Raw genomic sequence first — 140,433 nt, forward strand, 5'->3', positions numbered from 1 at the left:
CTTCCCCCACCCTTTTTTCCCTTTCATTCTTTTTCTTCTCTTTTTTCTTCCTTTTTTCTTTTTTCTTTTTCTTTTTTCTTTCCTTCTTTCTCTTTTTCTACTTTTCCCAATACAACTTGTTTTTGGCCATTCTGCACTGAGCAAAATGACTAGAAGGAAAACCTCACCTCAAAAGAAAGAATCAGAAACAGTCCTCTCTCCCACACAGTTACAAAATCTGGATTACAATTCAATGTCAGAAAGCCAATTCAGAAGCACTATCATACAGCTACTGGTGGCTCTAGAAAAAAGCATAAAGGACTCAAGAGACTTCATGACTGCAGAATTTAGATCCAATCAGGCAGAAATTAAAAATCAATTGAATGAGATGCAATCCAAACTAGAAGTCCTAACAACGAGGGCTAATGAGGTGGAAGAACGAGTGAGTGACATAGAACACAAGTTGATGGCAAAGAGGGAAACTGAGGAAAAAAGAGACAAACAATTAAAAGACCATTAAGACAGATTAAGGGAAATAAACGACAGCCTGAGGAAGAAAAACCTAGGTTTAATTGGTGTTCCCAAGGGGGCCGAAAGGGACAGAGGGCCAGAATATGTATTTGAACAAATCTTGGCTGAAAACTTTCCTAATCTGGGGAGGGAAACAGGCATTCAGATCCAGGAAATAGAGAGATCCCCCCCTAAAATCAATAAAAACCGTTCAACACCTCGACATCTAATAGCAAAGATTGCAAATTCCAAAGATAAAGAGAAGATCCTTAAAGCAGCAAGAGACAAGAAATCCCTGACTTTTATGGGGAGGAGTATTAGGGTAACAGCAGACCTCTCCACAGAGACCTGGCAGGACAGAAAGGGCTGGCAGGATATATTCAGGGTCCTAAATGAGAAAAACATGCAACCAAGAATACTTTATCCAGCAAGGCTCTCATTCAAAATGGAAGGAGAGATAAAGAGCTTCCAAGACAGGCAGGAACTGAAAGAATATGTGACCTCCAAACCAGCTCTGCAAGAAATTGTAAGGGGGACTCTTAAAATTCCCCTTTAAGGAGGAGGGCGGGGGGTGGGAGTGAATGGGTGATGGGCACTGGGGGTTATTCTGTATGTTAGTAAATTGAACACCAATAAAAAATAAATTAAAAAAAATAAAAAAAAATAAAATTCCCCTTTAAGAAGAAGTTCAGTGGAACAATCCACAAAAACAAGGACTGAATAGATATCATGATGACACTAAACTCATATCTCTCAATAGTGACTCTGAATGTAAACGGGCTTAATGACGCCATCAAAAGGCGCAGGGTTTCAGACTGGATAAAAAAGCAGGACCCATCTATTTGCTGTCTACAAGAGACTCATTTTAGACAGAAGGACACCTACAGCCTGAAAATAAAAGGTTGGAGAACCATTTACCATTCGAATGGTCCTCAAAAGAAAGCAGGGGTAGCCATCCTTATATCAGATAAACTAAAATTTACCCCAAAGACTGTAGTGAGAGATGAAGAGGGACACTATATCATACTTAAAGGATCTATTCAACAAGAGGACTTAACAATCCTCAATATATATGCCCCGAATGTGGGAGCTGCCAAATATATCAATCAATTATTAACCAAAGTGAAGAAATACTTAGATAAAAATACACTTAGACTTGGTGACTTCAATCTAGCTCTTTCTATACTCGATAGGTCCTCTAAGCACAACATCTCCAAAGAAACGAGAGCTTTAAATGATACACTGGACCAGATGGATTTCACAGATATCTACAAAACTTTACATCCAAACTCAACTGAATACACATTCTTCTCAAGCACACATGGAACTTTCTCCAGAATAGACCACATATTGGGTCACAAATCGGGTCTGAACCGATACCAAAAGATTGGGATTGTACCCTGCATATTCTCAGACCATAATGCCTTGAAATTAGAACTAAATCACAACAAGAAGTTTGGAAGGACCTCAAACACGTGGAGGTTAAGGACCATCCTGCTAAAAGATGAAAGGGTCAACCAGGAAATTAAGGAAGAATTAAAAAGATTCATGGAAACTAAGGAGAATGAAGATACAACCGTTCAAAATCTTTGGGATGCAGGAAAAGCAGTCCTAAGGGGGAAATACATCGCAATACAAGCATCCATTCAAAAACTGGAAAGAACTCAAATACAAAAGCTAACCTTACACATAAAGGAGCTAGAGAAAAAACAGCAAATAGATCCTACACCCAAGAGAAGAAGGGAGTTAATAAAGATTCGAGCAGAACTCAACGAAATTGAGACCAGAAGAACTGTGGAACAGATCAACAAAACCAGAAGTTGGTTCTTTGAAAGAATTAATAAGATAGATAAGCCATTAGCCAGCCTTATTAAAAAGAAGAGAGAGAAGACTCAAATTAATAAAATCATGAATGAGAAAGGAGAGATCACTACCAACACCAAGGAAATACAAACGATTTTAAAAACATATTATGAACAGCTATACGCCAATAAATTAGGCAATCTAGAAGAAATGGACGCATTCCTGGAAAGCCACAAACTACCAAAACTGGACCAGGAAGAAATAGAAAACCTGAACAGGCCAATAACCAGGGAGGAAATTGAAGCAGTCATCAAAAACCTCCCAAGACACAAGAGTCCAGGGCCAGATGGCTTCCCAGGGGAATTCTATCAAACGTTTTAAGAAGAAACCATACCTATTCTCCTAAAGCTGTTTGGAAAGATAGAAAGAGATGGAGTACTTCCAAATTCGTTCTATGAGGCCAGCATCACCTTAATTCCAAAACCAGACAAAGACCCCACCAAAAAGGAGAATTACAGACCAATATCCCTGATGAACATGGATGCAAAAATTCTCAACAAGATACTGGCCAATAGGATCCAACAGTACATTAAGGAAATTATTCACCATGACCAAGTAGGATTTATCCCCGGGACACAAGGCTGGTTCAACAGTTGTAAAACAATCAATGTGATTCATCATATCAGCAAGAGAAAAACCAAGAACCATATGATCCTCTCATTGGATGCAGAGAAAGCATTTGACAAAATACAGCATCCATTCCTGATCAAAACTCTTCAGAGTGTAGGGATAGAGGGAACATTCCTCAACATCTTAAAAGCCATCTATGAAAAGCCCACAGCAAATATCATTCTCAATGGGGAAGCACTGGGAGCCTTTCCCCTAAGATCAGGAACAAGACAGGGATGTCCACTCTCACCACTGCTGTTCAACATAGTACTGGAAGTCCTAGCCTCAGCAATCAGACGACAAAAAGACATTAAAGGCATTCAAATTGGCAAAGAAGAAGTCAAACTCTCCCTCTTCGCCGATGACATGATACTCTACATAGAAAACCCAAAAGTCTCCACCCCAAGATTGCTAGAACTCATACAGCAATTCGGTAGCGTGGCAGGATACAAAATCAATGCCCAGAAGTCAGTGGCATTTCTATACACTAACAATGAGACTGAAGAAAGAGAAATTAAGGAGTCAATCCCATTTACAATTGCACCCAAAAGCATAAGATACCTAGGAATAAACCTAACCAAAGATGTAAAGGATCTATACCCTCAAAACTATAGAACACTTCTGAAAGAAATTGAGGAAGACACAAAGAGATGGAAAAATATTCCATGCTCATGGATTGGCAGAATTAATATTGTGAAAATGTCAATGTTACCCAGGGCAATATACACGTTTAATGCAATCCCTATCAAAATACCATGGACTTTCTTCAGAGAGTTAGAACAAATTATTTTAAGATTTGTGTGGAATCAGAAAAGACCCCGAACAGCCAGGGGAATTTTAAAAAAGAAAACCATATCTGGGGGCATCACAATGCCAGATTTCAGGTTGTACTACAAAGCTGTGGTCATCAAGACAGTGTGGTACTGGCACAAAAACAGACCCATAGATCAGTGGAACAGAATAGAGAATCCAGAAGTGGACCCTGAAATTTATGGGCAACTAATATTCGATAAAGGAGGAAAGACTATCCATTGGAAGAAAGACAGTCTCTTCAATAAATGGTGCTGGGAAAATTGGACATCCACATGCAGAAGAATGAAACTAGACCACTCTCTTGCACCATACACAAAGATAAACTCAAAATGGATGAAAGATCTAAATGTGAGACAAGATTCCATCAAAATCCTAGAGAAGAACACAGGCAACACCCTTTTTGAACTCGGCCATAGTAACTTCTTGCAAGATACATCCATGAAGGCAAAAGAAAGAAAAGCAAAAATGAACTATTGGGACTTCATCAAGATAAGAAGCTTTTGCACAGCAAAGGATACAGTCAACAAAACTCAAAGACAACCTACAGAATGGGAGAAGATATTTGCAAATGACATATCAGATAAAGGGCTAGTTTCCAAGATCTATAAAGAACTTATTAAACTCAACAGCAAAGAAACAAACAATCCAATCATGAAATGGGCAAAAGACATGAAGAGAAATCTCACAGAGGAAGACATAGACATGGCCAACATGCACATGAGAAAATGCTCTGCATCACTTGCCATCAGGGAAATACAAATCAAAACCACAATGAGATACCACCTCACACCAGTGAGAATGGGGAAAATTAACAAGGCAGGAAACAACAAATGTTGGAGAGGATGCGGAGAAAAGGGAACCCTCATACACTGTTGGTGGGAATGTGAACTGGTGCAGCCACTCTGGAAAACTGTGTGGAGGTTCCTCAAACAGTTAAAAATATACCTGCCCTACGACCCAGCAATTGCACTGTTGGGGATTTACCCCAAAGATACAAATGCAATGAAACGCCGGGACACCTGCACCCCGATGTTTATAGCAGCAATGGCCACGATAGCCAAACTGTGGAAGGAGCCTCGGTGTCCAACGAAAGATGAATGGATAAAGAAGATGTGGTTTATGTATACAATGGAATATTCCTCAGCCATTAGAAGCGACAAATACCCACCATTTGCTTCAACGTGGATGGAACTGGAGGGTATTATGCTGAGTGAAGTAAGCCAGTCGGAGAAGGACAAACGTTATATGTTCTCATTCATTTGGGGAATATAAATAATAGTGAAAGGGAATATAAGGGAAGGGAGAAGAAATGTGTGGGAAATATCAGAAAGGGAGACAGAACGTAAAGACTGCTAACTCTGGGAAACGAACTAGGGGTGGTAGAAGGGGAGGAGGGCGGGGGTGGGAGTGAATGGGTGACGGGCACTGGGGGTTATTCTGTATGTTAGTAAATTGAACACCAATAAAAAATAAATTAAAAAAAATAAATTTACATGAAACAAATTAACAGGATAAAAACCCCAAAGTTTTATGAGGTTTCATGGAGGCTCAATAATGAGATTGAGACCTAAAGAAATGATCAAGGCAGGTAGAGTTTAGACAATGGAAAATAAATTTGTGAAAGAAGAAAACAGATATTAAGAAGCCCTAATTAGGGAATTCTTAGCAGAATTTAGGGTGAAGTAGTAGATTAGAAAAAATAAGATTTGTATTTATAGCTTTCTCAGCTTAAATTCCCTATCTCTGGTGATAAGGATTTGTTTTTACTTCCTAGTAGAGAGGGCATTTTTCTTTCTTTTTTTTTTTTAATATTTTATTTATTTATTTAGGATAGTCACAGAGAGAGAGAGAGAGAGGCAGAGACACAGGCAGAGGGAGAAGCAGGCTCCATGCACCGGGAGCCTGACATGGGATTCGATCCCGGGTCTCCAGGATCGCGCCCTGGGCCAAAGGCAGGCGCCAAACCGCTGCGCCACCCAGGGATCCCGAGAGGGCATTTTTCATATGAGAGATTGGTTTCCTGCTTTTAGAGGGACAGAAGAGGGTTTGAGTGTCCCTATACCAACTGTTTCTTAAGTAACTCTTATTAATAATCAATATGCCAAAGTGGCACATTTGGTGACCTGCCCTTGTCCTCCACACTGTTTATCAGCTATTGTTTCACTACCTTAGCTATAGAAATAAGCCCACAGTAGGGAGAAAACCAAGATGAGGGTGGGGTTCAGCTACCTAAAGACACATTCACTGAGGTTTGTAGAAAGAGACCTATGGGAAGTAAAGGACCAAGGTGACTTGCACCTGCTGCTTTCATCATTCCACCCAGATAATTTTTACAGCCAGTATCCCTTTCTTTGAGCTGGAGTATCAGGAAGATGTTCATTGAGAGATTAGGATCCTATACTGAAAACTTTCAGACTTGAATCCAATCACACAAAATGGGAAAAAAGCAAGAATTTGATTTTAAGGGACAAGATAATAGGATGTATATTAAGCTTTGGTACTTAACATTAGCTGTGTTGGCCATGAACCCAGTCTTGGTACCATTTTCTGTTTGTTTGTTTGTTTGTTTGTTTGTTTGTTTTCAGGAATTATCTCTCACTCTCTTGGGACTCTCACAATCATTTGAAATCTAACACCCAAGCTTTTCAGATGGACTTCTTAGTAGCTTTTAGTTAAAGATCTATTTTTTCCTAAGACTAAGGACCCTTAGGACCCCAACTTCTGATTAATTCCTTGTCTTATGTATGCCGTCTTTTTAGATGTGTGCTCTGACCTAGACCTCATATGCCCGAGTCAAGAAACTGAAGAATTTTTGATTCATAAGGATTTTAATAATACCTACTGAACACTATTCCTCCATCCTGACTATGTAAACTCTTCAAATATTGTGATAAGAAAACTGAATATGACAGAGGTCTTTTTAAACTGTGATCACTTCCTACAGATATGTGACATATTAGACATAATATACTTATGTTGGAAAAAAAACTGGCATTTACAAAGAACAATTTTAACACTGTATCTCCTAATAGATCAGGTACCTTGAAGAGAAGGTCCCTAAGCACCTCTTGCTAACTAGAGATGGATGCCTATGTATCGTGTTCCCCTCTGCCTTCTCCTGGTAGATAATTCTGAGTGGAGGCTGCTGTGCAGAGGACAATGAGTGATATTTCAGGACCCAGGCTTCTACAAGACCTTAAATGCTAGTGGGAGAGAGAAGACAAGTAGTCAAATCATATACTTCTGAGAGAATCCAGCGATTGTGAGTCACAAGCATCTCATCTCATGCTGAGGAAGCAGATTCAGAGAGCTTATGTGCTAACAATGTCTTGCTGCAAAGAAGACTTGGTAAGTACAGTAAGAGAGCCTGCAGTGTTAAGGGATTGACAAGAGGTCAGAGGCACAGGTGGGTGATGGAAAAATCCCAGGAACGGTTGGCAGGTTGGATGTGCGTAGACAGGGACAGGACACAGGCTCAATGGGTATGACTAATGAGCAGGCACCAGTCGTCTCCACATGGGAAAGTGAGCTGTGGACACTATGTGAGGAGCTTTCTCATTTGTTTTTGTATATATTTTTTACTGGAGTTTGATTTGCCAACATATAGCATATCACCCAGTGCTCATCCTGTCAAATGCCCCCCTCAGTGCCCAACACCCAGTCATCCCATCACCTGCCCACTTCCCCTTCAACTACCCCTTGTTTTGTTTCGCAAAGTTAGGTGTCTCTCATGTTCTATCACCCTCACTGATATTTCCCACTCATTTTCTCTCCTTTCTCCTTTATTCCTTTTCACTATTTTTATATTCCCCAAATGAATGAGAACATATAATGTTTGTCCTTCTCTGATTGACTTATTTCACTCAACATAATACCCTCCAGTTCCATCCAGGTTGAAGCAAATGGTGGGTATTCGTCGTTTCTAATGGCTGAGTAATATTCCATTGTATACATAGACCACATCTTTTTTATCCACCATCTGTCGATGGACACCGAGGCTCCTTCCACAGTTTGGCTATTGTGGACATTGCTGCTATAAACATTGGGGTGCAGGTGTCCTGCCGTTTCACTGCATCTGTATCTTTGGGGTAAATCCCCAGCAGTGCAATTGCTGGGTCGTAGGGCAGTTCTATTTTTAACTCTTTGAGGAACCTTCACACAGTTTTCCAGAGTGGCTGCACCAGTTCACATTCCCACCAACAGTGCAAGAGGGTTCTCCTTTCTTTACATGCTCTCCAACATTTGTTGTTTCCCGTCTTGTTAATGTTCACCATTCTCACTGGTGTGAGGTGGTATCTCATTGTTTTGAATTGTATTTCCCTGATGGCAAGTGATGCAAAGCATTTTTTCATGTGCTTGTTGGCCATGTCTGTGTCTTCCTCTGTGAAATTCCTGTTCATGTCTTTTGCCCATTTCATGATTGGATTGTTTGTTTCTTAGGTGGTGAGTTTAATAAGTTCTTTATAGATCTTGGATACTAGCCGTTTATCTGAGATGTCATTTGCAAATATCTTCTCCCATTCTGTAGGTTGTCTTTTAGTTTTGTTGACTGTTTCTTTTGCTGTGCAGATACTTTTGATCTTGATGAAGTCCCAATAATTCATTTTTGCTTTTGTTTCCCTTGCCTTCATAGATGTATCTTGCAAGAAGTTGCTGTGGCCAAGTTCAAAAAGGGTGTTGCCCGTGTTCTCCTCTAGGATTTGGATGGATTCTTGTCTCACATTTAGATCTTTCATCCATTTCGAGTTTATCTTTGTATGTGGTTTAAGAGAATGATCTAGTTTCATTCTTCTGCATGTGGCTGTCCAATTTTCCCAGCACCATTTATTGAAGAGATGGTCCTTTTTCCAGTGGATAGTCTTTCTGCTTTGTGGAGTATTAGTTGACCATAGAGTGGAGGGCCCATTTCTGGATTCTCTATTCTGTTCCATTGATCTATGTGTCTGTTTTTATGCCAGTACCACACTGTCTTGATGACCACAGCTTTGTAGTACAACCTGAAATGTGGCATTGTGATGCCCCTGGCTCTGGTTTTCTTTTTTAATATTCCCCTGCTATTTGGGATCTTTTCTGATTCCACACAAATCTTAAGATGATTTGTTCCAACTCTCTGAAGAAAATCCATGGTATTTTGATAGGGATTGCATTAAATGTGTACATTAACCTGGGTAGCATTGATAGTATCACAATATTAATTCTGCCAATCCATGAGCATGGAATATTTTTCCAACTCTTTGTGTCTTCCTCAATTTCTTTCAGAAGTGTTCTGTAGTTTTTAGGGTATAGATCTTTGCCTCTTTGGTTAGGTTTATTCCTGGGCATCTTATGCTTTTGGGTGCAATTGATCCTCTCAATAGATGCAGAGAAAGCATTTAACAAAATACAGCATCCATTCCTGATCAGAGTGTAGAGATAGAGGGAACATTCCTCAGTATCTTAAAAGCCTCTACATACAGCCCACAGCAAATGTCATTCTCAATGGGGAAACACTGGGAGCCTTTCCCCTAAGATCAGGAACATGACTGGGATGTCCACTCTAACCAGTGCTATTCAACATAGTAGTAGAAGTCGTAGCCTCAGCCATCAGGCAACACAAGGAAATAAAAGGCATTCAAATTGGCAAAGAAGAACTCAAACTATCCCTCTTTGCAGATGACATGATACTGTACATAGAAAACCCAAAAGACTCCACCCCAGGATTGCCAGAACTCATACAGCAACTCGGGAGTGTGGCAAGATAAAATATCAATGCCCGGAAATCAATGGCATTTCTATACACTAACAATGAGACTGAAGAAAGAGAAATTAAGCAGTCAATCCCATTTACAATTGCTCTCATTTGTTTTTTGTTTTTGTTTCTGTTTTAGAATAGATTTTTTATATAAATTTATTTTTTATTGGTGTTCAATTTGTCAACATATAGAATAACACCCAGTGCTCATTTGTTTTTTTGAAGAGTAACATGAGAGCTTCTGAACCCTGTTTCTGTTAAGTTAGGAATGTTGCCACCAGGAGGCAGCAGCATACAGGATTACATTTTCTTTCTTTCTTTCTTTCTTTCTTTCTTTCTTTCTTCTTTCTTTTCTTTTCTTTTCTTTTCTTTTCTTTTCTTTTCTTTTCTTTTCTTTTCTTCTCTTCTCTTCTCTTTCTCTTTCTTCTTTCTTTCTTTCTTTCTTTCTTTCTTTTTTCTTTTCTTTTAGATTTATTTATTCATGAGAGACAGAGAGAGAGAGAGAGAGAGGCAGAGAAGACATAGACAGAGGGAGAGGCAGGCTCCTTTCAGGGAGCCTGATGCAGGTCTCAATCCTAGGACCCGGGATCACACCCTGAGCCAAAGACACACGGTCAACCACAGAGCCACCAAGGCATCCCTAGATGATCAGTTTCTTCTTCATATTCCTCTACAATTGATTCATCTACATCAGGGGGGAGAATCCTTTTACTTTTTTTAAAGTGATGCCATCCACTGCCTTACACCCTGGTCACCTGAACTACCTCCAGGTTAGAATATACCTTGTTGATACCATCTCAACAATAAACTCAAAATGGATGAAAGATCTAAATGTGAGACAAGAATCCATCCAAATCCTAGAGGATAACACGGGCAACACCCTTTTTGAACTTGGCCACAGCAACTTCTTGCAAGATACATCTATGAAGGCAAGAGAAACAAAAACAAAAATGAATTATTGGGACTTCATCAACATAAGAAGCTTCTGCACAGCAAAAGAAACAGTCAACAAAACTAAAAGACAACCTATGGAATGGGAGAAGATATTTGCAAATGACATCTCAGATAAACGGCTAGTATCCAAGATCTATAAAGAACTTATTAAACTCAACTGCCAAGAAACAAACAATCCAATCATGAAATGGGCAAAAGACATGAACAGGAATTTCACAGAGGAAGACACAGACATGGCCAACAAGCACACGAAAAAATGCTCCGCATCACTAGCCATCAGGGAAATAAAATTCAAAACCACAATGAGATATCACCTCACACCAGTGAGAATGGTGAACATTAACAAGATGGGAAACAACAAATATTGGAGAGCATGTAAAGAAAGGAGAACCCTCTTGCACTGTTGGTGGGAATGTGAACTGGTGCAGCCACTCTGGAAAACTGTGTGAAGGTTCCTCAAAGAGTTAAAAATAGAACTGCCCTACGACCCAGCAATTGCACTGCTGGGGATTTTACCCCAAAGATACAGATGCAGTGAAACGGCAGGACACCTGCACCCCAATGTTTATAACAGAACTGTCCACAATAGCCAAACCTGGAAGGAGCCTTGGTGTCCATAGAAAGATGAATGGATAAAGAAGTTATCATTAAAGCTGATAATTTGGAGCAATTGAGGCAGAGAGAGCGTGAACACCCCAGGCTTAGATACAGGTTCAGTTCAGGCAAACCAGGCTTGAAGTCCCAGCTCCGTCTTTGATTATGTGATCTCTGGGAAGTTAGATCAGCTTCTAAGCTGGTTACAATGGTTAAATGAAATATTTGCCTGGTCAAGGGCGATAAGAGGGGGTTGTATAGCATATCCTCTGTAGATCTTCCAGTTTCTCTCTAATAATTTGTTTCTATAAAGAAGCATTAAATCATATATATGAAATTAGAAACCCTCTGGATTTGTGCATAGCTCAAAGGCTTCAAGGTAGATTCATGACAAGTTCCAGTTACTTCTCTCATGCCCATGACAACTTTACTTAGGGAATCATTTTGTAAACTGGCCTCTTTTTACCACATCTTCTAAAAGGCTCCAATCTAGAAACTAGTACATAGGGTAGCTAGAAGGCATGAGTGTGTCATTTCTGGGATTAAAAAAAAATCAATGGCTCCTTACTGCTTAGGAATAAAGTCCATGTTGCTTGGCCTGACGTACGAGGTCCACCTCACCATCCAGTCACGCCCCTGTGAACACCTAGTGATGTGCTCCAGAAGTTTTATCCAGGTGCTCCAGGGTGTGCTCCACCAGTATGAGGCATAATAAATAGTTTGATGGAAGACAGGTTAATACTCTGTGGATGCTGAATATATGCTGCTTTCATATAGTTTTATAGAATCAAGAGTTTTCCTTTATTTTTACAGTGCTTTCCATGCAAGGGAATCCTGAGTAGAAATAATTTCCAAATAAAAAAAAGAAAATAATTTCCAGAGCTAATTGTCATGAGGAGGACTGAGAAAACCCAGTGCCGGTCCTGTGGGTGGGTCTTGGCTTGCAGATGGCCATGTTGGGAATTGCTCTTCTGGCCACACTGGTCACAGTGTTTTCTGACTTCGTGACACAAACTGCACTCTGGGTGCCATTGCTCAGGCTTTGCCTCTGCCTCCAGTGGCTTTTCCACTTTCCTCACTCTCTCATCTATCATCCTGCAAGATCCTAACTCAAATGTAACCTCTTCCCTGAAGCTTTTCCATCCCCCCAGGAGCTATCACCTCTTGTCTGTGCTTGCTTCATGAATACTGTCCTTATCACTCTCAATCATTCAACACATGTTTGGATGGTAGAGCCATCACATCATCTTGTAATTAGATTATGTATCAGTCATTAGGCAGGATGCCGACTTTGCAGGACCATTTCCGAAATTTCTTTGTACTTCCAGAGCTTAGTGCAGAAGTGAGCACTAAGCACTAAGATGGAGTAGACTTTCCATCAACGTTGGCTAATTGAGAACTAAGAAACAGAAAATACAGATCAGAGTGCCATGGGCTATGAGAATCACAGCAGAAGACTATAGATGAGTCTGATGAGAGGAACAGGAAGGAAAAGGGGAATCAGAAGTGGAGAGTCTACTGTAAATCTCCAGAAAGCACATGGACTTTGGAGCCAAAGAACAGATTGTTCTGGCAGAAGTTGCCAGCACCCATTTCCCAGTAGATGTGGGCACCAGGATCCTTCGTCCCCAGTGCATTTCACATTTGTTATCATATCGTTTGGATTCCATCAGCAAAGCCACTAATCACTTTTAAATTGACTGCAGAGTGGACATTAAAGGCCAAGGTGTTTGCCAGAAGGAAAAACAAACAGAACCCATGGATGTGTAGGAGCACAAGCTGGTACAAGGCTAAGAAGCCCACATGCCAACAGGGGGAAAGTGCAGGGAGATCAGGGTATAAAAGAGAGACTCAATCTCCCTCTGTCTGTTCCAACTCTTGGGTGTGCCACTGTGTCCTGTGTGTCTGTGGGCCACAGAAATCAGCACCATGAAGATCCTGGTCTTGGTTTTGGTTTGCCTACACCTCTCAGAGGGTGTGGAAAGGTGTGTATAGGGATTCAGCTTTACAGTGATATTCAGCCCCAAGGCAGCATCAGAAGCTGGGGAAGAGCAAAGGCCTTCCCCTGCAGATCTCATGGAAAAGCGGGCAGATTGTGTCTTGGTACATGAACCCCAAAACCACAGGGACCAAAGACTTAAAATGGATGATGATGATGATGATGATAGTATGTAGGTGTGTGTGTGTGGTGTGTGTGTATGTTTTTAAAGGTACGTTGGTGTTTTGTTGGCTAAGAAAGAGGGATACAGGGCTCATGTCTCAAGTTTATAGGAGGGACTTTGGATAAACAGAAATTTATTCCTTGGAAACAATATGCAAGCAGGAAACCCCATATATACCTTGTAGTGGATTTTCAGGCTAGGAATGCTGCTGGAAATGCTGGAGTGACTGCAGTGGTCAGAACTCACTAAAATCCAGGAGGATTTCTTATAAGAGCTCTTCTAAGAGGACTAGGGAGGTTTGGAAACTCCAGATCAGGTCATTGAAGGGATTGCTATAATGGAAAAGGTGAAGCTCACTCCTTTTGTTTGCCTATTCTCCACAGAATTATCCTGAAGAAAGGCAAGTCCATCCGCCAGGTGATGGAAGAGCGGGGTGTCCTAGAGACATTCCTGAGGAACCACCCAAAGGTTGACCCAGCTGCCAAGTATCTTTTCAATAATGATGCTGTTGCTTATGAGCCCTTCACCAACTACCTGGATGTAAGTGGAGGGGTAATGTCCATAACCTTTGGCTAATAAGCACTCTTGATACTATTTAGACCTCCCATTAGTCTGATTTTGGTCTTTTACTAAACCTATGTCTCACCTTCCTATGGAAAGTATCTGGATAATTTTGAGTTGGTACCACTTGACACTATAGTATTTCCTTTCCTTCCTTCTTTCCTCTCATTACTGGCTCACTCTCTAAAGCTCTCTTTATATGGTTAAGAGATTCACAGTGACATATTCAAGTCAGTTGAGAGGGCCAGGAAGGAAGTCCAAGTGATGAGCTGCAGGGGAAAGAAGGAGAGCACGTGCAAAGCTGCCAGGCAAAATCTCCAGTGGCCCCAGCTGCTATATATCTTCTCTTTTGGAAACATACACTGGTACTCAGAGCAAGTATTTGAACATTCTTTAGGCTGCAGTGTCTGCTCAGGGCATCTCATCATACTGGTGTCCTGTAGGCTGTCTTTAGTGAGGTGTTACATGCGTGTCAGATCTAGAAGCCACCCTAGGGATTTCCTACTTGGACTTCCCCTTTCTTATAGATGTGTAGGAAGAGGCAGGTAAGTGACGTGGCTGGCCGAATTCACTTAGAACTGAAACTGTGTCTCAGTGAAGTTACCTTTTGCTTTCCATGCTACGTCTCATTCTAGGTTTCCTGGGGCCTTAGCTACTGCGTGACCAGAAGGAGAAGAATGGTGGGGAAATATCTAACACTGGAAGAGAAAGAGGGGGTGTGTGTGTGTGTGTGTGTGTGTGTGTGAGAGAGAGAGAGAGAGAGAAATGGGGAGGATGGATGGACACTGGGAGTGAAGAAAAAAGTGATTGCTTCTCCAACTTTGCATGTTCTGGCACAGAATGATAAATCCATGGAGGTATTACGTGATACAATGTACAAAAAGCTTTGGAAGTGATATCGTCTTGCCAGACTCAGCTAGTCACAGGCTTGTAATTAGGGACAAAAATCGGAAATATTGAATATAGCTCCAGATAGGAAGGAAACCTTGTGGAAGGAGAAGTTATTAACTCCCCCAAGGAAGTGATTTGGACAAATGTTGCTTCTAGTGAGTCAACCTCTCCCTATTCAAGACAAGACTTGGCAGCTGAATGAGAGTGACAATCTTTTCTTTGCAGTCCTACTACTTTGGAGAGATCAGCATTGGGACACCACCACAAAATTTCCTGATCCTCTTTGATACAGGCTCCTCCAACCTGTGGGTGCCCTCCACCTACTGCCAGAGCCAGGCCTGCTGTGAGTATACCACCATCACCACCCACCCACAGATAGGAGAAGAGGGTGGGGCAAAGTCAGAATTGATCACAAACTCAGCATCAAAGTCCCAAGTTCCCAGTGCATACCCTTGATATCATCCTCCTTAAATTCAGACCATCTGGAAATCTTGCCTTGGTCTAGATTTCACAAGTACTACAGTTCTGGAGAGAGACAGCAGAAATAGACCAAAGCTTCCATTCCTTTCTACATTGTTCCCTTTCCTCAGCTTTCTCCTATTGGCCCCAATTCCTGGCACTTTTGTGTTGAGCAATCCCTTAGGAAATGGAAGGAATTAGGGCAGCATCTGTTTCCCAAGGGGACAGTCTTTTCGGGGCCACAGATTGTCTCCAGCATAAAGGATCTGAGGCTGAGGCCCAATCTCAGGCTTGGTCTGATGGTCTTAGGCCATCAAAGATAGATGTCCTCCAAGTTTTTGGAAAGTGTATTGACATTAACATTCCATTCTAATCTTACACAGCCAATCACAACAGGTTCAACCCCAGCAGATCCTCCACCTACCAAAGCAGCGAGCAAACCTATACACTGGCCTATGGTTTTGGGAGCCTGACTGTGCTCCTGGGATATGACACTGTGACTGTAAGTGCTGTTCTCATACTTCTGTGGGTCTGCTCTTTGATTCCCCTTTTCTAGAGCCTTCATCTATCAGAGAGTCTCATGATTACTAAATAGGTACAAATTCCCAGAAGCTAATTGTGGGAAAGGATGCCAAAGGCCATCTAATTAAACCTTTCTCCCAAAACAAAAATTGCCACCTCTCCCCAAGCAGTCCTGATCGCAGCAGACTCTACATTGTGCTTCCCTGTGACTGTGTTCCGTGTTCTTAACGTGCCCTCTGCAGCCACATGGAGTACATCTGCTTTCTTTTCCACATGATTTCACTCTAGGTATTTGAAGACTTTCCTTTCAGTATTTTCTTTTCACATCAATCACCCACAGTTTCTATGTCATTTGTGCAGGTGGATTGTTCAATATAAAACCCGCCACTGTCCTTTCACTGTCCATGGAAGTGGAAACTCTGCACAACACTTCCTCAATACTTGCACTCTTCTTTCCAAGACACACATCATTGAATGATGCTCTTGTTCTTTCATTTTACATACCCTACCCCATGATTGTGCTAATTGTGAAAGAAGCCAACCTCCTCTCCCAAAAAGGGTCCTCTCCCAATAAAGGGTCTTAATTCCATTCTCTGGGCACCTACGTCTGGGAAGGATTTGCCCCCTGAATTGTCAATCTTTTCTTTCTGATTGTCCCAGAGAACATTGTCATCCATAACCAGCTATTTGGCATGAGTGAGAATGAACCCAACTACCCATTTTACTATTCATATTTTGATGGTATCCTGGGAATGGCCTACTCCAACCTGGCAGTAGATAATGGCCCAACAGTCCTGCAGAACATGATGCAGCAGGGCCAGCTCACCCAGCCCATCTTCAGTTTCTATTTCTCTCCGTAAGTACCCTTGCCCTGGGTAGTTTTCAGCAAATGAGGTGCTGTGTGTGCCTTCAGGGCTGAGGTCTCAAAGTTTCCTGATACAATGAGTATAGGTTGCTCTATGAAATTCATGCATCTCTGAAATTTTATTATTTCATTTTGGAGGGAATTTTACTTTAAATACACTAGAAGTATTTTAAATTCAGGCCATAAACCATAAGATGATTCTTTTCTTTAAAATGAACTATAGTGTCTCAGATTTTGATGAATAAATTTAAAGTTATTTCATTAGCTTTGTACAATTGTAGAGCTATAAAACAAGCCTGGTGATAACTTGCTAGGAAAGAGAACAACAATGCAACGATATTGCAATATATGTCTGACTTTCCAAAGTGTTCTCATAGTAATAACGTCAAATAACATCTCAAAAATTCTGTTGGATTCTTTTTGCCAGAAAAGAAATTCAGGCTCAAACATGTGATCTATGTCAAGGTCACCCACTAACTCAATGTAGATATGAAGCCATGACTCAAATGCAAATATCTTGGTCACAAATCCAGTACTCTTCCTACTCTAGTAGCCTTGAGCTTTCATGGCAAACTTTACTCACTGAATCTTTTCCTGAACAACAATCCTCAGGGTGCTTGGTCCAAATGTCTTTCTTCAGTGAGTGGCAGGCCCAAGTAGAGAGAAGAGACCCAAATCCTTTTAATACTGTCTACTTATAGACTTTAAAAAAATTTGTTTATTTATTAGAGAGAGAGCATGAGCGCAGGGGAGGAGAGGGAGCAGACTCCTCATGGAGCAGGGACCTGATGCAGGGTTCAATTCCAGGATACCAGGTTTGTGACCAGAACCCCAAAGGCAGACATTTAACGAACTGAGCCAGCCAGGCACTGTGTCTAGTTACCAACATGAGCACGACAGGAGTATCCTCTTGACTGCACACTAGATCTCATTCTCTCTCTCTCTCTCTGTCAGGCCCCATCCCAGGTGCTCCTGAGGTATTTCTTCTTGTTCTCACTCTGACCCCAGGAGAGTTTCTCTGGAATGCTTTGATAGTTTGTTTCACAGGCCTAGTTTCAATTCCATCTCCTCTTTTATGGGAATAGTCTGTGTTCCAGTTCTCTGATATTCTGGGTGTTCCTCTGAGCAGCCTCTTCTCCCTTGTGCCTTGAGCCTGGTAGAGTCTGAGAGCAGGTCAGAGGATGATACCCCTTGTGCTGTGGTTCCTCTGTGTCTGAAAGACAGAGGGATAGTTAAAGCGGAGGGAGGAGCTGCCTGAAACTATGTGAGTTATGGGAAGAACTTGTGCTCTTCTCCTTTTCTCCCAGCCAACCAACCTATGAGTATGGTGGAGCTCATCCTGGGAGGTGTGGACACACAGTTTTATTCTGGTGAGATCGTCTGGGCTCCAGTCACTCGGGAAATGTACTGGCAGGTTGCCATCGATGAGTAAGTACAGAGGAAAATTCCTATGGATTGTGGATACCCCTAGGGTGTTCCTCCAGTGTGACAATATTTCCTGTTCTTGCATTGGCACAAACTTCATAAAGAATCAGCAAATCCTCATGCTCATTATTCCAGGAGCTCAGTAGACTCTGGCATCTAGCTCTAGACTAAACTTTTTGACTTGTCATTGAGCCTTGTCATGCCAGCAGGTTGGCATTCCTAGACTTCTGTGAACCCATGTCTTTGTTCCCTGAAGCTTCATTATCTCAAGTAGCACAATCTTTATCAAGTCCTTCATAAGTAAGAGTAATAGCTGTATCATGATTTTCTATGTGCCAGATACTGTGCTAAATATTTTATATATATTATTGTATGTGTATTTCACTGCAGCACTATAAGGTGGTCAGTAGTATATTTCATTGCACAGATAAAGAAATCAGGGCTCAGAGGTTAAGTAACTTATCCAAAGTCATACATTTCACAAATTTCCAAATTTGAGCCCAGGGATATCTGATCCATAGCTCAGGACTATGACTCAGTTACTTCTACACTCCAGGCCTTCAGGAAATCTCCATCACTGCCAATTAAAGATACACTTCTTTGGCCTATACTCAAGACCATATATAACAGCAGGGCACTTCTACGGGTACAGCCTTCCACTTCCTGATGCAGCACAGACTTCACCATGTCCTTACACCTTGCCATGACTCTCTTGCTGCTTCTCTTTTGACTATATCACCTGAAGTGCCCCCCTCATGTCCTGGGTGCATCCTTCTGAGCCCAGATGAAGTCCTCTCCCCGAAAAGGTCTCTTAGGGGCCCAATCTCTCTTTCAGTCCCTAGTATTACTGGCGTGTATCCCAACTTGTATCTCCTCATTTCAGGGTAGCCACAGGGACACCAGCCCAATGTGCATGAATAGACAGGGAGATAAGCAGTTGAATATCTGGCAAAGTAGTTTTCTGTGCCTGGAATAGAGGTCTTGTCACTTGGACCAATGGCACTCACCCTTTAAGCATCTCTTCTCTGAAAAATCCTTGTCTGACCGACTACTTCTCACACCCATAGTAGATCAAGTCCCTCTTCTCTGGCCTCCTTATTTTCATGGCACTCACCAGGACTACAATTAAGTACCATTTGTGTGTTTCTGTTAGGTTTGTGGTGTCTATCTTGTTCCATTATATCCAAGTGCCTTGATTCACCAACCGTGCTCAAAATATAAATGGAGTGAAGAGGAAAGGGTAGAGCTGCAGAAAAGCTGAATGAGGAATCAGGAACTGAATCACATAGGACTAGATTATGGGATCATCAGCTGCTGTCCTATCCGCGATTGTACCCACTGCATGCCAGGAACTCAGAAATCTCAAGAGTTTCAAAATATAAATGTTTTACTCTGCCTGTATGTATCATCTGTGTGTAGGAAGCCCAAGTATAAGCCAAAGAAGCCATCCAATCCTTGCTACTTAGAGGCCAATAGCCCCTGTTCCCAGGGCTAGTGGTAGATGACATAAAACTGGAACCTGGGAACTTAGCATGAGGACAAAGACCCATGAGCATCTAAGTACAATGGAGCCACCCCACTGAACGCTGGGCAGGAACCCTCCAGGCCACGTATGTATGTAAATGACAAACCAGCACATGGACACAGAATGCTCGGAAGTAGTCTTTCTGTTCTCACACAGAGTAGTATGAGCCCCTCCCTGGGACCCATGCTGGCAGACAAGAGAGTACAGCAGTGCAGGCGGAAGACCAGCTCTGTCCTCAATCCTGAGCTGTGGTCAGGAGGAGTGGGTGAAGGTAGTCACAGCTCCCCAACTGTAAAACAGGCTTAGGTAGGCCACACGGTTCCGGTGCTTTCTGAAGTCCTTGTCAGTGGACAGCTGCAATGGAAGGAACTTTGTCTAGGTCAATATTCCAGCGAGAAGCCTCTGCCTCTGTCTTCCTGGCTGTGCAAAATGAACTGCACATCACCACTGTTGTGGCCCAGCTGAAGCCCACCCCATTGGAGCCTAGTCTTAGGATTCTGTCAACAGCTACTCTGTCATCTTACTCTGCTGTCCCGTAGGAATTGTTCCTACTTGGTAAATCTCCAAGTTAATTGGCAAACTACTCAAAAACAAAGAGTATATGTTTGATTCCTGAATGTTACGCATATGTCTAACATGATAACATTGCTACTCTAGGCATTTCACAAATAGTAGTAGAATGAATCCAAGCTTCCTCTTAAAATATGGCACCACTGGAATTATGATACTCACATGGATTGAGCATTCATTATGTTATAGGTACTATGTTAAGTGCTTTTCTACATTAGCTCGATCTTTACAATGTTATCAGATTGACTCTATTATTATACTCATTTTAAAGTAAGGAAAACTGGGTCTTATGAAAAGGTCCGAGATCACACAGCCAGTAATATGGGAGCTAGTATTTGAACCCAGGCAATCTGTCCCCTGAATCCATGTTCTTCTGAGAATGTTCTACAGCCCCCTGATGATCTATCTCTAGTAGTGTATGGAAAGAGCACGGCTTTAGGAATCACAAGATCTAGATTCCAGTTGTCAACGTGAACTTGTCACTTAATCCATCAGAGCCTGATTTTCTTCCTCTATCATCAAGGTATAATTCTCCTGCTCCTACATTTGAGGATTAGGTAATAAAATGTGACTTTTTCCATTGTATCCACCTTTAAAAATTTTAACAAAACTGTCAGAAAAAGATACCCATATGCATATTCGCACAAAACTGCATATCCTGTCAGGGGAACAAGGACTTTCTGAAGCTCATTCAGACACTCCTGGATAAAAACCCCTGACACATATGAAAGTACCAGATAGAGAGTTCTACACAATTCCAGTCTTATACCTCAGCTTTTAGGGTTCTTTTCTGTAGACATGGAACTTGAGCCCAGTCTGGAGATCCAAATTATTGGCCAGGTGATTTTGGGGGTGGTTTCATCTCTGGGTTATATGTGCCAGGGCTAGAAATGAAAATACAAAGCATCCCGTGCAATGACTTAGTAGCCATATATGAATTCCATCTATATCTGCACTTGGTCTAATTCCTTGAGAAACAGGCAACATCTTAATCATCTTTTTAATGTGGGGCAAGTGTGGAGGTCCCTTGCCTGTTAATGTATTTCTGATTAGGTGTGAGTGTTAAATATATCTAATCTTGACATCCCAGTTAGGATTAAAATCGACTCTAGTTTGAAAAACATTTTGGCAGCTCAGTATCCTTGGCTGAGGATCCCAGGAGTGGTGGGTAAGGAAATAGCCTACCAAAGTCATGAACAAGTACTGCTGTGCTTTGAAACTGGGGATAAAAGTGTAATGATAATTCAATCAGCAATATCAGCAATTGCAGGACAAGAAGGCAAAACCAGTTACATTTTGATTGACATGGCATTTATAATTGCCTTTGCTCATAACACTTGGTCTTTGGGGTAGATCTTTGTGTGTTGAAAATCATACTTGGGAAAAAAAAAGAAATCATACTTAGAATGACAGGCGCAATGTTCAACACTTCCACTTCCTTACTTTGACCTTGAGAAAGTTACGCGCCACTGATCCTTGGATTTCTCATGATAAAACCAAAGACCTTGACCCTTTGCCTCTCGGCTCCATACATGCTGAATGGCTTCCTGAAATACTTGGTCTATAGGGACCAAGTGCTCAGTCTCTCTTCTCTTTTCAGTTCCTCCTGCTCACCACACTCTAGCCACACCAGCCTCCTCCTTATTCTTCCCACCAGTTCCTCCCCAGCTTACAGCTTTTGCACTTGCAGCTCCTCCTGCCTGGGAAGCCCTGGCCCAGATCTTCACAGGGCTGGCTCAGTCTTGTCATCGACTTCAGATCCAGTGTCATTTCCCCTAAGGAACTTTCTGGACATCCTTGCCAAAGTAGCGCCACCCATCCCATCACCACCACCCTGTTTACCATCTTCGATGAGCACATCACCGGGTCACCACCTTGCCCTGTGCCTGTGACAGTCCTAGCTCATGGCTACTGTCTTGGTATATAGTAAGTTTACTCTCAGACGTGTCATTGCCCGACTGCTTAATTATATGGTAACCATCCTTATCACCATTGGGTTTTTTTTTTTGTTGTTGTTGTTGTTGTTTGTTTATTTAGTGTATTTGCTTCCCATCTGTCTGGACTCAAGAGTGTAAGTTCCAAGGAATGAGGAGCCTTGTGTGATGGGTTTGTGCAAAATCGCTGGATCCCTTGAAAGTGCCTGACACTTATAACTGTTGATTGAATGAACCACTATGATTTAGAGTTCTATAATGCCAGAGGTCTGGAAGGTCAGAGGTTGGTGCTTTAAAGATGGGTGGGTGGTTTCCTATTCAGCTGCCATGGTTTCCGTGAACCCCTCCTTTGTACATTCTTTCCTATTGCTGTTTGGTGAAGTGCTCCAGAAGAGAGGAGACATACCCAGGATAAGAAGAGTCCTTTGATGTCCTAAATCGAGGCAAAAAGGCATTAAATGGTGCAAAATTTTGTGTGTATTTGCTCCTGAGGATTTGCAACCTGGTACATGCCTGGGTAAAGATCATGACCTATTTCCATGAAATAACAAATAAGTTATATATATATATATGTGTATGCATATATATGTGTGTGTGTGTGTGTGTGTGTGTGTACACATATGTTTAAAGCCACTAAATAGATAAAACAGAATCACCCTCTTTCTGTTTGTGGAAAATCTTTCCCTACCTTTCAAATTCTTCCATCCGGACTAATAATTAAATTTACATGGGGGAGGAGCAAGATGGCGGAAGAGTAGGGTCTCCAAATCACCTGTCTCCACCAAATTACCTAGAAAACCTTCAAATTATCCTGAAAATCTATCAATTCGGCCCGAGATTTAAAGAGAGACCAGCTGGAAGCTACAGTGAGAAGAGTTCGCGCATCTATCAAGGTAGGATGACGGGGGGGGGAGAAAGACACAAAAGGCCTCCAAGGGAGGGGCCGCGAGGAGCCGGGCTGAGGCCGGGACGAGTGTCCCCAGGACAGGAGAGCCCCGTCCCCGGAGGAGCAGGAGCTGCACCGGCCTTCCCGGGCGGAAAGGGGCTCGCAGGGAGTTGGAGCAGGACCCAGGAGGGCGAGGATGCCCTCGGCTCCCCGGGACAGTAACAGAGCAACTGCGCGCCCAGGAGAGGAGTGCGCCGAGCTCCCTAAGGGCTGCAGCCCAGGAGAGTGCGCCGAGCTCCTAAGGGCTGCAGCACGGCGGGACCCGGAGCAGCTCGGGAGGGTTCGGTGGGGCGTCGCGGAGGGGCTGCGGGCGGAGCAGCTGGGGGGGCGGGGCTCGGGCGGCGGCTCTGCGCGAGGGGGCCGCGGGCGGGAGCAGCTGGGGGGCGGGGCTCGGCGGCGCTCGCGGAGGGGGCTGCCGGCCGGGAGCGCAACCAACAGCGCAGGCTCCGGAGCCCAGAGCGCCGGGACACAGCCAGGATCCGGCCTCCCCGGGATCAGAGGCCGGGAGGGCCCAGGACAGCAAGGACGCCCCTGCCCCAGCTGAGCACAATCAGCGGCCCGCCCCAGAGCCTCCAGGCCCTGCAGACGGAGTTCCTGCCGGAGCTGAATCCAGGTTTCCAGAGCTGCCCCGCCACTGGGGCTGTTCCTCCTGCGGCCTCACGGGGTAAACAACACTGAGCCCTGCACCAGGCAGGGGCGCAGCTCCCCAACTGCTAACACCTGAAAATCAGCAAACAGGCCCCTCCCCAGAACACCAGCTAGACGGACAACTTCCAGGAGAAGCCAAGGACTTAAAGTACACAGAATCAGAAGATACTCCCCGTGGTTCTTTTCTTTTTTTTTTTTTTTTGTTTTGTTTGCTTTTTGATTTGTTTCCTTCCCCCACCCCCTTTTTTTATCTTTACTTCTTCTTTTTTCGTTTTTTTTTCTTCCCTTTTTTCTCTCTTCTTCTCTTTCTTTCCTTCTTTCTCTCTCTCCTCTCTTTTTCTTTCCCAATACAACTTGCTTTTGGCCACTCTGCACTGAGCAAAATGACTAGAAGGAAAACCTCACCTCAAAAGAAAGAATCAGAACAGTCCTCTCTCCCACAGAGTTACACAATCTGGATTACAATTCAATGTCAGAAAGCCAATTCAAGCACTATTATACAGCTACTGGTGGCTCTAAAAAGTATAAAGGACCAAGAGACTTCATGACTGCAGTTAGAGCTCAATCAGGCAGAAATTAAAATCAATTGAATGAGATGCAATCCAAACTAGAAGTCCCACACGAGGGTTAACGGGGTGGAAGAACGAGTGAGTGACATAGAAGACAAGTTGATAGCAAAGAGGGAAACTGAGGAAAAAAGAGACAAACAATTAAAAGACCATGAGGATAGATTAAGGGAAATAAACGACAGCCTGAGAAAGAAAAACCTACGTTTAAGTCCCGAGGGCGCCAAAAGGGACAGAGAGCCAGAATATGTATTTGAACAAATTCTAGCTGAAAACTTCCTAATATGGGAAGGGAAAAGGCATTCAGATACAGGAAATAGAGAGATCCCCCCAAAATCAATAAAAACCGTTCAACACCTCGCATTTAATAGTGAAGCTTGCAAATTCCAAAGATAAAGAGAAGATCCTTAAAGCAGCAAGAGACAAGAAATCCCTGACTTTATGGGGGAGAGTATTAGGGTAACAGCAGACCTCTCCACAGAGACTGGCAGGCCAGAAAGGGCTGGCAGGATATATTCAGGGTCCAAATGAGAAGAACATGCAACCAAGAATACTTTATCCAGCAAGGCTCTCATTCAAAATGGAAGGAGAGATAAAGAGCTTCCAAGACAGGCAGGAACTGAAAGGATATGTGACCTCCAAACCAGCTCTGCAAGAAATTGTAAGGGAGACTTAAAATTCCCCTTTAAGGAGGAGGGCGGGGGGTGGGAGTGAATGGGTGATGGGCACTGGGGGTTATTCTGTATGTTAGTAAATTGAAACAATAAAAAAATAAATAAAAATAATAAAATTCCCTTTAAGAAGAAGTTCAGTGGAACAGTCCACAAAAAAAGGACTGAATAGATATCATGATGACACAAACTCATATCTCTCAATAGTGACTCTGAATGTAAACGGGCTTAATGACGCCATCAAAAGGCGCAGGGTTTCAGACTGGATAAAAAAGCAGGACCCATCTATTTGCTGTCTACAAGAGACTCATTTTAGACAGAAGGACACCTAAGCCTGAAAATAAAAGGTTGGAGAACCATTTACCATTCGAATGGTCCTCAAAAGAAAGCAGGGGTAGCCATCCTTATATCAGATAAACTAAAATTTACCCCAAAGACTGTAGTGAGAGATGAAGAGGGACACTATATCATACTTAAAGGATCTATTCAACAAGAGGACTTAACAATCCTCAATATATATGCCCCGAATGTGGGAGCTGCCAAATATATCAATCAATTATTAACCAAAGTGAAGAAATACTTGATAAAAATACACTTAGACTTGGTGACTTCAATCTAGCTCTTTCTATACTCGATAGGTCCTCTAACACACACATCTCCAAAGAAACGAGAGCTTTAAATGATACACTGGACCAGATGGATTTCACAGATATCTACAAAACTTTACATCCAAACTCAACTGAATACACATTCTTCTCAAGCACACATGGAACTTTCTCCAGAATAGACCACATATTGGGTCACAAATCGGGTCTGAACCGATACCAAAAGATTGGGATTGTACCCAGCATATTCTCATACCATAATGCCTTGAAATTAGAACTAAATCACAAAAGAAGTTTGGAAGGACCTCAAACACGTGGAGGTTAAGGACCATCCTGCTAAAAGATAAAGGGTCAACCAGGAATTAAGGAAGAATTAAAAAGATTCATGGAAACTAATGAGAATGAAGATACAAACTCTCAAAATCTTTGGGATGCAGGAAAAGCAGTCCTGGGGAAATACATCGCAATAAGCATCCATTCAAAAACTGGAAAGAACTCAAATACAAAAGCTAACCTTACACGTAAAGGAGCTAGAGAAAAACAACAAATAGATCCTACACCCAAGAGAAGAAGGGAGTTAATAAAGATTCGAGCAGAACTCAACGAAATTGAGACCAGAAGAACTGTGGAACAGATCAACAAAACCAGGAGTTGGTTCTTTGAAAGAATTAATAAGATAGATAAGCCATTAGCCAGCCTTATTAAAAAGAAGAGAGAGAAGACTCAAATTAATAAAATCATGAATGAGGGATCCCTGGGTGGCGCAGCGGTTTAGCGCCTGCCTTTGGCCCAGGGCACGATCCTGGAGACCCGGGATCGAATCCCACGTCGGGCTCCTGGTGCATGGAGCCTGCTTCTCCCTCTGCCTGTGTCTCTCTCCTCTCTCTCTCTCTGTGACTATCATAAATAAATAAAAATTAAAAAAAAAAATAAAATCATGAATGAGAAAGGAGAGATCACTACCAACACCAAGGAAATACAAACGATTTTAAAAACATATTATGAACAGCTATACGCCAATAAATTAGGCAATCTAGAAGAAATGGACGCATTCCTGGAAAGCCACAAACTACCAAAACTGGACCAGGAAAAATAGAAAACCTGAACAAATAACCAGGGAGGAAATTGAAGCAGTCATCAAAAACCTCCCAAGACACAAGAGTCCAGGGCCAGATGGCTTCCCAGGGGAATTTTATTCAAACGTAAAGAAGAAACCATACCTATTCTCCTAAAGCTGTTTGGAAAGATAGAAAGAGATGGAGTACTTCCAAATTCGTTCTATGAGGCCAGCATCACCTTAATTCCAAAACCAGACAAAGACCCCACCAAAAAGGAGAATTACAGACCAATATCCCTGATGAACATGGATGCAAAAATTCTCAACAAGATACTGGCCAATAGGATCCAACAGTACATTAAGGAAATTATTCACCATGACCAAGTAGGATTTATCCCCGGGACACAAGGTTTCAACAGTTGTAAAACAATCAATGTGATTCACTATCAGCAAGAGAAAAACCAAGAACCATATGATCCTCTCATTGGATGCAGAGAAAGCATTTGACAAAATACAGCATCCATTCCTGATCAAAACTCTTCAGAGTGTAGGGATAGAGGGAACATTCCTCAACATCTTAAAAGCCATCTATGAAAAGCCCACAGCAAATATCATTCTCAATGGGGAAGCACTGGGAGCCTTTCCCTAAGATCAGGAACAAGACAGGGATGTCCACTCTCACCACTGCTGTTCAACATAGTACTGGAAGTCCTAGCCTCAGCAATCAGACGACAAAAAGACATTAAAGGCATTCAAATTGGCAAAGAAGAAGTCAAACTCTCCCTTTCGCCGATGACATGATACTCTACATAGAAAACCCAAAAGTCTCCACCCCAAGATTGCTAGAACTCATACAGCAATTCGGTAGCGTGGCAGGATACAAAATCAATGCCCAGAAGTCAGTGGCATTTCTATACACTAACAATGAGACTGAAGAAAGAGAAATTAAGGAGTCAATCCCATTTACAATTGCACCCAAAAGCATAAGATACCTAGGAATAAACCTAACCAAAGATGTAAAGGATCTATACCCTCAAAACTATAGAACACTTCTGAAAGAAATTGAGGAAGACACAAAGAGATGGAAAAATATTCCATGCTCATGGATTGGCATAATATTGTGAAAATGTCAATGTTACCCAGGGCAATATACACGTTTAATGCAATCCCTATCAAAATACCATGGACTTTCTTCAGAGAGTTAGAACAAATTATTTTAAGATTTGTGTGGAATCAGAAAAGACCCCGAACAGCCAGGGGAATTTTAAAAAAGAAAACCATATCTGGGGCATCACAATGCCAGATTTCAGGTTGTACTACAAAGCTGTGGTCATCAAGACAGTGTGGAATGGCACAAAAACAGACCCATAGATCAGTGGAACAGAATAGAGAATCCAAGTGGACCCTGAAATTTATGGGCAACTAATATTCGATAAAGGAGGAAAGACTATCCATTGGAAGAAAGACAGTCTCTTCAATAAATGGTGCTGGGAAAATTGGACATCCACATGCAGAAGAATGAAACTAGACCACTCTCTTGCACCATACACAAAGATAAACTCAAAATGGATGAAAGATCTAAATGTGAGACAAGATCCATCAAAATCCTAGAGAAGAACACAGGCAACAACCTTTTGAACTCGGCATAGTAACTTCTTGCAAGATACATCCATGAAGCAAAAGAAAGAAAAGCAAAAATGAACTATTGGGACTTCATCAAGATGAAGCTTTTGCACAGCAAAGGATACAGTCAACAAAACTCAAAGACAACCTACAGAATGGGAGAAGATATTTGCAAATGACATATCAGATAAAGGGTAGTCTCAAGATCTATAAAGAACTTATTAAACTCAACAGCAAAGAAACAAACAATCCAATCATGAAATGGGCAAAAGACATGAAGAGAAATTCACAGAGGAAGACATAGACATGGCCAACATGCACATGAGAAAATGCTCTGCATCACTTGCCATCAGGGAAATACAAATCAAAACCACAATGAGATACCACCTCACACCAGTGAGAATGGGGAAAATTAACAGGCAGGAAACAACAAATGTTGGAGAGGATGCGGAGAAAAGGGAACCTCATACACTGTTGGTGGGAATGTGAACTGGTGCAGCCACTCTGGAAAACTGTGTGGAGGTTCCTCAAACAGTTAAAAATATACCTGCCCCGACCCAGCAATTGCACTGTTGGGGATTTACCCAAAGATAAAATGCAATGAAACGCGACACCTGCAACCCGATGAGCAGCAATGGCCACGATAGCCAAACTGTGGAAGGAGCTCGGTGTCCAACGAAAGATGAATGGATAAAGAAGATGTGGTTTATGTATACAATGGAATATTCCTCAGCCATTAGAAGCGACAAAACCCACCATTTGCTTCAACGTGGATGGAACTGGAGGGTATTATGCTGAGTGAAGTAAGCCAGTCGGAGAAGGACAAACGTTATATGTTCTCATTCATTTGGGAATATAAATAATAGTGAAAGGAAATATAGAAGGAGAAGAAATGTGTGGGAAATATCAGAAAGGGAGACAGAACGTAAAGACTGCTAACTCTGGGAAACGAACTAGGGGTGGTAGAAGGGGAGGAGGGCGGGTGGGAGTGAATGGGTGACGGGCACTGGGGGTTATTCTGTATGTTAGTAAATTGAACACCAATAAAAAATAAATTAAAAAAATAAATTTACATGAAACAAATTAACAGGATAAAAACCCAAAGTTTTAGAGGTTTCATGGAGGCTCATAATAGAGATTAGACCTAAAGAAATGACAAGGTAGAGTTTAGACAATAAAATAAATTTTGTGAAAGAAGAAAAAGATATAAGAGCCCTAATTAGGGAATTAGCAGAATTTAGGGTGAAGTAGAAGATTAGAAAATAAGATTTGTATTTATAGCTTTCTCAGCTTAAACTTTCCTGGTGATAAGATTTGTTTTATATTCCTAGTAGAGAGGGCATTTTTTTTTTTTTTTTTAATATTTTATTTATTTATTTAGGATAGTCACAGAGAGAGAGAGAGGCAGAGCACAGGAGAGGGAGAAGACTCCAGTACCGGGAGCCTGACATGGGATTCGATCCCGGGTCTCCAGGATCGCGCCCTGGGCCAAAGGCAGGCGCCAAACCGCTGCGCCACCCAGGGATCCCGAGAGGGCATTTTTCATATGAGAGATTGGTTTCCTGCTTTTAGAGGGACAGAAGAGGGTTTGAGTGTCCCTCATACCAACTGTTTCTTAAGTAACTCTTATTAATAATCAATATGCCAAAGTGGCACATTTGGTGCCTGCCCTTGTCCTCCACACTGTTTATCAGCTATTGTTTCACTACCTTAGCTATAGAAATAAGCCCACGGAGAAAACCAAGATGAGGGTGGGGTTCAGCTACACTAAAGACACATTCACTGAGTTGTAGAAAGAGACCCATGGGAAGTAAAGGACCAAGGTGACTTGCACCTGCTGCTTTCATCATTCCACCCAGATAATTTTACAGCCAGTATCCCTTTCTTGAGCTGGAGTATCAGGAAGATGTTCATTGAGAGATTAGGATCCTATACTGAAAACTTTCAGACTTGAATCCAATCACACAAAATGGGAAAAAAGCAAGAATTTGATTTTAAGGGACAAGATAATAGGATGTATATTAAGCTTTGGTACTTAACATTAGCTGTGTGGCCATGAACCCAGTCTTGGTACCATTTTCTGTTTGTTTGTTTGTTTGTTTGTTTGTTTCAGGAATTATCTCATCTCTTGGGATCTCACAATCATTTGAAATCTAACACCCAAGCTTTTCAGATGGACTTCTTAGTAGCTTTTAGTTAAAGATCTATTTTTTCCTAAGACTAAACTTAGGACCCCAACTTCTGATTAATTCCTTGTCTTATGTGCGCCTTTAGATGTGTGCTCTGACCTAGACTCATATGCCCGAGTCAAGAAACTGAAGAATTTTTGATTCATAGGATTTTATAATACCTACTGAACACTATTCCTCCATCCTGACTATGTAAACTCTTCAAATATTGTGATAAGAAAACTGAATATGACAGAGGTCTTTTTAAACTGTGATCACTTCCTACAGATATGTGACATATTAGACATAATATACTTATGTTGGAAAAAAAACTGGATTTACAAAGAACAATTTTAACACTGTATCTCCTAATAGATCAGGTACCTTGAAGAGAAGGTCCCTAAGCACTCTTGCAACTAAGATGGATGCCTATGTATCGTGTTCCCCTCTGCCTTCTCCTGGTAGATAATTCTGAGTGGAGGCTGCTGCAGAGGACAATGAGTGATATTTCAGGACCCAGGCTTCTACAAGACCTTAAATGCTAGTGGGAGAGAGAAGACAAGTAGTCAACATATACTTCTGAGAGAATCCAGCGATTGTGAGTCACAAGCATCTCATCTCATGCTGAGGAAGCAGATTCAGAGAGCATGTGCTAACAATGTCTTGCTGCAAAGAAGACTTGGTAAGTGTAAGAGAGCCGCAGTGTATGGGATGACAAGAGGTCAGAGGCACAGGTGGTGGATGGAAAAATCCCAGGAACGGTTGGCAGGTTGATGTGCGTAGACAGGGACAGGACACAGGCTCAATGGGTATGACTAATGAGCAGGCACCAGTCGTCTCCCACATGGGAAAGTGAGCTGTGGACACTATGTGAGGAGCTTTCATTTGTTTTTGTATATATTTTTTACTGGAGTTTGATTTGCCAACATATAGCATATCACCCAGTGCTCATCCTGTCAAATGCCCCCTCAGTGCCCAACACCCAGTCATCCCATCACCTGCCCACTTCCCTTCAATACCCCTTGTTTTGTTTCGCAAAGTTAGGTGTCTCTCATGTTCTATCACCTCACTGATATTTCCCACTCATTTTCTCCTTTCTCCTTTATTCCTTTTCATATTTTTTTATATTCCCCAAATGAATGAGAACATATAATGTTTGTCCTTCGATTGTACTTATTTCACTCAACATAATACCCTCCAGTTCCATCCAGGTTGAAGCAAATGGTGGGTATTCACGTTTCTAATGGCTGAGTAATATTCCATTGTATACATAGACCACATCTTTTTATCCACCATCTGTCGATGGACACCGTCCTTCCACAGTTTGGCTATTGTGGACATTGCGCTATAACATTGGGGTGCAGGTGTCTGCCGTTTCACTGCATCTGTATCTTGGGTAAAACCCAGCAGTGCAATGCTGGGTCGTAGGGCAGTTCTATTTTTAACTCTTTGAGGAACCTTCACACAGTTTTCCAGAGTGGCTGCACCAGTTCACATTCCCACCAACAAAGAGGTTCTCTTTTTTACATGCTCCAGTTGTTTCGCCTTGTTAATGTTCACCATTCTCACTGGTGTGAGGTGGTATCTCATTGTTTTGAATTGTATTTCTGATGGCAAGTGATGCAAAGCATTTTTCATCAGCTGTTGGCCATGTCTGTGTCTTCCTCTGTGAAATTCCTGTTCATGTCTTTTGCCCATTTCATGATTGGATTGTTTGTTTCTTAGGTGGTGAGTTTAATAAGTTCTTATAGATCTGGATAAGCCGCTTATCTGAGATGTCATTTGCAAATATCTTCTCCCATTCTGTAGGTTGTCTTTTAGTTTTGTTGACTGTTTCTTTGCTGTGCAGATACTTTTGATCTTGGTGAAGTCCCAACATTTTTGCTTTTGTTTCCCTTGCCTTCATAGATGTATCTTGTGCAGTTGCTGTGCAAGTTCAAAAGGGTGTTGCCCGTGTTCTCCTCTAGGATTTGGATGGATTCTTGTCTCACATTTAGATCTTTCATCCATTTCGAGTTTATCTTTGTATGTGGTTTAAGAGAATGATCTTTTCTCTTCTGCATGTGGTGTCCAATTTTCCCAGCACCATTTATTGAAGAGATGGTCCTTTTCCAGTGGATAGTCTTTCTGCTTTGTGGAGTATTAGTTGACCATAGAGTGGAGGGCCCATTTCTGGATTCTCTATTCTGTTCCATTGATCTATGTGTCTGTTTTTATGCCAGTACCACACTGTCTTGATGACCACAGCTTTGTAGTACAACCTGAAATGTGGCATTGTGATGCCCTGGCTCTGGTTTTCTTTTTTAATATTCCCCTGCTATTTGGGATCTTTTCTGATTCCACACAAATCTTAAGATGATTTGTTCCAATCTCTGAAGAAAAACATGGTATTTTGATAGGGATTGCATTAAAGTGTACATTAACCTGGGTAGCATTGTAGTATCACAATATTAATTCTGCCAATCCATGAGCATGGAATATTTTTCCAACTCTTTGTGTCTTCCTCATTCTTTCAGAAGTGTTCTGTAGTTTTTAGGTATAGATCTTTGCCTCTTGGTTAGGTTTATTCCTGGGCATCTTATGCTTTTGGGTGCAATTGATCCTCTCAATAGATGCAGAGAAAGCATTTAACAAAATACAGCATCCATTCCTGATCAGAGTGTAGAGATAGAGGGAACATTCCTCAGTATCTTAAAGCCTCTACATACAGCCCACAGCAAATGTCATTCTCAATGGGGAAACACTGGGAGCCTTCCCCTAAGATCAGGAACATGACTGGGATGTCCATCTAACCAGTGCTATTCAACATAGTAGTAGAAGTCGTAGCCTCAGCCATCAGGCAACACAAGGAAATAAAAGGATTCAAATTGGCAAAGAAGAACTCAAACTATCCCTCTTTGCAGATGACATGACACTTACATAGAAAACCCAAAAGACTCCACCCAGGATTGCCAGAACTCACAGCAACTCGGGAGTGTGGCAAGATAAAATATCAATGCCCGAAATCAATGGCATTTCTATACACTAACAATGAGACTGAAGAAAGAGAAATTAAGCAGTCAATCCCATTTACAATTGCTCTCATTTGTTTTTTGTTTTTGTTTCTGTTTTAGAATAGATTTTTTATATAAATTTATTTTTTATTGGTGTTCAATTTGTCAACATATAGAATAACACCAGTGCTCATTTGTTTTTGAAGAGTAACATGAGAGCTTCTGAACCCTGTTTCTGTTAAGTTAGGAATGTTGCCACCAGGAGGCAGCATACAGGATTACATTTTCTTTCTTTCTTTCTTTCTTTCTTTCTTTCTTTTCTTTCTTTCTTCTTTTCTTTTCTTTCTTTTCTTTTCTTTTCTTTCTTTCTTTCTTTTTCTTTTCTTTCTTCTTTCTTTCTTTCTTTCTTCTTTCTTTCTTTTTTTTCTTTTCTTTTAGATTTATTATTCATGAGAGACAGAGAGAGAGAGAGAGGCAGAGAAGACATAGACAGAGGGAGAGGCAGGCTCCTTTCAGGGAGCCTGATGCAGGTCTCAACTCTAGGACCCGGATCACACCCTGAGCCAAAGACACACAACACACAGAGCCACCAAGGCATCCCTAGATGATCAGTTTCTTCTTCATATTCCTCTCAATTGATTCATCTACATCAGGGGGAGAATCCTTTTACTTTTTTAAAGTGATGCCATCCACTGCCTTACACCCTGGTCACCTGAACTACCTCCAGGTTAGAATATACCTTGTTGATACCATCTCAACAATAAACTCAAAATGGATGAAAGATCTCAAATGTGAGACAAGAATCCATCCAAACTAGAGGATAACACGGGCAACACCCTTTTGAACTTGGCCACAGCAACTTCTTGCAAGATACATCTATGAAGGCAAGAGAACAAAAACAAAAATGAATTATTGGGACTTCATCAACATAAGAAGCTTCTGCACAGCAAAAGAAACAGTCAACAAAACTAAAAGACAAACCTATGGAATGGGAGAAGATATTTGCAAATGACATCTCAGATAAACGGCTAGTATCCAAGATCTATAAAGAACTTATTAAACTCAACTGCCAAGAAACAAACAATCCAATCATGAAATGGGCAAAAGACATGAACAGGAATTTCACAGAGGAAGACACAGACATGGCCAACAAGCACACGAAAAAATGCTCCGCATCACTAGCCATCGGGAAATAAAATTCAAAACCACAATGAGATATCACTCACACCAGTGAGAATGGTGAACATTAACAAGATGGGAAACAAACAAATATTGGAGAGCATGTAAAGAAAGGAGAACCCTCTTGCACTGTTGGTGGGAATGTGAACTGGTGCAGCCACTCTGGAAAACTGTGTGAAGGTTCCTCAAAGAGTTAAAAATAGAACTGCCCTACGACCCAGCAATTGCACTGCTGGGGATTTACCCCAAAGATACAGATGCAGTGAAACGGCAGGACACCTGCACCCCAATGTTTATAACAGAAATGTCCACAATAGCCAAACCTGGAAGGAGCCTTGGTGTCCATAGAAAGATGAATGGATAAAGAAGTTATCATTAAAGCTGATAATTTGGAGCAATTGAGGCAGAGAGAGAGGTGAACACCCCAGGCTTAGATACAGGTTCAGTTCAGGCAAACCAGGCTTGAAGTCCCAGCTCCGTCTTTGATTATGTGATCTCTGGGAAGTTAGATCTTGCTTCTAAGCTGGTTACAATGGTTAAATGAAATATTTGCCTGGTCCAAGGGCGATAAGAGGGGGTTGTATAAGCATATCCTCGTAGATCTTCCAGTTTCTCTCTCTAATAATTTGTTTAAAAGAGCTATAAATCATATATATGAAATTAGAAACCCTCTGGATTTGTGCATAGCTCAAAGGCTTCAAGGTAGATTCATGACAAAGTTCCAGTTACTTCTCTCATGCCCATGACAACTTTACTTAGGATCATTTTGTAAACTGGCCTCTTTTACCACATCTTCTAAAAGGCTCCAATCTAGAAACTAGTACTAGGGTAGCTAGAAGGCATTGAGTGTGTCATTTCTGGGATTAAAAATCAATGGCTCCTTACTGCTTAAGGAATAAAGTCCATGTTGCTTGGCCGACGACGAGGTCCACCTCACATCCAGTCACGCCCTGTGAACACCTAGTGATGTGCTCCAGAAGTTTTATCCAGGTGCTCCAGGTGTGCTCCACCAGTATGAGGCATAATAAATAGTTTGATGGAAGACAGGTTAATACTCTGTGGATGCTGAATATATGCTTGCTTTCATATAGTTTTATAGAATCAAGAGTTTTCCTTTTATTTACAGTGCTTTCCATTGCAAGGGAATCCTGAGTAGAAAATAATTTCCAAAAAAAAAGAAAATAATTTCCAGAGCTAATTGTCATGAGGAGGACTGAGAAAACCCAGTGCCGGTCCTGTGGGTGGGCTTGCTTGCAGAGGCCATGTTGGGAATTGCTCTTCTGGCCACACTGGTCACAGTGTTTTCTGACTTCGTGACACAAACTGCACTCCTGGGTGCCATTGCTCAGGCTTTGCCTCTGCCTCCAGTGGCTTTTCCACTTTCCTCACTCTCATCTATCATCCTGCAAGATCCTAACTCAAATGTAACCTCTTCCTGAAGCTTTTCCATCCCCCAGGAGCTATCACCTCTTGTCTGTGCTTGCTTCATATACTGTCCTTATCACTCTCAATCATTCAACACATGTTTGGATGGTAGAGCCATCACATCATCTTGTAATTGATTATGTATCAGTCATTAGCAGGATGCCGACTTTGCAGGACCATTTCCGAAATTTCTTTGTACTCCAGAGCTTAGTGCAGAAGTGAGCACTAACATAAGATGGAGTAGACTTTCCATCAACGTTGGCTAATTGAGAACTAAGAAACAGAAAATACAGATCAGAGTGCCATGGGCTATGAGAATCACACAGAAGACTATAGATGAGTCTGATGAGAGGAACAGGAAGGAAAAGGGAATCAGAAGTGGAGAGTCTAGTCATCTCCAGAAAGCACATGGACTTTGGAGCCAAAGAACAGATTGTTGGCAGCAGTTGCCAGCACCATTTCCCAGTAGATGTGGGCACCAGGATCCTTCGTCCAGTGCATTTCAATTTGTTATCATCATATCGTTTGATTCCATCAGCAAAGCCACTAATCACTTTTTAAATTGACTGCAGAGTGGACATTAAAGGCCAAGGTGTTTGCCAGAAGGAAAAACAAACAGAACCCATGGATGTGTAGGAGCACAAGCTGGTACAAGGCTAAGAAGCCCACATGCCAACAGGGGAAAGTGCAGGGAGATCAGGTATAAAAGAGAGACTCAATCTCCTCTGTCTGTTCCAACTCTTGGGTGTGCACTGTGTCCTGTGTGTCTGTGGCCACAGAAATCAGCACCATGAAGATCCTGGTCTTGGTTTTGGTTGCCTACACCTCTCAGAGGGTGTGGAAAGGTGTGTATAGGGATTCAGCTTTACAGTGATATTCAGCCCAAGGCAGCATCAGAAGCTGGGAAGAGCAAAGCTCCTTCCTGCAGATCTCATGGAAAAGGGCAGATTGTGTCTTGGTACATGAACCCCAAAACCACAGGGACCAAAGACTTAAAATGGATGATGATGATGATGATGATGATGAGTATGTAGGTGTGTGTGTGGTGTGTGTGTATGTTTTTAAAGGTACGTTGGTGTTTGTTGGCTAAGAAAGAGGGATACAGGGCTCATGTCTCAAGTTTATAGGAGGGACTTTGGATAAACAGAAATTTATTCCTTTGAAACAATATGCAAGCAGGAAACCATATATACCTTGTAGTGGATTTTCAGGCTAGGAATGCTGCTGGAAATGCTGGAGTGACTGCAGTGGTCAGAACTCACTAAAATCCAGGAGGATTTCTTATAAGAGGCTCTTCAAGAGGACTAGGGAGGTTTGGAAACTCCAGATCAGGTCATTGAAGGGATTGCTATAATGGAAAAGGTGAAGTCACTCCTTTTGTTTGCCTATTCTCACAGAATTATCCTGAAGAAAGGCAAGTCCATCCGCCAGGTGATGGAAGAGGTGTCCTGAGACATTCCTGAGGAACCACCCAAAGGTTGACCACGGCCAAGTATCTTTTCAATAATGATTTGTTATGAGCCCTTCACCAACTACCTGGATGTAAGTGGAGGGGAGGTAATGTCCATAACCTTTGGCTAATAAGCACTCTTGATACTATTTAGACCTCCCATTAGTCTGATTTTGGCTCTTACTAAACCTATGTCTCACCTTCCTATGGAAAGTATCTGGATAATTTTGAGTTGGTACCACTCTGACACTATAGTATTTCCTTTCCTTCCTTCTTTCTCTCATTACTGGCTCACTCTTAAAGCTCTCTCTTTATATGGTTAAGAGATTCACAGTGACATATTCAAGTCAGTTGAGAGGGCCAGGAAGGAAGTCCAAGTGATGAGCTCGCAGGGAAAGGAGAGCACTGCAAAGCTGCCAGGCAAAATCTCCAGTGGCCCCAGCTGCTATATATCTTCTCTTTGGAAACATACACTGGTACTCGAGCAAGTATTTGAACATTCTTTAGGCTGCAGTGTCTGCTCAGGGCATCTCATCATACTGGTGTCCTGTAGGCTGTCTTTAGTGAGGTGTTATGCGTGTCAGATCTAGAAGCCACCTAGGATTTCCTACTTGGACTTCCCCTTTCTTATAGATGTGTAGGAAGAGGCAGGTAAGTGACGTGGCTGGCCGATTCACTTAGAACTGAAACTGTGTCTCAGTGAAGTTACCCTTTGCTTTCCATGCTACGTCCCCATTCTGGTTTCCTGGGGCCTTAGCTTACTCGTGACCAGAAGGAGAAGAATGGTGGGGAAATATCTAACACTGGAAGAGAAAGAGGGGTGTGTGTGTGTGTGTGTGTGTGTGTGTGTGTGTGAGAGAGAGAGAGAGAGAGAGAGAAATGGGGAGGATGGATGGACACTGGGAGTGAAGAAAAAGTGATTGCTTCTCCAACTTTGCATGTTCTGGCACAGAATGATAAATCCATGGAGGTATTACGTGATACAATGTACAAAAAGCTTTGGGTGTATATCGTCTTGCCAGACTCCAGCTAGTCACAGGCTTTGTAATTAGGGACAAAAATCGGAAATATTGAATATAGCTCCAGATAGGAAGGAAACCTTGTGGAAGGAGAAGTTATTAACTCCCCAAGGAAGTGATTTGGACAAATGTTGCTTCTAGTGAGTCAACCTCTCCCTATTCAAGACAAGACTTGGCAGCTGAATGAGAGTGACAACTTTTGTCTTTGCAGTCCTACTACTTTGGAGAGATCAGCATTGGGACACCACCACAAAATTTCCTGATCCTCTTTGTACAGGCTCCTCCAACCTGTGGGTGCCCTCCACCCACCGAGCCAGGCCTGCTGTGAGTATACCACCATCACCACCCACCCACAGATAGGAGAAGAGGGTGGGGCAAAGTCAGAATTGATCACAAACTCAGCATCAAAGTCCCAAGTTCCCAGTGCATACCCTTGATATCATCCTCCTTAAATTAGACCATCTGGAAATCTTGCCTTGGTCTAGATTTCACAAGTACTACAGTTCGGAGAGAGACAGCAGAAATAGACCAAAGTTCCATTCCTTCTACATTGTTCCCTTCCTCAGCTTTCTCCTATTGGCCCCAATTCCTGGCACTTTTGTGTTGAGCAATCCCTTAGAAATGGAAGGAATTAGGGCAGCATCTGTTCCCAAGGGGACAGTCTTTTCGGGCCACAGATTGCTCCAGCATAAAGGATCTGAGGCTGAGGCCCAATCTCAGGCTTGGTCTGATGGTCTTAGGCCATCAAAGATAGATGTCCTCCAAGTTTTTTGGAAAGTGTATTGACATTAACATTCCATTCTAATCTTACACAGCCAATCACACAGGTTCAACCCCAGCAGATCCTCCACCTACCAAAGCAGCGAGCAAACCTCATACACTGGCCTATGGTTTTGGGAGCCTGACTGTGCTCCTGGGATATGACACTGTGATAAGTGCTGTTCTCATACTTCTGTGGGTCTGCTCTTTGATTCCCCTTCTAGAGCCTTCATCTATCAGAGAGTCTCATGATTACTAAATAGGTACAAATTCCCAGAAGCTAATGTGGGAAAGGATGCCAAAGGCCATCTAATTAAACCTTTCTCCCAAAACAAAAATTGCCACCTCTCCCCAAGCAGTCCTGATCGCAGCAGACTCTACATTGTGCTTCCTGTGACTGTGTTCCGTTCTTAACGTGCTCTCTGCAGCCACATGGAGTACATCTGCTTTTTCCACATGATTTCACTCTAGGTATTTGAAGACTTTCCTTCAGTATTTTTTTTTCTTTACATCAATCACCCACAGTTTCTATGTCATTTGTGCAGGTGGATTGTTCAATATAAAACCCGCCACTGTCCTTTCACTGTCCATGGAAGTGAAACTAACTGCACAACACTTCCTCAATACTTGCACTCTTCTTTCAAGACACACATCATTGAATGATGCTCTGTTTCTTCATTTTACATACCCACCCCATGATTGTGCTAATTGTGAAAGAAGCCAACCTCCTCTCCCAAAAAGGGTCCTCTCCCAATAAAGGGTCTTAATTCCATTCTCTGGGCACCGTCTGGGAAGGATTTGCCCCCTGAATTGTCAATCTTTCTTTCTGATTGTCCCAGGTTCAGAACATTGTCATCCATAACCAGCTATTTGGCATGAGTGAGAATGAACCCAACTACCCATTTTACTATTCATATTTTGATGGTATCCTGGGAATGGCCTACTCCAACCTGGCAGTAGATAATGGCCCAACAGTCCTGCAGAACATGATGCAGCAGGGCCAGCTCACCCAGCCCATCTTCAGTTTCTATTTCTCTCCGTAGTACCCTTGCCCTGTAGTTTTCGCAAATGAGGTGCTGTGTGCCTTCAGGCTGAGGTCTCAAAGTTTCCTGAACATATGAGTATAGGTTGCTCTATGAAATTCATGCATCTCTGAAATTTTATTATTTCATTTTGGAGGGAATTTTACTTTTAAATACACTAGAAGTATTTTAAATTCAGGCCATAAACCATAAGATGATTTTTCTTTAAAATGAACTATAGTGTCTCAGATTTTGATGAATAAATGAACTATTGGGGCTTCATCAAGATAAGAAGCTTTTGCACAGCAAAGGATACAGTCAACAAAACTAAAAGACAACCTACAGAATGGGAGAATGTTTGCAAATGACTAATCAGATAAAGGGCTAGTTTCCAAGATCTGTAAAGAACTTATTAAACTCACCACCCAAGAAACAAACAATCCAATCCTGAAATGGGCAAAAGACATGAACAGAAATCTCACAGAGGGAGACATAGACATGGCCAACATGCACATGAGAAAATGCTCTGCATCACTTGCCATCAGGGAAATACAAATCAAAACCACAATGAGATACCACCACACACCAGTGAGAATGGGGAAAATTAACAAGGCAGGAAACCACAAATGTTGGAGAGGATGCGGAGAAAAGGGAACCCTCTTACACTGTTGGTGGGAATGTGAACTGGTGCAGCCACTCTGGAAAACTGTGTGGAGGTTCCTCAAAGAGTTAAAAATAGACCTGCCCTACAACCCAGCAATTGCACTTCTGGGGATTTACCCCAAAGATACAGATGCAATGAAACGCTGGGACACCTGCACCCCAATGTTTATAGCAGCAATGTGCACAATAGCAAACTGTGGAAGGAGCCTTGGTGTCCATGGAAAGATGAATGGATAAAGATGTGGTTTATGTATACAATGGAATATTACTCAGCCATTAGAGACGACAAATACCCACCATTTGCTTCAACGTGGATGGAACTGGAGGGTATTATGCTGAGTGAAGTAAGTCAATCGGAGAAGGACAAACATTATATGTTCTCATTCATTTGGGGAATATAAATAATAGTGGAAGGGAATACAAGGGAAGGGAGAAGAAATGTGTGGGAAATATCAGAAAGGGAGACAGAACATAAAGACTCCTTACTCTGGGAAATGAACTAGGGGTGGTGGAAGGGGAGGAGGCGGGGGCTGGGGGTGAATGGGTGACAGGCACTGAGGGGGGCCCTTGACGGGATGAGCACTGGGTGTTATTCTGTATGTTGGTTAATTGAACACCAATAAAAAATAAATTTATTTAAAAAAAGGTTTATATGACATGATTCTTTATAATATTGAAACATGCTTTAACTCAATATTTTCTGAGATTTATTAATCTATAGCTCTAGTGTAAACTCTATTAAAGGTTCAGATGGGGAATATGTTAAGTTTTGTGGATAGATGATGCTTTGCAACTTTTCATCCTGCAGTTGTAATACAAAGCATATGTAAGAGTGTGCCTGTGTTCTGATAAGACTTTATTTATGAAAATAGGTGGCAGAGTGTAGAATTGCTGAACCCATAGTTAATATAAAAATTATAACACTACAGATATCTTGAGTTCCCTAAAAGTTACTTTAGGTTATAACCCAACTCCAACTCCATCCTTATCGTATTCCTTTCCTTAAGAAATTTTGAGCAACACCAGCTTAGCAATTTCTTTCTTACCATGTCTTTTCTGCCTAGAAAATTTCAACTCGGAACCGCCATCTTCCAGTAATTTGCCAAAATGACCAACACAAAGGGAAAGAGGAGAGGTACCCGCTATATGTTCTCTAGGCCTTTTAGAAAACATGGAGTTGTTCCTTTGGCCACATACATGCGAATCTATAAGAAAGGTGGTATTGTGGACATCAAGGGAATGGGCACTGTTCAAAAAGGAATGCCCCACAAATATTACCATGGCAAAACTGGAAGAGTCTACAATGTTACTCAGCATGCCGTTGGCATTGTTGTAAACAAACAAGTTAAGGGCAAGATTCTTGCCAAGAGAATTAATGTCCGCATTGAGCATATTAAACACTCAAAGAGCCGAGGTAGCTTCCTGAAGCGTGTGAAGGAAAATGATCAGATAAAGAAGGAAGCCAAAGAGAAAGGTACTTGGGTCCAACTGAAGCGGGAGCCTGCCCCACCCACAGAAACACACTTTGTGAGAACCAATGGAAAGGAGCCTGAACTGCTGGAACCCATTCCCTATGAATTCATGGCATGATAACTATAAAGAAAATAAAAGACCTCAGGATTGTAAAAAAAAAAAAAAAAAAAAAGAATTTCAACTCATATGTCATGGTTTCCCTCAAATGCCACTTCCTCAAGGCTGCCTTTCTTAATATTCCCCAGCTGAAGGAAATGGTTCTCCTGTATTTTCATACTTAGTTCATGTCTCTACTAACACTTAACTCAAAGCTGTAATTATTTCTTTGCATGGCTGTCTTTCCCCATTAAATTTTTTATTTCCTAGAAAAAAATAAAAAAAATAAAAAAATATTTTATTTGAGAGAGAGCATGAGCACAGGGAGTGGTAGAAGGAGAGAGAGAAGCAGGCTCCCTGCTGAGCAGGGAACCTGATGGGGATCAACCCCAGGACTCTGCTATCACAACTTGAGCCAAAAACAGATGCTTAACTAACAGAGCCATTCAGGTTCCCTGGAATTGGGGAATTTTGATTCAGTGAGGTTAATATCAGTCTGGGAAAGGCAACAAAATCCGTATCAGCCCACTGCATGCCAGGAACTCAGAAATCTGGAAGAGTTTCTAAAATATAAATGTTTTACTCTGCCTGTATGTATCATCTGTGTGTAGGAAGCCCAAGTATAAGCCAAAGAAGCCATCCAATCCTTGCTACTTAGAGGCCAATAGCCCCTGTTCCCAGGGCTAGTGGTAGATGACATAAAACTGGAACCTGGGAACTTAGCATGAGGACAAAGACCCATGAGCATCTAAGTACAATGGAGCCACCCCACTGAACGCTGGGCAGGAACCCTCCAGGCCCACGTATGTATGTAAATGACAAACCAGCACATGGACACAGAATGCTCGGAAGTAGTCTTTCTGTTCTCACACAGAAAGTAGTTATGAGCCCCTTCCCCTCCCTGGGACCCATGCTGGCAGACAAGAGAGTACAGCAGTGCAGGCGGAAGACCAGCTCTGTCCTCAATCCTGGAGCTGTGGTCAGGAGGAGTGGGTGAAGGTAGTCACAGCTCCCCAACTGTAAAACAGGCTTAGGTAGGCCACACGGTTCCGGTGCTTTCTGAAGTCCTTGTCAGTGGACAGCTGCAATGGAAGGAACTTTGTCTAGGTCAATATTCCAGCGAGAAGCCTCTGCCTCTGTCTTCCTGGCTGTGCAAAATGAACTGCACATCACCACTGTTGTGGCCCAGCTGAAGCCCACCCCATTGGAGCCTAGTCTTAGGATTCTGTCAACAGCTACTCTGTCATCTTACTCTGCTGTCCCGCTAGGAATTGTTTCCTACTTGGTAAATCTCCAAGTTAATTGGCAAACTACTCAAAAACAAAGAGTATATGTTTGATTCCTGAATGTTACGCATATGTCTAACATGATAACATTGCTACTCTAGGCATTTCACAAATAGTAGTAGAATGAATCCAAGCTTCCTCTTAAAATATGGCACCACTGGAATTATGATAGCTCACATGGATTGAGCATTCATTATGTTATAGGTACTATGTTAAGTGCTTTTCTACATTAGCTCGATCTTTACAATGTTATCAGATTGACTCTATTATTATACTCATTTTAAAGTAAGGAAAACTGGGTCTTAGAAAAGTTGCCCGAGATCACACAGCCAGTAATATGGGAGCTAGTATTTGAACCCAGGCAATCTGTCCCCTGAATCCATGTTCTTCTGAGAATGTTCTACAGCCCCCTGATGATCTAATACTCTAGTAGTGTATGGAAAGAGCACTGGCTTAGGAATCACAAGATCTAGATTCCAGTTGTCAACGTGAACTTGTCACTTAATCCATCAGAGCCTGATTTTCTTCCTCTATCATCAAGGTATAATTCTCCTGCTCCTACATTTGAGGATTAGGTAATAAAATGTGACTTTTTCCATTGTATCCACCTTTAAAAAATTTTAACAAAACTGTCAGAAAAAGATACCCATATGCATATTCGCACAAAACTGCATATCCTGTCAGGGGAACAAGGACTTTCTGAAGCTCATTCAGACACTCCTGGATAAAAACCTCTGACACATATGAAAGTACCAGATAGAGAGTTCTACACAATTCCAGTCTTATACCTCAGCTTTTAGGGTTCTTTTCTGTAGACATGGAACTTGAGCCCAGTCTGGAGATCCAAATTTCATTGGCCAGGTGATTTTGGGGGGTGGTTTCATCTCTGGGTTATATGTGCCAGGGCTAGAAATGAAAATACAAAGCATCCCGTGCAATGACTTAGTAGCCATATATGAATTCCATCTATATCTGCACTTGGTCTAATTCCTTGAGAAACAGGCAACATCTTAATCATCTTTTTAATGTGGGGCAAGTGTGGAGGTCCCTTGCCTGTTAATGTATTTCTGATTAGGTGTGAGTGTTAAATATATCTAATCTTGACATCCCAGTTAGGATTAAAATCGACTCTAGTTTGAAAAACATTTTGGCAGCTCAGTATCCTTGGCTGAGGATCCCAGGAGTGGTGGGTAAGGAAATAGCCTACCAAAGTCATGAACAAGTACTGCTGTGCTTTGAAACTGGGGATAAAAGTGTAATGATAATTCAATCAGCAATATCAGCAATTGCAGGACAAGAAGGCAAAACCAGTTACATTTTGATTGACATGGCATTTATAATTGCCTTTGCTCATAACACTTGGTCTTTGGGGTAGACTCTTTGCTGTGTTGAAAATCATACTTGGGAAAAAAAAAAGAAATCATACTTAGAATGAACATAGGGGCCAATGTTCAACACTTCCACTTCCTTACTTTGACCTTGAGAAAGTTACGCTCAGCCACTGATCCTTGGATTTCTCATGATAAAACCAAAGACCTTGACCCTTTGCCTCTCGGCTCCATACATGCTGAATGGCTTCCTGAAATACTTGGTCTATAGGGACCATGTGCTCAGCCTCTCTCTTCTCTTTTCAGTTCCTCCTTGCTCACCACACTCTAGCCACACCAGCCTCCTCCTTATTCTTCCCACCAGTTCCTCCCCAGCTTACAGCTTTTGCACTTGCAGCTCCTCCTGCCTGGGAAGCCCTGGCCCAGATCTTCACAGGGCTGGCTCAGTCTTGTCATTCAGACTTCAGATCCAGTGTCATTTCCCCTAAGGAACTTTCTGGACATCCTTGCCAAAGTAGCGCCACCCATCCCATCACCACCACCCTGTTTACCATCTTCACAGATAGCACATCACCGGGTCACCACCTTGCCTGGTGTGCCTGTGACAGTCCTAGCTCATGGCTACTGTCTTGGTATAATTAGTAAGCTTACTCTCAGACGTGTCATTGCCTGACTGCTTAATTATATGGTAACCATCCTTATCACCATTGGGTTTTTTTTTTTTGTTGTTGTTGTTGTTGTTTGTTTATTTTAGTGTATTTGCTTCCCATCTGTCTGGACTCAAGAGTGTAAGTTCCAAGGAATGAGGAGCCTTGTGTGATGGGTTTGTGCAAAATCGCTGGATCCCTTGAAAGTGCCTGACACTTATAACTGTTGATTGAATGAACCACTATGATTTAGAGTTCTATAATGCCAGAGGTCTGGAAGGTCAGAGGTTGGTGCTTTAAAGATGGGTGGGTGGTTTCCTATTCAGCTGCCATGGTTTCGATGGAACCCCTCCTTTGTACATTCTTTCCTATTGCTGTTTGGTGAAGTGCTCCAGAAGAGAGGAGACATACCCAGGATAAGAAGAGTCCTTTGATGTCCTAAATCGAGGCAACAAGGCATTAAATGGTGCAAAATTTTGTTTGTGTATTTGCTCCTGAGGATTTGCAACCTGGTACATGCCTGGGTAAAGCATCATGACCTATTTCCATGAAATAACAAATAAGTTATATATATATATATGTGTATGCATATATATGTGTGTGTGTGTGTGTGTGTGTGTGTGTACACATATGTTTAAAGCCACTAAATAGATAAAACAGAATCACCCTCTTTCTGTTTGTGGAAAATTCTTTCCCTACCTTTCAAATTCTTCCATCCGGACTAATAATTAAATTTACATGGGGGGAGGAGCAAGATGGCGGAAGAGTAGGGTCTCCAAATCACCTGTCTCCACCAAATTACCTAGAAAACCTTCAAATTATCCTGAAAATCTATCAATTCGGCCTGAGATTTAAAGAGAGACCAGCTGGAATGCTACAGTGAGAAGAGTTCGCGCATCTATCAAGGTAGGATGACGGGGGGGGGGGGGGGGAAGAAATAAAGACACAAAAGGCCTCCAAGGGGGAGGGGCCCCGCGAGGAGCCGGGCTGAGGCCGGGACGAGTGTCCCCAGGACAGGAGAGCCCCGTCCCGGAGGAGCAGGAGCTGCACCGGCCTTCCCGGGCGGAAAGGGGCTCGCAGGGAGTTGGAGCAGGACCCAGGAGGGCGAGGATGCCCTCGGGCTCCCCGGGACAGTAACAGAGCAACTGCGCGCCCAGGAGAGTGCGCCGAGCTCCCTAAGGGCTGCAGCCCAGGAGAGTGCGCCGAGCTCCCTAAGGGCTGCAGCGCGCACGGCGGGACCCGGAGCAGCTCGGAGGGGTTCGGGTGGCGGCTCCGCGGAGGGGGCTGCGGGGCGGGAGCAGCTGGGGGGGGCGGGGCTCGGGCGGCGGCTCCGCGGAGGGGGCTGCGGGGCGGGAGCAGCTGGGGGGGCGGGGCTCGGGCGGCGGCTCCGCGGAGGGGGCTGCCGGCCGGGAGCGCGAATCCAACAGCGCAGGCTCCGGAGCCCAGAGCGCCGGGACACAGCCCAGGATCCGGCCTCCCCCGGGACGGTCAGAGGCCGGGAGGGCCCAGGACAGCAAGGACGCTCCTGCCCCAGCTGAGCACATCAGCGGCCCCGCCCCAGAGCCTCCAGGCCCTGCAGACGGAGTTCCTGCCGGAGCTGAATCCAGGTTTCCAGAGCTGCCCCGCCACTGGGGCTGTTCCTCCTGCGGCCTCACGGGGTAAACAACCCCCACTGAGCCCTGCACCAGGCAGGGGCACAGCAGCTCCCCCAACTGCTAACACCTGAAAATCAGCAAACAGGCCCCTCCCCCAGAACACCAGCTAGACGGACAACTTCCAGGAGAAGCCAAGGGACTTAAAGTACACAGAATCAGAAGATACTCCCCCGTGGTTCTTTTCTTTTTTTTTTTTTTTTGTTTTGTTTTGCTTTTTGATTTGTTTCCTTCCCCCACCCCCTTTTTTTCTCCTTTTTCTTTATCTTTTACTTCTTTTTTTTTCGTTTTTTTTTCTTCCCTTTTTTCTCTCTTTCTCTTTTCTTTCCTTCTTTCTCTCCTCTCTTTTTCTCTTTTTCCCAATACAACTTGCTTTTGGCCACTCTGCACTGAGCAAAATGACTAGAAGGAAAACCTCACCTCAAAAGAAAGAATCAGAAACAGTCCTCTCTCCCACAGAGTTACACAATCTGGATTACAATTCAATGTCAGAAAGCCAATTCAGAAGCACTATTATACAGCTACTGGTGGCTCTAAAAAAAGTATAAAGGACTCAAGAGACTTCATGACTGCAGAATTTAGAGCTAATCAGGCAGAAATTAAAAATCAATTGAATGAGATGCAATCCAAACTAGAAGTCCTAACGACGAGGGTTAACGGGGTGGAAGAACGAGTGAGTGACATAGAAGACAAGTTGATAGCAAAGAGGGAAACTGAGGAAAAAAGAGACAAACAATTAAAAGACCATGAGGATAGATTAAGGGAAATAAACGACAGCCTGAGAAAGAAAAACCTACGTTTAATTGGGGTTCCCGAGGGCGCCAAAAGGGACAGAGAGCCAGAATATGTATTTGAACAAATTCTAGCTGAAAACTTTCCTAATATGGGAAGGGAAACAGGCATTCAGATACAGGAAATAGAGAGATCCCCCCCTAAAATCAATAAAAACCGTTCAACACCTCGACATTTAATAGTGAAGCTTGCAAATTCCAAAGATAAAGAGAAGATCCTTAAAGCAGCAAGAGACAAGAAATCCCTGACTTTATGGGGAGGAGTATTAGGGTAACAGCAGACCTCTCCACAGAGACCTGGCAGGCCAGAAAGGGCTGGCAGGATATATTCAGGGTCCTAAATGAGAAGAACATGCAACCAAGAATACTTTATCCAGCAAGGCTCTCATTCAAAATGGAAGGAGAGATAAAGAGCTTCCAAGACAGGCAGGAACTGAAAGGATATGTGACCTCCAAACCAGCTCTGCAAGAAATTGTAAGGGAGACTCTTAAAATTCCCCTTTAAGGAGGAGGGCGGGGGGTGGGAGTGAATGGGTGATGGGCACTGGGGGTTATTCTGTATGTTAGTAAATTGAACACCAATAAAAAATAAATTAAAAAAAAATAATAAAATTCCCCTTTAAGAAGAAGTTCAGTGGAACAGTCCACAAAAACAAGGACTGAATAGATATCATGATGACACTAAACTCATATCTCTCAATAGTGACTCTGAATGTAAACGGGCTTAATGACGCCATCAAAAGGCGCAGGGTTTCAGACTGGATAAAAAAGCAGGACCCATCTATTTGCTGTCTACAAGAGACTCATTTTAGACAGAAGGACACCTACAGCCTGAAAATAAAAGGTTGGAGAACCATTTACCATTCGAATGGTCCTCAAAAGAAAGCAGGGGTAGCCATCCTTATATCAGATAAACTAAAATTTACCCCAAAGACTGTAGTGAGAGATGAAGAGGGACACTATATCATACTTAAAGGATCTATTCAACAAGAGGACTTAACAATCCTCAATATATATGCCCCGAATGTGGGAGCTGCCAAATATATCAATCAATTATTAACCAAAGTGAAGAAATACTTAGATAAAAATACACTTAGACTTGGTGACTTCAATCTAGCTCTTTCTATACTCGATAGGTCCTCTAAGCACAACATCTCCAAAGAAACGAGAGCTTTAAATGATACACTGGACCAGATGGATTTCACAGATATCTACAAAACTTTACATCCAAACTCAACTGAATACACATTCTTCTCAAGCACACATGGAACTTTCTCCAGAATAGACCACATATTGGGTCACAAATCGGGTCTGAACCGATACCAAAAGATTGGGATTGTACCCAGCATATTCTCATACCATAATGCCTTGAAATTAGAACTAAATCACAACAAGAAGTTTGGAAGGACCTCAAACACGTGGAGGTTAAGGACCATCCTGCTAAAAGATGAAAGGGTCAACCAGGAAATTAAGGAAGAATTAAAAAGATTCATGGAAACTAATGAGAATGAAGATACAACCGTTCAAAATCTTTGGGATGCAGGAAAAGCAGTCCTAAGGGGGAAATACATCGCAATACAAGCATCCATTCAAAAACTGGAAAGAACTCAAATACAAAAGCTAACCTTACACGTAAAGGAGCTAGAGAAAAAACAACAAATAGATCCTACACCCAAGAGAAGAAGGGAGTTAATAAAGATTCGAGCAGAACTCAACGAAATTGAGACCAGAAGAACTGTGGAACAGATCAACAAAACCAGGAGTTGGTTCTTTGAAAGAATTAATAAGATAGATAAGCCATTAGCCAGCCTTATTAAAAAGAAGAGAGAGAAGACTCAAATTAATAAAATCATGAATGAGGGATCCCTGGGTGGCGCAGCGGTTTAGCGCCTGCCTTTGGCCCAGGGCACGATCCTGGAGACCCGGGATCGAATCCCACGTCGGGCTCCTGGTGCATGGAGCCTGCTTCTCCCTCTGCCTGTGTCTCTGCCTCTCTCTCTCTCTCTCTGTGACTATCATAAATAAATAAAAATTAAAAAAAAAAATAAAATCATGAATGAGAAAGGAGAGATCACTACCAACACCAAGGAAATACAAACGATTTTAAAAACATATTATGAACAGCTATACGCCAATAAATTAGGCAATCTAGAAGAAATGGACGCATTCCTGGAAAGCCACAAACTACCAAAACTGGACCAGGAAAAAATAGAAAACCTGAACAGGCCAATAACCAGGGAGGAAATTGAAGCAGTCATCAAAAACCTCCCAAGACACAAGAGTCCAGGGCCAGATGGCTTCCCAGGGGAATTTTATCAAACGTTTAAAGAAGAAACCATACCTATTCTCCTAAAGCTGTTTGGAAAGATAGAAAGAGATGGAGTACTTCCAAATTCGTTCTATGAGGCCAGCATCACCTTAATTCCAAAACCAGACAAAGACCCCACCAAAAAGGAGAATTACAGACCAATATCCCTGATGAACATGGATGCAAAAATTCTCAACAAGATACTGGCCAATAGGATCCAACAGTACATTAAGGAAATTATTCACCATGACCAAGTAGGATTTATCCCCGGGACACAAGGCTGGTTCAACAGTTGTAAAACAATCAATGTGATTCATCATATCAGCAAGAGAAAAACCAAGAACCATATGATCCTCTCATTGGATGCAGAGAAAGCATTTGACAAAATACAGCATCCATTCCTGATCAAAACTCTTCAGAGTGTAGGGATAGAGGGAACATTCCTCAACATCTTAAAAGCCATCTATGAAAAGCCCACAGCAAATATCATTCTCAATGGGGAAGCACTGGGAGCCTTTCCCCTAAGATCAGGAACAAGACAGGGATGTCCACTCTCACCACTGCTGTTCAACATAGTACTGGAAGTCCTAGCCTCAGCAATCAGACGACAAAAAGACATTAAAGGCATTCAAATTGGCAAAGAAGAAGTCAAACTCTCCCTCTTCGCCGATGACATGATACTCTACATAGAAAACCCAAAAGTCTCCACCCCAAGATTGCTAGAACTCATACAGCAATTCGGTAGCGTGGCAGGATACAAAATCAATGCCCAGAAGTCAGTGGCATTTCTATACACTAACAATGAGACTGAAGAAAGAGAAATTAAGGAGTCAATCCCATTTACAATTGCACCCAAAAGCATAAGATACCTAGGAATAAACCTAACCAAAGATGTAAAGGATCTATACCCTCAAAACTATAGAACACTTCTGAAAGAAATTGAGGAAGACACAAAGAGATGGAAAAATATTCCATGCTCATGGATTGGCAGAATTAATATTGTGAAAATGTCAATGTTACCCAGGGCAATATACACGTTTAATGCAATCCCTATCAAAATACCATGGACTTTCTTCAGAGAGTTAGAACAAATTATTTTAAGATTTGTGTGGAATCAGAAAAGACCCCGAACAGCCAGGGGAATTTTAAAAAAGAAAACCATATCTGGGGGCATCACAATGCCAGATTTCAGGTTGTACTACAAAGCTGTGGTCATCAAGACAGTGTGGTACTGGCACAAAAACAGACCCATAGATCAGTGGAACAGAATAGAGAATCCAGAAGTGGACCCTGAAATTTATGGGCAACTAATATTCGATAAAGGAGGAAAGACTATCCATTGGAAGAAAGACAGTCTCTTCAATAAATGGTGCTGGGAAAATTGGACATCCACATGCAGAAGAATGAAACTAGACCACTCTCTTGCACCATACACAAAGATAAACTCAAAATGGATGAAAGATCTAAATGTGAGACAAGATTCCATCAAAATCCTAGAGAAGAACACAGGCAACACCCTTTTTGAACTCGGCCATAGTAACTTCTTGCAAGATACATCCATGAAGGCAAAAGAAAGAAAAGCAAAAATGAACTATTGGGACTTCATCAAGATAAGAAGCTTTTGCACAGCAAAGGATACAGTCAACAAAACTCAAAGACAACCTACAGAATGGGAGAAGATATTTGCAAATGACATATCAGATAAAGGGCTAGTTTCCAAGATCTATAAAGAACTTATTAAACTCAACAGCAAAGAAACAAACAATCCAATCATGAAATGGGCAAAAGACATGAAGAGAAATCTCACAGAGGAAGACATAGACATGGCCAACATGCACATGAGAAAATGCTCTGCATCACTTGCCATCAGGGAAATACAAATCAAAACCACAATGAGATACCACCTCACACCAGTGAGAATGGGGAAAATTAACAAGGCAGGAAACAACAAATGTTGGAGAGGATGCGGAGAAAAGGGAACCCTCATACACTGTTGGTGGGAATGTGAACTGGTGCAGCCACTCTGGAAAACTGTGTGGAGGTTCCTCAAACAGTTAAAAATATACCTGCCCTACGACCCAGCAATTGCACTGTTGGGGATTTACCCCAAAGATACAAATGCAATGAAACGCCGGGACACCTGCACCCCGATGTTTATAGCAGCAATGGCCACGATAGCCAAACTGTGGAAGGAGCCTCGGTGTCCAACGAAAGATGAATGGATAAAGAAGATGTGGTTTATGTATACAATGGAATATTCCTCAGCCATTAGAAGCGACAAATACCCACCATTTGCTTCAACGTGGATGGAACTGGAGGGTATTATGCTGAGTGAAGTAAGCCAGTCGGAGAAGGACAAACGTTATATGTTCTCATTCATTTGGGGAATATAAATAATAGTGAAAGGGAATATAAGGGAAGGGAGAAGAAATGTGTGGGAAATATCAGAAAGGGAGACAGAACGTAAAGACTGCTAACTCTGGGAAACGAACTAGGGGTGGTAGAAGGGGAGGAGGGCGGGGGTGGGAGTGAATGGGTGACGGGCACTGGGGGTTATTCTGTATGTTAGTAAATTGAACACCAATAAAAAATAAATTAAAAAAAATAAATTTACATGAAACAAATTAACAGGATAAAAACCCCAAAGTTTTATGAGGTTTCATGGAGGCTCAATAATGAGATTGAGACCTAAAGAAATGATCAAGGCAGGTAGAGTTTAGACAATGGAAAATAAATTTGTGAAAGAAGAAAACAGATATTAAGAAGCCCTAATTAGGGAATTCTTAGCAGAATTTAGGGTGAAGTAGTAGATTAGAAAAAATAAGATTTGTATTTATAGCTTTCTCAGCTTAAATTCCCTATCTCTGGTGATAAGGATTTGTTTTTACTTCCTAGTAGAGAGGGCATTTTTCTTTCTTTTTTTTTTTTAATATTTTATTTATTTATTTAGGATAGTCACAGAGAGAGAGAGAGAGAGGCAGAGACACAGGCAGAGGGAGAAGCAGGCTCCATGCACCGGGAGCCTGACATGGGATTCGATCCCGGGTCTCCAGGATCGCGCCCTGGGCCAAAGGCAGGCGCCAAACCGCTGCGCCACCCAGGGATCCCGAGAGGGCATTTTTCATATGAGAGATTGGTTTCCTGCTTTTAGAGGGACAGAAGAGGGTTTGAGTGTCCCTATACCAACTGTTTCTTAAGTAACTCTTATTAATAATCAATATGCCAAAGTGGCACATTTGGTGACCTGCCCTTGTCCTCCACACTGTTTATCAGCTATTGTTTCACTACCTTAGCTATAGAAATAAGCCCACAGTAGGGAGAAAACCAAGATGAGGGTGGGGTTCAGCTACCTAAAGACACATTCACTGAGGTTGTAGAAAGAGACCTATGGGAAGTAAAGGACCAAGGTGACTTGCACCTGCTGCTTTCATCATTCCACCCAGATAATTTTTACAGCCAGTATCCCTTTCTTTGAGCTGGAGTATCAGGAAGATGTTCATTGAGAGATTAGGATCCTATACTGAAAACTTTCAGACTTGAATCCAATCACACAAAATGGGAAAAAAGCAAGAATTTGATTTTAAGGGACAAGATAATAGGATGTATATTAAGCTTTGGTACTTAACATTAGCTGTGTTGGCCATGAACCCAGTCTTGGTACCATTTTCTGTTTGTTTGTTTGTTTGTTTGTTTGTTTTCAGGAATTATCTCTCACTCTCTTGGGACTCTCACAATCATTTGAAATCTAACACCCAAGCTTTTCAGATGGACTTCTTAGTAGCTTTTAGTTAAAGATCTATTTTTTCCTAAGACTAAGGACCCTTAGGACCCCAACTTCTGATTAATTCCTTGTCTTATGTATGCCGTCTTTTTAGATGTGTGCTCTGACCTAGACCTCATATGCCCGAGTCAAGAAACTGAAGAATTTTTGATTCATAAGGATTTTAATAATACCTACTGAACACTATTCCTCCATCCTGACTATGTAAACTCTTCAAATATTGTGATAAGAAAACTGAATATGACAGAGGTCTTTTTAAACTGTGATCACTTCCTACAGATATGTGACATATTAGACATAATATACTTATGTTGGAAAAAAAACTGGCATTTACAAAGAACAATTTTAACACTGTATCTCCTAATAGATCAGGTACCTTGAAGAGAAGGTCCCTAAGCACCTCTTGCTAACTAGAGATGGATGCCTATGTATCGTGTTCCCCTCTGCCTTCTCCTGGTAGATAATTCTGAGTGGAGGCTGCTGTGCAGAGGACAATGAGTGATATTTCAGGACCCAGGCTTCTACAAGACCTTAAATGCTAGTGGGAGAGAGAAGACAAGTAGTCAAATCATATACTTCTGAGAGAATCCAGCGATTGTGAGTCACAAGCATCTCATCTCATGCTGAGGAAGCAGATTCAGAGAGCTTATGTGCTAACAATGTCTTGCTGCAAAGAAGACTTGGTAAGTACAGTAAGAGAGCCTGCAGTGTTAAGGGATTGACAAGAGGTCAGAGGCACAGGTGGGTGATGGAAAAATCCCAGGAACGGTTGGCAGGTTGGATGTGCGTAGACAGGGACAGGACACAGGCTCAATGGGTATGACTAATGAGCAGGCACCAGTCGTCTCCACATGGGAAAGTGAGCTGTGGACACTATGTGAGGAGCTTTCTCATTTGTTTTTGTATATATTTTTTACTGGAGTTTGATTTGCCAACATATAGCATATCACCCAGTGCTCATCCTGTCAAATGCCCCCCTCAGTGCCCAACACCCAGTCATCCCATCACCTGCCCACTTCCCCTTCAACTACCCCTTGTTTTGTTTCGCAAAGTTAGGTGTCTCTCATGTTCTATCACCCTCACTGATATTTCCCACTCATTTTCTCTCCTTTCTCCTTTATTCCTTTTCACTATTTTTTATATTCCCCAAATGAATGAGAACATATAATGTTTGTCCTTCTCTGATTGACTTATTTCACTCAACATAATACCCTCCAGTTCCATCCAGGTTGAAGCAAATGGTGGGTATTCGTCGTTTCTAATGGCTGAGTAATATTCCATTGTATACATAGACCACATCTTTTTTATCCACCATCTGTCGATGGACACCGAGGCTCCTTCCACAGTTTGGCTATTGTGGACATTGCTGCTATAAACATTGGGGTGCAGGTGTCCTGCCGTTTCACTGCATCTGTATCTTTGGGGTAAATCCCCAGCAGTGCAATTGCTGGGTCGTAGGGCAGTTCTATTTTTAACTCTTTGAGGAACCTTCACACAGTTTTCCAGAGTGGCTGCACCAGTTCACATTCCCACCAACAGTGCAAGAGGGTTCTCCTTTCTTTACATGCTCTCCACATTTGTTGTTTCCCGTCTTGTTAATGTTCACCATTCTCACTGGTGTGAGGTGGTATCTCATTGTTTTGAATTGTATTTCCCTGATGGCAAGTGATGCAAAGCATTTTTTCATGTGCTTGTTGGCCATGTCTGTGTCTTCCTCTGTGAAATTCCTGTTCATGTCTTTTGCCCATTTCATGATTGGATTGTTTGTTTCTTAGGTGGTGAGTTTAATAAGTTCTTTATAGATCTTGGATACTAGCCGTTTATCTGAGATGTCATTTGCAAATATCTTCTCCCATTCTGTAGGTTGTCTTTTAGTTTTGTTGACTGTTTCTTTTGCTGTGCAGATACTTTTGATCTTGGTGAAGTCCCAATAATTCATTTTTGCTTTTGTTTCCCTTGCCTTCATAGATGTATCTTGCAAGAAGTTGCTGTGGCCAAGTTCAAAAAGGGTGTTGCCCGTGTTCTCCTCTAGGATTTGGATGGATTCTTGTCTCACATTTAGATCTTTCATCCATTTCGAGTTTATCTTTGTATGTGGTTTAAGAGAATGATCTAGTTTCATTCTTCTGCATGTGGCTGTCCAATTTTCCCAGCACCATTTATTGAAGAGATGGTCCTTTTTCCAGTGGATAGTCTTTCTGCTTTGTGGAGTATTAGTTGACCATAGAGTGGAGGGCCCATTTCTGGATTCTCTATTCTGTTCCATTGATCTATGTGTCTGTTTTTATGCCAGTACCACACTGTCTTGATGACCACAGCTTTGTAGTACAACCTGAAATGTGGCATTGTGATGCCCCTGGCTCTGGTTTTCTTTTTTAATATTCCCCTGCTATTTGGGATCTTTTCTGATTCCACACAAATCTTAAGATGATTTGTTCCAACTCTCTGAAGAAAATCCATGGTATTTTGATAGGGATTGCATTAAATGTGTACATTAACCTGGGTAGCATTGATAGTATCACAATATTAATTCTGCCAATCCATGAGCATGGAATATTTTTCCAACTCTTTGTGTCTTCCTCAATTTCTTTCAGAAGTGTTCTGTAGTTTTTAGGGTATAGATCTTTGCCTCTTTGGTTAGGTTTATTCCTGGGCATCTTATGCTTTTGGGTGCAATTGATCCTCTCAATAGATGCAGAGAAAGCATTTAACAAAATACAGCATCCATTCCTGATCAGAGTGTAGAGATAGAGGGAACATTCCTCAGTATCTTAAAAGCCTCTACATACAGCCCACAGCAAATGTCATTCTCAATGGGGAAACACTGGGAGCCTTTCCCCTAAGATCAGGAACATGACTGGGATGTCCACTCTAACCAGTGCTATTCAACATAGTAGTAGAAGTCGTAGCCTCAGCCATCAGGCAACACAAGGAAATAAAAGGCATTCAAATTGGCAAAGAAGAACTCAAACTATCCCTCTTTGCAGATGACATGATACTGTACATAGAAAACCCAAAAGACTCCACCCCAGGATTGCCAGAACTCATACAGCAACTCGGGAGTGTGGCAAGATAAAATATCAATGCCCGGAAATCAATGGCATTTCTATACACTAACAATGAGACTGAAGAAAGAGAAATTAAGCAGTCAATCCCATTTACAATTGCTCTCATTTGTTTTTTGTTTTTGTTTCTGTTTTAGAATAGATTTTTTATATAAATTTATTTTTTATTGGTGTTCAATTTGTCAACATATAGAATAACACCCAGTGCTCATTTGTTTTTTGAAGAGTAACATGAGAGCTTCTGAACCCTGTTTCTGTTAAGTTAGGAATGTTGCCACCAGGAGGCAGCAGCATACAGGATTACATTTTCTTTCTTTCTTTCTTTCTTTCTTTCTTTCTTTCTTTCTTTCTTTCTTTCTTTTCTTTTCTTTTCTTTTCTTTTCTTTTCTTTTCTTTTCTTTTCTTTTCTTCTCTTCTCTTCTCTTTTCTTTCTTCTTTCTTTCTTTCTTTCTTTCTTTCTTTTTTCTTTTCTTTTAGATTTATTTATTCATGAGAGACAGAGAGAGAGAGAGAGAGGCAGAGAAGACATAGACAGAGGGAGAGGCAGGCTCCTTTCAGGGAGCCTGATGCAGGTCTCAATCCTAGGACCCGGGATCACACCCTGAGCCAAAGACACACGGTCAACCACAGAGCCACCAAGGCATCCCTAGATGATCAGTTTCTTCTTCATATTCCTCTACAATTGATTCATCTACATCAGGGGGGAGAATCCTTTTTACTTTTTTTAAAGTGATGCCATCCACTGCCTTACACCCTGGTCACCTGAACTACCTCCAGGTTAGAATATACCTTGTTGATACCATCTCAACAATAAACTCAAAATGGATGAAAGATCTAAATGTGAGACAAGAATCCATCCAAATCCTAGAGGATAACACGGGCAACACCCTTTTTGAACTTGGCCACAGCAACTTCTTGCAAGATACATCTATGAAGGCAAGAGAAACAAAAACAAAAATGAATTATTGGGACTTCATCAACATAAGAAGCTTCTGCACAGCAAAAGAAACAGTCAACAAAACTAAAAGACAACCTATGGAATGGGAGAAGATATTTGCAAATGACATCTCAGATAAACGGCTAGTATCCAAGATCTATAAAGAACTTATTAAACTCAACTGCCAAGAAACAAACAATCCAATCATGAAATGGGCAAAAGACATGAACAGGAATTTCACAGAGGAAGACACAGACATGGCCAACAAGCACACGAAAAAATGCTCCGCATCACTAGCCATCAGGGAAATAAAATTCAAAACCACAATGAGATATCACCTCACACCAGTGAGAATGGTGAACATTAACAAGATGGGAAACAACAAATATTGGAGAGCATGTAAAGAAAGGAGAACCCTCTTGCACTGTTGGTGGGAATGTGAACTGGTGCAGCCACTCTGGAAAACTGTGTGAAGGTTCCTCAAAGAGTTAAAAATAGAACTGCCCTACGACCCAGCAATTGCACTGCTGGGGATTTACCCCAAAGATACAGATGCAGTGAAACGGCAGGACACCTGCACCCCAATGTTTATAACAGAAATGTCCACAATAGCCAAACCTGGAAGGAGCCTTGGTGTCCATAGAAAGATGAATGGATAAAGAAGTTATCATTAAAGCTGATAATTTGGAGCAATTGAGGCAGAGAGAGCGTGAACACCCCAGGCTTAGATACAGGTTCAGTTCAGGCAAACCAGGCTTGAAGTCCCAGCTCCGTCTTTGATTATGTGATCTCTGGGAAGTTAGATCAGCTTCTAAGCTGGTTACAATGGTTAAATGAAATATTTGCCTGGTCCAAGGGCGATAAGAGGGGGTTGTATAAGCATATCCTCTGTAGATCTTCCAGTTTCTCTCTAATAATTTGTTTCTATAAAGAAGCATTAAATCATATATATGAAATTAGAAACCCTCTGGATTTGTGCATAGCTCAAAGGCTTCAAGGTAGATTCATGACAAAGTTCCAGTTACTTCTCTCATGCCCATGACAACTTTACTTAGGGAATCATTTTGTAAACTGGCCTCTTTTACCACATCTTCTAAAAGGCTCCAATCTAGAAACTAGTACATAGGGTAGCTAGAAGGCATTGAGTGTGTCATTTCTGGGATTAAAAAAAATCAATGGCTCCTTACTGCTTAAGGAATAAAGTCCATGTTGCTTGGCCTGACGTACGAGGTCCACCTCACCATCCAGTCACGCCCCTGTGAACACCTAGTGATGTGCTCCAGAAGTTTTATCCAGGTGCTCCAGGGTGTGCTCCACCAGTATGAGGCATAATAAATAGTTTGATGGAAGACAGGTTAATACTCTGTGGATGCTGAATATATGCTGCTTTCATATAGTTTTATAGAATCAAGAGTTTTCCTTTTATTTTTACAGTGCTTTCCATTGCAAGGGAATCCTGAGTAGAAAATAATTTCCAAATAAAAAAAAGAAAATAATTTCCAGAGCTAATTGTCATGAGGAGGACTGAGAAAACCCAGTGCCGGTCCTGTGGGTGGGTCTTGGCTTGCAGAGGCCATGTTGGGAATTGCTCTTCTGGCCACACTGGTCACAGTGTTTTCTGACTTCGTGACACAAACTGCACTCCTGGGTGCCATTGCTCAGGCTTTGCCTCTGCCTCCAGTGGCTTTTCCACTTTCCTCACTCTCTCATCTATCATCCTGCAAGATCCTAACTCAAATGTAACCTCTTCCCTGAAGCTTTTCCATCCCCCCAGGAGCTATCACCTCTTGTCTGTGCTTGCTTCATGAATACTGTCCTTATCACTCTCAATCATTCAACACATGTTTGGATGGTAGAGCCATCACATCATCTTGTAATTAGATTATGTATCAGTCATTAGGCAGGATGCCGACTTTGCAGGACCATTTCCGAAATTTCTTTGTACTTCCAGAGCTTAGTGCAGAAGTGAGCACTAAGCACTAAGATGGAGTAGACTTTCCATCAACGTTGGCTAATTGAGAACTAAGAAACAGAAAATACAGATCAGAGTGCCATGGGCTATGAGAATCACAGCAGAAGACTATAGATGAGTCTGATGAGAGGAACAGGAAGGAAAAGGGGAATCAGAAGTGGAGAGTCTACTGTAAATCTCCAGAAAGCACATGGACTTTGGAGCCAAAGAACAGATTGTTCTGGCAGAAGTTGCCAGCACCCATTTCCCAGTAGATGTGGGCACCAGGATCCTTCGTCCCCAGTGCATTTCACATTTGTTATCATATCGTTTGGATTCCATCAGCAAAGCCACTAATCACTTTTTAAATTGACTGCAGAGTGGACATTAAAGGCCAAGGTGTTTGCCAGAAGGAAAAACAAACAGAACCCATGGATGTGTAGGAGCACAAGCTGGTACAAGGCTAAGAAGCCCACATGCCAACAGGGGGAAAGTGCAGGGAGATCAGGGTATAAAAGAGAGACTCAATCTCCCTCTGTCTGTTCCAACTCTTGGGTGTGCCACTGTGTCCTGTGTGTCTGTGGGCCACAGAAATCAGCACCATGAAGATCCTGGTCTTGGTTTTGGTTTGCCTACACCTCTCAGAGGGTGTGGAAAGGTGTGTATAGGGATTCAGCTTTACAGTGATATTCAGCCCCAAGGCAGCATCAGAAGCTGGGGAAGAGCAAAGGCCTTCCCCTGCAGATCTCATGGAAAAGCGGGCAGATTGTGTCTTGGTACATGAACCCCAAAACCACAGGGACCAAAGACTTAAAATGGATGATGATGATGATGATGATGATGAGTATGTAGGTGTGTGTGTGGTGTGTGTGTATGTTTTTAAAGGTACGTTGGTGTTTTGTTGGCTAAGAAAGAGGGATACAGGGCTCATGTCTCAAGTTTATAGGAGGGACTTTGGATAAACAGAAATTTATTCCTTGGAAACAATATGCAAGCAGGAAACCCCATATATACCTTGTAGTGGATTTTCAGGCTAGGAATGCTGCTGGAAATGCTGGAGTGACTGCAGTGGTCAGAACTCACTAAAATCCAGGAGGATTTCTTATAAGAGGCTCTTCTAAGAGGACTAGGGAGGTTTGGAAACTCCAGATCAGGTCATTGAAGGGATTGCTATAATGGAAAAGGTGAAGCTCACTCCTTTTGTTTGCCTATTCTCCACAGAATTATCCTGAAGAAAGGCAAGTCCATCCGCCAGGTGATGGAAGAGCGGGGTGTCCTAGAGACATTCCTGAGGAACCACCCAAAGGTTGACCCAGCTGCCAAGTATCTTTTCAATAATGATGCTGTTGCTTATGAGCCCTTCACCAACTACCTGGATGTAAGTGGAGGGGGAGGTAATGTCCATAACCTTTGGCTAATAAGCACTCTTGATACTATTTAGACCTCCCATTAGTCTGATTTTGGTCTTTTTACTAAACCTATGTCTCACCTTCCTATGGAAAGTATCTGGATAATTTTGAGTTGGTACCACTTGACACTATAGTATTTCCTTTCCTTCCTTCTTTCCTCTCATTACTGGCTCACTCTCTAAAGCTCTCTTTATATGGTTAAGAGATTCACAGTGACATATTCAAGTCAGTTGAGAGGGCCAGGAAGGAAGTCCAAGTGATGAGCTGCAGGGGAAAGAAGGAGAGCACGTGCAAAGCTGCCAGGCAAAATCTCCAGTGGCCCCAGCTGCTATATATCTTCTCTTTTGGAAACATACACTGGTACTCAGAGCAAGTATTTGAACATTCTTTAGGCTGCAGTGTCTGCTCAGGGCATCTCATCATACTGGTGTCCTGTAGGCTGTCTTTAGTGAGGTGTTACATGCGTGTCAGATCTAGAAGCCACCCTAGGGATTTCCTACTTGGACTTCCCCTTTCTTATAGATGTGTAGGAAGAGGCAGGTAAGTGACGTGGCTGGCCCGAATTCACTTAGAACTGAAACTGTGTCTCAGTGAAGTTACCTTTTTGCTTTCCATGCTACGTCTCATTCTAGGTTTCCTGGGGCCTTAGCTACTGCGTGACCAGAAGGAGAAGAATGGTGGGGAAATATCTAACACTGGAAGAGAAAGAGGGGTGTGTGTGTGTGTGTGTGTGTGTGTGTGTGTGAGAGAGAGAGAGAGAGAGAGAGAAATGGGGAGGATGGATGGACACTGGGAGTGAAGAAAAAAGTGATTGCTTCTCCAACTTTGCATGTTCTGGCACAGAATGATAAATCCATGGAGGTATTACGTGATACAATGTACAAAAAGCTTTGGAAGTGATATCGTCTTGCCAGACTCAGCTAGTCACAGGCTTGTAATTAGGGACAAAAATCGGAAATATTGAATATAGCTCCAGATAGGAAGGAAACCTTGTGGAAGGAGAAGTTATTAACTCCCCCAAGGAAGTGATTTGGACAAATGTTGCTTCTAGTGAGTCAACCTCTCCCTATTCAAGACAAGACTTGGCAGCTGAATGAGAGTGACAATCTTTTGTCTTTGCAGTCCTACTACTTTGGAGAGATCAGCATTGGGACACCACCACAAAATTTCCTGATCCTCTTTGATACAGGCTCCTCCAACCTGTGGGTGCCCTCCACCTACTGCCAGAGCCAGGCCTGCTGTGAGTATACCACCATCACCACCCACCCACAGATAGGAGAAGAGGGTGGGGCAAAGTCAGAATTGATCACAAACTCAGCATCAAAGTCCCAAGTTCCCAGTGCATACCCTTGATATCATCCTCCTTAAATTCAGACCATCTGGAAATCTTGCCTTGGTCTAGATTTCACAAGTACTACAGTTCTGGAGAGAGACAGCAGAAATAGACCAAAGCTTCCATTCCTTTCTACATTGTTCCCTTTCCTCAGCTTTCTCCTATTGGCCCCAATTCCTGGCACTTTTGTGTTGAGCAATCCCTTAGGAAATGGAAGGAATTAGGGCAGCATCTGTTTCCCAAGGGGACAGTCTTTTCGGGGCCACAGATTGTCTCCAGCATAAAGGATCTGAGGCTGAGGCCCAATCTCAGGCTTGGTCTGATGGTCTTAGGCCATCAAAGATAGATGTCCTCCAAGTTTTTTGGAAAGTGTATTGACATTAACATTCCATTCTAATCTTACACAGCCAATCACAACAGGTTCAACCCCAGCAGATCCTCCACCTACCAAAGCAGCGAGCAAACCTATACACTGGCCTATGGTTTTGGGAGCCTGACTGTGCTCCTGGGATATGACACTGTGACTGTAAGTGCTGTTCTCATACTTCTGTGGGTCTGCTCTTTGATTCCCCTTTTCTAGAGCCTTCATCTATCAGAGAGTCTCATGATTACTAAATAGGTACAAATTCCCAGAAGCTAATTGTGGGAAAGGATGCCAAAGGCCATCTAATTAAACCTTTCTCCCAAAACAAAAATTGCCACCTCTCCCCCAAGCAGTCCTGATCGCAGCAGACTCTACATTGTGCTTCCCTGTGACTGTGTTCCGTGTTCTTAACGTGCCCTCTGCAGCCACATGGAGTACATCTGCTTTCTTTTCCACATGATTTCACTCTAGGTATTTGAAGACTTTCCTTTCAGTATTTTCTTTTCTTTACATCAATCACCCACAGTTTCTATGTCATTTGTGCAGGTGGATTGTTCAATATAAAACCCGCCACTGTCCTTTCACTGTCCATGGAAGTGGAAACTAACTGCACAACACTTCCTCAATACTTGCACTCTTCTTTCCAAGACACACATCATTGAATGATGCTCTTGTTCTTTCATTTTACATACCCTACCCCATGATTGTGCTAATTGTGAAAGAAGCCAACCTCCTCTCCCAAAAAAGGGTCCTCTCCCAATAAAGGGTCTTAATTCCATTCTCTGGGCACCTACGTCTGGGAAGGATTTGCCCCCCTGAATTGTCAATCTTTTCTTTCTGATTGTCCCAGGTTCAGAACATTGTCATCCATAACCAGCTATTTGGCATGAGTGAGAATGAACCCAACTACCCATTTTACTATTCATATTTTGATGGTATCCTGGGAATGGCCTACTCCAACCTGGCAGTAGATAATGGCCCAACAGTCCTGCAGAACATGATGCAGCAGGGCCAGCTCACCCAGCCCATCTTCAGTTTCTATTTCTCTCCGTAAGTACCCTTGCCCTGGGTAGTTTTCAGCAAATGAGGTGCTGTGTGTGCCTTCAGGGCTGAGGTCTCAAAGTTTCCTGATACAATGAGTATAGGTTGCTCTATGAAATTCATGCATCTCTGAAATTTTATTATTTCATTTTGGAGGGAATTTTACTTTAAATACACTAGAAGTATTTTAAATTCAGGCCATAAACCATAAGATGATTCTTTTCTTTAAAATGAACTATAGTGTCTCAGATTTTGATGAATAAATTTAAAGTTATTTCATTAGCTTTGTACAATTGTAGAGCTATAAAACAAGCCTGGTGATAACTTGCTAGGAAAGAGAACAACAATGCAACGATATTGCAATATATGTCTGACTTTCCAAAGTGTTCTCATAGTAATAACGTCAAATAACATCTCAAAAATTCTGTTGGATTCTTTTTGCCAGAAAAGAAATTCAGGCTCAAACATGTGATCTATGTCAAGGTCACCCACTAACTCAATGTAGATATGAAGCCATGACTCAAATGCAAATATCTTGGTCACAAATCCAGTACTCTTCCTACTCTAGTAGCCTTGAGCTTTCATGGCAAACTTTACTCACTGAATCTTTTTTCCTGAACAACAATCCTCAGGGTGCTTGGTCCAAATGTCTTTCTTCAGTGAGTGGCAGGCCCAGAGTAGGGGAGAGAAGAGACCCAAATCCTTTTAATACTGTCTACTTATGAACTTTAAAAAAAACATTTGTTTATTTATTAGAGAGAGAGCATGAGCGCAGCGGGGCAGAGGGAGAGGGAGAAGCAGACTCCTCATGGAGCAGGGAACCTGATGCAGGGTTCAATTCCAGGATACCAGGTTTGTGACCAGAACCCCAAAGGCAGACATTTAACGAACTGAGCCAGCCAGGCACTGTGTCTAGTTACCAACATGAGCACGACAGGAGTATCCTCTTGACTGCACACTAGATCTCATTCTCTCTCTCTCTCTCTCTGTCAGGCCCCATCCCAGGTGCTCCCTGAGGTATTTCTTCTTGTTCTCACTCTGACCCCAGGAGAGTTTCTCTGGAATGCTTTGATAGTTTGTTTTCACAGGCCTAGTTTCCAATTCCATCTCCTCTTTTATGGGAATAGTCTGTGTTTCCAGTTCTCTGATATTCTGGGTGTTCCTCTGAGCAGCCTCTTCTCCCTTGTGCCTTGAGCCTGGTAGAGTCTGAGAGCAGGTCAGAGGATGATACCCCTTGTGCTGTGGTTCCTCTGTGTCTGAAAGACAGAGGGATAGTTAAAGCGGAGGGAGGAGCTGCCTGAAACTATGTGAGTTATGGGAAGAACTTGTGCTCTTCTCCTTTTCTCCCCAGCCAACCAACCTATGAGTATGGTGGAGAGCTCATCCTGGGAGGTGTGGACACACAGTTTTATTCTGGTGAGATCGTCTGGGCTCCAGTCACTCGGGAAATGTACTGGCAGGTTGCCATCGATGAGTAAGTACAGAGGAAAATTCCTATGGATTGTGGATACCCCTAGGGTGTTCCTCCAGTGTGACAATATTTCCTGTTCTTGCATTGGCACAAACTTCATAAAGAATCAGCAAATCCTCATGCTCATTATTCCAGGAGCTCAGTAGACTCTGGCATCTAGCTCTAGACTAAACTTTTTGACTTGTCATTGAGCCTTGTCATGCCAGCAGGTTGGCATTCCTAGACTTCTGTGAACCCATGTCTTTGTTCCCTGAAGCTTCATTATCTCAAGTAGCACAATCTTTATCAAGTCCTTCATAAGTAAGAGTAATAGCTGTCATCGATGTTTTCTATGTGCCAGATACTGTGCTAAATATTTTATATATATTATTGTATGTGTATTTCACTGCAGCACTATAAGGTGGTCAGTAGTATATTTCATTGCACAGATAAAGAAATCAGGGCTCAGAGGTTAAGTAACTTATCCAAAGTCATACATTTCACAAATTTCCAAATTTGAGCCCAGGGATATCTGATCCATAGCTCAGGACTATGACTCAGTTACTTCTACACTCCAGGCCTTCAGGAAATCTCCATCACTGCCAATTAAAGATACACTTCTTTGGCCTATACTCAAGACCATATATAACAGCAGGGCACTTCCTACGGGTACAGCCTTCCCACCACTTCCTGATGTGCAGCACAGACTTCACCATGTCCTTACACCTTGCCATGACTCTCTTGCTGCTTCTCTTTTGACTATATCACCTGAAGTGCCCCCCTCATGTCCTGGGTGCATCCTTCTGAGCCCAGATGAAGTCCTCTCCCCCTCGAAAAGGTCTCTTAGGGGCCCAATCTCTCTTTCAGTCCCATAGTATTACTGGCGTGTATCCCAACTTGTATCTCCTCATTTCAGGGTAGCCACAGGGACACCAGCCCAATGTGCATGAATAGACAGGGAGATAAGCAGTTGAATATCTGGCAAGTAGTTTTCTGTGCCTGGAATAGAGGGGTCTTGTCACTTGGACCAATGGCACTCACCCTTTAAGCATCTCTTCTCTGAAAAATCCTTGTCTGACCGACTACTTCTCACACCCATAGTAGATCAAGTCCCTCTTCTCTGGCCTCCTTATTTTTTTCATGGCACTCACCAGGACTACAATTAAGTACCATTTGTGTGTTTCTGTTAGGTTTGTGGTGTCTATCTTGTTCACCATTATATCCAAGTGCCTTGATTCACCAACCGTGCTCAAAATATAAATGGAGTGAAGAGGAAGGGTAGAGCTGCAGAAAAAGCTGAATGAGGAATCAGGAACTGAATCACATAGGACTAGATTATGGAGATCATCAGCTGCTGTCCTATCGTGTTGTGCCTCATGTACGGTGTTATCTCATGTCATTAGAATGCAGTCTTTGAACACAGTGAATACAATTTACTCCTCTTTATATCATCATAATTCTTGTAAGAGTGCCTTTTACATAGTAGATGGCCAATGTGTATTTATTAAGTGATTACCAGTGCTAGTTACATTTGGCACTATGTTCTGGGCCTCATATAGGCAGAGTAAAGAGGATAAGACACAGTCCCTACCTCCCCAGTGCTTTCAGTCAGAGCTGGAGGGGTTACCAGAGCAAAACTGAGAATATTACTCCAATAGTCACAAAGACACAGAATTATTACATGGAATACAGTGTCAAGATATAGCCTGGATTTTTGGAAGTGGCATATTTTCAGAGCTGTAGGGTTGGACATTGGGGTGAATGTCAGACTTATTTATGGCAAAAGTGCCTGACCCTCTCTTTAAAAAAAAAGATTGAAAGATGAATGGATAAAGAAGATGTGGTTTATGTATACAATGGAATATTACTCAGCCATTAGAAATGACAAATACCCACCATTTGCTTCAACGTGGATGGAACTGGAGGGTATTATGCTGAGTGAAGTGAGTCAATTGGAGAAGGACAAACATATGGTCTCACTCATTTGGGGAATATAAATAATAGTGAAAGGGAATAAAGGGGAAAGGAGAAAAAATAAGTGGGAAATGTCAGAAAGGGAGACAGAACATGAAAGACTCCTAACTCAGGGAAACGAACTATGGGTGGTGGAAGGAGAGGTGGGCGGGGGGTGGGGGTGACTGGGTGATGGGCACTGAGGTGGGCACTTGATGGAATGAGCACTGGGTGTTATTCTATATGTTGGCAAATTGAACACCAATAAAAAATAAATTTATTAAAAAATAAATAAAATAAAAAATAAAATAAAAATAAAGATTGAATGATTTCAGAGAGAGAGAGAGAGAGCAGGGTTAAGGGGCAGAGGGTGAAGAGAATCCCATGCAGACTCCACACTGAGCATGGAGCCTGATGCAGGGCTCAATTTCCTTTTTTTTTTTTTTTTTTGAAAGCACAAACAAGGCCAGTTTATTTTACACAGACTCCCGAGGTAGTTAATGTGGGAAACAGCAGGCTAGTCATTAAAACCCTCTCTGGGGTTAGTTCATTCAGCACACATCTCATTCACGCTCACGAGGCCAAAACGAGGTCAAAATGAGCACAAATCAAGCCCTGGAGAAGAATCCAGGCCATGGGCAGTGTCTCCAAGCTCTGGATCCCAATTTCCCTAAAACAGCTCAGCAGATTCCAGTGAAGGTAAGAGAACTTTATTTTGATAAAAATGTCCTCTTGAAGCCGGCCCTTTCTCCCATCACTAGAAAGCAGCCTTATCTGTAAAAAGCAATCCATTTATTTAGACATACTCTTTTTAGGCAACTTTTTAACTTTTTCCACCGGTGTAGGACCACTCTGTACTTTTCACTTTCCGTTTTCTCCTCCAACACTTTTTTCAGAAGAACTCTCATGACGTCTCTGTTTCAGCTTCTTTATACTCTCCAATTAGAAGATCCAATGTATCTCTCACTTTTACCGTTCTGCTTTTCTTCCATAATTTTTCCCCATTCAGCCTGAGTTCACCTTTGTAGAATGCATCTTCTACTTTGTTTCTTCCAACATCTAGGCCTGTCTTTAAGATAACATCATACCGGAAAGACTGCACTACTTTTTCCAGGTCTTTATAGTCTTTGACCACACTGGGGTCATCCTCGAGCTCCTCTTCCTGCTCACTCATCTCATGATCACTCTCTTCATCAGAGTCCTCTTCCTCTTCGGCCAGGGCTCAATTTCCTGACCCTGAGGTCATGACCCAGACTAAAACCAGTCAGTCTCTTAACTGACTGTGTCACCCAGTTATCCCTAGAAACACCTGACTCTTTTTGTATTGGTGTTCCCCTCAGGTTTCTCATCGGTAACCAGGCCACTGGCTTGTGCTCTCAGGGCTGTCAAGGCATCGTGGATACAGGAACCTTCCCACTGACTGTTCCTCAGCAGTACTTGGACTCCTTTGTGAAGGCAACAGGAGCCCAGCAAGATCAAAGTGGCAATGTGAGTACCCAGAAGAAAGGTTCCTCGCACATCCAGGCAGCCTCAGCATAGGAGCCTGAGTGGAATGAGTTCATGAGAGACAAGAGGAAGAAATGGTAGAGAACTGTCCCCCTGGTCAGATATAACAGGTGGGGAACACCATGTTCTTTCAATCATGAACCCTCAACGCAAGAATGGGTATGGGGAGGGAATAATACCAACTCCATACCATAAGTATGGGCTGAATGGTTGTCAAGAGGGGTGACTATTCCTGGGCAAGCCTTACGAACACATCTCACCTTGATGTGGCCACTGTCATTTGACTATATGCAACAGAGCCAGGCATATTCCATTTGTCCATTCCACTTGGGTTTTTTTCTTGTCTAGGAGTTCTCCTTTGGCTTTTACTCTGTGCAGCCTCCTGTGCCTACCCCAGATCCCTTTATATACACTTCTGTAGTTTGCTCCTCCTGCATGCAAGAGTCTAGTATAGTCAGAGTAAATCTTGATTCTTCAGTGTGTGTGTGTGTGTGTGTGTGTGTGTGTGTGTGTGTAGTATATTGACAGGTACACACAAGTGTGGGTATGAATTTTCAAAAGCACAGTTCCACAGGGTGTGCCCATGCTTCTCTGTAAGTGGTACATTCTGGCAGTAGAATCCTGTGATCTGAAAAGAGTCTAACTCATTATGGCCATAAAAGTACAACCAAGATCTTGGAATCTTGGAGCTGAGATGTGTTCAAGGAGGCCCAGGAAAGCGGAAGCACCTGGTCAGTGTTGTGCCTGTGAATTGGGCTTTGCCTTCCATGCTCTCAACCAACGTCTGCTGGAAGGTCAGGAAGATGGCTTCACTGGGAAAGGGGAACTCAGGACCTTTGTCTGGGCCCTCAGTCCCCTGCCACTCTACAGTTCTGCTTATCTTCTCTCTCAGTTTGTGGTCAACTGCAACTCCATACAGAGCATGCCCACCATCACCTTTGTCATCAGCGGGTCACCTTTACCTCTGCCTCCATCTACCTATGTTCTTAATGTATGTATACACCCCAGGCTCCATGAATATGGGATTGGATGACCCAAAATGCCATTCTGTGTCCCAGCTCACATCTGGGCACCTATGGGAAGTCATCAGTGGCAGGGCTGAGGGTGAACAAGAGGCCAGAGACCCTATAGGTGTCATGGAATATAGGGTGGGAAGTTCCTGTGGGGAAAGGCCTTTCCATTTACCTGGTTATATCCTCATGTTCTTTGTATTTTTAGAACAATGGCTACTGCACACTCGGGATTGAAGTCACCTACCTGCCCTCTCCCAATGGGCAGCCTCTGTGGATTCTGGGAGATGTCTTCCTCAGGGAATATTACACAGTCTTTGATATGGCTGCCAACAGAGTGGGTTTTGCCCTCTCTTCCTAGACTAGCAAAAGGTAGCTGTCTCCATCCTTCCAGCAGGACTCTGGGGTTGCCCTACTGTTTCTCTGGTCTGACAGAAGCATTTTGGACTATCTGACCCTTCTGTGCACTAGTCTTTTTTTCCTGCAACTAATAAATTAAGAATCTCCAAAAATCCTTGCTGTTCCTTCCAAATGTCTTGTGTTCTGTTTATAGTAGTTTCTTCTAAATTGAGTTAGCAATAGCTCTTTGGGAGAATCTGTGAATTGACCAATGGGAAAGGACATGGAGCAAAGGTTTCTGAGTGAGGACGCACAGCACAGACATTAAGGACACAGTAGTACCTACATGAGGTACTCTTGTAGAGGTGACCAGTCCTCCCAGCACTGGCACTTCCAAGACAATTTTCACTCCGTTCTTAGAAAAGAATGTGAAACAGAGTAGTCTCTAACTCAAGAATATTAAAGAAGAAAAAAGTAACCTTAGAGAATGTTTCAAACTGGCTCTCTGAGGAAACAGATCAGAAAATGGTAGTTTTTCTTGAAGGGAGTAGCACATTTTTAATGAATAGTTTCTGGTATTTTCACAGGCCCCATTCCTCCCTGCTTAATACAGATGGTCTCAAGCTGTTCGCATATACAATTCACCCGCCTGGTCCTGAAAGTTTTTGAGTTTTGAAACCCAGTCTCATTTTACAGTATAAGAAGGAGAGGCACAGACCTGTTATCATACAGGTAGTGTTAAAATCAGATCCAAAACTGTGCATTAAACATTTTTTTAATTCTGTTGTTATATAATAAACTCTGCTACATGTTAGCCATGGGGGCACACAATTACAAATGAGGCATGGCGTTGGCACACTAGGAATTTTCTAGCAAGTACAACATATTGCTCTTGAGCATGTTTCCTGTCTGAAGTAAGCCCAGTAGCTGAACTCACATTCCATAATAGGTTATGAACAATCATCTGCAGTGGTTTCTTCTAATGCAGTAATGCTGCCTTTATGGAGTTAAAACTGGTATCGCTCTGGAGTTCAAACTTGTTTCAAGAAATGTAATTAGAAGGACATACCTGGAAAGAAAGATGCAAAGAATTCTCAACCCAGATGTGTGCGGGTGGTGGTGATGGATGGAGGTATCCATTTTTCTACACTGTTGGCATCATTCCCCTCCACCAACCCATAATGAAGTTGATCTTAAGGAGTTGGGTAATGTCTGCACTTTGGCCATTCCTTTTTCTTTCCGTTGTGTTTCTTTTTATGCGAGATATGGCCTTTTTTTGGTCAGAGAGAAGGGAGCTCAGTTCAGCCCCAATTCACCTGCATTCTCATCCCTGCCCTGTCAGCCACTGTTCCTGCCTCAGTATCACCTCTATTCATGCTCTGGTGGTCGGCTGCAACTATAGAGTGCAAAGATCTTGAGATGGAGATATGATTGCTAGAAACTCTCATGAGTAAGCTGAAATTCATCAGCAGGGACTGTCCTCAGCCACTGGAGCAACATAAGGTATTGGTAAAGCCAAAGCTAGAAATTCTCTGCTCCTGGATTCTAGAAACTAGCAACCAAGAGCAGCTCTCCACAGCTTATGGTCTATTCCACCTTGTCTATCATTGTAGGATGGGGACAAGATTTATTAATGTGTGATTGTTTCCCACCTTCCCACTCTGTCCCCATCACACTAATAAAGATCTTGTCTGTCTGATTCCTGTTTCTTATTTATGTTATATGTATACAGACTGAGGGACTGGAGAAGGAAAGAGAGAGAGAGAGAGAGAAAGAGAGAGGCCACTAGGTCAAAAAAGGTAAAAAGAGGAGGAGTAAATGAGATTTTTAAAAAGCTGGAAGGGCACTTGATGGGGATGAGCACTGGGTGTTATTCTATATGTTGGCAAATTGAACACCAATAAAAAATAAATTTATAAAAAAAGAGCTGGAAGGCAACAGGGAAGAAAGAAAGAATAGAAATTATAGGTGGGGGAGACGAAAATAGAAACTTAGAATTTGGAATTTCTTGGGGGAGATGTTCCACACCAACATATCTGGGGGAGCATGTAGGAGGAAGATTTTGAGAAAAGTTGCATATACTTAAAAATTAGGATGTTTTTTAAAAATTGAGAGATTGATTTAGAGGACATGAGTAGAGGGAGGGATGAAGGGAGATGGAGAGAATTTCAGGCAGATTTTCCCCTGAGCACAGAGCCCGTGAGGGGCTTATCCAAGACCCTGAGATCATGGCCTGAGCTAAAATTAAGAGTCAGATGGACACTCAACTGACTGAGCCACCCTAGACCCCACAGATTAGAGACTTTTTAATGTTCTGCAAGAGACAAAAAAGATTGGAATTCCTTTTAAATTATTTTTGGCAGATATAATGTGTTTTTTTTAAAATTTATTTATGATAGTCACAGAGAGAGAGAGAGAGAGAGAGAGAGGCAGAGACACAGGCAGAGGGAGAAGCAGGCCCCATGCGCACCTGGGAGCCCGACGTGGGACTCGATCCCGGGTCTCCAGGATCACGCCCTGGGCCAAAGGCAGGCGCCAAACCGCTGCGCCACCCAGGGATCCCCTATAATGTGGTTTTTAAATGTAATTCATGCAGAAAGTGGCCACATGGACCCTAGTCTATGTTTGGGTTACACTTGTAAAAGTATTCTAGAGCTTTTATTTCTTATGTCATCACTACTTATGAAATATCATTCATTTGTTCATAAAGTATTTATTGAAATGTCTTTGTGTAAGTAAAATCTTCCCTGGTCCTTGACATCTTTTTGCATCTCCTCTGCCTACCCTCTCAACAGCTATGAGAGGTAATTACTGCTCCTTTCCTCCTCCCACAGCACTTTGTACCTCTGACATTGCACTACACAATGCACTGTATTTTACTCATCGCACATCTGTCTCCCCAACTCAATTATGATCTAGAGGAGAGAGACTTTATTATTCTCTTTAAGTCCCCAGATCTGACATGTCTTCTGACAACAAGTGCTTAGCAATTATATACCACCAAATTCATGATGATACAAGTGACATAAGTGCTGTTACAGTGAATGGTGCCCGAGAGTGGCAGGAAAGAGGAAGGTATCACAAAGGAAAGCATGCTAGATTTCATCTTGAACTATATGCAGGAGGGACTCACTGAGTAGAAAAAGTTAGAAAAGGGATCTCATGCAGAAATCAGCATAAGAACAGCAAAGAGGCTGGAGAATTTGTGTAAACAGCGAGTGGCAGGATATCTCAACTGGCTGGACACAAGGCACCTGAGAGGATAGCAGGAAATGAGGCATCCAAGGTGGGTTGTGGCCAGATGGGAAGGGTCTTGCTAAATGTCTGGACTTGATTCTCCAGTCAAGGGGCCCCATAACGGGTTTTAGCGGAGGAGAGACCTACGATATTTGAGGTAGAGGGCTCTGCTGGCAGGGCTCCTCTGCTGTTGACCAGCCCTCCGCTGGGCTCCCCCAGAAACTCAACTCCAGATAGATGCATAGCCTTTGTTCCCTGTGGAGCATCTGCTCTAGAACTCTGGACATTTTCCTAGGTTCATAATCATAGCTGAAAGACCTAAATAGAAATGAAAGACCCCTGTGTATCTGACCCAGATATGATATCAGAATTCAAAGAGTGAGGTTCTCTGTGGATTGCTAGAAAGTACTAAAGGAACAAAATACAACATTTCAAAGACCTAGAGGTGTGTTCCAGCAATTCAGGCATCCCCTGAATAGATCTAGACTTGGGCTCTGCTTCTGTAGCTTCTGGACCAGTAGAAGAGGTTACTTCAATTCCTGCTGTATCCCCAGTCCCTGCCATTGTGCCTGACACATGGTTGGAACTCAATTTATATGATAAGTGACAAGTGACATAGATGAAGGATTGGGAGATATGGATATTTTTTAATATTTTATTTGAGAGAGGAGAGGCAAGATGGCGGAAGAGTAGGGTCTCCAAATCACCTGTCCCCACCAAATTACCTAGATAACCTTCAAATTATCCTGAAAAATCTATGAATTCAGCCTGAGATTTAAGGAGAGAACAGCTGGAATGCAGCTTGGAGCAGCTTGGAGGGGCTCCAGCAGTGGATCCGTGGAGAGGGGGCTGCTGCGCCGGCCTGGGAGCAGCTCGGAGGGGCTCGGGCAGAGGAAGAGGCTCTGTGTGGAGGGGGCTGTGCGGCTGCGTGAGCAGCTTGGATGGGCTCGGGCGGCGGCTCCCTGGAGGGGACTGTGCCGCCGGAGCCGAATCCAGCGGCGCAGGCTGGGAGCAATGGGCGCCGGGACACAGCCCAGGATCCGGCCTCCCTCCAGGACAGGCAGAGGCCAGGAGGGCACAGGACAGCAAGATGCTCCTGCCCCGAGCTGAGCAGATCAGCGGCCCAGCCCCGGAGCCTCCAGGTCCTGCTGACGAAGAGCTCTGTAGTTACTGCGGGAGCTGACTCCAGGGCTGGAGAGCTGGCCGCCGCCACTGTGGTTGTTCCTCCTGGGGCCTCACAGGGTAAACAACCCCCACTGAGCCCTGCACCAGGCAGGGGGCAGAGCAGCTCTCCCAAGTGCTAACACCTGAAAATCAGCACAACAGGCCCCTCCCCCAGAAGACCAACTAGACGGACAAGTTCCAGGGGAAGTCAAGGGACTTAAAGTATGCAGAATCAGAAGATACTCCCCCGTGTTTTTCTTTTTTTTTATTTGTTCGCTTCCCCCACCCATTTTTTTCCTTTCTTTTTTTTTTCTTTTTTTTCTTCCCTTTTTCTTTTTTCTTTTTCTCTTTCCATTCCTTCCTTCTCTCCTCTCTTTTTCCCTTTTCCCAATACAACTTGTTTTTGGCCACTCTGCACTGAGCAAAATGACTAGAAGGAAAACCTCACCTCAAAAGAAAGAATCAGAAACAGTCCTCTCTCCCACACAGTTACAAAATCTGGATTACAATTCAATGTCAGAAAGCCAATTCAGAAGCACTATCATACAGCTACTGGTGGCTCTAGAAAAAGGCATAAAGGACTCAAGAGACTTCATGACTGCAGAATTTAGATCCAATCAGGCAGAAATTAAAAATCAATTGAATGAGATGCAATCCAAACTAGAAGTCCTAACAATGAGGGTTAACGAGATGGAAGAACGAGTGAGTGACATATAAGACAAGTTGATGGCAAATAGGGAAACTGAGGAAAAAAGAGACAAACAATTAAAAGACCATGAAGATAGATTAAGGGAAATAAACGACAGCCTGAGGAAGAAAAACCTACGTGTAATTGGGGTTCCTGAGGGCGCCAAAAGGGCCAGAGGGCCAGAATATGTATTTGAACAAATCCTAGCTGAAAACTTTCCTAATCTGGGAAGGGAAATAAGCATTCAGATCCAGGAAATAGAGAGAACCCCCGCCCAAAATCAATAAAAACCGTTCAACACCTCGACATTTAATAGTGAAGCTTGAAAATTCCAATGATAAGAGAAGATCCTTAAAGCAGCAAGAGACAAGAAATCCCTGACTTTATGGGGAGGAGTATTAGGGTAACAGCAGACCTCTCCACAGAGACCTGGCAGGCCAGAAAGGGCTGGCAGGATATACTCAGGGTCCTAAATGAGAAGAACATGCAGCCAAGAATACTTTATCCAGCAAGGCTCTCATTCAGAATGGAAGGAGAGATAAAGAGCTTCCAAGACAGGCAGGAACTGAAAGAATATGTGACCTCCAAACCAGCTCTGCAAGAAATTGTAAGGGGGACTCTTAAAATTCCCCTTTAAGAAGAAGTTCAGTGGAACAATCCACAAAAACAAGGACTGAGTAGATATCATGGTGACACTAAACTCATATCTCTCAATAGTAACTCTGAACGTGAACGGGCTTAATGACCCCATCAAAAAGCACAGGGTTTCAGACTGGATAAAAAAGCAGGACCCATCTATTTGCTGTCTACAAGAGACTCATTTTAGACAGAAGGACACCTACAGCCTGAAAATAAAAGGTTGGAGAACCATTTACCATTCGAATGGTCCTCAAAAGAAAGCAGGGGTAGCCGTCCTTATATCAGATAAACTAAAATTTACCCCGAAGACTGTAGTGAGAGATGAAGAGGGACACTATATCATACTTAAAGGATCTATCCAACAAGAGAACTTAACAATCCTCAATGTATATGCCACGAATGTGGGAGCTGCCAAATACATCAATCAATTAAAACCAAAGTGAAGAAATACTTAGATAAAAATACACTTATACTTGGTGACTTCAATCTAACTCTTTCTATACTCGATAGGTCTTCTAAGCACAACACCTCCAAAGAAACGAGAGCTTTAAATGATACACTGGACCAGATGGATTTCACAGATATCTACAGAACTTTACATCCAAACTCAACTGAATACACATTCTTCTCAAGTGCACATGGAACTTTCTCCAGAATAGGCCACGTACTGGGTCACAAATCAGGTCTGAACCAATACCAAAAGATTGGGATTGTCCCCTGCATATACTCAGACCATAATGCCTTGAAATTAGAACTAAATCACAACAAGAAGTTTGGACGGATCTCAAACACGTGGAGGTTAAGGACCATCCTGCTAAAAGATGAAAGGGCCAACCAGGAAATTAAGGAAGAATCAAAAAGATTCATGGAAACTAATGAGAATGAAGATACAACCATTCAAAATCTTTGGGATGCAGCAAAAGCAGTCCTAAGGGGGAAATACATCGCAATACAAGCATCCATTCAAAAACTGGAAAGAACTCAAATACGAAAGCTAACCTTACACATAAAGGAGCTAGAGAAAAAACAGCAAATAGATCCTACACCCAGCAGAAGAAGAGAGTTAATAAAGATTCAAGCAGAACTGGGCAGCCCCGGTGGCACAGCGGTTTAGCGCTGCCTGCAGCCCAGGGCGTGATCCTGGAGACCCTGGATCGAGTCCCACGTCGGGCTCCCTGCATAGAGCCCGCTTCTCCCTCTGCCTGTGTCTCTGTCTCTCTCTCTGTCTCTATGAATGAATAAATGAAATATTTAAAAAAAAAGATTCGAGCAGAACTCAACGAAATCGAGACCAGAAGAACTGTGGAACAGATCAACAAAACCAGGAGTTGGTTCTTTGAAAGAATTAATAAGATAGATAAACCATTAGCCAGCCTTATTAAAAAGAAGAGAGAGAAGACTCAAATTAATAAAATCATGAATGAGAAAGGAGAGATCACTACCAACACCAAAAACACAAACAATTTTAAAAACATATTATGAACAGCTATACGCCAATAAATTAGGCAATCTAGAAGAAATGGACATATTCCTGGAAAGCCACAAACTACCAAAACTGGAACAGGAAGAAACAAAAAACCTGAACAGGCCAATAACCAGGGAGGAAATTGAAGCAGTCATCCAAAACCTCCCAAGACACAAAAGTCCAGGGCCAGATGGCTTCTCAGGGGAATTCTATCAAACGTTTTAAGAAGAAACCATACCTATTCTACTAAAGCTGTTTGGAAAGATAGAAAGAGATGGAGTACTTCCAAATTCTTTTATGAGGCCAGTATCAACTTAATTCCAAAACCAGACAAAGACCCCACCAAAAAGGAGAATTACAGACCAATATCCCTGATGAACATGGATGCAAAAATTCTCAACAAGACACTAGCCAATAGGATCCAACGGTACATTAAAAAAATTATTCACCATGACCAAGTAGGATTTATCCCCGGGACACAAGGCTGGTTCAACACTTGTAAAACAATCAATGTGATTCATCATATCAGCAAGAGAAAAACCAAGAACCATATGATCCTCTCAATAGACGCAGAGAAAGCATTTGACAAAATACAGCATCCATTCCTGATCAAAACTCTTCAGAGTGTAGGGATAGAGGGAACATTCCTCAACATCTTAAAAGCCATCTACGAAAAGCCCACAGCAAATATCATTCTCAATGGGGAAGCACTGGGAGCCTTTCCCCTAAGATCAGGAACAAGACAGGGATGTCCACTCTCACCACTGCTATTCAACATAGTACTGGAAGTCCTAGCCTCAGCAATCAGACAACAAAAAGACATTAAAGGCATTCAAATTGGCAAAGCAGAAGTCAAACTCTCCCTCTTCGCCGATGACATGATACCCTACATAGAAAACCCAAAAGCCTTCACCCCAAGATTGCTAGAACTCATAAAGCAATTTGGTAGCATGGGAGGGTACAAAATCAATGCCCAGAAGTCAGTGGCATTTCTATACACTAACAATGAGACTGAAGAAAGAGAAATTAAGGAGTCGATCCCATTTACAATTGCACCCAAAAGCATAAGAAACCTAACCAAAGAGGTAAAGGATCTATACCCTAAAAACTATAGAACACTTCTGAAAGAAATTGAGGAAGACACAAAGAGATGGGAAAATATTCCATGCTCATGGATTGGCAGAATTAATATTGTGAAAACGTCAATGTTACCCAGGGCAATTTACATGTTTAATGCAATCCCTATCAAAATACCATGGACTTTCTTCAGAGAGTTAGAACAAATCATCTTAAGATTTGTGTAGAATCAGAAAAGACCCCGAATAGCCAGGGGAATTTTAAAAAATAAAACCATATCTGGGGGCATCACAATGCCAGATTTCAGGTTGTACTACAAAGCTGTGGTCATCAAGACAGTGTGGTACTGGCACAAAACAGACACATAGATCAATGGAGCAGAATAGAGAATCCAGAAGTGGACCCTCAACTTTATGGTCAACTAATATTCGATAAAGGAGGGAAGACTATCCACTGTAAGAAAGACAGCCTCTTCAATAAATGGTGCTGGGAAAATTGGACATCCACATGCAGAAGAATGAAACTAGACCACTCTCTTGCACCATACACAAAGATAAACTCAAAATGGATGAAAGATCTAAATGTGAGACAAGATTCCATCAAAATCCTAGAGGAGAACGCAGGCAACACCCTTTTTGAACTCAGCCACAGTAACTTCTTGCAAGATACATCCATGAAGGCAAAAGAAACAAAAGCAAAAATGAACTATTGGGGCTTCATCAAGATAAGAAGCTTTTGCACAGCAAAGGATACAGTCAACAAAACTAAAAGACAACCTACAGAATGGGAGAATGTTTGCAAATGACTAATCAGATAAAGGGCTAGTTTCCAAGATCTGTAAAGAACTTATTAAACTCACCACCCAAGAAACAAACAATCCAATCCTGAAATGGGCAAAAGACATGAACAGAAATCTCACAGAGGGAGACATAGACATGGCCAACATGCACATGAGAAAATGCTCTGCATCACTTGCCATCAGGGAAATACAAATCAAAACCACAATGAGATACCACCACACACCAGTGAGAATGGGGAAAATTAACAAGGCAGGAAACCACAAATGTTGGAGAGGATGCGGAGAAAAGGGAACCCTCTTACACTGTTGGTGGGAATGTGAACTGGTGCAGCCACTCTGGAAAACTGTGTGGAGGTTCCTCAAAGAGTTAAAAATAGACCTGCCCTACAACCCAGCAATTGCACTTCTGGGGATTTACCCCAAAGATACAGATGCAATGAAACGCTGGGACACCTGCACCCCAATGTTTATAGCAGCAATGTGCACAATAGCCAAACTGTGGAAGGAGCCTTGGTGTCCATGGAAAGATGAATGGATAAAGATGTGGTTTATGTATACAATGGAATATTACTCAGCCATTAGAGACGACAAATACCCACCATTTGCTTCAACGTGGATGGAACTGGAGGGTATTATGCTGAGTGAAGTAAGTCAATCGGAGAAGGACAAACATTATATGTTCTCATTCATTTGGGGAATATAAATAATAGTGGAAGGGAATACAAGGGAAGGGAGAAGAAATGTGTGGGAAATATCAGAAAGGGAGACAGAACATAAAGACTCCTTACTCTGGGAAATGAACTAGGGGTGGTGGAAGGGGAGGAGGGCGGGGGCTGGGGGTGAATGGGTGACAGGCACTGAGGGGGGCCCTTGACGGGATGAGCACTGGGTGTTATTCTGTATGTTGGTTAATTGAACACCAATAAAAAATAAATTTATTTAAAAAAAGGTTTATATGACATGATTCTTTATAATATTGAAACATGCTTTAACTCAATATTTTCTGAGATTTATTAATCTATAGCTCTAGTGTAAACTCTATTAAAGGTTCAGATAGGGAATATGTTAAGTTTTGTGGATAGATGATGCTTTGCAACTTTTCATCCTGCAGTTGTAATACAAAAGCATATGTAAGAGTGTGCCTGTGTTCTGATAAGACTTTATTTATGAAAATAGGTGGCAGAGTGTAGAATTGCTGAACCCATAGTTAATATAAAAATTATAACACTACAGATATCTTGAGTTCCCTAAAAGTTACTTTAGGTTATAACCCAACTCCAACTCCATCCTTATCGTATTCCTTTCCTTAAGAAATTTTGAGCAACACCAGCTTAGCAATTTCTTTCTTACCATGTCTTTTCTGCCTAGAAAATTTCAACTCGGAACCGCCATCTTCCAGTAATTTGCCAAAATGACCAACACAAAGGGAAAGAGGAGAGGTACCCGCTATATGTTCTCTAGGCCTTTTAGAAAACATGGAGTTGTTCCTTTGGCCACATACATGCGAATCTATAAGAAAGGTGGTATTGTGGACATCAAGGGAATGGGCACTGTTCAAAAAGGAATGCCCCACAAATATTACCATGGCAAAACTGGAAGAGTCTACAATGTTACTCAGCATGCCGTTGGCATTGTTGTAAACAAACAAGTTAAGGGCAAGATTCTTGCCAAGAGAATTAATGTCCGCATTGAGCATATTAAACACTCAAAGAGCCGAGGTAGCTTCCTGAAGCGTGTGAAGGAAAATGATCAGATAAAGAAGGAAGCCAAAGAGAAAGGTACTTGGGTCCAACTGAAGCGGGAGCCTGCCCCACCCACAGAAACACACTTTGTGAGAACCAATGGAAAGGAGCCTGAACTGCTGGAACCCATTCCCTATGAATTCATGGCATGATAACTATAAAGAAAATAAAAGACCTCAGGATTGTAAAAAAAAAAAAAAAAAAAAAAGAATTTCAACTCATATGTCATGGTTTCCCTCAAATGCCACTTCCTCAAGGCTGCCTTTCTTAATATTCCCCAGCTGAAGGAAATGGTTCTCCTGTATTTTCATACTTAGTTCATGTCTCTACTAACACTTAACTCAAAGCTGTAATTATTTCTTTGCATGGCTGTCTTTCCCCATTAAATTTTTTATTTCCTAGAAAAAAATAAAAAAAAATAAAAAAAATATTTTATTTGAGAGAGAGCATGAGCACAGGGAGTGGTAGAAGGAGAGAGAGAAGCAGGCTCCCTGCTGAGCAGGGAACCTGATGGGGATCAACCCCAGGACTCTGCTATCACAACTTGAGCCAAAAACAGATGCTTAACTAACAGAGCCATTCAGGTTCCCTGGAATTGGGGAATTTTGATTCAGTGAGGTTAATATCAGTCTGGGAAAGGCAACAAAATCCGTATCAGCCCACTGCATGCCAGGAACTCAGAAATCTGGAAGAGTTTCTAAAATATAAATGTTTTACTCTGCCTGTATGTATCATCTGTGTGTAGGAAGCCCAAGTATAAGCCAAAGAAGCCATCCAATCCTTGCTACTTAGAGGCCAATAGCCCCTGTTCCCAGGGCTAGTGGTAGATGACATAAAACTGGAACCTGGGAACTTAGCATGAGGACAAAGACCCATGAGCATCTAAGTACAATGGAGCCACCCCACTGAACGCTGGGCAGGAACCCTCCAGGCCCACGTATGTATGTAAATGACAAACCAGCACATGGACACAGAATGCTCGGAAGTAGTCTTTCTGTTCTCACACAGAAAGTAGTTATGAGCCCCTTCCCCTCCCTGGGACCCATGCTGGCAGACAAGAGAGTACAGCAGTGCAGGCGGAAGACCAGCTCTGTCCTCAATCCTGGAGCTGTGGTCAGGAGGAGTGGGTGAAGGTAGTCACAGCTCCTCAACTGTAAAACAGGCTTAGGTAGGCCACACGGTTCCGGTGCTTTCTGAAGTCCTTGTCAGTGGACAGCTGCAATGGAAGGAACTTTGTCTAGGTCAATATTCCAGCGAGAAGCCTCTGCCTCTGTCTTCCTGGCTGTGCAAAATGAACTGCACATCACCACTGTTGTGGCCCAGCTGAAGCCCACCCCATTGGAGCCTAGTCTTAGGATTCTGTCAACAGCTACTCTGTCATCTTACTCTGCTGTCCCGCTAGGAATTGTTTCCTACTTGGTAAATCTCCAAGTTAATTGGCAAACTACTCAAAAACAAAGAGTATATGTTTGATTCCTGAATGTTACGCATATGTCTAACATGATAACATTGCTACTCTAGGCATTTCACAAATAGTAGTAGAATGAATCCAAGCTTCCTCTTAAAATATGGCACCACTGGAATTATGATAGCTCACATGGATTGAGCATTCATTATGTTATAGGTACTATGTTAAGTGCTTTTCTACATTAGCTCGATCTTTACAATGTTATCAGATTGACTCTATTATTATACTCATTTTAAAGTAAGGAAAACTGGGTCTTAGAAAAGTTGCCCGAGATCACACAGCCAGTAATATGGGAGCTAGTATTTGAACCCAGGCAATCTGTCCCCTGAATCCATGTTCTTCTGAGAATGTTCTACAGCCCCCTGATGATCTAATACTCTAGTAGTGTATGGAAAGAGCACTGGCTTAGGAATCACAAGATCTAGATTCCAGTTGTCAACGTGCACTTGTCACTTAATCCATCAGAGCCTGATTTTCTTCCTCTATCATCAAGGTATAATTCTCCTGCTCCTACACTTGAGGATTAGGTAATAAAATGTGACTTTTTCCATTGTATCCACCTTTAAAAATTTTAACAAAACTGTCAGAAAAAGATACCCATATGCATATTCGCACAAAACTGCATATCCTGTCAGGGGAACAAGGACTGTCTGAAGCTCATTCAGACACTCCTGGATAAAAACCTCTGACACATATGAAAGTACCAGATAGAGAGTTCTACACAATTCCAGTCTTATACCTCAGCTTTTAGGGTTCTTTTCTGTAGACATGGAACTTGAGCCCAGTCTGGAGATCCAAATTTCATTGGCCAGGTGATTTTGGGGGGTGGTTTCATCTCTGGGTTATATGTGCCAGGGCTAGAAATGAAAATACAAAGCATCCCGTGCAATGACTTAGTAGCCATATATGAATTCCATCTATATCTGCACTTGGTCTAATTCCTTGAGAAACAGGCAACATCTTAATCATCTTTTTAATGTGGGGCAAGTGTGGAGGTCCCTTGCCTGTTAATGTATTTCTGATTAGGTGTGAGTGTTAAATATATCTAATCTTGACATCCCAGTTAAGATTAAAATTGACTCTAGTTTGAAAAACATTTTGGCAGCTCAGTATCCTTGGCTGAGGATCCCAGGAGTGGTGGGTAAGGAAATAGCCTACCAAAGTCATGAACAAGTACTGCTGTGCTTTGAAACTGGGGATAAAAGTGTAATGATAATTCAATCAGCAATATCAGCAATTGCAGGACAAGAAGGCAAAACCAGTTACATTTTGATTGACATGGCATTTATAATTGCCTTTGCTCATAACACTTGGTCTTTGGGGTAGACTCTTTGCTGTGTTGAAAATCATACTTGGGAAAAAAAAAGAAATCATACTTAGAATGAACATAGGGGCCAATGTTCAACACTTCCACTTCCTTACTTTGACCTTGAGAAAGTTACGCTCAGCCACTGATCCTTGGATTTCTCATGAGCAAACCAAAGACCTTGACCCTTTGCCTCTCGGCTCCATACATGCTGAATGGCTTCCTGAAATACTTGGTCTATAGGGACCATGTGCTCAGCCTCTCTCTTCTCTTTTCAGTTCCTCCTTGCTCACCACACTCTAGCCACACCAGCCTCCTCCTTATTCTTCCCACCAGTTCCTCCCCAGCTTACAGCTTTTGCACTTGCAGCTCCTCCTGCCTGGGAAGCCCTGGCCCAGATCTTCACAGGGCTGGCTCAGTCTTGTCATTCAGACTTCAGATCCAGTGTCATTTCCCCTAAGGAACTTTCTGGACATCCTTGCCAAAGTAGCGCCACCCATCCCATCACCACCACCCTGTTTACCATCTTCACAGATAGCACATCACCGGGTCACCACCTTGCCTGGTGTGCCTGTGACAGTCCTAGCTCATGGCTACTGTCTTGGTATAATTAGTAAGCTTACTCTCAGACGTGTCATTGCCTGACTGCTTAATTATATGGTAACCATCCTTATCACCATTGGGTTTTTTTTTTTTGTTGTTGTTGTTGTTGTTTGTTTATTTTAGTGTATTTGCTTCCCATCTGTCTGGACTCAAGAGTGTAAGTTCCAAGGAATGAGGAGCCTTGTGTGATGGGTTTGTGCAAAATCGCTGGATCCCTTGAAAGTGCCTGACACTTATAACTGTTGATTGAATGAACCACTATGATTTAGAGTTCTATAATGCCAGAGGTCTGGAAGGTCAGAGGTTGGTGCTTTAAAGATGGGTGGGTGGTTTCCTATTCAGCTGCCATGGTTTCGATGGAACCCCTCCTTTGTACATTCTTTCCTATTGCTGTTTGGTGAAGTGCTCCAGAAGAGAGGAGACATACCCAGGATAAGAAGAGTCCTTTGATGTCCTAAATCGAGGCAACAAGGCATTAAATGGTGCAAAATTTTGTTTGTGTATTTGCTCCTGAGGATTTGCAACCTGGTACATGCCTGGGTAAAGCATCATGTCCTGTTTCTCAGAAAAAAATAACATGTTAGAGGGTGAAAAAAATATATATATATTAAATCCTACTAAAATAAGCATTTTTAATGAAAGTCTATAACATGTGCATCAAAACAAAGTCACTACTGATGCCAAATAAAAAACTTTAAGAGAATGTATACCACATGATTCAATTTTTTAAACTTCATATATATATATAAACCTTTATATATATAAAATCAGTATAATAAATACAAAGCTAAACTATTAGAGTGCTAACAGTACTGTTCATACAAAGAAACTTAACAGTACTAAAATATTAATACATAAGACACTTATTTTTGGTCTTTTTGGAAAAAAAGAACTAAGTTGTTTTTTTGTTTTTTTAACATGGCTCCAGGCACAAAAATAGAATATGAGATGAGAACTGCAACATTCTTAGTGTTTACCTTGTAATTCTTTATGTCACCAGTCAGAATAGCAATGAACTCCTCTTTATTTATTTTTGTAGTTTATTTTTTTCAATTTTTATTACTTTATATTATTTATTTGGGGGGATTTATTTATTTATTTATTTATAAACTGTAGAATGCATTATGTTTTTCTCCATAATTTTGGTAGCTAAATGTTTCTTTTTTTATTGGAGTTCAATTTGTCAACATATATCATACCAGTGGTGCTCATCCCATCAAGTGCCCCCTTCAGTGCCCATCACCCAGTTACTTCAACTCCCCACCCCCCTATCTTTTCACCAACCGTTGTTCATTTCCCAGAGTTAGGAGTCTCTCGTGTTCTGTCTCCCTCACTGATATTTTCACTCATTTTCCCTCCTTTCCCCTTTATTCCCTTTCACTATTTTTTATATTCTCCAAATGAATGAGAACATATAATGTTTGTCCTTCTCTGATTGACTTATTTCACTCAGCATAACCCTCCAGTTCCATCCACGTTGAAGCAAATGGTGGGTATTCATCATTCCTAATGGGTGAGTAATATTCCATTGTATACATAAACCACATCTTCTTTATCCATCATCTGTCGATGGACACCAAGTCTCCTTCCTCAGTTTGGCTATTGTGGACATTGCTGCTATAAACATTGGGGTGCAGGTGTCCTGGTGTTTCACTGCATCTGTATCTTTGGGGTATGTCCCCAGCAGTGCAATTGCTGGGTCCTAGGGTAGCTCTATTTTTAACTCTTTGAGGAACCTCCACGCAGTTTTCCAGAGTGGCTGCACCAGTTCACATTCTCACCAACAGTGCAAAAGGGTTCTCCTTTCTCCACATCCTCTCCAACATTTGTTGTTTCCTGTCTTGTTAATGTTCACCATTCTCACTGGTGTGAGGTGGTATGTCATTGTGGCTTTGATGTGTATTTCCCTGATGGCAAGGGATGCGGAACATTTTCTCATGTGCTTGTTGGCCATGTCTATGTCTCCCTCTGTGAGATTTCTGTTCATGTCTTTTGCCCATTTCAGGATTGGATTGTTTGTTTCTTTGCTGTTGAGTTTAATAAGTTCTTTATAGATCTTGGAAACTAGCCCTTTATCTGATAGGTCATTTGCAAATATCTTCTCCCATTCTGTAGGTTATCTTTTAGTTTTGTTGACTGTTTCTTTTGCTGTGAAGAAGCTTTTTATCTTGATGAAGTCCCAATAATTCATTTTTGCTTTTGTTTCTCTTGCCTTCATAGATGTATCTTGCAAGAAATTGCTGTGGCCAAGTTCAAAAAGGGTGTTGCCTGTGTTCTCTGCTAAGATTTGGATGGATTCTTGACTCATATTTAGATCTTTCATCCATTTTTAGTCTATCTTTGTGTTTGGTGTAAGAGAATGGTCTAGTTTCATTCTTCTGCACTTGGATGTCCAATTTTACCGTTTATTGAAGAGACAGTCTTTTTTCCAGTGGATAGTCTTTCCTGCTTTATCAAATATTAGTTGACCATAGAGTTGAGGGCTCTTTTCTGGATTCTCTATTTTGTTCCATTGATCTATGTGTCTGTTTTTGTGCCAGTACCACACTGTCTTGATGACCACAGCTTTGTAGTACAACCTGAAATCTGGCATTGTGATGCCCCCAGATATGGTTTTATTTTTTTTAATTCCCCTGGCTATTCAGGGTCTTTTCTGATTCCACACAAATCTTAACATGATTTGTTCCAACTCTCTGAAGAAAGTCCACGGTATTTTGATAGGGATTGCATTAAATGTGAAAATTGCCCTGAGTAGCATGGACATTTTCACAATATTAATTCTGCCAATCCATGAGCATGGAATATTTTTCCATCTCTTTGTGTCTTCCTCAATTTCTTTCAGATGTGTTCTGTAGTTTTTAGGGTACAGATCCTTCACCTCTTTGGTTAGGTTTATTCCTAGGTATCTCATGCTTTTGGGAGCAATTGTAAATGGATTTGATTCCTTAATTTCTCTTTATTCAGTCTCATTGTTAGTGTATAGAAATGCCACTGACTTCTGGGCATTGATTTTGTATCCTGCCACACTGCCTAATTGCTGGATGACTTCTAGCAGTCTTGGGGTGGAGTTTTTTGGGTTTCTATATACCGTATCATGTCACCTGCAAAGAGGGAGAGTTTGACTTCTTCTTTGCCAATTTGAATGCCTTTTATTCTTTTGTTGTCTGATTGCTGAGGCTAGGACTTCTAGTACTATGTCGAATAGCAGTGGTGAGAGTGGACGTCCCTGTCGTGTTCCTCATCTTAGGGGAAAGGCTCCCAGTGTTTCCCCATTGAGAATGATATTTGCTGTTGGCTTTTCATAGATGGCTTTTAAGATGCTGAGGAATGTTCCCTCTATCCCTACACTTTGAAGAGTTTTGATCAGGAATGGATGCTGTATTTTGTCAAATGTTTTCTCTGCATCTCTTAAGAGGATCATATGGTTCTTGGTTTTTGTGATAGGTATGATCTATCACAAGATTTCTTTATGAGTGTTGAACCAGCCTTGCATCCCGGGGATAAATCCCACTTGGTCATGGTGAATAATCTTCTTAATGTATTGTTGGATCTTATTGGCTCGTATCTTGTTGAGAATTTTTGCATCTGTGTTCATCTGAGATACTGGTCTATTATTCTCCTTTTTGGTAGGGTCTTTGTCTGGTTTTGGAATTAAGGTGATGCTGGCCTCATGGAATGAGTTTGGAATTATCCCATATCCCTCTATCTTTCAGAACATCTTTAGTAGAATAGGTATGGTTTCTTCTTTAAACGTTTGATAGAATTCCCCTGGGAAGCGATCTGGCCCTGGACTTTTGTGTCTTGGGAGGTTTTGGATGACTGCTTCAATTTCCTCCCTGATTATCTGCCTGTTCAGGTTTTCTATTTCTTCCTGTTCCAGTTTTGGTAGTTTGTGGTTTTACAGAAATGCGTCCATTTTTTCTAGATTGCCTAATTTATTGGTGTATAGTTGTTCAAAATATGTTTTTAAAACGTCTGTATTTCCTTGATGTTGGTGGTGATCTCTCCTTTTTCATTCATGATTTTATTAATTTGAGTCTTTTCCCTTTTGTTTTTAATAAGGCTGGCTAATAGTTTATCTATCTTATTAATTCTTTCAAAAAACCAACTCTTGGTTTTGTTGATCTGTTCCACAGTTGTTCTGGTCTCTATTTCATTGAGTTCTGCTCGAATCTTTATTAACTCTCTTCTGGTGCTGGGTGAAGGTTTTACTTGCTGTTTCTTCTCTAGCTTCTTTAGGTACAAGGTTAGCTTTTGTATTTGAGTTTTTTCCAGTTTTTTGAGGGATTCTTGTATTGCTATGTATTTCCCTTTCAGGACTGCTTTTGCTGTATCCCAAAGATTTTGAAGGGTTGTATCTTCATTCTCATTAGTTTCCTTGAATCTTTTTAATTCTTGTCTAATTTCCTGGTTGACCCTTTCTTCTTTTAGCAGCATGCTCTTTAACCTCCACGTGTTTGAGTTTCTTCCCAATTTCTTCTTTGTGATTTAGTTCTAGTTTCAAAGCATTATGGACTGAAAATATGCAGGGAATAATCCCAAATTTTTGGTCTGTTGGGACGTGATTTTTGACCTAGTATGTGGTCTATTCTGGAGAAAGTTCCATGTGCACTTGAGTAGAATGTGTATTCAGTTGCGTTTGGATGTAAAGTTCTGTAAATATCTGTGAAATCCACCTGGTCCAGTGTATCATTTAAAGCCCTTGTTTCTTTGGTGATGTGTGCTTAGAAAATCTGTCATTTGCAGGAAGCACCATGTTGAAGTCTCCCAGTATTATTGTGTTATGTCTTAGCTTTGGTTATTAATTGATTCATATACTTGGCAGCTTCCACATTAGCGCATAAATATTCATGACTGTTAGGTCCTCTTATTAGATAAATCCTTTAAATAGGATTTAGTGTCCATCTTCATCTCTTACTACAATATTTGGGTTAAACTTTAATTTATCTGATATGAGGATGGCTACCCCTGCTTTCTTTTCAGGGCCATTTGAATGGTAAATGGTTCTCCAACCTTTCATTTTCAGGCTGTAGGTGTCCTTACATCTAAAATGAGTCTCCTGTAGACAGCAAATAGATGGGTCTTGCTTTTTTATCCAGTCTGAAACCCTGCGTCTTTTGATTGGGTCATTAAGCCCATTCACGTTCAGAGTTACCATTGAAAGATATGAATTTAGTGTCATCATGATACCTATTCAGTCCCTGTTTATGAATTGTTTCTTCTGGCTTACTCTCTTTTACAGAGTGTCCCTTAATATTTCTTGCAGATCTGGTTTGGTGGTTACACATTCTTTCAGTTTCTGCCTATCTTGGAAGCTCTTTCTCTCTCCTATTCTGAATGAGAGCCTTGCTGGATAGGGTATTTTTTGCTGCATGTTCTTCTCATTTAGAACCCTGAATATATCCTGCCAGCCTTTTCTGGCTGCCAGGTCTCTGTGGAGAGGTCTTCTGTTAACCTACTGCTCCCCATATAGGTTAGAGATCTCTTTTCTCTCGCTGCTTTAAGGATCTTCTCTTTATCTTTGGAATTTGCAAGTTTCACTATTAAATGTCTGGTTTTGAACAGTTTTTATTGATTTTAGTTGGGATCTCTCTATCTTCTGGATCTGAATGCCTGTTTCTCTCCCCACGTTGGGGAAGTCTCAGCTATGATTTGTTCAAATACACTTTCTGGTCCTCTGTCCCTTTCAGTGCCCTCTGAACCCCAATTAAACACAGATTTTTCCTTCTGAGGCTATCATTATTACCCTTAACCTTTCCTCATGATCTTTTAATTGTTTTTCTCTTTTTCCTCATATTCCTTCCTTGCCATCAACTTGTCTTCTATATCACTCACTCGTTCTTCTACCTTGTTAACCCTCGTTGTTAGACCTCCAGTTTGGATTGCATCTCATTTAATTGATTTTTAATTTTGGCCTGATTAGATCTAAATTCTTCAGTCATGAAGTCTTTTGAATCCTTTATGCTTTTTTCCAGAGCCACCAGTAGCTTTATAATTGTGTTTCTGATTTGGCTTTCTGACATTGAATTGTAATCCAAATCTGTAACTCTGTTGGAGAGTAATATTTCTGATTCTTTCTTTTGTGGTGAGTTCTACTTTCTAGTCATTTTGCTCAGTGTACAGTGGCTAAAAATGCGTTGTACTGTAAAAAGGATGGGAAAAAGGGGGGGGGGGAAACCAAAAACCAAAACCCAAAAACAATAAAAAACCAGGAGGGGTATCCTCTGATTCTATATAGTGTAAGTCTCTTGACTTCCCTGGAACTTTCCAGCACTGCTCGGTCTAGAACTTGCTCTTCCCCTTCCCTTACAGCTGGTCTTCTGGGGGAGGGGCCTGTTGTGCTGATTCTCAGGTGTGTGCACCTGGGGGAGCTGCTCCGCCCCCTGCCAGGTGCAGGCTGCAGTGGGAGCCGTTTATCCTGTGAGGCCTCTATTCCCTGTCATCCCTGCTCTGTCCCAGGCACTGGGTGACACAAGGAGGAACAACAAGACTGGCAGCGGCCAGCTCTCCAGCCCTGGATTTAGCTCCCGCAGTAACTACTGCAGCTCCCAGTCCACACTGGCCTGGATGCTCCCGGTGGTGGTGGGCGCTGATCTGCACAGCTTGGGGGCATCCGGCGGCAGGAGTGTCCTCACTGTCCTGTGTCCTCCCAAGTTCCGCCTGTCCCAAGGGGAGCGCTGGATCCTGGGCTGTGTCCCTTGGTGCCCTGGGCTCCGGGGCCTGCACGGGTGGAATTGCATTGCCAGGGCCGCGCAGCCCACTCCGCGTGCAGCCGCCGCCTGAGCCGCCCCTCGAGCTGCTCCGGGGCCACTGGGATACGCGCTCCAGCTCTTTAAGGTGCTCGGCCCGCAGTGTGTGGTGCACTCTCCCCAGGGTGCAGTTCCTCTGTTAGTTAACCCAGGAACCTGGGGGCTCCACTCCTCCTCCTGGGATCCTGCCTGAGCTCCTTGAGAGCGCCTTTCCATCCAGGAAGATTATTAAAGTTCCTGTATCTCTGGGCCTGGGTTTTCCTGTCCTGGGGGCTCTCTCCCGGGCCTTATCCCGGCTCCTCGTGGGGCCCCTCCCCCACTGGATGCTTTTTAATTTTTTTCTTCTTCCTACTTTGTTAGAAGTGTGAACTCTTCTCACTGTGGCATTCCAGCTGTTCTCTCTTTAAATCTTAGGCCAAATTCATAGGTTTTTGGGATGATTTGAAAGTTATCTAGGTAAGTTGTTGAGGACAGGTGACTTGGGGACCCTACTACTCCACCATCTTGCCCCACCCCTGCAATGAACTCCTCTTGATTTATTTTCCATCACCATCTTTAACAAATTCTTCTATCATAGCCCAAAGTTCTATATAATATAATATAATATAATATAATATAATATAGGCCAATTCATCCTCTTTCAGTTCATGTATCAGTTATAGTTTCACTACCCAGGCTATAGATACAGGGAGAAAATCAAGATAAGTATGGGTTTGGCTAGCCAAAGATATACATGCTGAGGTTGCAGAAAGAGATCTATGGGAGGTAAAGGAACAAGGTGACTTTGGATCTGCTGCCCCTACCATTCCACTCAGAATTTTTTTTTAGAGCCTGTATCCCTCTCTTTGAGTGCAAGAGTCAGAAAAATGCCCAACAACAGATTAGGATCCAATACAGAAGACTTTTAGAATTGAAATCCAATCACACAAAAGGAGTTCAAAAGTAGGAATTTGCTTTTTAAGTGGCAAGATAATAGGATGCATGTAAATAAACTTTGATACTTAATGTCAGCTGTGTCAGCCCTGAAGCAGGGTCTTGGTACCATTTCTTTCCAGAATTGTTTTCCACTCTCCAGGGACTCTCACACACATTTGAGATGCTAACACCTAAGCTTCTCAGATAGACTTCTTCGTAGTTTTTGTCTAAATATTTTTCTTGAATTTCAGGGCACATTTTATGGTAACCTCCTGCTCTCCCAACTTCATTCCCTGATGCAAATACATGCAGCAACATGGATCCCAGTAAAATCTAAGCACATTCAGCCATTTCTAACCTTGTTGATTGTCTTAAACCTCTCAGCTGTTCTGGCACCAAAAGTATATCCTTTTTTACTGGTCGGGGTCTTAGAGAGGTTATATGCCAATCCATACACCTTCAGGTAGTATATAAAGAAAAAGAAAGAAAACATGTAGAGAATATTACAGTCATCAAAACAGAGTGGGCTCAAAATGTTCTTATCTGAATGTCCTTTGCAAAAGTTGCTTTTTCTATCTTAACTCCTCTGAGTGACGACCATAGAAACAATGATATAAGCAAGGCAGGCATACCAGTCTGCAAAGAAATGTGGCTGGCCAGGTAGAGTAAATGACCTTCCTGTGTATTCCAGTGTATCCAGTCCTGTAAGCCCCTGAGCTGAATTTGCCCTAATCCCACCCTCAGTCTGATTACATTATTTCATAAACTGACCTAGCATCACAGCCACATTCCAAATTTGGACTAATGGGAGGCTTTGATTCAGAGACTTTTGAAGGCGGGAATGCAGTGAGGACTGTATGAAGAAAGGGTTGCGTTTGGTGGATGTTGGAAGTGGAGCAAAAGGGTCCCTTAATTTCTGACATTGGACCTGACAGCTGGCTGCAGAGGACCAGGGCACCTTCTCATGTTGCCACCCCAAAGATTACAAATCCTGTGAGTTTTTCTTCCATGGAACCTGGGTATCCTCGCATAGTCAGGGGACCGAAACCCACCCAAGAGAAGGTGAATACTCACATCTTCTGCTATGTAACATCCAGGGCCTCTGTGGGGCGCTCCTCGAAGAGGGAGAAACTTGTTCCCCAACAAGCTTGGGGGGTGGTGATGAGGAAAGAGCTTCCTCGGTTGACTTGTTCCAAAGGGGTAGTTAACCAGTGACTCTGAAGATCAAGAAAGAGCAGAAACTCCACTTGAGGAAGGCCCCTGTCTGAGTGAGCGCTCTGGGGGTGCGTGGGCTGCGGGGAGGCCCAGATCACTGGGGCCCGATTGAGAACAAACACCTGACTGAACCCGGTGGAGGGGACGGCCTGCATCCCACCCCCGTAGCCTCCCCACTCCTCCTCCTGCCACCCTCGACGCCTTATCAAAGCCCCGCACACCCATCGCGCCTTGCAGGGCAGCGCTTGGGTACCGCGATGCTAAAGGAACGCAGGGGCGCCGACACGCCCCCGAGCGGCTTCACGCGCCTGCATCCTGAGGAGCGGGCCCCGCCCCCCTGGGTCCTGGCCGAGAGCCCCGCGATCTCTGCGGGGGAGGGGGGAAGGGGCGGGGCAGGGGGGGCCGGGGGGCGCAGATGGAGGGTTTGCTGGCCTCGCGGCCACTGCGCCTGCGCGGGTGAGGGACTGAGCACAAGGGCTTTGGAAGTCGGGCCACCGGGATGTGGGGCTGAAGAAGGGGGAACGCTGGATTTAGAATACCCCGAAATCCGGACTGCCAGGGTCAGGAACCTGGAAAATGATGGCGAGTGGGATGGGCTTCCAGGACCATGCCTACAGCCGGGGAATGTGGACTAAATGGAGCATAGCCTAGACAGTTCCCTACTAGGCCCCTCTTAGACCCATTTTTCTGCAGGTTGCCCCCTTCTACCTCTAACCGTAGCATGCACGAGGCTTTAAAAGGGTTGGGAGCCTTGAGTGCAGCAGTGGGACTGCAGAGGAATCACAGAAGTGCTTAATAGTTGTAAAACCTTGGCCATCTCTTAAATGTTTAAGTCTCAGTTTCCTCATCTCCAAATTGGGAATAATAATTCCTCTTTATTGGGTAACAGCAGGATTAAGAGAACAGGATGAAACCAATCAGGCCCTGGTACTTGGCAGGTGACAATGGCAAGAGGTTATTATGAAGATGGTATCCAGCCCCATTATGAGCACTCCTATCCTAACCCACAAAGAAACGTGCGGTGTGTATTGGCTTCTTTGCCTTTACCCTGCATATTTTCTTACCTTTTTAAAAACTTAAACTCAATTTGCCAACATACAGTATAACACCCCGTGCTCATCCCATCAAGTGTCCTGCATATTAACACCAACCTGTTCTGTCCTGAATTTTGGATAGCTTTAGGAGTTATCAGATGTGGGAAGCAGCAGACATACAGTGTGACTGGTCCATGCTACTCTTTGGCCTCTGAGGATGACCCTGGGATCCACACACACCCTGGCATAGAACTATCTGCAGGATGATTTCATACATTTAATGTAGGGCTTCCAAGAAAGGTGATACCGGCTACAACAAGATATTTTGCAAACTCGAGGAAGCATTTTGCTTGTGAAAAATTCCTGAGGGGATGCTCCTGGTCATGGGGCCAAGGAGGCTGGACACCCTGCAGTGTGTTGCCCCAATACATGGTGCATTGTCACATGTCTTGCATAACATTCAGATGTCCTGCTGGACTTTATAGAAATAATTGGTTGTACCTGACTTACATATAACATTGATAAAAATTTTTACAAGAAATAATGCATGAAACCCAGTAATATAGGACAAGGTTGTGTGAGAAACAAAGCTTATAAATGAAATAAAGACACACTCTCAAAATTATTGAATAATTTGCTTTAAGCCTTCTCTCTCCTCAAAATATAATTGCAGTAAAACTGATGATAAATAAAATATAAAAATATTGGTATTGATTTGATAACTTTCACTTTCATTAATATTTCAGGTAATATTAATATTTTTAGGTACCCACAGGTGTGTTTTGAAATTACTGTTTACATTACTAGTGACATTAAACATGTTTTGCAAAGTACTTTGATATTACGGCATCCAATTCCTCATTGGTAGACTGGATTGCTTCCGACTAATCTTCCAGCTGAGAAGAGGTAGAAAAGCTGGGCAAAATAAATTATGTATGTTTGGAGACATCAGAAATATACCATGAAAGAATATACAGGGCCAAGATTGCAGACTGAGGGAAAGCCTAAAATGGTGAGCCACAGTTGGTGCTGCTGTTCTCTTTGAACATCTGTTAATCAATAAGTGGCCGAGAAGCAGAGGATTTAAGTGGAACTTTGGACATGTATGTTTCTAAAAGCTGAGGATCAAAAATTAGGCTGGCCATGGAGGATGGGAGACTGGAAAGTACCTGGGCTTTTAGCTGGGACCCTAAAGGGATAAACTCTAGGAATAAGAGTAAATAAAAAATAGACCAGCTCTCCAAAAACCCTGAAATCCACGTTTGTATTTACATAGTCTCCAACAGCATTAAGGTAATCTGCTTCTACCTTTACTGCATACCAGAGGGAAAAAAGTAAATTATCTCTGAGTATAATATCATCCAAAGCATTAACTAATTTTATAATTTTTCATGCAAAATGTTTGGCATTCAATATAAAACAGCAACTCATATTTTTTTTTAAAAAGGGTAGAAATAAACCTAAAGGAAATCCAGAGATTGAAATTTTCAAACATGGACTTTAAAGTAACTGTACTTGGCCGAGCTTTTGGAGGAAGCCTTCAGACTGCAGGGTAAACATGCAAAGCAAGAGAAAGTAAGGACCATCAAGCAAATTCTTGGCTTCTGAGGTAAGAGGCTAAAAGAAAAAAGTGATTAGACCCTAAAGACAGGGTCAGTAAAGATCCTACTGTACTCAAGAAAGAGAATTTTTCCCCATCAGTCTTCCTGTTCATGTTACTAATGTAACACACAGCTGTGACCACCTATATCATGATTGATGCAAATTTATCAACTTTTCATTAAAGCCAATCCAAACATCATATAGTCAAAGATGAACTGTTTATATGCTATATGTATCTCCTGTATAACCAATTATGTAATGGTAAACCTGAGAAGTTAAGGTAGAAGTTCAGGCAGCTCTAAGGATTATCAAGGATTCAATGTTTGCATGATAATCACACACAAAGGAACCTATGCAGATGATTGTCTAGGACCAAAGAATGTTTAGACAAAGTTTTATCATGGGGCCACTTCTGATGAAGACTTTAAGTAAAGAATTTTGCAGTTCCCATCATGTAGATTTCTAACCATAGTTATAACATCAAGGATGCCTGATGTTTATGGAGACTGTTTTAGCTTTATCAGACAGTTTATCAGATTTCCTCATCTGTCTGTGTATGAGGCCATTGTACGGATTATTATTCTGGGCGCTCCTGGGTGGCTCAGTTAGTTAAGCATCTGCCTTTGGCTCAGGTCATGATCCCAGGGTGCTGGAATGGAGCCCCACATCGGGCTGTCTGTTCGGTAGGGAGTCTTTTTGTTCCTCCTCCTTTACCTCCCCTCCCTACCCTCCACTTGTGCTCTCTCTCTCTCTCGTGCTCTCTCTCTCTCAAATAAATGAATAAAATCTTTTAAAAAATAAAAAGAATTCTTATTCTGGGAAACCACCTGCTCTTCTGCAGTGATCTAGTTGAACTGGCTAAATAGATTTGATTTTTGGTATAATGTTTTATTTTTTTTAATTTTTAAAAGATTTTTATTTATTCATGAGAGACACACACACAGAGAGAGAGGAGAGAGAGAGAGAGAGGCAGAGACACAGGCAGAGGGAGAAGCAGGCTTCAAGCAGGGAGCCCGACTTGGGACTCGATCCTGGGACCCGAGAATCAGACCCTGGGTTGAAAGTGGTGCTAAACCACTCAGCCACCCGGGCTGCCTCTGGTATAGTGTTTTTTTAATTAATTAATTAATTAATTAATTAATTTTTAAATTTATTTATGTATTTATTTTGGTATAGCGTTTTAAATAGATTTTTGTCTCATTAAAAAATTTATTGAATTAAATAAGAAATCAATTTAGCAAAGGGGATAAAGCTGGTAATTCAATAAATGATAAGTTGGAGAATTTTAGAAGCAATAAAAAGTAGTCAAATAAAAATTGCACAAATAACATCGTCTTATACTATATGTTGGCAAATCAAACTCCAATAAAAAATACATAAAAATAAAATAAAAAAGAGGGGGGGCAGTTGTAAGGGATATATAATACTCCCTATATTCCTTTGTACTATTCAACAAATGCTCCTTTAAGAATGTTACATAAACACAAAGATTAGTTCATGCAGTTCCCAAAGATTTATATGCAAAATATTCTCTATGTCAAATCCTATTTTTAAAGTTTTCAAATAGAGCACATTTTGTAAGGCCAATTCATGTTCTCTAATTCATATTTTTTGTGAGACTAGATTTTTGAACATTTTCTTAAAATAAAACAATCCCAGTGAGGCTTGCAGGAGGGAAAAAAAAAGATAGAAAGAAAGCACCATCTCTGAAAGAACTCAAGACATGAGTATAACAGCAGATTATAAAAGCTGAAAAAAAATGAAAGAATTGGGAATTGAATCAGAAGAAAATATTTAGACTTGAAACTTGGAGATGCAAAAGGACAGGAAATGCAGGGGAAAATTGACAGTTGAGAAGCAACGAAAAGTTTCACTTAGACGCAGATCTTTTTAAAGTACAGAACAGTAAATGTGTTTTCCTAATAAGATTTAATTTTTTCTAGCTATCTTATGGTAAGAATACATTGTATAATGCATGTAACATACAAACTACTTGTTAATCAGCTGTGTTATTTGTAGGACTTCTGATCAACAGTAGGCTATTAGTTAAGTTTTGAGGGAATAAAAGTTATAGGTGAATTTTTGATTACATGGGGGTGAGCACTCTTCATCTCATGTATTTGAAGGTCAACTGGATGTATATATATGGAGAGAGAGAGGGAGGGAGGGAGGGAAGGAGGAAAGAAAAAAGAGGGAGGAAAGGGTTACTAACATCTAATAATTGAAGAATTTGGGGCAAATAGGTAAGATGATTCCTTGTACTGTCTTTGCAACTTTTCTTTAGGTTTGAAAATGCTTGAAAATAATAGTTAAAAACTAGATACCATTACAAAAGTGAGAAAGTAAGACAAGATACCGAGGAAGACACAAGCACAAAAGCATCAAGACCTACAGTGTCCATCAAATGTACGAGCCACTACCCATATTTAAAATTGAAATTTGTGTAAGTGTAAAATACACATCAAAATTTAAAGACAGAATGAAAAAAGTACAAAATACCAAAATAATAAATTTTATATTGGTTACATGCTGAAATAATATTTTGTATTTATCAGGTTAAATAAAATATAGTAGTAAATTTTTTTTATTGGAGTTCAATTTGCCACCATATAGCATATGTTGCATATAGCATATAGCAACACCCAGTGCTCATCCCATCAAGTGTCCCCTCAGTGCCCATCACCCAGTCACCCCCACCCCCCGCCCACCTCCCTTTCCACCACCCCTTTTTCATTTCCCAGAGTTAGGAGTCTCTCATGTTCTGTCTCCCTCTCTGATATTTCCCACACATTTTCCTTCCTTTCCCCTTTATTCCCTTTCACTATTTTTTATATTCCCCAAATGAATGAGACCATATAATGATTGTCCTTCTCCGATTGACTTATTTCACTCAACATAATACCCTCCAGTTCCATCCACGTCGAAACAAATGGTGGGTATTTGTAGTTTCTAATGGCTGAGTAATATTCCATTGTATACAGAGACCACATCTTCTTTATCCATCCATCTTTTGATGGACACCGAGGCTTCTTCCACAGTTTGCCTGTTGTGGACATTGCTGCTATAAACATCAGGATGCAAGTGTCCCGGTGTTTCCCTGAATCTGTATCTTTGGGGTAAATCCCCAGTAGTGCAATTGCTGGGTCATAGGGCAGATCTATTTTTAACTCTTTGAGGAACCTCCAAACAGTTTTCCAGAGTGGCTGCACCAGTTCACATTCCCACCAACAGTGCAAGAGGTTCCCCTTTCTCCACCTCCTCTCCAACATTTGTTGTTTCCTGTCTTGTTAAATGTTCCCCTTTCTCACTGGTGTGAGGTGGGATCTCATTGTGGTTTTGATTTGTATTTCCCTGATGGCAAGTGATGCAGAGCATTTCTCATGTGCTTGTTGGCCATGTCTATGTCTCCCTCTGTGAGATTTCTGTTCATGTCTTTTGCCCATTTCATGATTGGATTGTTTGTTTCTTGGGTGGTGAGTTTAATAAGTTCTTTATAGATCTTGGATACTAGCCCTTTATCTGATAGGTCATTTGCAAATATCTTCTGCCATTCTGTAGGTTGTCTTTTAGTTTTGTTGACCATTTCTTTTGCTGTGCAAAAGCTTTTTATCTTGATGAAGTCCCAATAATTCATTTTTGCTTTTGTTTCTCTTGCCTTCATGGATGTATCTTGCAAGAAGTTACTGTGGCCGAGTTCAAAAAGGGAGTTGCCTGTGTTCTCCTCTAGGATTTTGATGGAATCTTGTCTCACATTTAGATCTTTCATCCATTTTGAGTTTATCTTTGTGTATGGTGCAAGAGAGTGGTCTAGTTTCATTCTTCTGCGCGTGGATGTCCAATTTTTCCAGCACCATTTATTGAAGAGACTGTCTTTTTCCCAGTGGATAGTCTTTCCTGCTTTGTGGAATATTAGTTGACCATAGAGTGGAGGGCCCATTTCTGGATTCTCTATTGTGTTCCATTGATCTATGTGTCTGTTTTTGTGCCAGTACCACACTGTCTTGATGACCACAGCTTTGTAGTACAACCTGAAATCTGGCATTGTGATGCCCCCAGCTATGGTTTTCTTTTTAAAGATTCCCCTGGCTATTCGGGGTCTTTTCTGATTCCACATAGTAGTAAAATTAACTTCACCTGTTTCTTTTTACTTTTTTAAATTTTTTTATTTTTTCTTTCTTTTACTTTTTTAATGTGGCTACTAGGAATTTAAACTTAACACATTGCTTACATTATATTGCCATTGAATAGTGCTGATCTAGGATATATAAAACAACTATTACAGATCAGTAAGAAAAAACCAACTTAATAAAAAAATAGATAAAATACTTGAATGGGAACTCAGAAAAAAGAATAGCCAAATAACCAGTGAACATATAAAAAGTGTTCAACTTCAGTAGTCATAAAGGAGTTAGAAATTTAAACCGTAATGAGCTACCCACAAGATGGCTTAAATAGTAAAAACAGATAGCACTTGGTTCTGCTAAGAAGCAAAACAGCTGAATATACTTTTAGTGTGAATGCAGATTGATATTAACCTTGGAAAATTGTTTGGCTGTATCTACCAAAGATGAAAGGACATCCCTATGACCTAATACTTCCTGCTCCTTGGTACTTACTTAGCTAGGAATGCATACAACTGTGCACCAAAAGGCATGTATAAGAACATTAAAAGCAACATGATCCATAATAGTCCCAAACTGGAACAAATGTCCATTAATGGTAGAATGGAAAAATAAGTTTTGCAATACTCAGATGAAGGAATACTACATAACAATGAATAGGAACAAAAACCCTGTGCATGTAACAATATAGCTTAATCTCACAGTTTTTTAAATTGTTTTTTTTAAGATTTTATTCATTTATTCATAATAGACACACACACACACAGAGACACACAGAGACAGAGACACGGGCAGGGGGAGAAGCAGGCTCCATGCAGGAAGCCTGATGTGGGACTCAATCCCAGAACCCTGGGATCACACCCTGAGCCGAAGGCAGACGCTCAACTGCTGAGCCAGCCAGGCATCCCAATCTCACAGTTTTGAATGAAATAATTTAGACACAAACATTTACATACTTTATGAATATATTTACATAAATCCAAAAATAGGCAAAACTAATTTGTGTTAGAAGTTAGGATGGCTGTACCTTTTAAGGAGGGTGAAAGCAATTAAAGAGAGGGGACATGAGAGGGCTTTTGGAGAGATAATGGTGATCCCTTTCTTGGACTGGGTACTGCCTATGCAGAGTTCACTTTGCATATTTTATTAATCTGTTCAGTTATGATTTGGACCTTTTTTGGTATTTATGATAGACCCATAAAATAGTTTATTTTTTAACAATCTGGCAATCCTAGAGGAAGCACATTAACATTATTTACTTCTTTTCAAAAATAATATAGTCATACTTCTTTTCCTTTTTCATTGGTTTGTAATTTGTTGAGTATTATCCCTCCTTTATTTTTTTAAGATTTTATTTATTTATTCACGAGAGACAGAGAGACAGAGGCACAGGCAGAGAGAGAAGCAGGCTCCATGCAGGAAGCCTGACACGGAACTCGATCCCGGGTCTCAAGGATCATGCTGTGGGCCAAACGCAGGCGCCAAGCTGCTGAGCCACCCAGGCTGCCCCTATCCCTACTTTAAATAAAGCTGTTCACCTCTTTCTGTTATAAGGAAGCAGTAAGTCTGGAGTGGTAGTAATTTTCTTAATACTAGCTTTTTTCTGGTGCCCACTTATAAATCTACTTTTTTGTTTTCCTAAACTGCTTGTATGAGATGACATTTAATCTTCCTTCTTAATTACAGGCTTATTCATTATTTATTATATGGTGCAAGAGTCTGACTACTTCATAAAGTAGTCACATCTGAGCATTTATATATTGAAAAACATTATTTTTCTTCTTTACAATTGTGACATATTATTCATGGTAGGTTATGTTTCAATGAATTTAATTTTAGGATAATAAAAGGAGTATTAAAAATAATGTTACTCAAAGTTACTTGGGTCTGAAGAGGATTGAGAACTCCTATCTAGAGAATAGGGGTTCTGCGGGAGAATGGATGTGTCTTCAGAAGGTAGAAGGAGAGGAACATAGACTTTATTAATCCCACTTTCCAGACTTTATTAAGTACCAGCTTCTCTCATCTGGTGGTAGAGGAATGAACACAGGCTTTGAAGATTCTCAACTGGTTTCCAAAAGGTACTGGTATGTCCTTTACTAGCAACATGACTTTGTGGAAGCTACTTAGGCTTGACATATCTCTAAAATGGCACTAATTATTTCTTGCCTCCTAGGGCTACCATGGGAATTTAAGAAATGCAAGACAAATCTTACAAAGCAAATGACTAGCCTAAAAATTGGCATTTAACTTTTGATAAAGCACTTTTGATCTACCACGTCTGTGTCCAGAGCCACAGCTAACTCCCAGAGTTCCTTTATGGGAATAAATAAATAAATAAATAACCCTTTCATCTGAATGGGTGCCACCTCTTATCAAGGCTCAGGACTTGGTGAGAAGAGCACTGCCCCAGCCCTGCCTGGATCAGGGCTTTTATGGAATCCTGTGCATATACCATCTCTTTCTGGTTAGACTCCCATACCGAAGAAATGAGTTTTCATAGATGTACTAGAGTTTAAGAACATGATTACCATTAGCGAAGTTCCAAAGAAATGGATGGGTGATCCATGGAATGGCTTTGTTGTCTCTCAAATTCTCAAATGGATGAGATGGTATAGAGTTTAAAGATCTCCAAGAAGTTGTGTACCAGATATCCCCATCAGAAGGCCTTTGAATTGACTTTTTTCTCTCATTTAAGAATAGCTCCATGAGTCACCACTCTCATAAAAATACTTTAACCAAGAAAATGAAGGGTATAACTAAGACTGGCTGCTAAGCAGCAGCCCCACCCTTGAAATCCTCCAAGTCATTGTGACATTACTTTCTGAAGGGTCGCATCATGGTGAAAAGGAAGCCAGAAAGGCCCCACTTTGAAAATCATTTCTTCTAATTATTAATTGCACAATTTGGGGCAAGGTTTTCTCACAAGATCTTAATTTCCTTACCTATAATATGGGGACAATATTCACCACACAGGAGATAGCCTAAATAAAGTACCTCATGTCCTGCTTGGAATACTCACCATATTAGTTCCTGTCTCCCTTTCTGTCCTCATTAATTTATTTATTAAACAAGCACTTATTAAACTCTCACAATATGCCAGGCACTGCTCTAGGCAATGGGAACATAGCAGTAAACCCAAATCCTTATCCTCACAGAGGTTAATTCTCCTGAAGGAGGCAGACAATAAAAATGATAAATATATAATATGTATGATATGGCAGGTACCAAGAAAAAAGAAGCACAGGAAGGGGAGAAGGAATAAGGAGGTTTCAATTTTAGGTTGTGCAGCCAGAAATGGCCTCCCTGAGAAGTTGGCTTTGAAGAAAGGCCTGAAGAAAGTGAGGTCAAAAGTCGAATGGAAATCTGAGGTGAGTGTCGTAGCTTGTGCAAAGGCCCTGAGGCAGTAACATGCCTGGGCTACTTGAGAAACAGAAAAAGAAGCTGAACTAGGTAAAATAGAGGGAATGAGAAGAGTCAAATGAGGTGAGGTTAGAGCCTTCATAGATCTAGAGCCAGATTGTGCATGTCCTCTTCTTGCATGTAGCAGGTGCGGTAAACTTTCACTTGATAGACTAGTTAATATGTAAATGTAGCAGGAGAAATGGGAGACACCATTTTTGGGGGCTGCAGTAGTTTTTGCATTCTAGAAATGATGACAGAATCAATCATTATGGGAAAATAGTGGCATTAGAAGAAGGTATGTCTGGGAAACCAATTTGATCTAGCAACTGGTCATTGTATTGTTCAAAGACACTTTTCCTCAGATCAATGGCCTCTTTCATGTCCTTCACCAAGTCTAGTTCCCTGCATATCCTTTCCTCAGTGTCATTTGCCATAGTAGTGACTTAAATGGAAACTCCTTCCAAAAAGACTGCCCAAATTCCTATGTTCTGTTTTACTCTAGGCTTTCTTATTCTTTGCTGAGAAGTGTAATTACTTTGGGGCACCTACGTGGTTCAGTTGGATAATCCTGGGACCCGGGTCCCAGGGTCCTGGGCTGGGATTGAGGCCTGTGTCAGGCTCCCTGCTCACCGGGGAGTCTACTTCTCCTCTGCCTCTGCCTCTGCTTGTGCTCGCATACTCTCTCAAATAAATAAAATCTTAAAAAAGAAATGTGTTTATATTAATAATAATACCGAATTTTACTGGCTTTTGCCTTCCCCTGCTTATTGAGGACACTCCTATATCTATGCTTTTGATCTCCAAGGCATGTCATGTAAGTGCTCAGAAGTCAATACAACAGCTACAATCACCATGAGTGTGATTTTCCCACATTCTTTTTTTTAAATTTATTTTTATTGGTTTCAATTTGCTAACATATAGAATAACACCCAGTGCTCATCCCATCAAGTGCCCACCTCAGTGCCCGTCACCCAGTCACCCCCACCCCCTGCCCACCTCCCTTTCTACTACCCCTTGTTCGTTTCCCAGAGTTAGGAGTCTCTCATGTTCTGTCTCCCTTTCTGATATTTCCCACTCATTTTTTCTCCTTTCCCCTTTATTCCCTTTCACTATTTTTTATATTCCCCAAATGAATGAGACCATATAATGTTTGTCCTTCTCCGATTTTCCCACATTCTGTAATGCTGTCCCAGCCCTGTCTTCTCAATGGTGAATTTAGATCACAGCGCCACCTCCCCATCCCTGCCATAAACTTCCAATGGCTCCACAACTCATTCAAAATAAAATACAAACTTATTTTTTATAAAGATTTTATTTATTTATTCATGAGACGCACACACACAAAGAGAGAGAGAAAGAAGAGAGAGGCAGAGACATAGGCAGAGGGAGAAGCAAGCTCTCTGTGGGGAGCCCGATGTGGGACTTGATCCCAGGACCCTGGGATCATGACCTGGCCGAAGCAAGATGCTCAGCCACTGAGCCACACATGTGCCCCAAAATCCAAACTTCTAACCATGTTTCAAGACCTTATGTAATCTGACTCCTCTTTATTTCTTTTCTGTGCTCACTACCTCTGTGCAACCCTGGTCTTTTTTCTAACATGCCACATTCATTTCTAGCTCAAGGACTTTGTAGCTGCTGCACTTCTGCCTGAAATGCCCTCTTCCCAGATCTCAAAATGACTGGTTCTTCTTGAATATCAAGGCTCATCCCATTTGGGAACTCCCCACAGAAGCCTTTCCCCCTTTTTAAAAGATTATTTATTTATTTGAGTGGGGTGTGGAGAGGGGCAGGGGGTGAGGGAGAGAGAATCTCAAGCAGACTCCATGCCTGACCCAGGGCTTGATCCCATGACCTGAGCTGAAACCAAGAGTCGGGCACTTATTCAACTGTATCACCCAGGAACCCCTCACAGAGGCCTACCTGGACTGTCCAAACAAAAGTACGTTTGTTCCCTTGTCATTTTCTATCATTATTACACTTTTCTCATTTCTTTGTTTGCCTAACACTCTCAGCATCAAAATATAATCACCATAGAGGTAGAGTCTTTATCTTATTTACTACTATGTCTTTAGTACCTAGAATATTACCTGGCACATAATAATGACTAAGGGCTGTGAGTATGATCATGAGTGTGTCATCATTACTCATAAAGCTGCTTGTGCCTCATCACTGTCACCAACGTGGCCATCTACTGTGTGAACGCTGACATCTGTATGAAGGGAGGTGGTAAAATATACAAGTTAGGACTGTGAGCCCTGGTGCCAGCCTGCCTGGCTTGAGATCTGGCTCTGCACCTATTATGTGATCTTGGACAGGTGACTTGATTCCTCTGTGCTTCAGTTTCCTGGAATTAATGTTAATCTTCCTCACATGGTGGCTGGGAGAATTAAATAATAAGATACATGTAAAATACCTAGAACAGAGTTTGACATACATTAAGTCTGCCAGAAAAAGAACAGGAGCCATTAGGATTAGGATTCTTTTAGTTGAAATAAAAACAAACTTAAGCCAGCTTAAGCAGCAAAGAGGAACTTATCGTATAGATATAGGGTACTTCACAGAGCCCAAATGCAGAAATGCATCTGGATCTCAGTAAGGAGCTGTAATCAGAAGGTGGAAAGCTGTCAGTGAGTGTCCTCCATCTCTCATAGTGGCTTTTCTCTGTAGTTCCCCTTTAGTCTTCTTGCTCTGTAACTGCCCTTCTCTGCAGTCCCTCACTATACCTCTTGAGTTTAAATATCCCAGGGCAAGCCACTCAGGGTATGACAGCCATTCCTTGTTGTCAGTTGCAGATTTTAAGGCTTGATAATCTGATTAGCCCTCTTAAGTCTGATGTCCGTCCTAGCCAATCAGCCAAGCCAGGGTAGGAGAAGATGTAGTATAAGCACGGCAGCAGAAGGGGACAATCTCCTAATAAAGGGACACCCCTGGTCCACAGGCTGGGCAGACATCTCCAAAGGAGTCCACTACACAGATCTTCCCAGTGCCTGGTCTAGGAGGCACTGGACCAGATTGGGGACCTCAGTAGATATGGACAGAATGCCCTGGGCATCTGCTTTTTGAGTAAGCCACACATGCCTGTGCCCCCAAGTCTCACAGAATCATTCTGGCTCTTTCCAGAGCACAGTCACCAGGCTACAGACCTATCTTCTTCATCCGATCCCAACACTAAATATTCAAGCATTTCCTCCCGACAGCCTCCAACTTTCATGCAGATCAACCTAGGCAAAGAGAAGACTGTGGGGTTGCTGGCACTCCCTTTCCTCACCACCTCCTCCCCCTGAGCAGCCTGTCTTTTCACATCTAGATAGGTTTCCACCCAAAGCAATTAAAACCCAAAACGCTCATGTTTTGACTAATGGCTTTTATTGCAGAACTCTAAGTAGGAGCAAGATGTACTAAGCAAAGGAGACTCGGGAATGGAGACAGGTCAGGTTTATGCCCAATTGCAGCAATCACAACTGGTGTCAAAGACAAGCCCAGCCTGGCAGTTTTGCTGGTATGTGACTCCATTCAGGCAATGCCAGAAGGCATTTCTGTTATTTGCCACAGGGTAGAGGCCATTGGCTTTTCCAGCACAGAATCCACTGCCTCCAGAGCTGCTTCCAGAGCTGCTTCCAGAGCTGCTTCCAGAGCTGCTGTTCCCGTTCCCACTTGCACTCCTGGGAGGAGAAGGTATGGGTTCCACAGGCTGAGCAGGGGCGGTACAACCTGAAACAGCACAAAACAGATTCATGGACCTGGGAGAGGCTCCCAGGGACTCCTAGAGGTGAGGAGACTAGTGGCCCTGAAGGTCTGGAGGTGGGGTGCTGTTAGCTCTAGATCCTTACTAGTGAGGAGATCACAAGAGAACTCCATACTCAGGGAAAGCTACAATTTCAAGCTACTCTGGTTTTAAATTATGCTGAGTGAAATAAGTCAATTGGAAAAGGACAAACATTATATGGTCTCATTCATTTGGGGAATATAAAAATTAGTGAAGGAGAATAAAGGGAAAGGAGAGAAAATGAGTGAAAATATCAGTGAGGGTGACAAAACATGAGACACCTAACTCTGGGAAATGAACAAGGGGTGGTGGAAGGGGAAATGGGCGGGGGATTGGGGTGACTGGGTGATGGGCAATGAGGGGGGCACTTTGTGGGATGAGCACTGGGTGTTATGCTATGTGTTGGCAAATTGAACTCCAATAAAAAAAATTTAAAAATTAAAAAAAAAAACAAAAAGTTCTCTCTTCCTTTATGTCAAAATAACTTTTTAAAAAGATCTTATTTATTTATTCATGAGACACACACAAAGAGAGAGAGGCAGAGACACAGGCAGAGGGAGAAGCAGGCTCCATGCAGGGAACCCGATGTGGGACTTGATCCTGGGACTCCAGGATCACACCCCAGGCCAAGGCAGGTGCTTAACCACTGAGCCACCCAGGTGTCCCAACTTTTTACAAAAATTACTGAGTGCCAGTATGTCCAAAATACTTTTCTAGGATCTAGGTATATAAGTGGCAAGCCAATAAGCTCTAAGAGAAAAATCTGGAAAAAGTTTAGCGATGTGGTATCTCCCCTGAATTATAGATTAAAAACATGTGAGCAGTACTTAGAGTTTCTTGTTCAGTCTCCAGGTGGACTGAGAGAGACTTTTAATAAGGAAAAAGTAAAAAAAAAAAAAAAAAAAAGGAAAAAGTAAAATGCTTATATTTTGAAGGTCAGCCTAGTTTCTTGGGGGCTTTCCCATACCTTTAAGATTTAGCCAACATGGAACCCCCCCCCCCCGTAGGCCTAGTTTTCCACAACAGCATAATATTCCTGACCTGGGAGTTCAAGGGTAGGGAAATAATGCAGCACCTGTGTGTCTCAGTGGGCAAGAGCAGTGAGGTGAAATGAGAAGTGACTCTCTGGCCTGTGGGGCAGACAGATGTTAGAGCTGCCTTTTGAATTAGAGAGGAGTCATTGTCTACCCCTGGCATTCTCCTGTTTTCACTTACTTGCACTCTGTAGCCCAAGGGCTTTCTTCAGGGTGTTGACCAGGGGGAACTTGCCCTGGTTGCAGAAAGTGCCTGTGAAGTCATCCAGGTCAATGGCCCAGACCATGGCACCTCCAAAATTGTTCTCCTTAAGCCACTGAGCCTATTTAAGGATCAAGGACACCAAAGGTCATTTTACTTCCCTGGACTCATGCTTGGGCCCACAGTAGGTCAGAGGGGCTGACCTTACCTTAATTCCGAAGCTCTTGACATCATCATAGCCAACCCACTCATTGCCCTGATAGGCGTAGGGCACATCCTGAGGAGCATCCCATGCCTGAGTGGCTCCATTTTTCAGGAAGGTACAGATCTTTAAAAAGTCAAGAGATCAAATCTTTTAAATATGATTCCCATGGGAAAAAAATAAACACTTGTCTCTTTGATTATTTTTCTTTCTTGTCTTCAATTGGGATTCTCCTGTTTTCTAATTATGGGTTGTTATTTGAAATTAATGGGATCAAGTTGCTTTTGAAATATTCCTGTTATCCCTATCCTTAATGCTTGATTTTAGGAACCCACATTAATATGAGACATATAGTTCTTTTATTCCATTTTATGCTAATATAAATGACCTTAAATATGTAGTCTGTTTCTTGAAGGGATATTGTTCATTATAAGTGCTCTTCATACTAGATTAGGTAAATGAATAGCTTATTTAAATACTTGAAGCATTTGGAATGATAGCTGTGCTTTAAGTAGATACGCAGTGGACAGAATAAGCACTCATTCTGTTTAGCACAGGGCATGGAATCCACAGAATTGCACAGCCTAATCTACATACCTCATAGTAGGCCCAGAACCCAGCCTGCCTGGTGTAGGGCCCAGCAGGACCAGCGCCAGAGGTGGGGGCGTCAATGCCAGTGTTGGACGGGTCACTCAGGATGAAGGTGTGGCCATAGGCAGGGAATCCAACGATGAGCTTCTCAGCTGGGGCCCCATTGTCCATCCAGTAGTTCATGACATAATCCTGCAATGGCAGGGTGTTAGCTAAAGATACCACCCCGTGGATGACCCAGTGCTTAGTTATGATAGTCTGCTGTTCTGATAGGCAAAATTATATGATGTTAATGACAGATAGTATTTTTTCAAAGCATTTTGGTGAAATTATAGTTAATGAGATATGCTTAGCCCCTAGAACGGATAGTTATCCAAGTGAGATATTTGTAGAATTTTCATTTGTTTTGTCCCTGAATCTCCATGTGATATACAACCATACCTGGTCTGCATCTGCATGTGTGCAGGGACTCACCACATTGAGGTAGGCATTGCTGCCAGTGTCAGAAGGGTATTTGTATAAGGGGCTGTTCTCTCCAGTGTAGCCCTCCCAGGAGGCATGGAAGTCATAGGTCATGACATGGATGTAGTCCAGGTACCTAAGGGATTTAAAAATGTTTGTGATAGTCATTTCCTATGTAGGCAAAAGATACCATTTCCAAAGCCTCCTGAACAAGGTCCCTAAATAGCAAGAGAGACTGAGGACAAGTCTACTTTGCAAAAGTGAGTTTGAGGATAAACTGAATCACTCACTGGGACAGCTGGGGGATGTCATATCCAGACTGGATGTTGGAGATACCAGCAGCGACTGCTGCAGTGATCATCAGCCTGGGCTTGTTGATCTGCTGGGCCTCCTGTTCAAAAGCTTCACGCATTTCCTATAAAATAATCAAGTACGGTAGGTCATCTATGCATATGATTTCAGCCCCTTAAATCATAAGTTTGTATCACCCTTTTCTTTTTCAAAATATTTTCATATATTTTGTCTTTATTTATTTTTTTATTTATAAATTTATTTTTTATTGGTGTTCAATTTGCCAACATATAGAACACCCAGTGCTCATCCCATCAAGTGCCCCCCTCAGTGCCCGTCACCCAGTCACCCCCACCCCCTGCCCACCTCCCCTTCCACCACCCCTAGTTCGTTTCCCAGAGTTAGAAGTCTCTCATGTTCTGTCTCCCTTTCTAATATTTCCCACTCATTTTTCTCCTTTCTTCGTTATTCCCTTTCACTATTTTTTATATTCCCCAAATGAATGAGACCATAAAACGTTTGTCCTTCTCTGATTGACTTATTTCACTCAGCATAATACCCTCCAGTTCCATCCACGTCGAAGCAAATGGTGGGTTTTTGTCGTTTCTAATGGCTGAGTAATATTCCAGTGTATACATAAACCACATCTTCTTTATCCATTTTGTCTTACTTTAGATGACATTAATCAGTTTTATAGCTATCTAATATGACTAGATGCTAGACAATTCCACCAAAGTCCCAGAGCAAGTTAGTAGCCAGGTCATGATCAGATGTAGGTCCCAGATGACCTGTCAGAGCTCCATTTATATCACTATATTCTGAATTTGCTGCAGTAACCTATATCCAGCTTTTGGCAGTATATATGTTGCTTCCCTTCATCCAGTAAACAAATTACTTCATAGGACTGACATCCCATCAAATGAAAGCTGATTTAGCCAATAAAGGAAGTGGTTACCAGGTGATAGGTTCCCATCCAGCACTAGCATATTTACTTTGGGTGACTCTAATCTCATTTGGAGGACTGGGTTCAGTTTTTATAATTGTATTATTAGGGTGTGTCAGAGTGAAGGGTGGGTCTGAGAATTGTCATGTGATACTGGTTAAAGGAATTAGGATATTTAAACTTGAGGAAGAGAAATTATAAGCAGGATGTTATAGCAGTTTGCAAATATTGAATGACAAATTATAAAAGGTGTTTTATCCTTTGTTATTTTGATGGGCAGAGCTAGACTCCCAATGACTAGAAGTCATAAATTATGACTGGAGGCATGTTTTGGCTAAGAATAGAGATGTTCTTTTTAATCCCTAGATCTGTTCAACAAAATAAGTAGATTGACTTTTCAACTAGTGAGTTACTTAACATTGAAACCTTTTGGAGGCTGATCTAGTATGTGAGATGGTGTAGAAACTATCTTGGAAGAGAGTAGATCTAAAAACCATCCTTGGCTTTTCTTACTCCATTCACTTTTCCTTGGTGATCTCTTAATTATTTGCCTTTGCTGATAACTTTAATATAGAATATAAAGTTAGTTTCTTTGTCCTGAACTCTGGAGTGGTATTCATTCAGTGACTATTGGCCATTCCTAAAGGAGGTCCTACAGATTCCTCTCACTCCTGGTGTTCAAAGACAAATTAATGAGTCTTTCTTGTTTCAAATCTGTTCTTCTTCTTCTTGTTTTTACATTTTAGTTAATAGAAACACAATCAAACCCTTCTCAAAGTCAGTAAACTGAAAGTCCTCTCTTTTCCACTTCCTTTATTTTTATTATCTTATTTTATTTTTCTTTTCCACTTCCAATTGGTGTCCAAATCCTATCGATTGTACCCTCCTAATGTCCCTTGTATACTTGCCCTTTCTGTCCTCACTGTTAGAACCTTTGTTTGGGCCATCAGCACTATATCCTTGCCTTCCTACCTGCTTCTGATTCGTCCTCCATGGTTAAGCCAGTGTTACCTTTCTAAAGCACAAATTTCATCATATCTCTCCATTACTTTCAAAGCTGCCCTACAACCTTGAGATATAACCCAAATTCCTTAACATCACATACAAGTCCCACATGATCTGTTTCTTGCCACATATGCAGACTCATATGACTCAATCATCCACATGTATTCATTTGTGAGGTTCCCCTATTCATTGCTAATACCAGTTGCTTTCAAGATTGAGCCCAAGTGTCACTTTCTCTAGGAAGCTCTTCTCGATCCTTTCCCAGAGTACAATTAGGTACCCTCTATACCTGCTGCAGTGTACTCAAAGCATACTATAATTGTTGGTTATTTTTCAACCTGCCACCTCATATTATATTCCCTAAAGCCAAGGATTATCTTATTCTTATCTTCAACCTGACACCTAAGCCAATATCTGGGACAGAGTAGGTGTTCAGTAATAGTAGGCAGTCTAGTGCAATGGTTAGAGGCAGGGGGCTTGGTAGCCAGACTACAAGGGTAGTTATGACCCCTACTAGGGTTTTTTTTTTCTTTAACCATATCTTGGAGAGGGGGTGGATTGAGTGCTCCTGGGAGACTTCCATAGGTGTCTAGCCCCTCAGCTTAGGTGTGGGGTCTTGTCCTTAATATTGGTGTTTACCAGGGCTAAAGCTGTGAAGCAGAACCACTACAAGACTTTCTATGTATGTATACGTGCATTTAATTCATTACAAAGAATTGGCCTATGTGATCGGGGGGGGGGGGCGGCTAGCTAATATAATAAGCAAATACAAAATCAGGCCTGGCTGTCAGAGAATATCATGTGCAGGCTGGAACCCACATAGCACAGGTTGAAGCTGCTGTTCTCAGATGGGATTTCGTGGGGAGAGCCTCTGCCCTTCGTTAAAAAACCTTTAAGCTGATTGAATCAAGCCTCTCAAATTACCCACTATAGTCTTGCTTAATGTCAGTTGATTAGGGGCTTTGAGTACATCTGCAAAATGGCTTCACATCAACATCCAAGTTGGTGTTTGAATAGCTGGAGGCTTTGACATGTCAAAGCCATCATGATGTGCCTGGCCTAGCTGCCTAGGGGACACTAGTGTGTATTGTTGAGAGGGGGAGCTGCTGCCACCCCTGGGTGTGTGTACATTTGTGTATGGGAACCTTTTTCTGAGAATTGGGCTTGAAAATCTTTGATCAGGGTCTAGGTATTAAGCAACTTGCTTAAACCTTAGTTTCCTCTGTAAATAAAGATTGTGAGGGATCCCTGGGTGGCGCAGCGGTTTAGCGCCTGCCTTTGGCCCAGGGCGCGATCCTGGAGACCCGGGATCGAATCCCACGTCTGGCTCCCGGTGCATGGAGCCTGCTTCTCCCTCTGCCTATGTCTCTGCCTCTCTCTCTCTCTCTCTGTGTATCATAAATAAATCATCATAATAAGTCATAATAATAATAAATAAATCAAAATTTAAAAAAAAGATTGTGATACTTATAGTACCTAGATGACAGACTAGATGTACAAGTGAAATGAGTTATAATTTTTAAAATAGAATAGTAGAATAAACCAGAATAGTGCCTGGCACATAGCACACATGTGTTCTTGTTATCATTGTGAAATGCTCTTGAATGAAGGCATGATCTCTAAGAATCTGCGATGTGAAGATTCCATAATTCTAAATTCCAGTTTAGTTGTAGTTGGGAACCACTAGATTCTCTGTGGAAAGAAAAGGCTTTGAATTTTCTTGGGCTAGAGACTGCCATTTCCATCCTCACCTGCACCAGGACGGTGAAGAGATGTTTGTCCTGAGGAGGGCTCCCACGAGAGCCAGGGTACTCCCAGTCAAAGTCCAGCCCATCAAACTCGTACTGGCGCAGGAATTTGATCACTGAAGCAATGAAAGTCTGGCGGTTCTCAGGAGAGGAAACCATGGCAGTGAAGCTGAGGGAGACCCAAAGAAAGAAAGGTGAGGGAGTGCCTTGGTGATCCTAACACCTTGTGGTAAAATTAAACTTTTAGATTTCCACCTCAGAGCTCTTCACCAGGACACACAACCTGAATATAAATATGCTTCTGATTTTCTCTTGTACTTACTTTGTAATCAGTGCTCAGTCAGCCATGGGACCTCAGTGTTCTCTTTATTTTGTTATCCACCCAGCTCTGATTTTTTTCCTAGGTTGCATTTGTTGCTTTGAACACCTGGCTTCCCAGCTCACTGTTCTCTCTCCAAACCTTGGCCACCCCCGCCCCCGCCCCGCGCCAAGTTCATATGCCCTCAAAGAAGTCTTCTGGTTTATTTGCATGACTTCTCTTCTCTTCTCCTAGAAGATAAATAGGAGTGCTATCACACTCTACGCAGGTATTGTGCTTTTGAAATACTTTAGGAACAGGTTGTTTTGAAATCTCAGTAACTAAATGGCTGTGAATAGAATCCCAGAATATCCATCTAAATGTAAAATAAATAATTTTATTTTGTATAGAATAAATAATTTTGAGGTTCTGGTAATTTACTCTAGTAGCCCAGTAGCCTATTTGTTTAATACATATCCTTCATAACCTGTCTTAGATTGTGAAGTTTAAGGAACATAACGTGTTTTCAATAACAAATGAACACCAGGCTCTCTCACAGAGGACTTACGGAGCAGTTCCAAAGTTCCAGCCTCCAATGGCCAGGAGAGTTTTCAGCTGGCTGTTCCTAAAAAGTGAAGAATAGAAAAGAGAAGCTTCAAAATTCACAAGTCCTTCTATTTAACATAACATTGCTTTGGCATTGGGCCTGGTCATATACTTTGATGTTGCCTTGATAACATATTCTGCAGGATAGGGCCCCCTGGGTGGCTCAGTTGGTTGGGCATCTGCCTTCGGCTCATGTCATGATCCCAGGGTCCTGGGATCGAGCCCCACATTGGGCAACCTGCTCCACAGGGAGCCTGCTTCTCCCTCTCCCCCTGCCTGCTGCTCCACCCGCTTGTACGCTCTCTTTCTGTCAAATAAATAAAATAAATAAATAAATAAAGATATCCTGTAGGATAATTTTCCATCAGTACTGAAGACTTTCTTTATAAAAATTATGCTGTTATCCAATACTAAGTATAATACTAAGTGAAATAAGTCAATCAGAGAAAGACAAATGCCATATTATTTCAATCATATGTGGAATTTAATAAAACAAACAAAAAAGAGACAAACAAAAAACAGACTTTTAAATATAGAAAACAAACTGGTAGTTATCAGAGGGGAGGTGGATAGGGGGATGAGTGAAATAAGAAGGAGATTAAGAGTACACTTATCATAATGAGCACTAAGTAATGTATAAAATTGTTGAATCATTATATTGCAAACCTGAAACTAATATAACACTGTGTGTTAATTATACTTCAATAACAACAAAAATTGTGTTGTTATAATAAATGCAGTCAAAATTCTTTGAGGAAATCCAAACTATGAGAGCAGATTTTGTAAAAATATGAATCCATTAGCCATAATATCTATAAAACTTTTTTTATTGGGGTTCAATTTGCCAACATAATATATATAAAACTTAAAAGCATAATTAAATCATATTCTGTTCCTTCAGATGAAATGATAATGTTGCTTGAGCGTAATTACCCTCTCAGCCTCCAAAATAATGAATATAAATCAATTGATTAAAATTATGCACATTTTTTGAATAGTGGCTCTCAGTTTATATAAGAATGGAATACAAGGGTCAGAGTGGGAAATCATTAAAATTTTGGTGTTATAGCCCCTTTCTCAGAGATTCTGATTTAGTTGAACTATGGGAGGAATTGACATTTTTATCAGGTACCCCATCCGATTTTGATGCAGAGTTAATGGATCACACTTCAAAAAATACCATTCCAAAGGAGTTTATTTCCTCTCTATCACAGCTTTAATTCTAGCAGCTACATTCAAGATAGTACCACTACTGGTGGTAGTGATGGTATGTAGCCTTATTTTTCCTAGAAATAGCTAAACTGAGAAAACCAGAAATTAAAAGATACCAGGGTTATTGTTTCTTTGTTATGTTTCCTTTTTACACAAATAGAACTCTTAAGATACAGCAGACATTTCTGATTTGGGGGCTCAGTGATGTCTAATCTTCATTATCTTCTACCTCCTATTCTCTGATGTAAGTAGCTACTATGGCTTGCAGTTTCTTGGGTCATAATGAAAGATATTGGCAGGGAAAAGAAGAGACAGAACTGATATAGTTTGAATATGTTAGAAAGCAGGCGATGTGCTATGTTATCTATATCATTGCTACTTAAAGTGTAGTTTCCTGGACCAGAAGCATCAGCATCATCGGGGAGCTTGTTTGAAATGTAGAATCTTGGTCCTCACCTCACACTCACTGAATCTGAACTCATTTTAAGACGATATCAGGTAATTTGTTTGCATATTAATGTTTGGGAAGCACTGACCTAGGAGACACCAAATTAGATCTCTCCACCATCTCTTACTTGTTTTTCAGGCCATTGAAGGCTTGGTAGAAAGTCACATCATCCCATTCGATGGTGGTGATCTCATTGTTCTTCATCCCAGCAAAGGCATAGATCAAGTGAGTACATAGGCAAGGGTCAATGTCATCAGGCTTGAAGCTCCCCAGGCCTGGCCGGTACTGCGCCCAGTTAGTGAAGTAGCATGTCAACTGGTAAGCAGAACCTGAGAGCAGTAAGAAGTGAGAATAATGCCCTGATTTAGGTGCCACTGAAATGTGCTGTGAGTTTGGGCCCTACTTTTATTTCCCTCCTTTTGCCTCAATGCCAGAACTCTATGTGGCGGTATTTAATATAAATACTCTTGCAAGTGAGTTAAAATAGTCTAACTTGGGAACTAGTCACTGACTTGGGATTAGTTATTTTTTACTTTAACAGAGTCATTTGGGGATCTTAAGCCTACGAACCACGTAAGAAAAGATCTCCATTACTCCTGTGAAACCCAGTGAATACCAACTTAAACTCCCAGTGGTCATGCTAAGGAGGATAGCACTGACAGTCAATCCAAAATAATAGGTTCTCCCGATGTCAAACTCATCTATGAAGTAGATAGTAGCTCTCTTTCCCTCATATGGCTTATCTCTTGATACACTTTAAAAAATATATTATTCAGACAATTGCATTATGAGTAATTTATAGAGATTTGTGGTTTATGGTAGGAAAATATAAAAGACAGAGCTCATGACTTACCTAGCTGAGTATTCAGCAGAAGAGCCAGACCTAGAGGGAAGGAAAACACATGCACTCTGAATCAATTGTCTATACCATATGGAATCTAATTCTGAGGCCTTGGGTGCCATCTTATTTGCCATAGGTTGTTACAACCCAGTGGCAAATAGGGATTCTGCTGAAAAATAGGCTTTCCAGGAAGGCACCAACAGATCTACACTTCCCTCCTCTTAGTAAAAAATGGCCATGGTTTCTCTTCTCCCATTTTTCATGTCAGTAATATATATTCCTGAATGCAGAGTTCACAGTCTACTATCTATAGAAGATCTACTGAATTTCTACTGAAATTACCCAGAATGTACTCTACTCAATAAGTACACAACCATCCATGCTTCATCTCCCTGAACCAGGATGAGTACAACCTTCCACAGACAAGGCATCCTCTGAAGCAGTGCATCAGTGTCTCCCGGAGCCTTGGAATTTTTGGGGAGCCACCTTTTAGGAGCTCTTGCAGTAGAAAAGAAGTACCAGTAACTGTGAGGCAAGAACAGATGCCTCTCCCTGGTCTTACCAGAGCACTTCTGACATGATTGTTCTGTAAATTGAATTAGAGGTTTCATTGAGAAAAGGTTCTGAAACTATAAAAGGGTTGTAAATCACATTGTTCTAAACAACTGTTCTAAATCAATTGTCCTAGGGACCCCTGGGTGACTCAATGGTTGAGCATCTGCCTTTGGCTCAGGGCATGATCCTGGTCCCAGGATCGAGTTCCATTGGGTTCCCTGCCAGGAGCTCTGTCTGTGTCTCTGCCTCTCTCTGTGTGTCTCTCATGAATAAATAAATAAATAAAATATTAAAAAAATAAAAATAAATCAATTGTCCTAAACAATCTACTTGCTTAATTCCTTTAAATGACTGAGTTTCTAGCTGAAATTTTTATGGTACATCAGCAAGTCAGTAGGACAGTAGGGGATAAAAGACAAGTAACTCTAAAAACAGTACACATAATTTCTACTGATTTTAATCCCTGGAAAAGCTAGACCAAGGATGCAAGCATGTAGATAAAAATAATACCAATTAAAATGAGGTGGCCACAGGAAGATGAATACAGAACAAGAAACAATCGATAAGGGATAACAATAAGATAAGCATTGAACGAAAACAAGCCTTTCTTTTAGGACAATGCCTATGGGATCAATGAAGGTAGAAATGTTACTAGAGATAACTGATATTAAAGGAATAAAAGATAGACTGGTTTGTATATGTCAGGATTCTCTTGGAAATTTGAAATGATGAAAGAAGAATGGAACACCCTAGAAGTATAATGTGAAGACACCTTCATGGCTTGTCAGATGCAGAAAGAAAAGGAAATCAGGTAAAAGTAAGGCTCTGTCTCTGACTGCAGACTCACCTGTCAGGAGAATAAGCTTTGCCATGGCTATTATTGGTACTGGTCTAGGAAAGCCTGGATTTACTTTTTATACCATCCGAGTCCCAGGTTATCATAAGGGCTTCCAAGTGGAGAACAATGAACTCAGATGTGTATGTAGCTAATCAGTAAATCAACAAATCTCCTCTACAAACACCACCCTTAGACTTGCAACCTATAGTCTCCTACCACCACCACTTTCTATGCTCAATAAGGACAAAGTAATGCTATGACCCCTAATAAGGTGGTAGAGACCATCACAATGGAAACCACCAGCATAATAGCTTTTATGGCAGTTCCCAGCACTGATAAGCATCTGTTTAAACATTCTGGTTAGGTTTTTATGTTGTGGACATTTCGTGCCTGGCATGAAAGCATATCTTTATTGGAAAGCAAATAATAAAAACACTTAGAAGTTACTAGCTGTTTTTAAACCTTTTTTTCTTCATGGAATTATTCATGTATAATTTGTACAATCAGTACAAACTTTCCATCTTTAGGTGCTATTTTCTGAACATTTTACCCGCACCTGTTCTTTGAAATGACCCTAAGTCGTCATTATATGATAATTTTATCTAAGAATGTATGGTTTCCAAAATGTCCTCTCTGAAGGGCAACAAGAACTCTCTAGTATTCTATAGTTCCAAATTACATCCAGAAGATGTTAAAAAAAATATTTTCAGATTGGCAATGGGTAAAGATAATGCTGATGATGTTGAAAGGAGTCTCTTTTAATAGAAGTGTTTGCAACTTGACTATGTCTAGAATTTTATGTTTAAAATTAATTGCAATCTGCCTTTCTAAACGTTATCCACTACCATTATCCTATAATAAATTTCTGCTTCAGCCAGAGATTGGTCTTCAAACCAAATGGTCTATTTGTTGTCCCCAAACATGTCTTGCATGCCTTTGCTTATACTGTCTCTCCACCCTTTGTCTGTAACATCTGCTCCTTCTCTTCATTGCCTGTCCCAGTGTGACAGTTCTGTAAAGCCTAGCTCAGACACTCTCTTCAAAGCTCAATGATCTATCTCCTCTTCCTCTGAAATACCTTGTGCACTCTAGTACCTATTATCTGCACTCTTATATGCTCCTGCCTTGTATAATATTGGAAAGGTAGTTGGTGGGCACATGGGTGCCTTCACTGACTTACTATGAATGCAAACTGACTACTCTATCACATTTAGAAACTAAATTGTATCCATTCACTCAATGATAATTAGGTCCTGAGTGCTTAGTTCCCACACATAGGACCAGAGGTTTGGTAGAAGTGCTGCCAGGGAGGATTTCAGTTGTGAAAATAGTAATATCAACAAACTCTACAACAAAAACTATGTGCTAGAGATTGTTCCTGGTGTTTTATATCATTAAGAACTTATTTTTGCAAATGGCTAAAACCAACTATAACAAGCACAGATTGGTATATTGAAAAAATATGAGGAAGCTCACAGAATCAAAGATAAATATAGGACTGCCTCTGATAAGACAGAAATCAAGTAATTCTTGGAGGAATGGAGTGGAAGGGGTCTTAGGATAAACTCTAATTTTATTTTTTAGCCATGCTTCATTCCACATAAGAATCAAAGTCCCAGGAGAAATAGTTTGTGTATCTTTGAGCTTCCATCAGACATTTGATTAGGGAAAAAAACAGGGCACTTGGATTCAAATTTCCATCAGGATTGATCACTAAATGAAATCCTACAATAGTGGAGGGCTAATATTGAGTCACTGAAAAACAATGAATATTCATCAGAGGGTCTACTTCATTGTTTCATTTAGCCCATAAAAACCATTATTACAGTTAATTTTTTTGTAAATTTATTTTTTATTGGTGTTCAATTTGCCAACATACAGAATAACACCCAGTGCTCATCCCATCAAGTGCCCCCTTCAGAGCCTGTCACCCAGTCACCCCCACCCCAGGCCCACCTCCCCTTCCACCACCCATAGTTCGATTCCGAGAGTTAGGAGTCTCTCATGTTTGTCTTCCTTTCTGATATTTCCCATTCATTTTTTCTCCTTTCCCCTTTATTCCCTTTCACTATTTTTTATATTCCCCAAATGAATGAGACCATATAATGTTTGTCCTTCTCCGATTGACTTATTTCACTCAGCATAATACCCTCCAGTTCCATCCACGTTGAAGCAAATGGTGGGTATTTGTAGTTTCTAATGGCTGAGTAATATTCCATTGTGTACATAGACCACATCTTCTTTATCCATCATCTTTCGATGGACACCGAAGCTCCTTCCACACTTTAGCTATTGTGGACATTGCTGCTAGAAACATCGGGGTGCAGGTGTCCCGGCGTTTCATTGCATCTGTATCTTTGGGGTAAATCCCCAACAGTGCAATTGCTGGGTTGTAGGGCAGGTCTATTTTTAACTCTTTGAGGAACCTCCACACAGTTTTCCAGAGTGGCTGCACCAGTTCACATTCCCACCAACAGTGCAGGAGGGTTCCCTTTCTCCACATCCTCTCCAACATTTGTGGTTTCCTGCCTTGTTAATTTTCCCCATTCTCACTGGTGTGAGGTGGTATCTCATTGTGGTTTGGATGTGTATTTCCCTGATGGCAAGTGATGCAGAGCATTTCCTCATGTGCTTGTTGGCCATGTCTATGTCTCCCTCTGTAAGATTTCTGTTCATGTCTTTTGCCCATTTCATGATTGGATTGTTTGTTTCTTTGCTGTTGAGTTTAATAAGTTCTTTATAGATCTTGGAAACTAGCCCTTTATCTGATACGTTATTTGCAAATATCTTCTCCCATTCTGTAGGTTGTCTTTTAGCTTTGTTGACTGTATCCTTTGCTGTGCAAAAGCTTCTTATCTTGATGAAATCCCAATAGTTCATTTTTGCTTTTGTTTCTCTTGCCTTCATGGGTGTATCTTGCAAGAAGTTACTGTGGCCAAGTTCAAAAAGGGTGTTGCCTGTGTTCTCCTCTAGGGGTTTGATGGAATCTTGTCTCAATTTAGATCTTTCATCCATTTTGAGTTTATCTTTGTGTATGTTGCAAGAGAGTGGTCTAGTTTCATTCTTCTGCATGTGGATGTCCAATTTTCCCAGCACCATTTATTGAAGAGACTGTCTTTTTTCCAGGATAGTCTTTCCTGCTTTGTCGAAGTTCACCATAAAGTTGAGGGTCCACTTTTGGATTCTCTATTCTGTTCCATTGCTCTATGTGTCTGTTTTTGTGCCAGTACCACACTGTCTTGATGACCACAGCTTTGTAGTACAACCTGAAATCTGGCATTGTGATGCCCCCAGATATGGTTTTCTTTTTTAAAATTCCCCTGGCTACTCGAGGTCTTTTCTGATTCCACACAAATCTTAAAATAATTTGTTCCAACTCTCTGAAGAAAGTCCATCATATTTTGATAGGGATTGCATTAAACATGTAAATTGCCCTGGGTAACATTGACATTTTCACAATATTAATTCTGCCAATCCATGAACATGATATATTTTTCCATCTCTTTGTGTCTTCCTCAATTTCTTTCAGATGTGTTCTATAGTTTTTAGATCCTTTGGCTCTTTGGTTAGGTTTATTCCTAGGTATCTTATGCTTTTGGGTGCAATTGTAAATGGGATTGACTCCTAATTTCTCTTTCTTCAGTCTCATTGTTAGTGTATAGAAATGCCACTGACTTCTGGGCATTGATTTTGTATCCTGCCACACTGCCAAATTGCTGTATGAGTTCTAGCAATCTTGGGGTGGAGACTTTTGGGTTTTCAATGTAGAGTATCATGTCATCAGCGAAGAGGGAGAGTTTGACTTCTTTGCCAATTTGAATGCCTTTTATGTCTTTTTGTTGTCTAATTGCTGAGGCTAGGACTTCTAGTACTATGTTGAATAGCAGTGGTGAGAGTGGACATCCCTGTCTTGTTCCTGATGTTAGGGGAAAGGCTCCCAGTGTTTCCCCATTGAGAATGATATTTGCTGTGGGCTTTTCATAGATGGCTTTTAAGATGTTGAGGAATTTTCCCTCTATCCCTACACTCTGAAGAGTTTTGATCAGGAATGGATGCTGTATTTTGTCAAATGCTTTCTCTGCGTCTATTGAGAGGATCATATGGTTCTTGGTTTTTCTCTTGCTGATATGATGAATCACATTGATTGTTTTACAAGTGTTGAACCAGCCTTGCATGCCGGGGATGAATCCCACTTGGTTATGGTGAATAATCTTCCTAATGTATGGTTGTATCCTATTAGCTAGTATCTTGTTGAGAATTTTTGCATCCATGTTCATCAGGGATATTGGTCTATAATTCTCCTTTTTGGTGGGGTCTTTGTCTGGTTTTGGAATTAAGGTGATGCTTGGATGCCAGTTTATTCACACAGAAAGAGGAGCATGATTAGCACAATAGCCACTGTCATAAAGCATTCTCCCACACTGACCTGACATTGTGGTTGCCTTGGAACAGAACAGAGTAACAAGGTAGACTCTAGCATCACAAATTTGGATCCCAATCCTGGTTCTCCTTCTTAGTATATATGTACATTAAACAAGTCATTCTAGCCATTAGCCTCAATTTCCTCACCCATCACCTCTGGATAATAATTTTTCTTATAGGACCATTGTGAGGATTGAATGAGATCACCTATGTAACACACCTTGTACTGTGCCTAGCACATATTAGGTATTTAATAAATTTTAGCCATTGTAATTATTCCCAGGCTGGGGATCTGAATTCCTTGGATAGCTGAGGAGCAATGATGGGTGCTGGGAGTGTTTGCACACTAATCTTTGTGTATGGGTTAAATGACATGTTTCAAACATGAATTTATTAGTTTTTAATACAGATTTTAAATAAAGTACCAACTCATTTGAAAATTCTAGTTGCTTTTTCCTGTATTTCCTCAGTTGGTAGAGGAGGAAAACAACTACCACTCTCCCTCTATGTGTTTGCAGAGAGGAGTCTATAAATTAATTTTTTTAAATTTTAGAAATGGTTCTCCCTACTTCAAAAAGCCTACTATTAGAATCTGGCAGAGAGGAAACAGACTTTTCAAAAGTGGTAAATTTCCTACTCTGGAGTTGTTTAAGTATAGACTGGAAGATATCTGAGGTCACCTTGTAAAGGACTTTTGATTGTCAACAGACAATGGATTTGCTGACCATTAAAGACTCTTCTGACCCCTTTGATTCTTACCATTCTCCCAAGAGGGAGGCAAACTAGACTCTATTGCTCATATATACAGATGAGGAAATGGATAACAAGAACTTGATGAAATTTTACAGTCAGATGTGTAGCCTGAACTGAAGCTCAGACTTGCTGACTCCTGGTCCTATGTTTGTTTACTTTCTTTTTGCTGAATTCTATGTTTCTACTAATGCAGCCTAAGACTATTATCTTTTGCAACAACTTTATCATATTGTTGCTTCACACGGAGTTTCTTTCAGAAACCGACTCAAATCTCACTCATTGTGTGATTGATAAATTGATTTTTTACAACCCTAGGCATATTTTCATTATATACATCATTGTGTTTTGTGTCACTTGTTTACAGTTTACATCTCCTACTAATAGGTAAGCTCCTTGGAGGCAAGTACTATTTTTTATGCATCTTCATATCTCTAGTGAATTTGATAGTTCTTGGCATTTCAAAGATGAGACTATAGGTGAAGTTGAGGAATGCTATGACTCCCACCCCACAGAAAAGTGACTTCTTTTTATCCAGAACAAATAATGGGCATAGAGTTCTGGAAGGAAGTACTGGAAAACTAAGAGTGGTTGGGTGAACTTTCTGCAGGGTACAGGTCTCATTTGCTTGAGACTGACCAGGGAGTATGTGCATTCATAAGGAGGAAGACCCCCTCATGGACATGCTATACAGGCCAGAAAGTACCACATACAGCCAGTGTCATCCAGTCATTGGTTGTTCTCCTTACTGATGAACATAAGCATTCTGTGGAGTTGAACAAGGCCATTATTGGGAGATGCAGTGCAAAGGTCAAGATATAACTAAGTAATAGCTACTACATTGGTCCCATATCAACTCCAATGACCATGGAGCAAATAACATCCCAGAGGGAAATAAATCTCTCCTGCATGGCCTACTAGGCCTAGGACCTATGATCTTACACTGACAGTGATTTACACTGGCAGATCCCGGGGGTATAACTCAATAGAATATTCTAAAAGGATAATGACATTAGGAATCACCAAAATGGCACCTGGGTCTCCCTGGCTGCATCTACTTCTGGAATATAGATTCAGTCAGAGAAAAGCAAATACCATATGATTTCATTCATATGTGGAATTTAAAAAACAAAATAAATGAACATAGGAGAGAAAAGAGGCAAACCAAAAAACAGACTCTTAGCTGTATAGAACAAACTGATGGTTACCAGAGGGGAGGTGAGTGGGGGGATGGGGGAAATAGGTAATGGGGATTAAAGAATGCACTTGCAATAAGCACCAGGTGTTGTATGTAAGTAATGAATCACTAAGTTCTAACCTGAAATTAATATTACACTGTATGTTAACTAACTGGAATTTAAATAAAAGCTTGGGGGAAAATAGATTTAGTAGCATGAAGATTAACAGAAGAGTCTACTACCTGTGAGAGTTGCAACTTGGGACAACCTGATTGAGAATTATCCTGGGAGGATCTAATGCAAGACAGTGAGAATGCATCACCACTCCACATCTCATGATTTCAGAAGTTTCCTTCCTATTCAGCAAGGGACTTTTTCTACTTCCATAAATATCCATGGCATTTTGCTTATACCTGGGACCATTACCGTGGTGAGAATCCTGCACCAAAGTTTTCCCATTCCCATGGTCATGCAATAGTTGGACCACTTCCTTTGCACCAACATCATGGTAAAAATGGCTTCTCAATGCCCACATGGGAGAGTATTGGGACCACAGCAGGGGAAAGGTAATGGGCAAAGATGCAATCAGGTAAGCCATCAACAACAGGTGAGATAGCAACCCAGCTTATTCTCCACCTGTCCTTTAGGGCAGCAGTCCTGATTCCACAGTTGCTAAGACAGGGTTGGGGGAATAAAAAGAAAAGGGCATGGGAAGGGATATCTGGATTGGGTCCCCAAATCACAGTTGTTCAGCACCAGAAAACTTCCTGTCCTCAGTCTCCTAGGTTCCTAACAGATGGCTGAGAACAGATGGATTGTTGCTGGGAATGGCTCTATTTAGGATATTTATAGTATTGGAAAGCAATCCAGTTAGCACACCAGTTGGAGTGAACACTAGGCTTAAGCAATTTGTCTTTGTGTTCACTTCTCTTCATTCTTCTGCTCTCATCCTCTGTGGGTAATAAGAAACACGAAATAGCTATCAGGTTAGGTTTGGAGATTGTCTTAGTTTGCTCTGGCTGCTATAACAAAATGCCACTGATCAGGTGATTTACATAACAGAAATTTATTTTCTCATGGTTCTGGAGGTTGGAAAGTCCAAGATCAAGGTTCTGGCAGGATTCAGCTTCTGGTGAGAGCTCTCTTCCTGGCTTGCAGACAGTAGTCTTCTGGCTGTATTCTCACAAGGGATATAGAGACAGAGATAGATTTAGTATCTCTTTTTATAATGGCACAGTTCCATTGGATCAGGGGCTCCATCCTTGTAACCTCATTTAACCTTAAGTACCTCCTTTAAAGGAATTCTATCCCCAATACATGTGAATGACCCTCTCATGACCATCTTTTTCTCAGGAAGCCCACAACAATACAACAGACTATATATAAATCTAGGTCTGAGGGAGAGATCCTGGGCCTTAGATGTTGGGGTTTTTCAACCTTATTAATTTCTAAAGAACCAACCTCTTCCTAGTGATATTAGGATATAGACTCTACCAGCAGAACCTTGGCTTTCAGCTCTACCCACTATCTCAGCATTCATCAATTGGGAGAACATTTGGCTTTCCACAGGTGTGATCTTAACCCTTGTGATTACAGCATTGCTAGTAGGTGGAAACTTGGCTGATGTCCTGATCCACATGTCAGCTCTCTGCCAGAATGCATTACAACACACCCTAGGTCATAGGCTATTGTTGGTGCTAGAGGCAGCAAACCAACTTCCTCTCCAGGAGGCCAGCCTACCCATCAGTTAAAGGGTTGCTATCATCAGTTAAGTCAGCTATCTTCCAAGAAAAATTGATAAAGAACCATCATATAAAGGGCTAGTTTCCAAGATCTATAAAGAACTTATTCAATTCAACAGCAAAGAAACAAACAATCCAATCATGAAATGGGCAAAAGACATGAACAGAAATCTCACAGAAGAAGACATAGACATGGCCAACACGCACATGAGAAAATGCTCTGCATCACTTGCCATCAGGGAAATACACATCCAAACCACAATGAGATACCACCTCACACCAGTGAGAATGGGGAAAATTAACAAGGCAGGAAACCACAAATGTTGGAGAGGATGTGGAGAAAAGGGAACCCTCTTGCACTGTTGGTGGGAATGTGAACTGGTGCAACCACTCTGGAAAACTGTGTGGAGGTTCCTCAAAGAGTTAAAAATAGACCTGCCCTATGACCCAGCAATTGCACTGTTGGGGATTTACCCCAAAGATACAGATGCAATGAAATGCCAGGACACCTGCACCCCGATGTTTCTAGCAGCAATGTTCACAATAACCAAACTGTGGAAGGAGCCTTGGTGTCCATCGAAAGATGAATGGATAAAGAAGATGTGGTTTATGTATACAATGGAATATTACTCAGCCATTAGAAACGACAAATACCCACCATTTGCTTCAACGTGGATGGAACTGGAGGGTATTATGCTGAGTGAAGTAAGTCAATCGGAGAAGGACAAACATATGTTCTTATTCATTTGGGGAATATAAATAATAGTGAAAGGGAATAGAAGGGAAGGGAGAAGAAATGGGTAGGAAATATTAGAAAGGGAGACAGAACATAAAGACTCCTAACTCTGGGAAACGAACTATGGGTGGTGGAAGGGGAGGAGGGCGGGGGGTGGGGGTGAATGGGTGACGGGCACTGAGGGGGGCACTTGACGGGATGAGCACAGGGTGTTATTCTGTATGTTGGCAAATTGAACACCAATAAAAAATAAATTTATTATTAAAAAAAAAGAACCATCATAACCAAGACACGTCTTGGTTAAGTTATTGAGTTCTTCAGGCACCAGAAAGAAAAATTTATCAACTAACTTAAAATGTGTGGGTTGATGAAGGGGTAGTGAGTACTCACTGGCCTCAAATATTCCCACAATAATATTTGATGTCAGAGCACAATAGAGCAATGCCTACTATCTAAGGCTAAGTTTTTCTGGAAGTAGTTGATATGAGAGTAATTTATTTGGGAGTGGAATCCAGGAAGGAGGAATAAAAGATGAAAGAATCAAGCAGGGAGAAAAGGGAGGAACACTACAAAAATATATTAAGTTGGTTATTGCTAGAGGCCATTGGATGCTCAGTCCCTTGGGAGTGTCTTAGAAGTCTTATGAAATGTGTTTCTAGACCACCCAGAGAAGGAAAGTGCAAAGACCGTGGTCCTTTGACATCCCAGAGATGAGATTAACTCCTCTGCATGTGTAGGTTGTCAATACTTTAGTGGAAGCCTATATCTATGAAGCCCCATATAAGGAGCCAGAAACGCATCACACATGCCTGAAGCAAGGTACTACAACTCCATGAAGGTGATTGAAACTTATGCAGATGGCTTGTTGCAGTTGTGGCTGAAGTTAAAAAGTAAGGCAGTGAAAATTTGAAATAGTGCTAAGAGGTTTTGTCTACACCTACAGAGTTCTGATGAAAAGAAAGTATTAACCTGTCATATCATACTCTGCTGAGAAATTTTGCAAGTAAAAAAGGAACAGGCAGACATTCTCACATGTGAGGGGACTCTGTCTGTAGCAGCCACAACACAACTTAAATAAAACTTTTCAGCTGCAAAATCAGCCAACAACAACAACAGTAACAAAAAGTAAATGAAATGCCATAGGAGCAGAAATATCTCAATATGCAATGGCATATTTTTTTTCTAAAAAGAACTGATATAAAATTTTAAGAAAATGAGTGAGCCAAGAACTCTATGTCTAACAAGCTATAGATCAAGTATAAAAGCAATAGTCAGGCATTTTCATACCTGTGGGAAAACAGAAGACCACAACTTCAAGCCCTTCTTGGTAAGCAAAACCAAAACAAAGGAGGAGATGAACTGGAGAATTCAGTGTTAGAGAAACTGTAGTAAAAGTACTCATCATGAGCATTGTGTTAATTTAAACATAAAAGTTTAGTTCTAAAAAAAAAAAGGTTTAGTTCTATAAAATGAAGTGATATTAAAATTTTTGAGCAAATGAAAATAACAAAGTCTAGAGGTGAAAGTATTGGAAGAGTGTTAAATGTTTAGTTTTCATACCTCTAATATTGAAGCATGAGCTTAAACACATAAGTCCAGCTCCTATTTTCCATCATCTTTCATTCTTTTTCTTTTTTTTTTATTATTTATGATAGTCACAGAGAGAGAGAGAGAGAGGCAGAGACACAGGCAGAGGGAGAAGCAGGCTCCAAGCACCGGGAGCCCGATGTGGGATTCGATCCCGGGTTTCCAGGATCGCACCCTGGGGCAAAGGCAGGCGCCAAACCGCTGCGCCACCCAGGGATCCCTCATCTTTCATTCTTAACCCAATTCTTTGCTTTCCTTTGAGGCACATCAGATGGATTTGTATATTCTATTTTCAATTCTTTTCCTTCCATTCTTTATTAAACCTACTCCACTCAAGCTTTTGCCACCAAGCAAGGTACTGCCTCTGCTCTGGGTATGACTGACATGTTGAATCTCATGGTCACTCACAGAGCACACCCTACTTAACCAAACTGGCTGTATTAGACACAGTTGATCACTTTTTCCTCTTTCCAGACTCTTGAACTCTCTTGTGTTCTCCCTCATGCATCTCTCCCTCTTTGGTCTTCATTACTCATTGCTACTTTTCTCTGCAGCCTCTGGAATGCCCAGGGCTCAGCCCTTGGACTCTTTCCTTTCCCTTTCCACACTTATCTCATAAAGATCTCATCCAGTTTATTGACTTTAAATATTAACTACATTTCAACCTCCAAAACTTTCATGTCCACCTGCCTTCTCAACATTTCCTACTAGAAATCCAATAGGAATCTTAATTTAACATGTCCAAAACTGAGATCATAATCCTCCTCCAGAACCCTTCAGCTTTCTCATTTCAGTCAATGGCAACTCTATATTTGTAATTTCTCAGGTCAAAATGCTAGGATTATTCTTGAATCCTTCCCTCTCCCAGCCATACTCTACATACAGTCCATGAAGAAATCTGTTTAGTTAAAAAAAAAAAAAAAGCTTTAAAACAGAGCCTAAATTCAATAACTTCTGACCACTCTCTCCTGCTGCTACCCTATTCTGAGCCATCATCTCTCGCCTAAATCACTGCAATAGCCTCCAAGCTACATTCTCAGCAAAGCAGCCAAATTATTTTAAAATAGAAGTAAAATCATTTGTCTGCTTAAAAGCTTTCAATGTCTCCTCATTGCTTCAAAATAAAGGCAGAAGTCTTTATAATGCTCTGTAAAGCCTTAAGCCATGGATCTGCAAGCTACTGTCTGAGGGCCAAATGTGACCTTTGCTTATTTTTTGTACAGTAGCCTGGGAGCTAAGAATGATTTTTACATTTTCAAATGAGTGGGGAAAAAAAAAAACAAAGAAGGACATGTAGTGACACATGAAAATTATGCAAAATTCAAATTTCAGCATCCATAAATAACCTTTTATTGGAACACAGCCATGCATATTCGTTTATGCATTGTCTCTGGCTGCTTTCACCACTACAACAGCAGGGTTGAGTAGTAGCAGTGAGACCATATGGCCCACAAAGCCTAAAATATTTACTAACTGGCCCTTTACAGAACAAGTTTGCCAACTGCTGCTTTAAACAATCTGTTCACTCCTGACGATATCTCTTATAACTTGCTCCTCAACCCCCTCTGCCTTTGCTCCCTTTTCTCCAGACTGGTCTCCTTCAGTATGTCAGTAATTTTTCCTTAGGAGCTTTGTATGAATCTTTCCCACCACAACACTGTCCCCCAGATAGCCACAAGGCTAACATCTTCATCCCTTTATTCAGTTAATTTGTGAGCTCCATATAAAATGAAAACGTGGGACCCCATGTTCAAAAATTATTAAGAATCCGACACGTTAACAGCAGAGCATTAAAGCAAGCACGTAGGTAATGCACCTAAGAAACTGGCTGACCACCCCATTTCAAACAGTGACTTCTCCCCTGGAAGCCTCCAGCCCCTGTTCCTTCCATTTTTTTTATAACACTTTTCAGCATCCAGCATACTGTATAGTTCATGTATTTATTATATTTATTATTTAATATCTGCCTTCCTGGCTAAAATGTAAGCTCCATGATGGACAGGGATCTTTCTCTCATTTTTGTATTCTAATACATTGAATTGTGCCTGAAATCTAGTAGGTGCTCAGTAAGTAATTATATAAATTTTATTGAAAAAGTGTATGAAATTCAGCAATTTTCATATTATTATTTTAAACTCAAGTAAAATAAAATACTTTGTTATTATAAAGAGCATTTCTACTTGTGATTTACAAAATTATTCTGTCTCTTCTTTCATTTGTACAAATAATGGCTAATGAATACATGACACTAATAAGTACTAAGAAATATAGCTGATGGAGATAACCTTCTAGGGAACTGCTGTTTTTATTTTGTAACTTTGTAGTATTTTTAACTCCTAATTTATGTACATGTATTATTTCCGCCAAAACTAAGGTTGATCTTTAAAAAGATAAAGGGTAAGAATTGAAAAAAGTTGTGTGAGTCCTCAGATTGAAAATGACATTGTCAAAGGGAAAAAAATAAAACCATACCTAAACAGAAAATTAAATATAAACTAAAATAGTGAAGCTGCAGAACTTCATTGAAGAGAAATGTAAATCTTGGTAAGAAAGGGGAAAGAAATAACAATGATTAAATTGACATATACTTCAATGAATCCTTTTCTTATCTTCAAAAACCATAGCATAAAGCTCTTCAGAGCAAAGCATTCTTCATTATTAGAGATATGATTTAGGGAGTAAAAACAGGCAAAATGGGAAAAGTAGCCTTCATCCAGGACTCTGTCCTATTGATTTTATTTCGGTCTGGTATGCTTATTTGTGCAAAACTTTGTAAGCACTGAGGGATCTTCGTCTAGCCAGGTCTGCATGTTCCCAGTTGCTCTCACTGTTGATTTATACTATCTAGGTAGAATTTTCTTGACTTCTGCTAAAATAAGAAAGTGTGATGTTTATCTGCAATACACCTACTAACTCTAATCCTTTTATTACTGTAGTTGGTATTTGTCGTTTGTGGTCATCCAACATCTTTGTACACTATACCTACGGTTTGATAATTTCTTCCTTGTGAATCCCACTTTTCCAAGTAGAAGTAAGAAACTTATATTTCCTGTCTCCCACACAGCTAGTGAGCAGGCCTGTGACCCACAATCTGCCAATCAGTGGGAGTCTTGCATTACAAAGTAAGTAACATGAGAAGTGGCCTTATGTGAGAGAATCCACCTTCCAAGAAGTGCAATGGCGAATGTGACTTATTCTTCCAGGGCAGCACTGGTAAGCTGCTGACGTCCAGTACTGAGTGTCATTGGTTGTAGACAGACACTGTGCTATCTCAACTAGAGCTGCTCCCACAGTAGAAAGGCACTGTTTCTCTCAGTCTCTCAGTCTTCCAGAGATTCTGTGGGTCAAAACACATCTTTAATAAGCTCCATTAGCCTGAGTATAATTTATTATACTAAACTAAGAACTCTGACCATGTATAAAAAGCCTACAGGGGCACCTGGGTGGCTCAGCAGTTGAGCACCTGCCTTTGGCTCAGGTCATGGTCCCAGGATCCTAGGATTGAGTCCTATATCAGGCTCCCCGCAGGAAGCCTGCTTCTCCTTCTTCCTATGTCTCTGCCTCTGTCTCTCTGTCTCTCATGAATAAATAAATAATTTTTTTTTAAAAAAAGGCCTACAGCTAACATTATACTCAATGGTAAAAAGCTGAAAGCTTTCCCTGTATGATCAGGAATAAGGCAAGGATTCCTCCTTTTGCCGCTTCTACTTGACATAATACTGGAAGTCCTAGCCAGAGACATTAGGCAAGACAAAGAAGTAAACATCTTCACAGCAAAAAAACAATCAGCACAATGAAAAGGCAACCTACATAATGGAAGAAAAAAAAAATACTTGCAAACCATAAATTGAGGGTTGATATCCAAAATATATAAAGAACTCCTATAACTCAAAAACAAAAAACCCTCCAAAAAATCCAACTTAAAAATAGGCAAAAATGTTCAAAGAAATCATCTAAAGGTACATGACCAAAAGGTAGATGAAAAGATGCTCCACATCACCAATCATCAGGGAAGTGCAAATCAAAACCATATTGAGATACCACCTCACACCTGTTAGAGTGGCTATCAGTAAGACACAAGAACAAGTGTTTACAAGAATGTGGAGAAAAGAAAAATGCTTGTGCACTGTTGGTAGGAATGTACATTGGCTCAGCCACAGTGGAAAACAGTAAGGAAGTTCATAAAAAAATTAAAAATAGAACCACTGGCAATTTCATTTCTGGGTCTGTATCCAAAGGAAATGAACATAGGATATTGAAAAGACATCTGCACTCCATGTTATTGCAGCATTATTCACAGTATACAAGATAATGGAAACAAAAATGTCTGTCAACAGATGAATGGATGAAGATGTGACATCTATATGTCTACATCTATCTATCTATCTATCTATCTATCTATCATCTGTCTATATATGGTACACAATATACACAAATACTCACAGGCACACATGCAATGGAAAATTATTTAGCCATGAAACAGAAGGAATCCTGCCATTTGTAACATGGATGGATCTTGAGGACATTATGCTAAGTGAACGAAGTCACAAAAAGACAAATACTTAATGATTTCATTTATACAAGGTACCTAAAGTAGCCAAACTCTTCGAAACAGAAATTAGAATGGTGGATACCAGGGGCTGGGGGTGAGGGAAAAGGGGCAGCTGCTGTTCAATGTGTATAGACTTTCAGTTTTTCAAGATGAAAGTTCTAGAGATCTGTGGCATAATAATGTGATTACAGTTATCCCTAATGAACCGTACACTTAAAATTGATTAAGATGTGGGACACTTGGGTATCTCAGTCAGTTAAGAGTCTTCCTTTGGCTCAGGTCATTGTCCCTGGGTCCTGGGATCAAGCCCCAGGTGGGGCTCCCTACTTCTCCCTCTCCCTCTGCAGCTACTCACTGCTTATGTTTCCTCTCTGTGTGTGTCAAATGAATAAATAAAATCTTTTTAAAAAAATGGTTAAGGTAGAAAATTTTATGTTATGTGCTCTAAAAAAAAACAAAATTAAGAACCCTGATTAATACAACCTCTAGTTTTTAAAAGTTACTTAAGCTCATATTTTAACTTTATTTTGGATAATAAAGCTTTATTTGTTTGGGTTCAGTTCATGAACACTTTCTAAACAAGTTCTCTGATCATCAGGCAGACTAAAGATGAGTATGTCTCATACTCATTGAACAAGTGACACACAGAGGCGATGGGGATAAGCTGTCACTCACCAAGACATCTGTGGGATCTCATAGCCAGACTAGATGTTGGAGATGCCAGTGATTACCATGGCAGTAACCATCAACTTGGGCTTGTTGATCTGCTTGGCTTCCTATTCATAAGCTTCACATGTTTCTTATATACAAATAGGAGAAAGTCTATGAGTATCAACTCTGAGTTGACTTCCATGACTACTCTTTGAATTAAATTAACCTTTCCCATTTTTCATTCTTCAGTATCCTTACTGGAATAGGATCCTCCATCTCCAACTGAGATCATAACAAGCTAGGTTTTCAGTGATTTTTCATAGGAGACTAGCTGTGGGCTTTCCAGTCAAAATGATATGGAATATGGATCCCCTGTACCAGGAAAGTGAAGAAATGCTTGTCCTGAGGAGAGGTTCCATGAGAGCCGGAGTACTCCCATTCCTCCCAATGCAGGAATTTGATGACTGAGGCAATGAAGTTCTGCAGTTCTCAGAAGTGGAAACCATGGCAGAGAAGTTGAGGGAAACGCAAAGAAGACATGCCTTGGTGGTCCCAGTACCTTGTAGTAAAATCTGTAGGAAGTCATATCAAAAAACAGTCTAAACTTCTAGACACCAAAAGCCAGAAGAGTTTTTCAGGTGGCTGTTTCTGAGGGAAAAAAAGCAAAGATTTGTTGGTCAGAACAAAAGATCATTCATTTCAACATTAGTTATAAGGATTGAGAAGGCAGGAAAAGTCTGATGCAGTCTCTCATACTGGTTTTCTTCATTCTCATTGTTATTGTGAGAGTGGTTGGAGTAGGTGGCCTGGGATTGGTATGTTTCAATGTCTCTACAGTTGCAATTACTCCCCTTGGAGTGAAGTCCCTAAGGACACCAAGTGTGTCATCAATGCCAGCTTTATGTGGTTTCCAAGTGGAAGATTGTTTTCATCTGAGTCTACAAGTACTTGGACTTTGCTAAATTTCCTTGGCAACTGAACTAATTGACAACCACCTCTTGAAAGCCATCCATTCCTCTTAATTTTAGAGTCACCACTCTGCTGGAAATAATAAGAAAGCTTGGAACTGAACTGTGTTCTGCTTTGTTGGCCTATTTGGAATTGCAGCCTAGAGCCTACTCTGGAAGGTTTTGCTCAAACTGTTCTTGAAGGTTAAAGGATTTTGATCCTTTCACTATTTACTCATTTTCAGGTCATTGAAAGCTTCCCGGAGTAACATACTGCATTCACAGACAGTGATCTCATCTTGTATCCCACTTCAGGTGAGTACAGAGGCAGGGGTTGATAACCTCAGGGTTGAAGTGCCTCAGGCCTGACCAGTACTAGGCCCAGGTGGTGAAGTAGTGTCAGCTGGTAGGCAGAACCTTTTACTGGAAGAATGAGAAACTATTGCAGGAAAGCTGCCCAGAGGACCATAAGTAGCTTCAGAAAACACAGATTTCCGGATAACTTTCCTGTTTAAGTCTCAAAGGGAGGGGGAAGATCTGCATGAGAACCTTGTGTACTGTGGCAAACCCATAATTAGCAGGCAATTCAGGAAGATATCTCTTAGAGGTGGCTCTGTCCCTCCAAGGGAAAATGAAAGAACCTTAGAAATCAATGTCATAAGCCTGAAATGAAAACTTATAGTTAGTAAACTGTGATTTAGACGTATTCTAGCCTCTTCTACATGTTAACAATAGCAATTACTAATGCTTACTCAGCACTTTTATATACCAAGCACTGCTCTGAGTAATTTACTAAATTCATTTATTAATCCTCACCAAAACCCTATGAGGTAAGTCCTATTATTACTTCCATTTTATCCATTTGGAAATTAAACGCAGAAAGGATAATGGTGGAAGTCTACCCAGCACTTAAAGCTAGCTCCCGGGGATCCCTGGGTGGCGCAGAGGTTTGGCGCCTGCCTTTGGCCCAGGGCGCGATCCTGGAGACCAGGGATCGAATCCCACGTCGGGCTCCCGGTGCATGGAGCCTGCTTCTCCCTCTGCCTATGTCTCTGCCTCTCTCTCTCTCTCTCTCTCTCTCTCTCTCTCTCTCCCCCCCCCACCATGTGTGACTATCATAAATAAATAAAAATTAAAAGAATAAAAATAAAAAGCTAGCTCCCTAAGGAGAATCTCACCTGGGGAAATTCGCCATCTACTAGCAGTCAAGAGTCCTGGCTTCCGCTGCGGATTCCTCCACAAACTCCGTATCTCCTAGGATGAGTCCTACGGCTTACCTCTTAGTTAACTGGTCTGTGAGCTGGGGTGTTAATGCCTTTCCTGTCCACCTCTCAGGGAAGAGCTGTTTTAAAGACCCAGTAAGATGAAGATTTGAAAACGCTTTAACAGCGCTGAAGGCAACATGTGTATGGCTTCTCCATATTATTTTTCATTGTTAACATTCATTTTTAAGACCAGTTGGTTTCAGCTTTGGGATTTTTAGGTCCATGATCCCAATCTTGTAAATTTGGTTAAGGAATTTCAAACTCTCTAAAAAGATTAATTAATGACCTTTGTTTGAAGTAGAAGGACAAAGGGCCATTCTGAATTTCCAAATTATGAAGACAAAGACAAATAATATGGTGATCCATCGCAAGAATGCATACCTATGCCAACTGCAAACAAAATAAGCAGATATTTTTTTTAAAATATTTTATTTATTCATGAGAGACACACACACAGAGAGGCAGAGACACAGGCAGAGCGAGAAGCAGGCCCCATGCCGGGAGTCCGACGTGGGACTCGATCCGGGACTCCAGGACCACACCCTGAGCCGAAGCAGAGGCCCAACCACTAAGCCACCCAGACCTCCCCACAAGAAGCAGATCTTAAAGCGACATGGAGAATAATAGAACTAGAGGAAGAGCAGACTTTGTAAACTAGTGCTTCACTTATAGTAGGAAAATTTTATTGTTTTACTCCATGAGTCGTTTTAATACTCTCTATAGACTCCCAACCTACTGAGGCTGATAAAGCTTCATGGTTTCTTCTGGAAGCCCACTCCCCTATTCTCCCATTCATGAGATCATTAAGGTACCATAGCCTTGAGGCTTTCGAAGGAAGGGAGGATGCGGGGCAGTCCCCTATCACTGGGGAGGAGACTATGTCCCTGTACTTTTGCCAAAGATAATCATCTCAGGTAATTTGTTTGAAACTTTTAAAGGGGCAAAACAATAAGAGGGAGAGAGTGTCTCACAGACACAGAGTTGTGATGGTTCTTGCCGGTGAGGACAGTAAGATTGGTCATCCTGCTTCAGTAGTAGACACCACCCCATCAAACCTACCTTCTAAGACTCTCCTCCTCTCTCATGACTTATCAGATTCTTCTTTTTTGTGATTGCCTCTAAAGTAAATGTTGACCTTGGTAGTGCTCACAAAGCTCAAACCAATTTAAGAGCCCCATTGTTGGCCAGGAAACGATACTATCTTGATTTTACTTTATGAGAAAAGATTGGCCTCAAGCCCAGGAACCACACCTTTAAGCTCCATTACAGAGTACGTTACATAATTCAAAATGGTTTATGTAGTGGGTTATGCTCTGTTTGATAGTGAAGCACTATTTCACACTTTCTTTGATGGGCAGAAGCATTGACTACATTTGTATTCATTCATTGTTTGCAGTCATTATTTGCATTCATTCAATGTAAGAAGAAAGGTCCCTCCTTAAGCAAAGGCATAGAGGCATGTAGCCTATTCTGTCATTTTGCCCCCAAATTCATTATTACTTCTTTTACTCCTCTTTATTTCCCTGTTCCTATTCTTCCTACTTTCTCCTAGACTTCTTTTGTTGAAGTGGCCCTAGCTTTGTTTCTCTCTGCTCAGGCTCTATCCCACAGTCTTGGCTGCCCCCAGCATAGCAGACCTGCCCACCAGACCCTGAGCCTAATGAGTGCCCCTCCCCAGGTGGGTTTTTCACCTAGTCCAGCACTCTTCCCATTGTCATTTCTGTAAATGGTTCCAAATTTCTCCTGGTTACTGAGGCTCACAGCACAGTAGTCTCTCTGACTTATCCCTTCCTCTACTCTCCACAACCCATTGATCACCAAGATATAGTGCTCTTCCCCTTTGGTGCCAGAGTGTCTCCTCTTCTCAGTACCCTCCATTCCATTATCCACTACCACTGCTCTCAGAGTTTATCATCTGTGACACTGTACTGTGGCCTCACATTTCATTTCCTTTTAAATCTGGTCAGTATATGGCCCCAAGTCCCTAGTGGTGGTGGTGGTGGTGGTGATAGGGATTTTAATGGCTCCTCATTGCCGCATAGAGACAGTCCTTTCTCCTTCATCAGTGGGAATATGGGACAAGTGTGGAGCATTAAAAAATGGCCACAGTGATTTTGAGCTCTTTGTACTGGGAGACAGAGATTCTTCCCCCACCCTTTGAATCTGAGCTGGCCTTGTGATTTGCTTCGATTAACTGAATGCAGCTGGAGTGACACTGGTGATTTCAGGGCCTTGTCCGGAACAGTCCATGACGCTTTGGCTCTCACAGTCTTAGAATACCAAGATTGCCACGTGAGCAGGGCTAGATAGAGGAAATGTGAGAAACATGTGGCTAGTCATGCTCACGGCCCTAGCTGACAGCCGGGCAACTCCCAGAAGCCCATCTCCTTAACTGCCTCTGACCATAGATGCATGAGGGAGCCCAGCCAAGACCAATAGAAAAAGTACCCAGTTCAACCTAGGTCAAACTGCTGACCCATAGAGTAGTGAACCAATTGCTGCTGGCATCTTTAAATTTAAATTTCATTTTTTGAAATTTTAGTAAAAAACATATAGAATTTATCCTCTTTACCATTTTTAAGGGTATAGTTTAATAGTGTTTACTCTAATCCCATTGTTATGTAACAAATCTTTAGAACTTTTTCATCTTGCCAACAATTGGCTTATTTCACTCAGCATAATGTCCTCAAAGTTCACCCATGTTGTAGCAAGTGAAATTGTGGCTGTTTTAAAGGCATTATATTTTGAGGTGGTTTATTATGTAGCTAAAGTTAACATAAAAAGGGTGGTCTCAAAGAATCAGATTCGTTTAGTCTGGGAGAAGGACTTGAAATCAGGTGAAAATACCAGTTAGGATGTTAGTTGGAGGAAAAAAAGCCAGGGGAAAGACTTCAGAGCCAAACCACAAGTCATATAGGGAAGCTTAGGGCCTGGGGTAAGGCCCCTGGGTTCCCTAAATTGATCTTCAGAATGACATCAATGGAACGTTAAGTTCATGATGAATAGGAGTTCTTTGACTGATGATGTTGAAGAAATGCTATGTATGAGAAACTGCTCTTGGAAAATCCTTATTATCATTATATTAAGAGTCATGAGAGGGACACCTGGGTGGCTCAGTGGTTGAGCGTCTGCCTTGGCTCAGGTTGTGATCCTGGGGTCCTGGGATCGAGTCCTGCACTGAGTTCCCTGCAGGGAGCCTGCTTCTCCCTCTGCCTATCTCTGCCTCTCTCTCTGTGTCTCTCATGAATAAATAAACAAAATCTTAAAAAAAAAAAAAGTTGTGAGAAACCCTCTATGCTTATTCTGGCATTCCTTAAATGTGTTAATTTATGGAATTACCCCCCAAGTTTGAAACTTATGACGTTGCATTATCGTCCTACAGAACACATAATGAAGGGGCTAAGTGCAAACAGTGTTTCCCAAATCATTAAGCCATAGTATCCTTTTGTCATACGTATTTATTGATATCTTAGAGTCTATATTTCAAGAAACATTGCAGCTCTGTTCCATAGAAATATATTAAGAACCACATATGTAACTCTAATTTTTTAATAGCTACCTTCAGAAGAGTAAAATGGAACTGTTGAAATTAAATGTTTTATCTAATCTATCTATACTATTATCATTTCATCATGGGACTGCTCTACTCACTTATATAATTTATACATAAGTTATTGAGATTTTTTCCCCTAGTGAGTCTTCAAAATCTGAGGTGTATTTCATACTTAAATTCCCATCTCCATTTGGACTAGCCAGATTTCAAGTGTTCAGTAACCAGCTGTGACTAGTGGCTACTGTATTGGACAATCCGGCTCTAGAGAGCCTGGCAGAGAGCTCAGATATGGCTT

General features: G+C 41.5%; 6 protein-coding genes and 1 pseudogene across 14 annotated transcripts; 4 read left to right on the top strand and 3 right to left on the bottom strand.

The window, feature by feature from the left end:
- The first annotated feature begins 12,878 nt into the window (after window positions 1–12,878).
- On the top strand, window positions 12,879–17,945 carry LOC125755195 (pepsin B-like). The gene is given in 7 exon segments (XM_049110982.1): window positions 12,879–13,038; window positions 13,599–13,755; window positions 14,893–15,010; window positions 15,510–15,632; window positions 16,309–16,504; window positions 17,821–17,844; window positions 17,846–17,945. Coding segments are annotated over 7 exon segments (774 nt in total). The 5' UTR covers window positions 12,879–12,982.
- Window positions 17,946–19,741: 1,796 nt separating this feature from the next.
- Window positions 19,742–103,069, bottom strand: LOC112679081 (protein pitchfork-like). 8 transcript variants are annotated; one of them, XM_049110978.1, is made up of 6 exons: window positions 102,837–103,069; window positions 93,408–93,550; window positions 92,692–92,790; window positions 85,097–85,224; window positions 44,405–44,522; window positions 43,179–43,412 (listed from the first exon to the last, which is right to left on the bottom strand). In XM_049110978.1, the coding sequence occupies exons 1-6, from the start codon at window positions 103,012–103,014 to the stop codon at window positions 43,311–43,313; spliced, it is 768 nt and encodes a 255-aa protein (XP_048966935.1). In that variant the 5' UTR covers window positions 103,015–103,069; the 3' UTR covers window positions 43,179–43,310. The 8 variants fall into 8 exon arrangements, with proteins under 8 accessions (XP_048966937.1, XP_048966935.1, XP_048966934.1 ...); XM_049110977.1 differs by lacking the exon at window positions 44,405–44,522 and adding an exon at window positions 83,500–83,617; XM_025478555.3 differs by lacking the exons at window positions 43,179–43,412; window positions 44,405–44,522 and adding exons at window positions 82,275–82,508; window positions 83,500–83,617.
- Window positions 41,865–42,379, top strand: LOC112665282 (60S ribosomal protein L21-like). The gene has a single exon (XM_035718457.2). It carries the CDS (start codon window positions 41,869–41,871, stop codon window positions 42,349–42,351), a length of 483 nt encoding a protein of 160 aa, XP_035574350.1. The 5' UTR covers window positions 41,865–41,868; the 3' UTR covers window positions 42,352–42,379.
- PGB1 (pepsinogen B1) lies at window positions 60,575–70,654 on the top strand. Its single transcript, XM_049110976.1, has 9 exons — window positions 60,575–60,734; window positions 61,298–61,454; window positions 62,608–62,725; window positions 63,226–63,344; window positions 64,033–64,232; window positions 65,575–65,697; window positions 68,967–69,114; window positions 70,025–70,123; window positions 70,351–70,654. The coding sequence occupies exons 1-9, from the start codon at window positions 60,679–60,681 to the stop codon at window positions 70,501–70,503; spliced, it is 1,173 nt and encodes a 390-aa protein (XP_048966933.1). The 5' UTR covers window positions 60,575–60,678; the 3' UTR covers window positions 70,504–70,654.
- LOC112679028 (mitochondrial transcription rescue factor 1-like) lies at window positions 68,086–68,848 on the bottom strand (annotated as a pseudogene).
- LOC112679080 (60S ribosomal protein L21-like) lies at window positions 80,935–81,494 on the top strand. The gene has a single exon (XM_035717432.2). The coding sequence runs from the start codon at window positions 80,962–80,964 to the stop codon at window positions 81,442–81,444; it is 483 nt and encodes a 160-aa protein (XP_035573325.1). The 5' UTR covers window positions 80,935–80,961; the 3' UTR covers window positions 81,445–81,494.
- A 3,991-nt stretch (window positions 103,070–107,060) lies between the features above and the next one.
- On the bottom strand, window positions 107,061–118,973 carry CHIA (chitinase acidic). Of its 2 annotated transcripts, XM_025478558.3 has the most exons (11): window positions 118,765–118,973; window positions 117,375–117,404; window positions 116,649–116,850; window positions 114,824–114,880; window positions 113,961–114,126; window positions 110,261–110,385; window positions 109,983–110,106; window positions 109,515–109,700; window positions 108,924–109,043; window positions 108,695–108,836; window positions 107,061–107,424 (listed from the first exon to the last, which is right to left on the bottom strand). In XM_025478558.3, exons 1-11 carry the CDS (start codon window positions 118,787–118,789, stop codon window positions 107,150–107,152), a joined length of 1,452 nt encoding a protein of 483 aa, XP_025334343.1. In that variant the 5' UTR covers window positions 118,790–118,973; the 3' UTR covers window positions 107,061–107,149. The 2 variants fall into 2 exon arrangements, with proteins under 2 accessions (XP_025334343.1, XP_035573326.1); XM_035717433.2 differs by lacking the exons at window positions 114,824–114,880; window positions 116,649–116,850; window positions 117,375–117,404; window positions 118,765–118,973 and adding an exon at window positions 114,280–114,386.
- Between the last annotated feature and the right edge of the window lie 21,460 nt (window positions 118,974–140,433).

Source organism: Canis lupus, chromosome 6 (genome assembly GCF_003254725.2).
Source record: "Canis lupus dingo isolate Sandy chromosome 6, ASM325472v2, whole genome shotgun sequence".
NCBI lineage: Eukaryota > Metazoa > Chordata > Mammalia > Carnivora > Canidae > Canis > Canis lupus.

Excerpts from the sequence above, each read along its gene's own strand:
- LOC112665282 (XM_035718457.2), top strand. The coding sequence starts at position 41,869 with ATGACCAACACAAAGGGAAAGAGGAGAGGTACCCGCTATATGTTCTCT.
- CHIA (XM_025478558.3), bottom strand. The coding sequence starts at position 118,789 with ATGGCAAAGCTTATTCTCCTGACAG. Across the intron at positions 117,405-118,764 it reads AAAGCTTATTCTCCTGACAG|GTCTGGCTCTTCTGCTGAAT; the intron begins GTGAGTCTGCAG and ends CCTTCCCTCTAG. Across the intron at positions 110,386-113,960 it reads TCTTCACCGTCCTGGTGCAG|GAAATGCGTGAAGCTTTTGA; the intron begins GTGAGGATGGAA and ends ATTATTTTATAG.
- LOC112679080 (XM_035717432.2), top strand. The coding sequence starts at position 80,962 with ATGACCAACACAAAGGGAAAGAGGAGAGGTACCCGCTATATGTTCTCT.
- PGB1 (XM_049110976.1), top strand. The coding sequence starts at position 60,679 with ATGAAGATCCTGGTCTTGGTTTTGGTTTGCCTACACCTCTCAGAGGGT. Across the intron at positions 61,455-62,607 it reads CCTTCACCAACTACCTGGAT|TCCTACTACTTTGGAGAGAT; the intron begins GTAAGTGGAGGG and ends TTGTCTTTGCAG. Across the intron at positions 62,726-63,225 it reads CTGCCAGAGCCAGGCCTGCT|CCAATCACAACAGGTTCAAC; the intron begins GTGAGTATACCA and ends AATCTTACACAG.
- LOC112679081 (XM_049110978.1), bottom strand. The coding sequence starts at position 103,014 with ATGGAGCTATTCTTAAATGAGAGAAAAAAGTCAATTCAAAGGCCTTCT. Across the intron at positions 85,225-92,691 it reads GGTTTAAGACAATCAACAAG|GACATGATGCTTTACCCAGG; the intron begins GTTAGAAATGGC and ends TCTGAGAAACAG. Across the intron at positions 43,413-44,404 it reads AAAGAACCCTAAAAGCTGAG|CTGTCCACTGACAAGGACTT; the intron begins GTATAAGACTGG and ends CTTCCATTGCAG.